Consider the following 144,179-nt stretch of genomic DNA (forward strand, 5'->3'; position numbering starts at 1 on the left):
AAGTAGTTAGAGTCCAAGCATATGAATGAGTGAGATTTAAAGGATGAGTTCCTAGCTGGCATGTATTGATGAGGCCTATCTAGATGGTTCTTTGGTGTTTACTGTTCTCATAACTCTACTAGATTCACATATGCACATGCACATGCACATGCAAGGATACACATGCACATGCACATGCACATGCATTAGTTGTAGGGATGCACATATGCACATGCACGACTAGCTTGCTTAATAAGTAGTTAGAGTCCAAGCACATGAATGAGTGAGATTTAAAGGATGAGTTCCTAGCTGGCATGTATTGATGAGGCCTATCTAGATGGTTCTTTGGTGTTTACTGTTCTCATAACTCTACTAGATTCACATATGCACATGCACATGCACATGCACATGCACATGCAAGGATACACATGCACATGCACATGCACATGCATTAGTTGTAGGGATGCACATATGCACATGCACGACTAGCTTGCTTAATAAGTAGTTAGAGTCCAAGCATATGAATGAGTGAGATTTAAAGGATGAGTTCCTAGCTGGCATGTATTGATGAGGCCTATCTAGATGGTTCTTTGGTGTTTACTGTTCTCATAACTCTACTAGATTCACATATGCACATGCACATGCACATGCACATGCAAGGATACACATGCACATGCACATGCACATGCATTAGTTGTAGGGATGCACATATGCACATGCACGACTAGCTTGCTTAATAAGTAGTTAGAGTCCAAGCACATGAATGAGTGAGATTTAAAGGATGAGTTCCTAGCTGGCATGTATTGATGAGGCCTATCTAGATGGTTCTTTGGTGTTTACTGTTCTCATAACTCTACTAGATTCACATATGCACATGCACATGCACATGCAAGGATACACATGCACATGCACATGCACATGCATTAGTTGTAGGGATGCACATATGCACATGCACGACTAGCTTGCTTAATAAGTAGTTAGAGTCCAAGCATATGAATGAGTGAGATTTAAAGGATGAGTTCCTAGTAGGCATGTATTGATGAGGCCTATCTAGATGGTTCTTTGGTGTTTACTGTTCTCATAACTCTACTAGATTCATGCCAAGTACACTTTGGCTCAGGAGTGATGAAGAGTTACCCAAATGCCCTTACTTTTAATGAATGAACTATTATGCGTGTTGGATATCATGCGTTTGCTACCAGTCAAAAAGGTAAAGGTAAATCCTTTTCTCAGGGTGGCTATAAGCCAAGGGAAGAATCAACCCAGTCTTCTAGAAAGGATGCTAAGGCCTAGTTAGATGGTTCTTTGGTGTTTACTGTTCTCATAACTCTACTAGAAGACTGGGTTAATTCTTCCCTTGGCTTATAGCCACCCTGAGAAAAGGATTTACCTTACTAGTTCTAGCAGCACATTACTTCTCAGTGTGATTTATTTTCCTCACTTGAGTTCTATTGTACAGTTCATGATCGGAGTGATGGAGACATCACAATGGTATCTGCTAGTACTTTAAGCCATGGACTCTATAGGTTGGACACAGGTATGAGAGATTGGCACATAATACTTATTCAGTTATTACTACCACATGTGCTATGAGTGAGAGATTGGCACATAATCCTTATTCAATTATTACTCGCACATGTGCTATGAGTGACGTTGTGAAGTGCTAACACAATATGCCTCTATAGCCTCTAAATCACTGAAAACATCCAACATAGGACACCCAGTAGCCCTAGAGCTATACTTTGAACCTCTACTAACACAGTCGAACACATGAACCCTCTCAGTTTGAATCATTTGACCCACCAAAATGTCCTCCTAGGTTAGATCTAGCTCTTAGCAACCCTGATCTCCAATCCCAACACCTCAGTTGACCTCCTTTGATCATCTACTGACCTAAACTAACCCCAGCTGACTCTTAGCTGATCTCTGTTGAGAGAGTTAGCTAATCTCCTATTGACTGTTATCTAATTTAGCTAACTCTTGCTCACCTCTATTAGATACTTATCCTCCAGACTCATAAATTTTCCTTCAGGACCACCAACCCTCAAATCCCTTGGTCCAGAACCATGTTGATCATGTTATCTGACCTTCGTTAACTCAGTTCAAACTGAGCTGACTCCACTTCTATATCCTCTGAGACATAAAAACCCCTAAACACCCTAGACTCCTTAATGATTTAGCCTTACAATCCCTAATCTAACATCAGTTAGCCCTTAGCTGACTCTGTTAAATATCCTTCAGCCCACAAAACTGTTTGACTGACTTTGATAGACCTCTGACTATCAAACTTGACCCAAACTAGCTTTCTCTCAACCCAAAAAGATTAATTCTACCCTTCTATTGGTCACTTGCATTTTAGCATTTTGTTGCACCTTAAAAGGTAAGAAATGGTGTCAGTGCTGCCACATCTTGAGGCCCCTATCAAACATGTATGTGAGAGGTGCATTTTAGGCAAGATGCAATGGGCATCATTCCCAAAAGATGGATCAATTAGGGTTGTCTAGAAATTATAGCTTATACATAGTGATGTATGTGCTTCCGTAAGGACACCATAGATCAAGGGACATCTCTACTTTGTGACTTTTATTAATAACTCCTCAAGGCACACCTAGGTGTATCCATTCAATGCAAAGTCAGAGCTTTTTACATGCTTTAGATACTTTGCTTCTATGGTTGAAAATGTATATGTATGTAAAGTTAGCACTCTTCACATATCAAGGGGGGAGTTTCATGTATATATGGTCAAGAAAGGCATGTATGTATGATCAAAAGAGGCATAAAATGGGGGGAGTATATGTCAAAGGAGTTTCATGTATATATGGCCAAAAGAGGCATAAAATATTAATGCATAGTACCTTATACACCTCAGCAAAATGGTGTGGTTAAGAAGCAGAATAGATCTCTCATGGCACTTTGCATGATTAAAGACCAAGATTTAGAGATGGCATGTTGCATGGAGAAAGGCCAGGATTTGTCTCATGGTTTTTGGTTAAAGGTAGTTATGTGTGCCACTTATGTGCTAAGCGAATGCCCCACCAAGGCCTTGCAGACAATTATCCCTTATGAAGATTGGAATGGTAAGAAGTTCTATGTTGCTCATTTGTGTGTTTTTAGGTGTCTGAGGAACAATGCAATAAGCTAGATAATAAGGCAGTAAAATGTATTTTTGTGGAATACATCCCCAAAAAGCAAAGGATATCTGGCCACAAAGCATATTTTGGTGACTAGAGATGCTTTCTTTTTTGAGGATTTAGTTGAGCCCATGATTTTATGTAAAAAATATTAAAATGTATGCTTATAGGATATCTTTGATACTCCCTACATTTACACAATGTTGAAAAAACATATGTGGAGCAAATGAATGCTCAAAAAAGTGCTACCACATACTGGATGAAAGTCATCTCAAATTTTAGCCCATAGATCATCCTATTAATGAGGCAATTGTTGGATGATGCATGGATGAGGAAAGGGTAGCCATATATAGGCATTTGACTTTCAAGCATGGAAGTCTAGAATGACCAATTTCCTTATGGAAAAATGATATTGGGATAGGTGATAAAAAGGAGCTGGAGATTGTTGAAGAAAAATCAACCCCCCCCACAGCAAGTACAAGCATATAAAGCATCGCATGAAAAAGCCAAAAAGGTACTATACTAGTTGTCTGTCAATGTGACAGACTCTATAATTCTACATATATAGGATGCACAACTGCCTAAGGAGGCTTGGGACACATTTGTAAAGATGTACATCACAAACACCCAAGCCCGAAAGATGTAGCTAAAGCAGGAGCTGCATAATGTGACTAGAGAAAAGCTGAGTATAAATGATTACTTACTTAGTGAAGGTTAAAGGGCTTGCAAATGTCCTTGTATTTATTAGATCACAATTAGATGTTGATGATATGGTTTTGGTGAGCTTGAATGGTCTTGGCAAAGAATCCAACCAATTTCAAACCTCCATTATAGTTCAAGAGAACTTTCTTGATTTTTAGGAACTAATTGCTCTTCTCGCCCGTGAGAGGAGATGAATATTGGGGGAGGTTCATCCTCTAGAAATTCAAATGAACTTCTATTCAGCCTACATGTAGAGGTAGAGCCAGATTATCATCCAAAGGTTGAGGTGAAGGTTGTTTTGGTGGAAACAGAAATCATGGGCAACAACAAAACAATAATAGGAGAATCAAATGTACAAAAAAAAGAAAGAAAGAGGCCACTCTAGAGGCAGGGGGAGACAAAGAGGCCAAATCATGGGTTATGCATATAATTAGAGAATAAGCAACCAAAAAGCTAAAGGATTACTCCCCCTGCAACGGTGCCAAAAATGTTATTGCCTGTTTCAGCCTCTCCTGTAAACACATTCATAAGAGATAACCTTAGCAAGCTACAACCGTCGTGGGGATCTTTCCAATGGCCCACCTTGTAACTTTCAAGGTCTTTATGCCCCCCTCCCTCCTTGGTTAGTGATTTTTGTCGCCTTCTCCCATGAGCGTTGTCACACTGCCATGTTGCACTAGAAGTCCTCATCCCCCCTCTCACCTCTCACAACACTCATACAAGCTCACCCACATGCATTAGGATAGAATATTAGAGAGCGAATTAGCACAAGATTAATACTCATCCTCACAGACCACTCGTGTGAGCCACGTCGTAATACCAACTTGCCAGTAGAACAAAAAAGACAAAGCTCAATCAAGTGTTCCAACAAAGCCAATGACAGTGACCTTAAGGCTTTTAGCCATTATACATATGTAATTTAGCACTTCCTATTAATTTTGTATACATAAATTCTCGGGAGTGATTAAAATATTGAAAATCCAAAATAAAATAAAAATAAAACATGCACATAGTACATACATAACATAGCCATAGCCATGCATGCACACTATCCGCCCTGAAAAATTTCCCCTTGTTGGTCCTTTAAATTTTTGAAACACCCCCTCCCTTGGAGTAAATTTTCACATACACCAAAAACTTGAAGAAAAAAAATAGGGTTGTAATGCCATGTGGAAATGTAGGCCACAGTGCCACATCATTACCCAAAAAAGAACTTGAAAAAAAGAGGTTGTGTGTGCCACATGGTAATGCATACCCCTGATGTCTCATCATCAAACATTTTTTTGTTACTTTATTTTAGAGGAGAGAAAGATAGAGAAGGGAAGAGAGAGAGAGAGAGAGGGAGAGAGAGAGAGAGAGCATGAAAACCTGCTCCAAGAAGAGAGCAAGCCTAGGAGAAGAGTTGACAACACAACTGAAGCTAGCAAAATCGACCTTCGCATCTCTCTCCACAATGCAAAACATTACTCCAACCATGTTAAAATCACGTGAGGTAAAGATACCCTAGATGTCAATGCAAAATCACATGATGTCAAGTTCAACAAATCTCAATAATCTAAAATTTCACCTTGAAGTCATATAAGCTCTGTAATACTTCACTTCATTCCATCACATCGTCATCTTCAAGCAAGTGGGTGGAGTAGATATCAACTTTTCAAAATGTAAGGTCCCTCCCTAGCCATATATGTATGTGTCTCTTTTAATATAGATTTCAATAAGGAAAGAGAGTGTAATTAGAGAAGAGTGAGACAACAAGGCTAGAAACATTAGGAAAGTGTTAGAATAAAAATATTAGCTCCAAAAATCCTAAAAGAAATAAGAACATAAGAATAGTTCTATTAAGAGATAAGTATTCCCAAAAATAGAATTTTGAGTTTAGGTGATAAAAGGTCATATTTAGAGTACTTTTACACATTTAGAGTCCATGCATACTAAAAATGTGGAAAAATAACGCGTTTCTAAAGATGGCGGGTTTGTGGCTATATACAGACGTTTTTGCCTATTCTTCCCGCGTAAGCTTGTAGACCAGATGCCTTCCCGTTTTTTTGACTGGTTATATGACCATATTCTGAGTTTTTATCAGAGAGTTATGGCCGAAACAATTTGCTGTTTCTGTCAGGGTCTTTACATAGAGAAAACTGTGAGAAGACAGCAAGTAGCCTCAAGGTAATCCTAGAGTTTGAGATGCATATATCCCTTCATTCTTATCTAATATCTCAGAAAAGAAGCTTAGATTGCTATAGTCTTTCGGAGGAAGAGACCAAAACTCCATAGCTTTTCTTTTAGAGAAAGAATAGTATGCCGTAGCCCTGTAGGAGAAGGCTATTTTGCCATAGATCTTAGAAGGAGAGAAGAGTCACAGTATGAGTAAGAGGAGATAAAGCTTGGAGATGATTGGATGATTTCAATCATAAGAGAAGGTATTAGAAGAATCTATATTCTAAAGCTCTTGTTAATAACGAGCAAAGGCAACGATAAACGACAAATTTCTATGAGGTATATACATATTTTGTTTTTCAATTATATATCATTCTTAGGAGTTGAGGTATGGCTCCGACTTCTCTATTAATTGTTAATAGTGATTTATTTGATTGATTTAGTATTTAAAGTTTGTATTCTTTTAAGTAATAGCATACGCCTTAATAAAGAATGTCTTATCGTAATCTCAAGTTGAAATGCTAAAATCTTTGTGAAAAAGATTGTTTTCTTAAAGAAGGTGACATGGATCCTAGTCATATGGTTTAGTGAGTAAATGGATTGTTATCTTGGTTAAATTAAGATACAGGTACAACTTCTCCCTGCCTTGACGCTACCCCGTTCTTGTGCTTGTGTAGCCAGACGGCGGAGATGTTAGTAAGGCCCGGAGTTGGCCCATGGTATCCCTCATACCATTGGGAGAATGAGGTTTGCCGATTGAGGCAAGTGATTGTGATGATGCTGCCTAGTTCTGAGGGCCCAGGCTAGTGCGGTGAATTAGCCCACCCTAGTGCGCAGACATCTCTCTGAGGGGCGGGAGGATCGAGCGATGGAGCCTGAGAGGGCGACAGGCCGGCTTGAGTCCTCGCCAGCGGCCGACGATGAGGTGTATGGTCCCGTAGGGTTATGCCCAGCATGTAGAGGCTGGAAGGCCGAATTCTAGATCATCGGCGGTATAAAGGAAAAGATTAAGAGAGCCGGTTTGGCTTGTATGAAATTGATTCATGTTTAAACTTTGTTTTTATAAATCTTGTCTTTGGCATGATTGTATTGTGTAAAAAGGCTGTTTTAACAAACCTTGTGAAAAGGGCCTTAATTAAGGAACATGTTTATATATGTCAAACAGTGTGGTAGGATTAATTAGAAAATAAATTGACGCGTGAGTAGGGTGGAAAGTGGGAGGATGGAATGCCCCGACGGCACCATCCTACGAACGGGTGGACCCGATTAGTCGGGTAGCTTTCCAACAGATTAAGTGAAAGCCCTACGCTAGATAAATAGGTTCTTGGGCAACTCTATTCTAGAAGACTAGGCTAGTGGCTGTGCCTTACATAAGATGAGGAAAAAAGCGTTGCCTCTAGAAATCAAGTCTAGTAGTTGCCCAATTTATGATCAATTGCCCTATGGGTGATTTGATTAGTAGAAGACCACGCTCCCCCTGCGAGATAGAATTAGGTCTTACCTACTATGAATCGTATCCTTGAATCTCTGCATGGTCAAGGTGTCGATGAGTAGGAAATTTTCTCCAAGATAAGACTTAGTGGACTATCTTAAGTGTTTCCCCTATTTTGGAAAGGGGGAAAACTTACACAAAAAGAGGCTCAAGGCATTCTTGGATACATTCGACCATGTCTGTGGAAAGCCACCCATCGCTTGCAATTTACCAACATACATGCTAGAGTAGGTGTCCTAATCTCTTCCATTCTCATAGACAACCCAACCTCATTCACACTTGCCTTATCTACCAGCCTCATTACATATCAAAATTCAATTCCCTATCTTAAACCATGTGTAAGAGTCAAAGAAAGTAGGCCAATAAGTGTTTAAGAAAGTGGTGTGTTGGAATTTTCATGAGAAGGGGGCACACCTTTTTCCCCATGCCCATGTATGATGACATTTGTAATATACACACAAGCTCTCCATCTAGTAGACACATCAATATACAATGATATCTCAAGCACCTATATTAAGCCTCATCAACATCAACAACTATCCAGGTACATTTCTGGATGGGGAGACCATGGCAAACACAAGCATGACCCATGGTATAACCCATCACATGGAACTGCATCAAATCATGAGGAACATTTGTAGCCTATTCTTTGGCCCCACCATCACATGGAACTGCATCAAATCACATTTGTAGCTTATTCTTTGGCCCCACCATCCATGGATCCACACTATCTCTATCCGAAGTGCTTGATAATACCAAATCCCTTGAGCCTGAGAGGCTACCCAACTCCATTGCAACAATGGGTAAAGTTTGCTGCCATGCATCAATAATATAATGATCTTGACTACCCAATAAAAGGGTTGCCAAGTAAATATAAAGAAAGCACTAAAGAAAGTCAAAGAAGGAATGAGTTGAAACAATCTCCAAGTTTGGAGGAGTATACACACATGAAGCAATCTTTAAGTTTGTTTGTAGGTTCCCCTATAGTTACATTAGCCTCCTTTTCTTCCCGGCCTCTTGTGAGAGAGAAGCACTGTAAAGACGACTCTCTTTTTGCCTTTATTTAGGCATAAAGAGATCTTCCTTCAATCCATTGGCAAAGAGAATTCTGGTGTGACAAACGGAGTAAGGACACGATGGATGAGCTAGCGCTTTTTAATGGGTGATATTTTAGTGGGTGTTTGATATATGAGTGGGTGTTTGTATATATCCTCAAGACCCTTTAGTTGATGAAAATCCTCCATTCCAAAATTTATCTTTCTTTAATATCTTTGAGTGGGTTTTTCTATATATCCTCAAGACTCTTTAGTTCATAAAATCATCCATTCCAAAATTCATCTTTATTTAATATGTTAGTGATGGTGAAGATGGTATACTGAGGTATTGTAAACGATCAAGTAATAACGCTTCAGTAAGTCCAACATGACAAAATTTGTATAGACACTTTTTGCATGATGCAAGGACAAGTAATGTTAATGTAACATGTAATAGGCTCTATAAGAAAGACAATAAAAGGTTTGCATATACAAAGCCATGTAAAGAAGCTTCATAAAAAGGAGAAAATTATATTCAAGGACCTTGGTATAACAAACTTAAGACCAAAGAAGCCAAATCTCTTGATTTTTGTGAACAAAAGCAAGAAATGTGCATTAAGAGTTTACAAGAACAAGTTGAAAGACTGAACTACACTCCACCTAGTTATTATTAAAGAAAGCAAGAATTGACTAGAATAGAAAGCCTTAAGGTGATAATGATGTTACTTTTTTTAAGACTAATGAGAGGCCATTATTTGATCTTAATTTTGATATGCTACAATACAAGCAGAGAATTAATTGATGTTGATGTGTTGAGGTTATCAAGTACATGGTGATAATCTAGTTTGTGGTAGCAAATATTCTAACCACATTCAGACACATGGTTTCGGATAGTGTTGTGTGTGGCTTGTATTATCTCATGTTGATGTGTTGAGGTTATCAAGTACATGATGATAATCTAGTTTGTGTTAGCAAATAACCTAACCACATTCAGACACATGGTTTAGGACCTGTAAAAAGGTGAGAAGAATCTACTGGGAGAGAATAAAGGGTAGCATGAGAAGATTTAGGAGGTGTGGAGATATTCTGGGAGAGGTGTGGAGATATTCTGGGAGAGAGAATCAAGCAAAAGAGGTGGAGTGAATCAAGGAGAAATCAGTGGGATTAGATGCTTGGATGTAAACTCTATAAATTGAGGCATTGGCCTAATGAGAATTTGCTGGTTTTTGATTATCCATGCCTACATTAAGCTATTAGTTAATTACTCACTAATCACGTCTTAATTATTATCTAATCACTTTATTAATGATGTTGATTCTAGCATTTGATCCACCATAGCTCATCACATTGCTGTAATTTTAACATGGTATCAGAGCCAAGCCTAGAATCCATCAAGTTTATGAGCCCATTATCTAGTTAATTAGGATTAGTAGATAATTAAAAAATAATCAATTTAAATAATCAATTTTTTAGTTATTTTCAAGAAGCCTTATGTACCCCCAGCTGGTGGAGGAGCTCTATCTCCTTGCACACATCAAATTAGGCCCATTGCTTCTAGCCACATACAACCATCATCCCATGATTCAGCCCATCAAGACGAAATGTCAAACCACCACGTAGAACTCCGAAAATTCGTTGATTCGCTAACGCCTGTTTTTTGTGAGTGAAAAATGAGATTTCTTCTTCATCAATTGCAATGACTCTAATTCCTCTTAGCCCCGGGGGTTTTCAAGCATGCTCTACAAGCTGGTGAAGTCAGAAATTGATTTGATCAAGTCTACAGTGAGATCCAAGCTCTTCATCAAATTTGCAGGTGACTTTGGTAAAACAGAGATTAAGCATTCAATGTTTGGTCAAATCTTGTGTTTCTTGGCTTAATCCTCTACTAGACTAATTGCTATTGATGGCTTTGAAAGGATTTGAGCTCATTTGAACTCTAAGGCCTCAGATCTGGGCTCCCCGCATACTCTATTTTTTGCATACAAAACAGAGGATTAATTTGCTAATCGATGATTAATCAGTACTAATCACTATATTTTGGTACAATTGAGGGTTCAAATTAACGATACAGATCCCTATAACTTTAGATTGCAATTCGGAGATGGTTTGATACTCCAACCATTCCATACAAATTGGTTACCCTTGATTTAATGTAATTTTTGGTGATTTTATGCTGATAAATCTGTTGTAATCATCTCTTAAACACCAGATTGAGTTGTAAAAGGGTAGACACTGCCCTTGAATCTTGAAATTGGATCAAGAGGTAAGACCCCCTTCACATTATCATGAGTATAGCACAAGAGATAGCCAAATTTAATGGGGACCAGTTTTACACATGGCAGACAAAAACCATGTATCTGCTCATGAGGAAAAATTTGTGGGGGCTAGTTGAGGGAAGAGATGAATGCCCAGAGGTAAGAGGGAAAAATGAGTGGAAGAGCAGGAATGAAAAAGCATTGGGACTTATTGCACTCAGTTTAAATGATGAAATCATTCATCACATCACATGGATACAATGGGCAAAAGATGCATGGGATGAACTCAATAAATTATTTGGCACACAAGCTAAAAATTCAAAGATAAATCTATTAATGCAATTCTACAAATTGGATATGAAGGAAAGTGAACCTTTAATCACACACTTGAACAGATATAAAAGCATTAAGCAACAACTGGCAGATATTGGCAAAAAGGTAGAAGATGATGAGGCACAAGCAGTGCTTCTGAAGAGTGTGGACAAAGGTGAATATGAAAACATTGTAGCAACACTAAAAAATGTACGTGAATTGAAGCTACACGAGATAGAAGGAGCTCTACTAGAGCAAGAGAGAAGAGGCAAAGAGAAGAAATGGCTCGACTCAACAACAGGAGAAGAAAAGGAATTCTTCACCCGAGGAGGATTCTCTCGAGGACGAGGACGAGGAAGAGGCAGAGTAGGAGGACGGACCTTCACTTGCCACAATTGTGGAAAGCAAGGTCACATGGCTAGAACAACAAACCCAGTGGAGAAGGAACGACATCGGCAAACTTCATGGAGGCTCCAAGGAAGAGGAGTCGGATCATCGTTTCTGAGAAAGAGAGAGAGAGAAACCCCACAACCCAATGTAACCTACCCCAACAAAGTAAAACCACCTCTAAGCCACCGATGATGTAGGCCACGTGGTAGATGTATATGTGAGCACTTTAGTCAAGGTCGCGAGCACTTGTAGTAGCCTTGGACACATAGAGAGAGAGAGTATCAAGGACTATGAGTTTAGGGACTTGAGGCACTGGTCGCGGACTATCAAGTAAGAGAGAAACTTGGTATAGAGTCCAAGTGTGCTAGGAGTATTCACTTGAGGGGAGGTGCTGAAATATACAAGTGAATAGGGTGTGTGCGGGAACAAGCCCTTGGCTAGAGGCTGTAAAAGAAAATGTGTAAATGTGAGAGAACCTGTGAAAAGGTGAGAAGAATCTACTGGGAGAGAGAATAAAGGGTAGCATGAGAAGATTTAGGAGGTGTGGAGATATTCTAGGAGAGGTGGAGAGAATCAAGCAAAAGAGATGGAGTGAATCAAGGAAAAGAGATGAATCAAGGAGAAATCAGTGGGATTAGATGCTTGGATGTAAACTCTATAAATTGAGGCATTGGCCTAATGAGAATTTGCCGGTTTTTGATTATCCATGCCTACATTATGCTATTAGTTAATTACTCACTAATTATATCTTAATTATCATCTAATCACTTTGTTAATGATGTTGATTCTAGCATTTGATCCACCATAGCTCATCACATTGCTGTAATTTTAACATTCGTAATATAGAGAACACTATGGTGAGCTCTAAGAAGAAACACCAAGGAGATTCATAATTGCACTATTCTAGAACACACAAATGAGAGAAAAAAATTACTCTTTTAGACCATTAGAGAAGTGGATAAGGAGCCGCCATTAAGAAAGAGAAGTGGATAAGGAGCTACCATTAAGAAAGAGAAGTGGATAAGGTAGCGCTCACCATTAAGAAAGACAATTTGATAAGGTAGAACTCACCATTTTTAGCTCATTTGGAGAGCACTAAGTGAGACAGAGTGAATATTTGGACAAACCCTTATCAAAGGAGCTTGAAACTAGAGGAGGCCACATTTATATATTTTTTAAGCTCAAGCTCAACCCCCCAAGTGAAACCCTAAAAGGTAAAGCTCATTTAAGCTATTTTACAAGCATTTTAGCAAGCAAGCTCTGAGGAACACATTACATGTCATTTTTTTGTGGAAAGAGGAGCAACCACCATTGCCCTCTTGTGAGAGCTAATTTTTGACTTAAGTTTCCTTTTTGTCAGTATGACTTTAGTTTTGCACTTTGGCTGAACATGTGAGTTATCAAAGTCAAAAGCAAGAATCCCATTCAAACATATTTTCAAAAATCAACATTCGCTCTCTAGAATAATTTTCTCTCTCAAGATTTTCACGTGATAAAATGTAAGAATTTTTACATTTACTCTTGGGGAGGGATCTTGCATCCTCCCCCACTCAAAATTTGAGATGTCATCATCTCGGAAATTGGGTTGTTCTATCTCCCAAAGTGGCATCTTCCATTGGATAGATATGTCACTTGACAAAACACTCTCTAAGTACTTTGCTTCTAGGGACCTTTTCTCAAGCATCTAAAATTTCTTTAGGTTGGAGTTCCAATTGTCCTTGAACTAGGAAGGCAACTTGCTCATCATCCAAAATATGAGTAAGACTTGGCACATATTTTTTGACTAGAGTGATATGAAATACATGTTTTTTGAATAGAGTCATGTGAAATACATTGTGTAATCTTCAAATACACGGGTAGTAAGAGTTCATAAGACTAATCTCCTACATTCTTTATAATTACATAGGGTCCATAGTACCTTGGAGATAACTTTTGTTTTCCCCTAAGGATAATAAACTCCTTTTGGGTTGTACATGAAGAAACACCATGTCCCCTTCTTGAAACATTTTATCAAACCTCCTTTTATTAGCCTAATGTTTTTGCATAAACTAGGTAGCTTTAATGTCCTTTCGAGTGGACTGAATCTAATAATCTATTTTATCAAGCATTTGTTTCGATACCTTAACCCTAATTAATGGATCTAGCCAAGTTAATGATGTGAGGAAATTATATCAATAAAGAGCTTTGAAAGGACATCCTGATGAAATGATGATGTGAAGTATGATTATATGCAAACTCAATTAGAAGCAGTAAATTGGCCATTTTCAGGGTTCTCTGCCACATTAGGATCAAAGAATGTCTTTAATTCATTGATTCACTCTCTTTGTTTGACTATCGCTCTGGGGTGGTAGGCAGTACTGAGATCTAGAGATGTTCCTACTACTTCAAAGAATGCATCCAAAACATGGATGTAAACTTAGAATCCCTATCACTTATAATCCTTCTTGGCAACCCATGTAATCTAAATATATACTTCAAGAAGACTTTGGAAACATCAAGTACAATGTAGGTATTCTTTACTAGAATAAGGCAAGCAACTTTGGCAAGTCTGTCTACTACCACAAAAGTAGAGTCTAACCTATTAGAACTGAAGGTAGCCCAGTGATGAAGTCCATGCTTATACATTCCCATTTCATATAAGGAATGTGCAAAGGGTGTAACCTTCCACATAACTTTACTCGTTCGTCAGCTTTGACTCTTTGGCACACCATACATTGTCATATATGATTCAATACATCTTTTTTAAGTCTTGGCCAAAATAAACTCTTCTTTATAAACATGTAAGTCTTTATGCAGCTTGGATATCTAGCTATGGAATTACCATGAGCTTCACTTAAAATCCTTCATTTATCCCATCCACACTGGAAATACATAGACAATTATTGAAATACACACATCCATCTCTTCCAACTTGAATCCTTGCACTTGTCTCATTTCCTAATGAGTTTTACTTTCCTAAATAAGTAGGGAAGAAATGTGTGCAAAGAAGCTTTCGTGGTTAACCTTCTCGTTAACATACACTTGCCAAGGGATTTGAGATCATAGTTGTTGACCTTCTCTTTAACTTCAGTTGCCAAGAGATTTGAGATCACAGTTGTTGAGCTTCTCTTTAACTTCACTTAATTAACTTGCACTCATAGAGAAGTTTGAGATGTGCTTGTACTTTCATTGCTTGAAAATGACCCCTTTTATATGGGTAGAGTACATCTCTGCTTGGTCCATGCATGTTGGATAATCCACTTTTATATGGGTAGAGTACATCTCTGCTTGGTCCATGCATGTTGGATAATCCACTTTTTCCATATGGCACCTACTTACTCCCTACCTCTACATGTGCTCTATGGCAGCACACCTCAACAAAGTAGGGGAGAATGAAAGTATAGGGGTTTAATTTCTTCTTGTACTTTACAATATGTGATCTAGGGGTGTAGTTTGAAAACTTGATTAGTTTACTACTCTTTTAAGCTAACCACACATGGAACAATTTTTGGAGAGTACATGTAGGTCTTTGTGCTTCTAGCACTTACATCCATGCTACTTACATGGGCTGTAACTTGTCACATGTATAACATCAATATCTGCTTTTTGATTTTTAAACCGTAAATAGGGGGTACTTCAATTTCATAATTGGGACTCATATGCTTAGAAAGGGGTATACTTTATTTTTTAGAGGATTAAATAGGGGGTTTTTATGAGTTTCATGCACGCAAGTGACGTCCCCTTTCTATGTGGAAAGTAAATTCCCTAGGTAATATGTGCCTCCATATGGAATAACATTGGAGTTTGACACTCAATTCAGGAATACAGTTGGGGTACTTAGTGCAATGCCTCTATGAGGACAATTCAACAACATATATGGGCCCTTGCAATATGAAGGCATTGGAGAGGTGGCATGCACGACATGTTCTTAAAGTCTCTCTCTTTATTGCACCATAGCTTTGTACATATGAATGGCTGGGGACTGTTATGGATATCCATATGAATCAGACTGCTTATATGAGTCATAGTTTTGTTTTAGACTCTCAAAGTCTAAAACAAAGTCATCGACAAGTACTATTGTATCGATGATGAGGTTCTAGAAGGCACCGGTGTGGCTAGGATGATAATACTGGAGGTGGGTATGGCATTGGTGGTAGTTTATATATACCTCTTGATATAGAGGTCAGATAAATAGACACTGGGTTATGTGGCGGTTGAGAAGAATTTTGTATACAAACGATTAGGACTAGTGGTTACCTAGGCACCAAGAGCATAGGTTGTGGTGTCGAGTTTCCCTGGTACCAACAATGGGTTGTATCGTGGTTCCCATGCCACTAGCAATGAGCATAATACTGTTGTTATCTAGGCCTTAGCAATGGACACTCCGTGCTTGTATGGTTTTGGCAATAGATTTCACACTATACCACATCTCTCTCTGTGAAGTAAATGTGGGTGCCTCGCTTGAGAAACTAGTTGGGATTAGCCTTGAGGTTGCCCTTAGGGTTGACCCTACCACTACTAGCCTAATCAGTTGAGTAGATTTTTTGCCAACTCATCCATGCTCATGTCCTTGACTAGGACTCTAGCTGGTGTACTAGTTTGGTATCCTTTTGGATAATGCATCCCCTATCTCTTGGTTCAAGAAGCGAAGAACTTCTACATCTTTGTCTAGGAAATTATCTACTAGATCTATTGCCTCATGGCAACACTCGTCAAATATAAAGTGTCTAGACCTATAGAGATGGTCATAAAGCCTCTTACTCTTGAGACCGATCGATGAGTGCGATAGTCATCTAATCTCTCAAGAGGGTTGCATCTCATGCAAAGATACTTAGCTTTAGCAATATAGTCCCACATCGTTTCTCCCTCCTCTTGCTTAAGGTTATAGATCTATGTGATGGGACTCCATCTAGCTCCACTGGGCGAGAATCTCTTAATAAATGTGTGTCTCAAGATCTTGTAGTTGCCTTTTCATATGGGTTTAGAGACCTAAACGACTGGCCTAATTTGCTGCAAAGCAAGCCCAAATGAACAGATCTTGGTGGGATCATTAATCCTTCCCATGGCCTAGTAAATTTGATCAAACTTCTCTAGAATGGGATCTCTAGTTCCATTAAATTTGCTCATCATCGTTGAGATGTGGATTGGCTTTGTTTTACCCAACTCTGAGCCTCTCGGTATTATGTTTGTGGTAACCCCCTTTCCCATTTCATACACTATCCTAAGCATGTCTTCTACATATTCCTGTATAGGCGGTGGAACAAAAAAAGAGAGTGCTTGCATGAAACTCTATATTTCAAGGTTATAGATTTCTTACCTCATGAGGTTGGGTTGTGTTGTTTCCAATGGTACTTGTGCTCTTCCCAACCTAGCTTTGAGGCTGCAGACTCGCTGCGTTGAGGACACATTATATAAATGTCCTTAAGTATCCCTATTGTTTGAGGTAGTCCAAAAAATTGGCTCTTTATCCTTCCCGTATTTCTTGTTCCTCGTCCGAATAAAGAACTTAAACTTGGTCCCATGCGAAGACACTTCTATAATGAGCTCATGTAGAAAAAACTGAGTCTTGCTTGCAATATTTATGCTTGCTATTGGATGTTTTGTAAAACACTCATCCCTAATGATACAATAAGAGACATGTCCCAACTATCATAACTTCAACTGTTGGATTTTTTTATTGTTGGTCTTGGTCAGCTTGGGCACATCAAACATGGTTCGACAACTTCCTGAGGGAATAAACCTTGAGGTTTTTGGTCCTACTCCTACTCTTTGATGGGAGCTTCACCTAAAGATAGGATGGTTAGTGCCCTTTTGGTTTAGTGCCCTTTTCATGAAGTTTAGAGTGATGTTTACAGAGCTGTTTGTGAATCAGAGAGTCCGAGGACCATGGCAACTCTTATTTCTAGGTGTTCCTCTGCTTACGTGTGTTTAGTTGGCTCATTTCGTCCCAAAGCTCCTTGCTCTAGAGATAGATCCAAATGAGTTTTGTCTTCTTATCCAGGGAGAACTCTACTTAGTGTTGGTCATTTGCTAGGATTGAATCCTGGGTAGGTTTAAGAAAGTGTAGTTTGATGCACTATATTCAATTGTATTATTGTTTCCAATAATTAGTCCATATCATATTTGCCTCAAGGGTTTCACTCTAGTGAAACGATCTTTAGTGCTTTTTGGAAGTAGATCTGAAACTGATTACAATTTTTTCACACATTCTTTTTAAATGAGTTTTAATTTTTTTGATTTTTCTCTAAGCTCATATCTCTAGGTTTACGTGTGTTGACTCACGTCTATCGACTCACGCCTCTAGACTCACGTGTATTGACTCAGTCAATTGACTCATGTCTATAGACTCACTTTTTCATATAAACTAGGCTCACGTACTTTATTTTTATGAAACATGCCTACTTGGGACACATAATTTTATGCACTAGGCCTATGATAAGGTTGGTGTATAATTATTAGGCAATAATTATGCTTTAATGCACCAATAATTATAAAGGACAAGAATTTTCCTTAAAAATTATAGGCGATATAGATTGTATGATTAAAAAATCCTTAAAGAACAGGAGTATATATATCTTTGCAAGTCTTTACAGTAGTAATAACTAGTTGGTACAATATTAGGTATACTGTTTGGTGATTCACATTTGTTGACTCACGTCTCACGTGTCTAGACTTATGGTCACGTCTCTAGGCTCACAACTCATATCTCTAGGCTCACATGTGTTGACTCACATGTTTCACTTCGCACCTTTTTTCATGGGACCTTCCAACCTGAGAGCTTGTTTGGCTTTGTTTTTAGTTAATGAGCTATTCCACTCTAATCCACACCTAATGAAGCTTAATGCTCATGTTTTCAAAGTGAATTTCACTCCTAATAATTGCAAAGCTATTCCTTGGCTTAATGCAATAAAATCTAAGCCTTTTGAGCTCCAAAATTATGCAAATCACTAAGAAACTATGATTTATGCCTTCCAAGATATGTAAATAGAATGCTCTAATGCAAAATAAACTTCAAATCAAAATAAAAAATAACAAACTACACATGTCTAAGACTCCAAAATGATACGTTTTTGAGAGTGTGACCTTCTAATCAACACCGAGTAATATTGGGTAATCCCAATGACTTGGAATGGATGAATGAACAATGTGAAGCCTCAGGCTACTCCCCGTTGAAATATGTTTAAGTCAAGAGCTTGCAACGAAGCATGTTTCATGTGGGCCTTGCCTTAGAGCCACAATTGCAACTTCTTGTTGTGGGGGTACACTAGCTTGTATGTCATGTCCTCACATTTGTCACACCATAATGCTCCTAGGATGAAGGAAGAGCTCTCTATGCCTAGATGGAAAAAAAAAGAAAAGAGTCTTTGCGATGGTTCTCTCTCACAAAAGGCGAAAAAAGAAGAGAAAGCTAATGCAAGAGAAAACCTACAAAACAAACCTATGTAGCATGCATCCATCAAGCAAGCACGATCCAATAACATACAAGCAAACAAGAATAGAGAAGAGAAGAGCTCACAAGTATTCGATTGCAAGGGAATGAATGTGTACTACTTAGTGTCAAAAATGACACATATATAGGTGACTATTTTTTACAAAAGACCGGCTAAACTTAAAAAATGGTCTTATCTCTATTACTAGTTTTCAACAAGTATGCACATGAAGTCCTTATAAGGCCGCTTAGACATTCCAATATTGTCTTACATAAGATAAGTGTCCGTTCAAGCAAGTAAGATGCCAAAGCACCTTACGATAGGTCGATCAAGTAAAACCATGCTAATCCTACGTAGTTGCTAACAAATCATGAAAGACACTCTACCAGCTCAAGCAGACCCCACGAGCATGATACCAAAGAATCAATGCTTATTGTATGAATATTGGTCACTTAAACAATCCTTCAGATACAAATTTATGTCTTTTGTGAGTAAAGAAAGTATATTATCATTGTTCTCTATGTAGATGACCTCGTCTTGACAGTTGAGATCACTAAAAAAAGATATCACAAACACAACAAATACTTAGTGCACAGTATAAGATGATAGACCTTGGGCTAATGCATTATTGTTTAGAGACCAAGATCTAAGAGAAGCCAGGTAACATTTTCATCTCTCAGTAGAAATATGCAAGTGAGATACTCAAGGCATTTGGCATGACCGAAATGCAAGGCAATTGATACCCCAATGGAGGTTGATTTGAAGTTGTTCGTCTCAAAGGCACTTCAAACCTTCTAGATGAGACCTTGTACACGAAATTTTTTGGTAGTCTTATCTTCATGTTAAATAATAGACCAAACATAAGTTTCGATGTTGGTGTTTTGAGCAGGTTCTCCAACAAGTCCTGCAAAATCATTGGAAAGCAAGTGTGTGGGTGTGTTGCAATACATCCAAGGTACTCAGGAATACGACATCACCTATGCTGCGGGCAAGACCATCAATGGCTTTTGTGACTCAGATTGGGCGAGTGATTCCAGCACCAAGTGCTTAGTAACAGGGTATTGTTTTTTCTTAATTCTAGATGCATTTCTTGGATCCGTAAGAAATAGGCCACTGTTGCACTCTCATCAACAAAGGCAGAGGACAAAGCTACATGCTTTGAATAACATGAGGCATTATGGATGAGGAGGGTTCTACAAGATACAAAAGCAACCTACAAAGTTACAATATGACAACCCATGGTCATTGCTCGGAATCTTGTGTTTCATGCTCACACAACTAACATTGAGACTCATTATCACTTTGTGAACGAGCGTATCATGTTTAGGGAGGTCGAGATGGTGAACTGTCCAACAACAACGAATTGTGCAAACATCTTTACAAAGGCTCTCAGCAACAAGGACCAAATGTAGCAGCATCTTCATCAAGTGTCTTCACTGACTTAGCATTGATCATAGAGATAGTACACCTTCGGGTGGACATTGAGAGTTGTGGATATTGATACCCCACCCTCATGTTGTATTGTCTAGGCACTGATTAGCTCATGTTTGGTTAAGTAACATGGACACCTAATGACATTCCTGAATTCATACAAGAAGGTGGCCTAGGAGGCCAAATGGTTTAGAGAGGTCTTCGATAAAATTTGGCACACTGTCAAATAGGCTACACGCTACACTAAATGTTATCTCATAACGGTTGACACATGAGTATGTAGACTTTACTCTTGGAAACTATGTCCCAACATTGCAAGGCCCGAACGGACCTAAGATGAGCCTTGACAACCATGGGAGCCCAGTCAAGTCTATGCCATGGATTGTGGCACCAAGTTCCAACTATGACGGCAAGAGTTTACTACCTAGCTTCTACTAGTATATAACCTCCATCTTAGCTGTTCCAAATCAGCCATCGAAGCTCTCGTCAAAGGAGCATACAGGTGTGGGTGATACATAATTCTTCTCTATCTCTATTATTATGCAATTTGAGTTTTAAAGTTTTTGTGATGTGAAAGATGCTACTACTTGTCAATATTCTCTTAAATACACAGCACGTTGTATCCTCTTATAGTCCAACCTATGTGCAGGTGTGACGTATCTTGACTCCGACAAGCATCGAGCAACTCCCTAACTGCTCATAATGACCAAATCCACGTCTTTCTCCTCATACCTAAGTTGTGGGCCTGATTGTGTCAACCAAATGATAACACCAAAAGAAATGTAAGCGTCCCTTCTCATCCTTTCAAGGAGATGTGTTATCGCACTCAAAATCCTCTTTGCTTACCTCCACTCTCCCATAAGCAATGGCAAACTATCTCTGAAGCTCCTACACATCCCGAGATGATGGGCGATCTCCAATGGTTGGTGGCAAACCACCAAGTAGAGAAAGCCAAAGAAGGGAGGATATTTGTGTCCTCCTCTAAGAGTGCCACCACCTCCGCCAAAAAGTCCTCAGAATGTTAGGTGTGATACTACAAGCCTCCCTATGAGATCTCAGAGTAGAGACTCTCTGAGTGTGTCCCAAGACAAGATGCCTAGCGTTCCGCACAGTATAACTAAAGAAAGCCATGCTTTTCATTGGGTTAGTAGCATCCCTTCACTCCCACTCACCAAGGTTCAATGCAAATACCTAATAGGACAAAGTTCAATCAAGCGCAATAGCAAAGCCGGCGGCGATAACGTCACAGCTTTCAGTGGATAGGCAAGCAGTTCTCCGTCTTTGCTCAGTAAGCTCTATTTTGTCGCTCTCATCCAGCCCGTCCAAGTAGGTCAGGCCTTGTACCAGCATTCCAGATTGAGGGTGAGAGGGTGGGAAGGCATCCGGAAAAGGGTGATGGGCTCCATGAATGAGATCATGCTTGAAAGAACATGACGAGAAATAGTTGGGTGGTGTACTGGACCTTGGCGCTCCAATCAGAATTTATCTTTACTTCATCACAGTCAAGATTCTTGTAAAGAAAGACCTTACTAAAATTGCTGGAAAGAAAGCCCTAGTGTGTGAGCTTTGGGCAGGCCAGAATAAACAGTTCGAATCCTACATGAAGAACATTTATGGAAAGACGCATGGGATATGCACTTCATCTGTCATGCTTTGTGTTAAGACGATGCTAGTGACATGATGGGCTCATACCACACCACTTGATCGAAGATCAGTAGCCTGGCGGCAAAGTAAAGTTGAGATGCAGTTTACAGAAAGTTAAATGTATTGGTTGATCCTTATGCAGACAACGCATGCTAATTCGATGCAGTTTACAAATCTCCTGTAGCACGTTGAACTGTACTGACTGATTCCTAAAGCATATGGCAAATACAGAGTCAAATGGTGACTATACTACCAAGAATAGAAGACTGCTCCCCAACATTGTACAGTGAAATTAAGGGCTAGCAATGTAAGTCAAAACAAGCCCAAGACATGATATGTTACATACAGTAAGAGCCGCAATAAAGCTGACCACCATGTACATTCAGAAGTAGCTTTCTGCGAGCTTTTATATGAAGCTCATCAATACAAAACTTCAGGCATCAGTCACTCGTATGGAGGTTCGAAAAATCAACAGTCATTGAGCCTTTTCTCTTTCATTGTTGAGTATAGCAGCCCAATGCCCACACACTGCATTTAGCCTCAGCTACTGTTCTGATACTCTTTCTGTTGAAGATCTTGAGGAATGTTGCCGAGTCACTTTGTTGCGAACAATGAATACGATTGATGCTATTCCTGCTGTTGCATAAGGAAGTACAGTCCACACACCCTGTGACAAATTCTTATATCAAAATACATAGCATTTGATTTGAAAGCAAATAATCACAACTTTCCGAGACCTCAGATAAACACCAACAATATTTCAAACATCAAAAGAGGTCATTGAGTGTATTGTAAGAAACTACCACAACAGCTGCAACTCCAGCCAAAGCTGCCATTGGGCGTTCACGTAATACAAATCCCACCCCGAGCTGTGGCATAAGACAAGTTGTTTGGATGAACCAGTAACAAGATGCAAAAAAAAGATTTCACTATACACATTGTAAGAAAGCAGTTAATCAAGTTCTAGCTAACCCCAATACTGCATAAATCTTGAGTTACATCTTGAAGACCATTACTGACCCCTTATGGTTATCAAGTCTGTGTTGACCTATTGAAGAGGTATGCAAGTGATTAGTGATTACATTCTCATAAGACTACTTGCCTGAGTAACATTGATTTGTGTGCTTTCTCAGTGAAGAAAAGATAGGAGCAAGTTTTTAAACTGTACCTGAAGCGACACTGTAATGAGTGCGCCTAAACACACACCGGTGAAGAACTTCTGTGGAGAGACCCCCTAGAGAAGTGATAAAAATGACAAAGTAAGTGACCTAGAAAACTTACAAGTCTTTGTACACCAATACCAATCTTCAGAATCCTAAGGCAAAGAGTGCAAAAGGAATCCTACCATAGCCCCAGCAAGAAAAGAGGTTGGGTTCCGAACCCCAAGAGAGAAACGCTCCACTGAAAATTACCACTTTTTTCATGTCAGAATCTGTTGCCACTGTAGAAGTTAAGGTATAATGCAGTTGTTAAATGGATAGCCCACAGCTGGAAGCACATCACATGATCAACAGAGAAAGGTGCACTAACCGAACCCAATAAGGTTTCCGTAGCGTTGCACAGTTTGTGTGATGCTTGTTAACTTTTTCTCACTCACTCCCAACTGCAATAAACATGGAAAGTTGAGGGGAAAATAAGCATCAGTGTGTGCATACATGCAGACAAATGTGTGTGTGTGTGTGCGGGCGCGCGCGCACGCTCGTGCATGCCTGCATCAAGTGTGCACAAATGGGGCATGCATGAACAGGCGAATGAGTGCATGTGGGTGTGCGTGGCCTACAGGTGTGTCCAGGTGCATGCGCGTGTGTGTGTGAGTGAGTGTGTGTGTGTGTGTGTGTGTGTGTGTGTGTGTGTGAGGCCTGATATTAAACTGATAAGAACAGATATGCCATGTGATGAATTTTTGGCTTCCCGGGCTCGACTGCTCATCTTAAATCATAGCTATTTGCAACATGATCATTTTAAAGAAATGGTTCTCCATGCTTTGGTACCACTTTACCATCAGATTTATGAGGACATTGATATTGTGTGGTTCCATTTTGTTCATCGCATGCAAGCTGTGATTATTGACTATGGGCGGTCTTATATGCATGATATTCGTGAAGCAGTCTTGCAGGCAAAACAAACATGTGAATGCCTCACTGCTACTGCTCAACAAAGGCTTCTCCTACAGTGTGAGCAAGATAATTTATTGCAGGCAAAGAATGTTATTATGCTAAACGAGCAGCGTAAATTACAAAAGTGGATGGTTCGCTCTCGTCAAAGGGCATTGCTAGATAAAGGTTGCTCTTCTAAACAATTTTTCAAAAGTTTGCATCAGTCCAGGGAGAAAGAGAATATTCGCAGAGTTAAAAAGTCAGATGGCCAATGGTCTGATTCTATGCAAGAGTTGGCTGATTTGGCTAAATGCTATTTCTCTTCTCTTTTTGCCTCGAACTCGGAAGTTTCTCCAGAGGTTTTAGAGGCCCGTTGTAAACTTTTGCAATATGTGCAACCTATTATCTCGCCCGCCGATGCAATGGTATTAGAGGAACCTTTTTCAGAAGAGGAATTAAAGGAAGCCTTGCGTTCGATGGGTAAATGCAAATCACCTGGCTGGGATGGTTTGACTTTGGAATTTTTTATTGCCTTCTGGCCTTTTCTGGAAGAGGTGATCTTATTCATGATCAATAAAGCATGGCAAGATGACTGTTTGCCAATGTCTTGGAAGCAAGGATTAGTCAAGCTTTTTCCTAAAAGACATCTTTGTGAATCCTTTTCGCATTGGCGTCCTATCACTCTTATGCCAGTTATTTATAAATTGGTTACTAAAATGCTGGCGAACAGAATTAAAGGTTTTCTGCATGATGGATTACATCCTGCTCAATATGGTTTCATTCCTCGTAGGCAGATTAATGACAATCTGGCTAATGCATATATTGGTATGGAATATGCCAAGTATACTAAACAGGATGTACTTGTGCTTCAGATTGATATTGAAAAAGCCTTTGATACAGTTTCCTGGGACTTTGTTGCCATGACTATGGCCCAGTTGGGCTTTGGTTTAAAGTTGCAACGTGTTGTGTACTTCCTCTACAGTGATAGTGATGCTTCTTTGATACTTGGCTCTCGGATTACCGACCCTTGGAAATTAGAAAGATCTGTAAGACAGGGTTGCCCTCTGAGTGCGTTGCTATATGCTGTGGCTACTCATCCTTTGCTTACATATCTAGATCATTTGACAGCTTCCGATGTGCTTCATGGATTGCAATTGCCCAATGGCAAACAATTTTTAGCACAGGCGTATGCTGATGATTCTTTTTGTATGCCCCGCAATACGCAATCGGATGTGCAAAGATTAATGGAGGCACTAGAGCTGTTTGGGCAAGCTGCTGGCCTTTATGTTAACTTTCAGAAATCTAAACTTTTGGCTCTTGATGCTCGGTCTTGGCATAGTTTAATTTGGCCAGGTGAAATTCCTTCACAAATGCATGTAGTCAGACACTTGGGCTACCCATTGGGATGGCATATTTCTAATCAGCAAATGACTCAATGGGTGATGCAACGGTTGAATCAGAAACTTAATTACTGGAAGCTTTCTACATGGCCATTGCATGTTCGTTTAAGGATTGTACAGGCTATTGTCATGGCATATATTCAATTCTTTTTGCCACTAATAATGTGGAGAAAAGTGGACATTGATCGTTTTATGTCTTCAGCCATGAGCATTTTTTGGAAAACCAAACATGCTAAGAGGGGCCTTAACCTTCTCTCGCTCAAGAAGCTATGTAGTCCCAAACAGCATGGAGGCTTGAATATCCTTAATATACACTTTCATGCATTGGCACGAAAGTCCACCTTGCTGTTGGAATTTGTATCTCAGAGGCAGCCTTGGGCGATTATGTTGGCAGATATGTGTGTTGAGATGTCCACTAAATCGTTTGGCAACTGGACCATCACGCATTGGGATGCTGTGTTTGGCCATTTTGAAGGCAAGATTGCTGGTTGTCCTTTCTCCACAAAGTTAATTTTGGCATGGAAAAAGCTTACACAGTTTCTCGGCTGGACTCCTCGAGTGAATACTAACTGTAATTCACTGCGTTTGGAAAGCATTCATTGGAGTAGAGTTTTTGAGCGACCTTTGGCTGTGCAAGAGCCTAGAAAAGCTTATTTCCTTGCCAAAAAGGGTGTCTATTTCATTGCAGATGTGCTAGATGATAGTGGCCATGTTCTGTCTTTTATAGATGCTTGTCCTAAATTTGGCCTAAGTCATCATTACCGTCCCCTATGGGAAAAGATTGAGAGTTTGTTGGCCCCTTTTGAGCCTCTTCCCGCTCTTGAAGAGTCGGATAGGTTGCACGATTGGAGCTTGCATAGGCCCATACTTACTCGTGGTCCTTTGTCTCTGCTACAGCTCTCGGTGCATACAGTCTATGGCTTTCTCCTTCCTGAAATTTGGGTTCATGATTATGCAAATGATGCTTGGAGAATGCATAAGCCTTTGGCTTGGTGGAAGAAAAGGCTCAAGATGATATGGAGCAGTAAGATGCCGTAAAAATGTCGGCTTTTTCTATGGCGATGTCTATTGGCTGTTCTGCCAGTTGGCTCTTTCCTGGCAAGGCACCATGTGACATCTTCAGATTGTTGTGTTTGTGGAGCGCATGATGAAACAATTCTCCATCTGATGTGGAATTGTAATGCAACTAAACTTTTGCTGGATCATATAACGGCTCTTCTTCGAGCTCGTTTCCCTTCTGCTTCTTTTGGGAAACATTTTTGGTTGTTTGGTATTTTTTCTCCTGCTCTCAGACAGTATAGGGCCTTTTTTGATTGGCTTCGTTACTGGGCCATGTGGACGATTTGGTACTCCAGGAATCGGGTTGTTTTTGGTGAGCCGCCCATTCAAGCCTTTCACTATTTCAAAGAATCTTTACATCAATCCCTTTATGATTGTCTCTCTCTACATGAGATTGACCCATCATTGTATAGCCTTTTCACGGATATATTTTGATCATGCCCCTGTTCACTATGAACTCTGGCATTTCTTGTATATGATGCTTTTTGTGGGTTTTCCTCATTCTGAGGTTTCCCACTAGTAATCGAAATAATCATTACAAAAAAAAAAGTGTGTGAGGCCTGATTCTCTGCAGCCAACATATACCTGCCTGTTGGCAATCGTCTGCATCTGCTGGCCATCAAATACTTCTCCTGCCGGATTCCCCTGCCTCGGCAGGTTTATTGGTCTTCGTTTCTGGTTCTACGTGCCCACAGCTCCCAATTCGCTTGTTCATTCTGGCCATCGCCCACTTCTTCTCTGCAGCCGACATATACCTGTCTGTTGGCAATCGTCTGCATCTGCTGGCCATCAAATGCTTCTCCTGCTGGACTCCCCTGCCTCGCCAGGAGCAGTTTCTCAGCCCCCAAAAAAAAAATGTGCGTAGGAGTAGCTGTGTTTTTGTCCTTATTGTAATGGCTTCCAGTTCTTCTCAGCCTATTGCAGTGTACAGCCGAGATAGTGAGCATCGTGCCCTCTCAACTAGTGCGGAACCTAAACGCCTGCAGCAGAACAGTCGCCCTGACACTATTGATGCTCAGATAGTCTATGATGCAATGCATGAGGGTTTCGTTGACATTCGCAGAGCATGGGATAAGTATTTACTTTGCAGCACGAGGCTTTAATGAGGTTTTGTGTTCTGAACCTCGTTTTAAGCAAATGTTGTTGGAAAAATCGCCATTGTACTCTGGGGCACAAATGACTCATGTATTGCCGTGGTCACCTACAAAGGATTATCAAAGTTTGGTACGTCATAAATGCCTCGGGGCTGCTTTGCCACAAATTGCTAGCAGTTTGGGAAAAGCTATTTGTCCTCCGAGGCCTAATGGCAATGGGAATAGGTTTTGCATTCTCTGGGATACGGATGTACCCACTCCTCCCTCGATTATGTTGCATATTGATGACCTTACCATGGGTCCTACTTTTTTTGAGCTGAAATGGGGCACATTTGCAAGTGCTTGTTTTACATGCAAAAAATTTGTACACATGGCCTCGGAATGCCCTCACACCCTTCTGCAACCTCCAGTTGCAGCCATGCATCCTTCAAAAGTGGCTGAATTAACTCAAATGCAGCAGCAACAAAAGGGCAAACCGGTTGCTTCTAGGGATCTAATTCGCGGATAAAGGAAAAGGCAAGATGCCTGCAGTCCCACATGTTATTTCAACTCAGGCCAAAAGTGTAGAGAAAGATGATGCATCAGCATGGCAATGGCCTAAAAAGCCAATCCATGCAAAACCCCGTGTGGTCCCCACTCGTAATTGGACCACTTCAATACCCTCTAATGGTCGATCTAGTCACTCTGCTGAAATTAGTGGTGTGGGAAGGCTATGAGCTGCGATCGTTAAAGAGGATCTGTTCTTTGTGAATAACATTTATGATGTGGGTAATGTTTCAATGGACTTTGAGGTTCCTGTCCCTTCACATGGTGATGCCGGAAGTCAGGCACCTACGCAAATGGAATCAGAGCTTCTTCATCCTTCATCATTTCCATATGTATACACCATTGAAATGCATTAGCTTTAACATTCAGGGCCTCTGCGACCCCAATAAATGGAGGCTCTTTTGGGCATATGTAAATAGTATGCAACCGCATGTAGTGTGTGTGCAAGAACACAATCAACTCCTGTTTGCTAGTAGAAATGGTGCTTTCTCGGGGTATTAGATTTTTTATGCTGGCAAAAGCAACTTTTCGGGTACTTTCATCATGGTTAAACACGATTTGCAGCCATGTGTTGCATACAATGACTCACATGGACAATGGATGGTGGTGCTCTCCTTGTTGGCGAGGTTTACAAGTTTGCTAGTATATATGCTTCATAGACATTGCTTCGTAGAGCAGAACTTTGGCGCTCCATCCGGTGTTACCCATGGGTTACAAATGGGTTTCTCACAGAGGATTTCAATAACTCACCTAGCCATGAGGATAACTCCTCACATCGTTCCCATATGTTGCGGGCTGAGCGAGCAGAATGGCATAGTATGATTGAGGGTTTGCATGCTTTGGATCTTTGGAGACGGCTCATGCCAGACACTCCTGGATTCACATTTCAGCATAATGCTCAGTCGCACTATTTTCCCGTCTTGATCGATGGTATTTGTTAAATGCAAATCAGTATGATGCCTTTACATGCAGCATATGGATTGACCACACAATGTGTCTGTTTGATCATGCCCCGTTGTGGTTAGCTCTATACTTTAGAATGGGGATTCATGACCCACCTTTGCCACATAAACAATTACTTCTCATCAACAATAGTTACCTCACTCATGATGCATTTGCTGATTTGGTATGCTTAGCTGTGCAACCCCTTTTGCTGCAGTTGAATGAGGATGTTGACATTGCATGGCATTGTTTTGTTTCATGCATGCAAATGCTGATAAGGGACTATGGCAAGTGGTACATGGGTGCTTTACGGGAGAGGGTGGCACAGGCCAAAAGGATTGTGCAGTCTTACATTGAACTTAGTCATACAAGACCATTGACTGTTGAGGAAAATGTCACACTCATGGATGCTGAATCTTGTATCAAGAACAATGATAAACAAAAGATTGCAAAGTGGCAAGTGCGTGCTCGGCAAAAATCAATGCTTGATAAGGGATGCTCTTCCAAGTCTTTTTTCAAAGGTCTCCATGTATCTAGACACAAGCAAGGCATAGCACATCTTATGTTGCCTGATGGCACATGGACCTCTACCAAGCAACAGCTTGTAGAAATATCTAGACAAAAGCAAGGCATAGCACGTCTTATGTTGCCTGATGGCACATGGACCTCTACCAAGCAACAGCTTGTAGAAATATGTCACTCTCATTTTAGGGATTTGTTTGCCCGTCCTATGCCACTTACACAAGATGCATTGGCTGCTCGCACTATGCTTTTGGATGAGGTTACGCCGATCCTATCACTTGATGAGGCACAAGGCTTGGAAGAGTCCTTTACGGAGGAAGAACTACAGGCTGCACTTAGAGGTTTGGGCAAATGGAAATCTCCCAAGTGGGATGGTTTGATGGTTGAATTCTCACACACATTTTGTTGCATTGATGCTTATGGGAGCTGATACAATCAAATAGGACACTATTTATGCTTGAAAATGATGTGTAAAGCGGGATTTGTGAATCTCATGTAAGCGTATTGACCAGGTTTTTCCTACAGATTGATGCAAGTGTTGCATGTATGCACTTGTGGAGTGTTCTGGAAAGTGGAGAGCTATTTTAAATGTATTTTTTAAAATTTGTGGATGACGTCAAGCAGTTTTTAGCTTATGCAAACATTAGTTTTGAGTTTCGGATTCAATCGCCATAAAAATTGTGGAATGTGTGGGCAGCATTGGTGATCAAGCACATGTATGTATGAGTGTGTGAGTTGATTGGTTGGTGTACTCAATGAATTTTGTGTATAGAAAGATGAGTGATGGTCTAGATAAGATTGTTGGGAAAAAGCTTGATAGGCTTGCTGAAATTGCTCCCAAAAAAGCAACTCTGTGAGAATTTAGGTGACTGGACAGTTGTTTATAAATTGGTCACCAAAATGATAGTTAATCGCATTAAGGGCTTTCACTCGGGATTGCACCCAGCACAATACGGATTTGTTCCCAGGCGGCAAATTATGGACAACATAGCCAATGCCTACATGGGTATTGAGTAGGCCACCAGGATGTCCTAATCATGCAAGTAGATATTGCTAAGGCATTTGACACTGTCCACTGGGACTTCATAGCTGGGGTGATGGATCGGATGGGCTTTGGACCCAAAATGCGAAATGTGATTTATTGGCTATACCGGGTGGGTACTGCTCAATGTATTTTTTGGTCAAGAACTTTCGACCACTTGGACCTTGGGTAAATCGGTACGTCAGGGCTGCCCACTTAGTGCGCTGCTTTATGCCATTGCCACACACCCCTTGCTGTTATATATTGACAAGCTTACCCAGCAGGGCAGCTTGCATGGTATTGTGATGCCGGATGGTTCTCCCTTTGTGGCACAGGCCTATGTTGATGACTCCTCCTTTCCTAGAAATACCCCAGCGGATTTGCAACTGATTATGGATGCCCTTTTGCTTTATGGGCTGGAAGTTGGGTTGCATGTCAATTTTGCGAAAGTCGAAGCTGCTATCAGTCCGCCACTATCCAAAATATCCGGTTGAATCCTAATTTCTAATTTTTCCTTCATCGGTGTACCTATGGCATCATTGGTAACCAGATTTGGCATTCTAATCTTTGGCCAGGTCAGATTGTTCCACCCATTCAGTTGGTCAGGCATTTGGGATGCCCGATTGGCTGGGATGTTTCTTTGTAAGATGAGATGGTATGAGTGCTGACTCGATTGGAGTGTAAAATTGATTACTGGAAGCTATCCACTTGGCCTTTGCATGTCCACTTGCGAATTGTCCAATCGATCATCATGGCGTACATTCAGTTTAACCTTCCTTTAATACCCTAGACTAGTAAGCAGATTGATACATTTATGTCTCGTGCCATTGCCTATCTCTCGCGAACACAATCGGATCGCAAAGGGCTTCATCTGCTCAAATGTGCTTATGTGAGATTGCCAAAAATGCATGGGGACCTGAACATTCTCGACATTCACTATCACATGCTAGCACATAAGGCCACATTGCTTATTGACTTTGTCTGTCAAACGCAACCCTGAACAAAGATGTTGGCATCCATGTGTGCACACATGAAAGTAGATGCTTATGGTCACTGGGTTTTGGAATGCAGAGTCCATTCCGCATCTTCTTTGGCATTGTACGGAGTCTAGGACTTTCTTGCAAGCATTGACTCGTAATCTCCAAGAACGTTTTCCGAAGAAGAAAGATGGAACATTAAGGCTGTGTATTGTCTATAGAGGTTTGAACCAGCTCACAGTTAAAGCACATGGAGGTGAGTTTGTATCTAGCCCTTCGTGGTTGTATTTGGAATATTATGTTTCGACAGCCTTCTCTAGATATTTGAGGTCTTTTTCCACTGTTTCTAGCTTTCTTCATTGGATGACTTCTCTCTAAAGTACATCTCATGTGCATTGCTCCTTGGTAATTGAACACTGGTTTTTTACTTTAAAATGTGTGTGTGTGTGTGGGGGGGGGGGGAGTGTGGGGGCAGGGGGTCTGTGCGCATGCTGATGTGGGTGCGTGTGTGTGCACGTGCACATGCATGTTCACACCCCTGTGTACACTTGAGCTGATCAATGATCTCTTGCTTAAACAAAAAACTCAACACTCAGAAAGTGGACTTCGATTTACTATGATGTTCCAAACTGAAGGTCAACTTACCTTTTTGCGTAATGTATCACCTGCCTTCGTTTGGGAAGCAAAACGGCCTGCATAGAATGGTATCATATCACTGATGCATACTCCCCTGTGTGAAATGGGACGTCAAAGAGAGCATCTCAAAAAACCATCAACACGCCTGCCAGCTTCATGCACATGGTAGTGTATTTCAATATGTTCATAAGGAATGGGAATCAATGAGAAAAAAGAGTAGCCACCAATAGACCCAAAACACAGTTGCTGAAATGTTGACACCATTTGCAGAGACCGAGCTGAGGAAGTCCATCCACATCCCATTAAATGTCAATGTGCGTCCAAGGGTGGCTCCAACCTAAACAACAAAGAAATTTGGAAAGATCAATGCAAAACAACTCCTTCCCTCCCTCCGTCCCTCCCTCCCTCTCTCTCTCTCTCTCTCTCTCTCTCTCTCTCTCTGCTGTTCGCTTCGGTTCTCTCTCTGTGCCTCTCTTTTCTCTCTCTCTCTCTCAGAGCACACCCAGGCATGTTCTTCAGGGAGCTGTGGACACCCCCTTCACTGATGTATACCATTTTATACCCCCAGTATGGTACAGGATGGAGCTAGCTAGGTTGCATATCATGATTGTATACTCCATGCATATAGCTTTGCATTCTCCTAGTAGTAGAGCTCCATCCCCTGCACACCCAGATTCAGCTTTTTTTATTCAGTACTTTTTCATTTTGTTGGGATGACAGAGGATACCCCATACAGGTACTCCGATTTGTCTCATAGGCCGAGTTCGGTCTTTTGGAAGACGTTAATAAAATCTTTCTTTCTTTCTTTCTTTCTTTCTCTCTCTCTCTCTCCCGCCACTCTCTCTCTCTCTCTCTCTCTCTCTCTCTCTCTCTCTCTCAGATGTTATCCATTAGGAGCTCCTAGTACTTTACTTTTCCTCATAGTTGTTTCAGTTTTGGTTAGTTGTTTAGTTGTTTTTAGCTTTTCTTACACAGACATTGTATCAGATCCACCAATTGTTGTAACCTTTTTGGTCTCATGCCTGACCACCATGGGAGAGGTATGCAAAATGCAAGATACTAACATTGAGCACCTACAAAAGAAGCTCGGGGAGAACAAGGATAGTGATGACCTTAGGCATGAGCTGCGTGCCTCCATGCAAGAGGAGATGGATAGGTGGAAGGCAGACATGCAGGCATACATGGCAACTCAGCTAAGCAAGATGCAGGAGGAAATGGTCCAAATGTTGGACGCAAAAACCAGCCACCACACCTCACTAATCACGGAGCTGGAGGCCCAAGTTGCCACCCTTAGAGTGGAAAACGAGACCTTGAGGGCACGTACTCAATTCGAAGAAGGAGAGATTCAACTATCCCTCAATGATGAGTTGAATACACTTAAGAGTGCAATTGAAGACCCTCCAGGAACAAGAGGAGAAGGCAAACGAGGCAACCACATGGGCTGAGGTGATTAAGAAGACACAGAAACAAGTGGAAGAAGCAAGCAGTTGGATTGAGGTTGCCAAGAAGCAACGGAACCCACCATCATCCCCAAACATCATCAATGACACACTTAAGGAGGAGAAAAGAAGGAAGATTAGGGCATTGAATGTGAGAGTGGTGGGATGGAAGGAAGGAGCCTCGCCGAAAGAGGACGCCATAGCACTATGCAGAAAGCTGGAAATCGCTGATACCCCCTTCGTCGAGGCATGGAGGGTGGGCAAAGACACCACCAAGGAACGCGCACTCATCCTCAAGTTTGCGGGTTTGGAGGCGAGGCAAGCATTCCTTACCAAAAGGCGGGCACTAGAACGAGAAAAGACTTATCTCAAAGACGATCTCACACTAGCACAGGTTGCACACAGGAGGGAATGCGTGCCATGCATCTTGGATGCACGGAAGGCCGGGAAATGGGCAGTGTTGAGAGATGCGAGGGTGATCATCACCGAGCGACGTGCCCAATGACGGTGCGAGACCTATGAGACCAAGCTAGAGATTGCGGTTTGGAACTACAATGGGGCCTTGAGGACAGATGCAGGTCTGTTCAAGGAACCATTTAGAGGGAGAGACTTGGTCTTATACACAGAGACTCATCAATGCCAGGGGAGTCGGCTTCCAGAGGTGAGAGGATATAGATGGGAGTCCGTTCACCACCCACACCCACGCACAGTAGGGGGTACCCGGGGGTCAGGAGGGGTGGCTTTACTATACAGGGAGGAGCTTCAACATGTGATACAGGTGGTCGGACGCGATGAGGCCACACGGTTTTTGTGGGTGAGGATCCAAACAGAGAGGCCCCGAGACATCTACCTTGTAGTGTGCTACTTTTCACTCTCCAATTCTAAATATGCCACCCATGGAGAGTCCTCGTACTTACCTGCCCCTTTATGGTGACATTATGAAGTTTTCAAGTCTAGGGGACATCCTCCTGGCTGGAGACTTCAATGCCCGCACCGCAGGTGCACAAGTACCCTTCTTTGAGACAGATGATCCCATGTACCAAGAGATTGACACGGTAGGTACGGATCTGGAACAGACATCACACGATACAGCAACCCACACAAAATATGGAGAGTATCTCTTAGCCCTCAGCGGGGCTCATAGGCTAGCCATTTATAATGGCCTGGCTAGATGGCCTAGATCCAACTCCTTCACCTCCTACCCCTTCAGACATGGAGCTAGTACAGTGGACTATCTAATGGGATCCCTCTCTCTGATCCCACTCATTCTGGAGTTTACCATCTCTCCTCGCCCCATCGGTGTTGCAGCCGACCATGCATACCTGGCCTTCTCCCTCACATGCCGATACACCATGCAACCACCTGCTTTGCCCCATCACCGCTCGAGATACCACTTCACCAGAGAGACCTCTTCCATCTATTCTGATCATGTCTACCGCATTCTCTCCGACCTCAACCTCCACATCCATCTTGATGAGCTTACTACACACCTCTCAGCCACCCTCCATACGTCTGCTGCTGCAGTCGCCTTCCCACACTCCAGAGCCACCCCTATATCACCAGGAGGGACTGTCCCACAGAATAGCTGGTACGACAAGGAATGTCGTGATACCCGAGCCCGTCTACATCGGGAGATGGCACTAGGATCCACTACTCACCAGCAAGCGTGAGTGATCTTTTGACGTCTCACACAGAGAAAGAAGAGAGCCTACCTACCTAGCCAAGCTTAAGCAAGAGCTATACCAACTATTTCTTGGAAGGGATTGTAAGGAGGCCTGGAGGATCTTCCAAGATCATCGCCTTCCAACTCCGATTACTTCACCCAGCACCTGGCACACCTATGCCACCTCTCTCTACCATGTCCCCGAGCAGCCACCTCTCCCCCATCCACCCGAACCTCGTCCCCCACACTCTTCCTTCTTTCACCTCAGCATGGTGAGAGATGCTATTGACAGGATGCAAACTGGGAGAGCACAAGATCATGATGGACTCCTCACCGAGCATTTCTCCCATGCTAGGGACACGCTAGCCCCTTTACTGGTTCACATGTTTAACAGGGCTTTATGTGAGGGCTTCCCCGTCAACTGGTCATCGAATACTATTGTACCTATCTTGAAAGCAGGTGACCCCATGGACCCCAACAACTATAGTCCTCGCAAAAGGCCCGTAATGCATCCAAATGCCTTCGCAGCCTCTATGGTGAATCAGAAATAAGAACGATATCATCTGCATACAAGAGGATCAGGACCTTACTGTGAACCTTGGAAAGACCAAGCTCATGATCTTTAACACCTCCTCACAGTGGATAACTAGATCTGCAGTACAGTTTACATACAATGGAGAGCCTGTGGAGTATGTTACCTCATATGTATAACTAGGGATCACTTTTGCTGCACCTCAGTTCTCGATGCAGAAGGCGGCCAACGCTAGATTGAAGAGGGGATATGCAGCCCTTGGCTCGCTAGAGAGGCAATGCTCACAGATACAGCTTCAGGAGCCGAGGACGAAGCTTTGGCTATTTGATACTCTAGTTACACCTGCACTACTGTATGGTGCCCCCATTTGGGGTCCTAGCTTATACCACAGGAGGAGACAGAGGAGAGAGCCGGCCGAGACAGATACAGAGGAGGTATATGATGGGTGGAAGCCGATGGAGCGGCCCCTACTGGCGATGATCTCACGCATGATTAGGAGCAAACCATCAGTGCCACATGAGATTGTGCGCGCAGAGATGGGCGCCGCACCACTAGTGACAGAGGCTCTATTCCAGACAGTGACATACTGGCATAGGCTATGGGAGCTTCCACTTGATAGATACCCCTGGCTAGCCCTGGAGTCCTCGAGACAGTTGACACTTGAGGGAGATACAAAGTGCGGGCTACAAAAACATGCATTTCATACAGTACGAAACGTTTCGTACGTTTCCACCAGGTAAGAAACACATTTCCATGCAACACTGGGCGGGCCAAGAGCCGGGAGCTTCTTCTTTTTCTGCTCTCACCTTCTCTCTCTCTCCTTTGCTCGATGCTTCTCCTCCTTTTATAGATTTTCCGCCCAATCTTCTACACAGCTCGATTCCGTCTTCTTCGATGTCGCCCTCCCTGGCTCTGCATCCTGATGATTCTAGCGATGGCCACCTTCTCGCCAACTCCCTTCCATTTTTAGACAAAGTCCTTCGTGGTTGATGGGTGTCACAGACACTGCCGCTATCAGAGCCACACCAACAATCTCCACACCAGCAAGCTTACGTTCATGGGCTTCATCATGACCAACATCGTCCAGTTTCCTGATATATGTGCCACATAGGCTGTCGGTGCGTCGGTGCTGCCACGCCAACCCGCCTATTGTGTATTGCCTTGACTCCCTCAAACTTATGAGGTCTCAACCTTTAAGATTTTTGTGAACTTAAGGTGTTGTTTCCATGCTTGGGGTTTGGCCACCATGTAAGTATACCTTATGCCATATGCTTAGCAAGACATGCCAACATCTTTTGAAATTAGCGAGAGTACATGCATAAGGGCTTTGCCCACATCCATCATTTCTTAAACACATTGTACAAGAGCCATTTCATAAGCGATCGACTTCCTATATTTATCTCCAAGGGGTTCACATGCCTCTGGTTTCTGTGCATCGAAAGACATACGTACACCCAGTATTTGCCTAGTCAGAGAGCTCCCACAACACACTATCAAGATGTTATAAACCTATCACAAGTGCCCATTCAAAGCAAGTGCATCAACTGCTACTTTCATATTGCATCTCTGTGGGGTTGTGTCTCCTTAACTCCGACTGTTGTTGCTTCCAAATAGCCAAAGCCGAGCAATAGAAAAGAGATGAATCTTGTAACATGCAGCGGAACGGCTGAATGCTTCATGCGTTAATGCTCCTTGTGCTGTGGACTGAAAACGCTGAATGCTGAGGTGGTCTAGGGCTGAATGATCAATCGCTTACGCTCCTTGTGTTGAAGGCTCCAACGCTTGATGGCTGATTATGAGATGATTGAATGAATGGTGCAAAAGCAAAACTATTTATATGCGTCTAAGTGGCTGGTCGGTTGGCTGAAGGGCTAGCCGACTCGACACTAAATGCTCTACACGACTTGTTTATCATGGATAAATGGTATTAAATGCTGGAAATTATGGAAAAAATACCATATAAATGCTAATAAATATTCTAAAAATACTAGATGTTATCTGAAGGCTTCTACAATGATCTATATGCAATGGATGAATGATATGCAATATGCAGAATGCTTTCTAATGCAAACCGTAAGGTTTCTACCGACTCTACATGCATGAATGAATCTCTTCAAGTGGGTTAAGGGACTTGACTAACTGACTGACTGACTTGCTATGGCTAAGGAATGACCTACGTAGCTCGTGCTTGACTTATCCTGAACTGAGGATCACAATGGGGTCACGGCGTAAGACAATTATCATCCTAAAGTGTGCTAATATTGTACAATGTTGCACTGATGCTAATGAGCCATCTTGTCACGATGCACTACAGTGCAGAGTGCATGTGACATTCCCTCCTGCTTAGCTTGGCGGCAGGATAATGGCTTCCAAGTAGTCTGCCAACAACTGGGAGTACTCTTGAAAAAACCCCTCGTCTAGCCAAACGGCTTCGTGGGTACCTCGATCTCGGAATTTCGTATAGAACTGACGTATCCGTCGACCGGAACCATGCTTCCAACGATGAAGAAGGATCTGCTCAAGCTCGATGACTTCTGCTTCGTCTCCCACGTTTGGCTACTGTTCATCTGAAACATCAAACACTTCTGGTCCACCATATGGTTTTAGCCAAGAAACATGGAAAACATCATGCATTGTCCAACTGTTAGGAAACTTCAACTTCATGGAGACATCACTTATCTTTTTAACTATTGGGAAAGGTCCAAAACTACCGAAATAAAGAGACAACAAATACCCACTTGTCTCAATCTTTGTTTCATGATGCGCAGATAGACCTAATCCCCTTCCTTGAAGTGGACATTTCGTCTAGACTTATTTTCTTGTCTGCTATAAGCTTCCTGTGATTTGGTCAAGTGGTCTTTAACTGACTCAATGATTTCAGAAAATGCTTCCGTTGTTTTATTAGCCTCAAGAGATGGAGACAGACACCAATCTCGTCAAAAGAGAAGAGAAACGTCGACCAAAGGCTGCTTCATACAGAGTCCGTCCGACACTGGATGAATGAGTATCGTTCAAGATGGCTTGGACCAATGGAAGATAATGTTCCCATTTGGACTGTTGGTCATATGACAATATGGCTTGAGAACATCAAAGGCCAACTGGTTATAGATTTTTGTCGGGTCGCCTGTCTGCGGATGGAATGCACTAGACAATTGTAACTTCGTTCCAAAGTTTTCAAATAATGCCCTCCAAAAATGCGAGGTAAACTTGGAATCTCTGTCTGAGGTGATGGTGCTAGGCAAACCACAAATGGAGTACCAATGTTTGAGAAAAAGACGGGCTACATCCTCAGCTGTGGCCATATGCTTGCATGGGATGAGCATGCAGAACTTATTGAAGCGATCCACAATGGTAAAACATTGAGTGTTACGGGATCCGCTGGATGCTGGTAGAGGCCCTATAAAGTCTATAGATATGTCGATGAAAGGTCCGTCGGGGATAAGCAAAGGTTGAAGTAACCCAGCCTTTTTTGTATGTGGAACGTTAACTTTTTGACAAATCTTACAAACTTGAACATGTGAATATACATCATGCCTCATTTTTGGCCAATAAAAGGACCGTTCTAATTTCTCGAGGATACTGTTGATACCTCTATGTCCTCCAACTAAGGAGTCATGGGCATCATGGAGAAGAGTTACTCGCTTCTCCCAAATGACACAGAGGCGGTTCTTGAAGAACAACCAACCGTTCTGCACTGAATAATGGCCAGGCTCCAAAGTGAGGGCCAAATTAATTCTTTTCGGCGACATCCAACTTTCTACTGTAGTAGGCCACAGGTCTATTGTCCTGCTAGAGAACTGCACCTATGCCCACATTGCTTGCATCGGTAATGACCTCAAAAGGTTCATCCCAAGATGCTAACTTTAAAACAGGCGCTTCTGAGGCAGCTTTCTGGAGTGCACGCAATGCATCAAGCGCCTTGTCTACGAGTCTTCACCCCCTTAAGCAAGTCGACGAGTGGCGCTGCAAGGTTGGAAAACTACTGAACATGGGTGTTGTAGGCTTGGCAAAGGCCTCCAAAAGAACGGATCTCTTAGGCGGTCTGAGGGATGTCCCAATCCAAGATCTCTTGAGCCTTTGAGGGGTCCAATCAAATCTTATCGGAACCGATGATATAGCCCAAGTATTCAACCTCATTAACACCGAAGATATAGACTTTCTGGCATTGATGTAGAGCCCATTATCTCGCAAAAGTTGCAAGACTTTCTCCACATCTTTCTCATGCTGCTCCGTAGTGGTGGCTGAGAATACAAGTATGTCATCAAGAAAGATGAAGACACAATTACCAATGAGGACTGCGAAAATCTTGGACATCATTTTATTGAAGGTTCCGGGTATATTGGTGAGCCCAAAAGGCATGACTATGAACTCATAGTGACCACACTCTGTCTGGAAAGCTATTTTTGGAATGTCAGCTTTGAAAATGTGGAGCTGATATGGTAACCACTCTTGAGGTCGATCTTAGTGAAAAAGTTTGCACCGTCTAAACGCTCCAAAATGTACTCAATCCTTGGCATAGGAAACTTATTCTTAATGGTGAGTTTATTCAATACCCTGTAGTCTACACAAAGGCATGTAGACTTGTCCTTCTTTTGGACAAATAGGAGGGGTGCAGCAAATGGTGAGGAAGAAGGCCAAACGAATTCGGCTTGAAGAAGCTCAGATAACTCTCTTTCTAGCTCGCCCTCTAAAGTCTTGGAAAGACAATAGGGGAACCTGCTAGGAGGTTCTCATCCAAGGACCAAATCAATATGATGGTCCTCAGGACGTGATGGAGGGAGATTGGGCGGAAGATCGTCCCTAAGCATAATGTCATGATGTCTGGACAGGAGATCTGCTAACTGTGGGACTGAAGATGAGATAGGTGCTACCGATGAGGTAGAGACTGTCTGAGCACGAACATAAAGTAGTGCCCCTTTCGCTCCCTTGCGGATAGCTCGTCGGGCCTGGAGGTGCGAAATCAATGGGATGCCAAGAATGCTTCTATCCCCACGAATCATGACGGACTCAGGAAAAACTTTACAAATAGTAAAAGTGTCTTAACCCCAATCGGGAATAGGCTCATATTGACGAAACCACTGGATTCGTAAGATCATGTCACGCCCCAGAAGAGGCGAGACAACGAAATCTCGTTGGAATGAGACCCTTTGAACTTCAAAGGCAAATTGTTGTGCCTTTTGAGATATGTCGGTGCAGAGACCAGGTGTGAACCCGTCCATATCCAAATGATATGGCACTAATGTGCAGCTCATCTTGTTAGCCAACTGGGGAGAGATGGCGTCCTCAGAACTGCCCATGTCAAATAGGACTACAAACTGTTGGCCCTTGGCAAAGCCATAAGCTCAAATGAGACTTTTCTTCGCAGCATGGCTCTCACTCTCCTGCTTAGCATCAAATACCACAGATGGCATAGGATGCATAGAAGGTAAAAGCTGAACTGCATTTGTGGTGGTAGGTGGGGCTGGAGGAGCTGGAGGAGCTGGAAATGTTGTGGCAACTATGGCAAAAGGAGCTTTGGAGGCTTGCTCTGCTTGCCATTTGTGGCAATCCTTCTTACCATGCCCAATGGTAATGATAGAAAAAGCATATGTTTTATGACTGGTATTTCCTTTGCTCCTCTAGAGGAAGACAAACCTCAAGTGATGTCTGCTTTAGCCTTTTCCTCAAGGGTTTTCTTAGGCTTGGATTCCTTATCCTTCTTACCCCCTGAACTAGAGCTAGTACTGCCATCCTTCTTAGCATCTTTAGAAGATGCATTACCTTTCCCTGGCTGTGCAGCAGATTGCTGTTGTTGGGGTTTGGTACTGGACTGTGATAACTGCTTGGGCTTGCCCCCGTTCATCTTCATTTCTTCATTTTGAGCAAGAGTCAAAGCCCGGTCATATGTACTGGATTTAAAGTTGCGAGCTGTGAACCGGATGTTGGAATCTAATCCACGAATGAATTGATCCATCTTGGGCTGCTCAGATAACCAAACTGTTGTGCTAAAGTTCTAACCTTTCCGGAAAACTGAAGCACTGGAGACTCCTTCTATCCGAGTCCATAGAACTCATTTGCCAAGCCGGTCATATACTAGGGCGGGAGAAATATGGTGTTTAGGTCATGAACAAATGTATCCCAGCTAAAAGTTGTGGCAGCTGTGGTCTAGTCTGTATGAAGACTAGACCAATGCTGCCACCAAGTGACTGCCTCACCCGTAAGGTGGGGAGCCGCTACGTGGACTCTATCCTGAGGATCTGTAATCCTAGCTAATGGAAAATGAGCAGTAAATTGATAAATGAACTAATTAACTACTAAATGATCACACTTACCATCATACTTACTAAAATTTGGTTGACTTCGAATGACAGTAGTCGACGTCGCCGCGAACTGCTGGTTGGTGGCACCTGAGGCTGGGAAAACTGAAGAGAGGTGCTAATATCTAAGATGCATGGCCTTCTTTTCCCTTTGGTGCTTGAGTAACATACGTTCTCAATCGAGCTCTCGTTGGTGCTCCCAAGCGGCGATTTCAGGTTGACGTCGGTCTTCTTCGATCCTGCGTTGGGCTTTCTCATGGTCCCGTCTGTTTGCTTTTTCTTGTTGCTTTCCTGTTTCAGCTTCTGCTTTTTCTTCTCTCCGTCAAACCTCGTCTTCTCTTCTTTGTTGTTCCATCTGAAAGAAGAGGGAGATGTAGTGGGGGGTTACTGGAGGAGGAGGAGGTCGTGGTGTTGTTGCCTCCAAGAGTTGGAGACGCTCCATGAGAAGCTGGTTTTGAGCTCTGAGTAGAGCTATGGTGTTTGCGGTAGTCGGAAGAGCAAGGTCTCCTTCGGGGGAGACTTCTTCCGACTGATGGGTACTCTCCTCTGTAGACATGATGCTGAAGTCGGTGGTCGTGCCAAAACACAATCTGACCATCCAAGGATGCCCTCACGCTAGGATGCAGTGTGTGTGGACAAGCTGAATCTGATACCAATGTAACATGCAGCAAAAGTATTCGTAATTAAGGATCCTGTCACACAAATTCTCACAACGCCTTCTATATCCTGAGTTTCGCGAGTTTAGCAATTCACTTTTATGACTTCAAACTTTAAGAGATTGAGAGAGAGAGAGAGAGAGAGATAGATAGATAGAAATTGTACACCATATGGGGTCTCGAATTACCCACTGAAGGGCCCCCTATCCCGTTACTAGAATAGTATTTGCTTTATTACTTGAATAGACTGACTTTGGACTGACGATAAGCCAAACGCAAGATCTCGGAGGACCAAGAGTCGGGCTGAACTGTACACCGCTGTAGAAGCACCAATGATGACCAATCCCGAGCCTATGCACTCTTCCCAATGGAATGAGGGAAGGCTGCAAATCTGAGGCTGAGGTAGGGGCTGATTGGGACTGTTTCTAGGCTATGTATGAATGCTGAAATGAATATGAATGCTGAGTTTTACCTTCACCAAAGTGCTGTAGCAAAACGATGAAGATAAGAATGCCGAAAACTGCTCCTATGCAGAAAACGCAAGGTGATCTGAAGGGCTGAATGCTGTAGATGCTGCGTTTTGATGAAGAATGGCTGAATGCTTCATGCGTTAATGCTCCTTGTGCTGTGGACTGAAAACGCTGAATGCTGAGGTGGTCTAGGGCTGAATAATCAATCGCTTATGCTCCTTGTGCTGAAGGCTCCAACGCTTGATGGCTGATTATGAGATGATTGAATGAATGGTGCAAAAGCAAGACTATTTATATGCTTCTAAGTGTGGTCAGTTGGCTGAAGGGCTGGCTGACTCGAAACTAAATGCTCTACACAACTTGTTTATCCTAGATAAATGGTATTAAATGCTGGAAAGAGTGGCTGGTCCCAATCCCGGACCCTTTCCCCCCACAGTGGTTGGGAGTGTTCACCAGGCATGACATACCTTTGGCCATCCATGGTGCTGATGAGAGCTTTGCCTTACATTCTCTATCGGATCAAATGGCAAACTTAGAACAGAGCACCCTTTGGAGGATTTCAATGGATGCACCTTGTAGAGGGTGAGGGTGATTGGTTTCCATGCACACGAGTGGCACATAGACCCTCCTCCAGCCAAGAGAGATTCTGGCAGTTATGGATTTGCAAGGGATGCCCTCTCACGTGACTTGATTGGGACCCAAGAGAGTGGACATGGCAGGATCCCTATGACAGTGAGGAGGCTCCCGGCACCCCTTTCTCTACTTACACCGCACGGCTCAGCCCCACAGGATTCAGATGCCAGAGATCGAGGGCACTCCAGTAACAGCAGGGCACTGGCAATCTCAAGGCCTCCCTCCTCAATTTCTCTCAAATATTTGGAAGAGGCTGTGGGGCAGTTTTCAGCCGCGAAAGATCACTCTCTTTCTGTGGCAGCTGGCACATCGGATCCTGATGGTTAGGTAGGCCAACGGGCTGTTAGAGGTGTGGCCATCTCCAGGATTCCCAGCCTCGCTGCCTTTGGGACTGCCCGACGGTTCAGCAGGTTTGGCAGCGGATTCTCTGCATTTTCACTATGCACCAGGCCCCCTCCCACACAATTACTTGGGGCACAAGCAACTGAGGCCAAGGCCACCATGGCAGAGATAGTCTTCTCCTTAACACACCGCACAATGCACTCCCCCCCCCCCCTCCATTGTATGAGATAGCCTTCTCCTCCCATAGCAGCCAGCCAGAGGAGGAGGAGAACATCCTTCCCCTTTTCAGTTTCTTGATTCTCGCTAGTTTGTACTTAGACGTTATGGTTGTTTTGCTCAGTAACTAATAGAAGGATTCTACTTCCCAGAGAAAAAAAATGGATATATACAACGATAAATGATCTAAATCGTGCATGCTATGCAAACCTAGCTACATGCATACCAAAAGGTTGTCCTGCTGTCCTCTAAGAAAACACTTAGTAGAACTGCCTTCCAGAGGTTCTTAATGCTTAGCAAGTTCATGTCGTTGATCAAAAGCTATAAGGTATCAAAACATGAAATATCAAAAGGAAAATATCATGTTACAATGACAAGACATTTTAGAATCACTCACAGCCTTCCATTTCAACAGTCAGATGTCTTGTAAATGGCAACAGTTCTTCCATAACACTGGGCTTTGGGATGATGTACATGTGTAGAACATTGCAAGCAGTACAAAAGAAAAGGATAAGTAGAAAGCATACAATAATACTTGTGGCTGTCTTCGCTAGCATACGATGAGCAAGAAATCTCAATTCTGTAGATGGCACTGTGACTAGCGGTGTAGTCATTGATAGAAGACATCTTGAAGCTGTAATATCTTGGAAGAGGCATGCAAGGTTGTTCATCAAATCTTATATCCAAACACTGTCATGGGTTGCAATAATTTTAGGCAGAAGGAAGCTTTCATGATCAGCCCTTTCCTCTTCAAGATGGTCACTGCTACACCGCTAGCGCATCACCAACATATACATTATATTTAGTAATTTTGAGCCTGATAATGTCAATCGTTACATCAATAACATGGCAGACAGCAACTTGGATCACAATATCATTCACCAATTTTCTACAAGGACTTCCTGGTAGTCATATTCAAGACGACTTACCCTGCAGACACTAAGGAGGTGGCCGGAACACAGGAACATCAGTTGTGAGTTGTATGCCCTAGGTGGAGACAACGAAGCATTTTTCACTTATAAAATCAGTTAGGACCAGACAGCAAAAGAGACCCTGTTTGAGAGTATTTTCTTGTATGCAGATTATATAAGTGACTTTGCAACATGGTAGCTAGTGTCCTCAGCTGGCCAATGGTCTTGCCTATTCCTTTTAGCTTAACACCTGCCCACCAGGCATCTTATTTGGGCCTGTCAGCTGCCCAACAAAGTCCTGCCCGCTGCTCAGAAGGCCATTCATGCCTCATGGCCTTTCCGACCAGCACCCACCTTGGCTTCTCCTAGCCTGACTGGTTCTCAAATGCTTTCCCAGGCAGCCCGTCCCTGACCTGGAGTGAGGTATCTCACATATACATAAATATATATCAGCAACTACACATACACATGTATAATCTGTTACCTGTTTATTGCTGACCCAAGTTTCTAGCCTTCTAAAATCTGCAGCTGTTTCCCTACAAAGGCATGTATGATGGTATATGACCATGTATATACACAATGTGCAAGGGCTGATATGATCAATTTGGACACAGATTTAATGTAACTAAAGAATACTTCACATTATAATTCAGATTGAAATCGTCAGCTTCATCACATTTAAAAATCCACCAAGGTAATGCAGCATTTTTTTCTTAGTAGAGTCAAGAACAAAAAAAACATCCCAAGTTGAAGGGACTGACCCAAACATTCAGAGCTTCTTCACTCACAAAGAGCCCGAATCCCGCCGCCATAAGTAGCCAAAAGTATACCCATCTGATAATTAAAAAAGAACCAACTGATTGGCAAAGGATAATGACATTAATTATCACTAACTGATGCATTAGCATGCCAAAAACACTCTGAGACCCTCTTTATACTGTCTTACTAAAAAAATTTGATGATACCAAGAGTCCTTATTACAGTAAAACAAAAGGAAGGTATCGGTAGTTGTGCCTTGTAGCATCTCCATTGCCATACCCATTTCCTGTGCTTGGAGAATGGATAGATTCTAGCAATGTTGGACCACAGAACCCTAAGCAGTCTTTCTACATGCTCGAAACTGGCCAAAAATATTTGCCAATAAGAAAAAGACTGAACCACATGCACTCTGTCATTGGCCTTACTGCGCTTCAGCATTCTTTTGCGATACTATATCTTTTGTATAGAAAGTACATTACATCTTGAGACAGCTAAAAGTGGATTCCCTCTGTGACTGGCCACTCTCGGGAAGAAACTACATCTGAGATGGGAAAGGGGAAGGGGAGCATGTGACGAGTTTCATGAAACACGCGACAACTATGATATTCTCACCATTAGCATGATAATTGGGACTACCATGGAGACTCAAAGAGATCCAAAAGCATGGCAAGGTCCTAGGAAGAGAGCCCGTGACCCATCTCCTCACTATGAAGATGAAAGAAGAAGGCATGACGATTCTCACCATAAGAAGAAGCCTCCAAAGAGTTCAAGACCAGCAACAAAGACATCAAGTTCGAGAATTTTCATGGTAAGCTTGACTCCAACAAACCTCTTGCTTTTATTCAACAATTTCAGATGTGATGAGGACTTCATAGAGAAGTCAAAGCTTTGCCATGTGGGAATGTGCCTCAAGGATCTGTGGTTGGCCAAGAAACTTGCCGGTTTTAAGGTCATATTTTATGCACAATTCTGCCCAGCAACTTTGAGAAGAATGCCCTAAGCAATGGGATTGGTTGTCCTAAGATGAGCATGAATCACTTGCCTCGTACATTTGCAGAATTTTGGAAGTGCTTCTCAAGGTTACTCCATTCATGCCTATCTTGGATGATGATCACTCAAAGCTTTACCCTATTCTTCAAAAATGGCTTAAACTGTACCCAAATCAAGCCATTAACAACTCACCAATTCTGTTGCGGCAGTTGCACATGCATTTGGCGCAAGGAAAATCAGCCCTAAATACATCCAGATAGAGATCAAGGACTGGCCTCAATCAGCAAAAATATGAGGAGCCATCGGAAAAGGATGAAGACAGAGAAGAATCACCTAAGGATGGTCCAGAAAAGAAGCCATTAAGCAAGCAGTTTACTTCCAAGAAGCCCCAACAGCAAAAGGACACTCATTGTACTAAGCACGACACATTCATATAGACACGAGACAATTCTATAGGCAAAGACACACTGCATTGTATTACTTGGTGAAAGATGTATACAACTGTATTGCAAGACTTCCATGAATTACAGAGTGACAAAAATGACAACATCTTGGTATTACAAAAGAGCTCGCTCCTACAATGATTGGGCCACGCCCTATTTATAGCTTTACAAACTGCCAGGCAGCAGTGACAGGTGTCAACACCCGATTGAACCAATTGCCATGATCCTAGATCGAGGTGGCTTGCCTCTTCATTGGTCAAAACCTTCGAGAATTTTGGCTAAGCTCAGCTGACCCCTGATTGGTCAGCTTCACTAGCTCACATCCACCAGCTGCTGCCACCGCTCGCTGAAGGCTTCTGTTGGTAGTAGCATGATGCATGCCTCTGCCATTCTCATGCAAATTCTTGACATATCCCACCAGCTGGTCGATCCTGAGAAATTCCTGCACACCCGAGCTTTCATGAGCTCCTCACGTTAGCTCAGCCCACCACTCCCACGGTTGCAGAGCCCATTTTCAGAAGTCAAAATTTTTACACGGGTGTATTCCTCGTCGTTTTCCGAGTCTCCCAAACCAAAGAACTCCATAATCGGAGCCCATTTAGGCCATCAAAACCATTCTGCAAATTTTCAGCTTTTCCGAAAACAGAGCTGAATCGCACCCTTGGTTGAATCCGCCGTTCCTCGTGCAATCGGTATCAACATACGCCATTCCAACACCCATCACTGGGGTCCTTTTTGGTCATCAAGCCTCTATTCAAATAACTTTTCTATCCCTACACTCTGTCATTTCAATACACTTGCAGGTCCATGTCATCAGTGGGTCATTGGACATCCCAAAAGGTTGCCTTTCAATGGACATTGAGTGTCTACAATGCATTGTGCAATGACATTTGCTTGGGGTAAATTGTTAGTTTGCTTTGAGTAATGGCTAATAATGATGTAATCAGGATGCTCTTTGCCAAGGACAAGTTTGACGGGACTAACTACCCATTGTGTGCCTCTATGATGAGGCATCTACTGGTACCCAAAGGGCTTTGGGGTATTGTCACAAGTGATGATGCTTGTCTAGTGGCTGCTATACAGCAGCCTGCTCCTAGAGCACATACTGGAGAAGTTGCACTCACTTCAGTGATACAGGCACAGGCACCTCCCACTGCAGATCAAAGACGATGGGACTCTAAAGATGCACAGGTACATGCCATCATTACTCTCCCCATGAAGAGGAGTATCATACCGCACATCCATTCATCTGTCACTGCTAAGTTAGCGTGGCATGCCCTTGCAGCACTATATTAGGTGCGCAATGAGGCTCATGTGGCCTACCTAAAAAAAGTAGCTGGATCTTTTGCATATGAATGAGGGTGACTCTATGGATGAGTATCTCACGAAGGTTAAAGACCTTTGAGAATAGCTTGCAAACATTGATGAGCCTATTCCTAACAGTTCTCTTGTCACTACCATCCTCAATGCATTGCCTAGCACCTATCAGGGCTTTGCTACTACACTTCAGCTGCTCATGAAAGGCAATGCAAATGCCTTTTCTTTTGATGAGCTAGTGTCTTTGCTTCTGCAAGAGAAGCAATCCCAAACGAACAAGTCGGGAATGAGGGTTGGTGATCAAGCTTTTGCCGATCAAGGCAAAGGTAAAGGCAAGGCATCCAGTGCCAGTGGCTACAAAGCTAAAGATGGGACAGCTGCCTCTTTTGGCAAGGATGTAGACAAGGGTGACAGTGAGAAGCCCAAGAAGAAGGGTAAATGTAATTACTGTCGGAAACCAGGCACTGCATAAATGAATGCAGGAAGAGGCTTGCAAAAGAGGAGGAGAAGAAAGACTCTGGCATGTCTATGGCCGACGCATCAGCACCAAGTGCTAACAAAAAGAATTCAGCTAGCTATACTCAAGATGAATGGGCATTCCAAGTACAATGCAGCTATAATCCCTCTTTGCATAATGTATGCATGGCAACTATAGATGCTGATGTATTGTACTTTGATATAGTGGTGCTAGCAGCACATTATATCACAATGTCATCTCTTCTCTTCCTTGGAGGATGCTCCAAAGGGGGACACAATTACATGTGCAAACAACTCCAGTTATGTTGTCAAAGGAGTTGGAAAGTTTGTGCTCACTATCTCAAATGGTGGGATGATCACTCTCTCTCATGTATTGTATGTACCAAGTATCAAGAAAAACCACCTGTCCATTTCGGCCATTGCTGGGTCCAGCCTAGTGGTCCATTTTATGGATGACAAATGAACCGTACATGAATGCAGTGATGGGGATATTATTATTGCATCTGGTACTTTAAATCATGTTCTCTACAAACTTGACGCATATGAGAGAGTTGCATATGATATTATGATGCACATGCAGTGTCTAGTACATCCAGTGTGACAGATGCAGAGACTCGGTTTGATCATCTAAAGTTTGCTAGTCTCCTACACCTACAAAGGCATGATATGGTCTCCACATTGCCGGCACTTGATGCACCGGTCAAACATGTTTTTGAGGGTGCATTTCAGGCAAAATGCATCGGGCACCATTTTCCCAAGTATGATTCAGTGAGGGCTGCTTGAAAATTTCAGCTCATACATCGTAGTGTATGTGGTCCGATGAGGACACCATCCATTGGAGATCATCTCTACTTCATTACGTTCATTGATGAGCTTTCCAGATTCAGTTGGGTCCATGCTATGAAGCAAAAGTCATAGGTATTTATGTGCTTTAAGCACTTTCAGCTCATGGCTGAAAATGTCTCTGGATGTAAGATTCAGACATGACGTACAGATAGAGGCTGGGAGTACATGTCCAAAGCATTTAATGAATATTTGTCAGAAAGAGGCATTCAGCATCAGTGTACCGTGCCCTATACACCTCAGCAAAATGGTGTATCCGAGAGAAAAAATAGGCCTCTGATGGAAATGGCACGATGTATGATCAAAGGCCAAAGCTTGCCTCACAAGTTTTGGATGGAAGCTGTCATGTGTGCAGCCTATGTTCTTAACAAATGTCCGACCAAGGCTTTGCAGAACATCACTCCTTAGGAAGCCATTCGTGGCTCACAAGCGTGTATTTGGATGTTTGGCTTATGCTCTTATGCCTGAGCAGCATCGCACGAAGCTTGATGATGAGGTAGTGAAATGCATTTTTGTGGGCTACAGTTTAGAGAGCAAAGGGTACCATCTCTACCATCCTGCCTCACAGCGGATTATGATTAGCAAAGTTGTGGTTTTTGTGGAGAATTCTTCTCAGCCCTTGCTTGAGTGCAAAAAACAGCCACATGTAGACTCACAAGATCTCTTTGATACTCTTCTTCCTTTGTATGGTACATCCTTGCCTGCTGTTGGGCATTTGGACACTCATCCTATGGCTGGGAATCAGCCCATACACGCTGACAATCAGCAGCCAGACATGCCTGATGTTGATCCCATTGGTCACGCAGATGTTGATGATGCAGTGGCAAAAGAAAGGACAGCCATGCACGAAGCTAAAGCCGTACCTTGCAAACCTTACGGGACATGCTCTCATCAACACCTTGTGCAATGAACAGGAGCCTGTTTACTTACTCAATACTCAAGAATCACATGGTATTTGGCAGATTTGCCTCATGGCAAATAGGCCATTGGTACGAAGTGGGTTTATAAGTTGAAGAGAAAAGCAGATGGTAGTGTAGACTGCTACAACACAAGGCTTGTTGCCAAAGGCATGGTCACCATGAAACTCGTTTCGGTGGCTTTGAAACTCGTTTCATGTTTCAGTGTTAAAACGATTCATGTGCACATTGAAACCATATCATTTCATGTGGGGGAAAAGGTTGTGATTTTGTGTGCTTTTTAGCTTTTATAATTCTTTCTCTTTCCTTCTTTTCTCTTCTCTTTTGTAGGTCTTCTTTGTTTACCGATGATAAATATGCTAATATCATCTTATAACTATTGGCCAGTACCATCACATTTTATGTATAGGATCGTTTCAGTCCAACGTTTCATTGTCAACCTACCTAGTGTTGAAATGTTTTGTTCCAAAATAAATCGTTTCAGCATCGTTTTGTTTCGATAGTGAAACGTTTAAATATGAAAAGATACATGCACACTTAGTTGCACATGGTTTTTGCAATAGTCCTACTGAGAGTACCCTCTATGTACAAAGAACTCAAGAAGTTTCTTGGTCATTGTCTTGTACATTGATAACATGCTACTCACAGGCCCTAATAAGGAGCAAATTTCAGCTTTCAAAGCTGAAATTACATTCATCATTTGAGATGTTAGATATAGGCTAGTTACATTTTTATTTGGACATTCAGTTCTTACAGCGTGCAGACGGCCTAGTCATGATGCACTCAAAATATATACAAAGACTACTTAAAAGGTTTAATTTTGAAGACTATAAGCATGTGTCTACCCTAGTTGAGACAAGTGCGAGGCTTAGCATTTAAGATTTTGGAGAGCCTTTTGATCAGACATTATATCAACAGGATGTTGGTTGCTTGATTTATTTATGCAACATGAGGCCAGACATTCAATTTGGGGTCTACTGAATGCCTGTGTCTACACTAGTTCAGACAAGTGCGAGGCTTAGCATTGAGATTCTGGAGAGCCTTTTGATTAGACATTTTATCAACAGGTTGTTGGTTACTTGATTTATTTATGCAACATGAGGCCAGACATTCGGTTTGGGGTCTCTCAGTCGAGCAGGTTTATGCATAGTCCAGGCTCCAAGTATTGGCAAGCAGTCAAGCGAGTTTTCCGCTACTTACAAGGCACTCAGCACCTCAAATTGTTCTATCCTACGAGGGGTGATTCACAGTTGCATGCCCTTACAGATTCTAATTGGGCGGGATGTTACAACACGCAAGTGTCCTCTAGTAGCTTTTGCTTTCGTCTTGGTGATTCATGTATATCATGACTCAGCAAGAAGTAGCTAACAATGGTCACTTCCAGCTATGAAGCTCAGTATAGGGCAGCTTTTACAATTACAGTTGAGTATTTGCCTTGGACACCTTATGGCTGATTTGGGTGTTGGACAGTCATCCTCCACCACCATTTTCGTTGACAGTCAAAGTGCATTGGCAGTTGCGAAAAACCCAATGTTTCATGCTCGCACTAAGCACAATGAGGTGCATTATCATTATGTCACGGTAACACTCTCAATAGGAGAGATCAACTTGGTATATGTGCCTACACATGATAACATGGCAGATTTATTCACGAAGGCTCTTTCTCGTGAAAAGTTCGAAGTTTTTCACAAAGCTTTGGATTTACGCAGTGGTGTGTGAACACGTTACGATAGCCGGGGCACTTTTTACTCTCCTTAGGAGAGGTTTTTTCCCCATGCATAGGAACACACCCTAAGCCATTTAGTGTGTGTTACCTTATCATGTTATTGTACTTTCATTTTGGTACAATCAACATTATTGAGTTACATGCTTTTTGTAGACATATGCTCACTTATGGTAGTGCTATGGGTGAACAGGGCTTAACCAAGGGCACTTTTTCCCATGTGATTTTTCCCCTTGGATATCAAGTGTGAAAGGACACTCTATCCATATAATATTTTGTACTTCTATATTATATGGATGTGACACACATGCAAGAGTTGACTTGCATTTTGTGGCTACCACAATTTTGCCTCTCTCTCTCTCTCTCTCTCTCTCTCTCTCTCTCTCTCTCATATAGGTACTCCGATTTGTTGGCAGGTACTCCAATTTGTCTCATAGGCCGAGTTCGGTCTTTTGGAAGACGTTAATAAAATCTTTCTTTCTTTCTTTCTTTCTCTCTCTCATTTCTGTGTGAGCTTCTTCTTTCTGCACCTAACACTAATGTGCAGGTTTCTGTGTGTGTGAGTGTGTGAGTCCAACACCAACAATTGGTGTCAGAGCTGGGGGCTGCCTGTGGAATTCTGTCTGTGAGATCTGCCAGCACAGCAGGTTCTGTCGCTATGAAATTCCATCGACTGTGTATTCCCGTCGACCTAGCCCGCCGACTGTGCTTTTCCGTCCGTCGAACAGGTTCCGGCGCCGCGTCTGTCCATCGACTGCTTCCATCCGGCAATCTGTTCCGTCCACTGCTCCGCCCAGCTCAGGCGGTGGCACTAGTGCGGCCAGAACCGCCGCCACCGCTCAGCGCCTCTTGCCCGGCGGAGTCTGTCCGCGTCCGCGCCAGCCACGGCCTCCAACGCCGGCAGTGATAGTGCGCATAGAATGCCTCCGCCCGAACGGCACCGAAATCCATCACGCCCCGCTCTGCACAGAGCCATCCACGCCTGCAGTTCCGGAAGCACGTGTCACCGCCGTCTGTAACAATCCCTCGTCGGCCTGCGGCCTATCACCGCCGTCTGTACCTGCTGTGCGCCTATACCTGTGCCACGTCCCTGTGCTGCTAGCGTGTACCCAGGCGCTGCACCTCTGACCATGCCTGGCATCATCCCAGCTAGACCCTGCACGCCATCAGCCCAGCTGCAAATCTGCCCGTCGCCAGCTGCACGCCGCCTGCAACTCTTCCATCTGCACATCCGTGAAGGCTGACACTGCCTCGCACAGTTCCCCGCCACGTGGGCTGCAGGTACTTTGATTTTAGAAATTAAAAAAAAAAACTTGCAGCCATTTCAAGGCAAGTTCAACAACTGTTGGGGGTCTGCCAAAATTCCTCTTTGCCAAATAAATTGGAAAATTGCAGGTGGTACAGGTTTCAAATAATTTGGGAGATTCTCAATTTGATAACAAATTGGAGAAATTGAGCATGCTGCTTTGCTTACATTTTGGGGGTTTTTCAAATTAACCTCAAAATCAACAGATTAAGCCTCCCCTGTTTGCAAAACCTTGGGACTTTTGTAAAAATTAGACAATTCACTGCACATTGAAGCAATTGCAGTGCATAAAAATTGGGGCTTTTCAGATTGGGGCATAAAAATTGGGCATTACAGCTGTGACTTGTCGCATACGTATACACATTGTGTGTAATTGGACAATTTGGTGCAGGTTTACACTTGCTTCAGGTTGAAGGCAAAAATTTGCACAAGACATTTGGTTGCCTGGCAGTGCACATTGGTGCTTGGTTTGCTTACAGGTGTATTTTGTCGACATCGCTCAAAATGCTACAGATGTATTTGGTGTGCTCACCCAGGACGACAAGTTGGATGGATCAAACTACTCCCTATGGAGTTTCATGATCCGTAATTGCTGGTGGCCAAAGGGCTTTGGGGCATCGTGTGTGGTGATGACACACACCCACTTACCATACAGCCAGCAACGCCTCAAAGGGGAGATGCTCAAAGAGCTCCTAAGGCAGAACCTGCTCCCACACAAAAGCAGAAGAGATGGGACTTTAGGGATGCACACGCCATGTCCTTGATAGCCCTTTCAGTGAAAAGGACTATTATTCCGCACATTCGATCTTGCAAGACATCGAAGCTTGCATGGGAGACATTGGAAGCAATGTATCAGGTACGCAACGAGGCAAGAGTTGCCTACTTGAAGAGGCAATTGGATCTTCTTTCTATAGATGAGGGTGACTCCATGGCAGATCATCTCACCAAAGTGAAAGATTTGCAGGATCAATTGCTCAACATTGATGAGGTTATCCCAGACAGACAGCTGGTCACCAACACTCTTCATTCTTTACCACCTCCTACTTGGGCTTTCACACCTCTCTCAACCCCTCTACGAGAGGAGGTGGTGATCCTGTCACTTTTGAAGAGCTGGTGGGTTTACTCTTGCAGGAAGAGCAAACAAGAGCAAACTTATCTAGCAACCGTGCTGGAGACAAGGCATTTATAGCCAAGGATAAGGGTAAAGCAAAGAGTTTTAGCCATGCGGGACAACAGTCTAGTAAGGCTGGTCATGGATAGCCCTCTTCTGGTGGTGAAAAGTCTCACAAAGGCGATGCAAACAAGCCTAAAAGAAGGACAAATGTCACTAATGCCATAAGCCTGGACACTACATCAATGAATGTAGAAAGCGGATTGCAAAAGAGAAAAGGAAAGAAGCAAGCAATGCAATAGCAGACTATTCTGATGACAAAGCACAGCAATCAACTAACGTAATTCAAGAAGAGTACACTTTTTTGGTCACATGCACTAGTGACACACCAAGTGCTTCAGATAATGATATGTCTTGCATTGCATCTGACAGACAAAATGTATCATGGTATTTTGATAGTGGTGCTTCGAGCCACACGACTTCATGCAAAGATTTTTTTCAGCACTTGGTTTATGCTTCAAATGGCTACACTGCATCATGTGCAGATCATACCACATATCCAATAAGGGGAATTGGCAATGTCATACTTATTGCAGCCAATGGTGCCAATATATGTACGAAAAATGTATTGTATGTTCCAGGGATAAAGAGAAATCTGCTCTCTGTCTCAGCCATAAACGACCAAGGTTTAAAGGTTGAATTTGAAGATGAGAAGTGTTTGGTAAAAGACCCATCAAAGGGTTATGAAATAGTCACTTCTGGAACACGATACACAGGCTTGTATAAGATAGACAGCTATGACAAGCGTACTTATGATGCAAATATAATGGCTGCCCACACTCTTGCTATGCATGATGCAGAGCTATGGCATACTCCTTTTCGGCATGTGAATTTTCGGAGTCTGATGCTTTTGCAGAAGCATCATATGGTTGATAATATGCCACCTCTTGAGTCTCCAACAAGACACGTTATGAGCGGCGTATTTTGGGAAAGATGCAACGTAAACCATTCCCCAAAGATGGAGCTGTTAGAGCTAAAAGTAAGTTACAGCTCGTACATAGTGATGTATGTGGTCCAATGCGGACACCATCCATAGGGGGATATCTTTACTTCATCACATTCAATGATGACTACTCCAGGTTTGCTTGGGTTTACTCCTTGAAAGCGAGAGCAGAGGTGTTTACATGCTGTCGACACTATGTAGCAATGGCTAAAAATATGTTTGGATGTAAAGTCCAAACACTCCGCTCACATAGAGGTCGAGAATACATATCAAATGCATTTAAGGATTATATGCTTCAAAAGGGCATCTGAAACCGACCTGACGGGCGGTGAAACAAACACTCGCACATAAAACACTTCAACGCCATTGAGGACCTAGAAAAAGAAAACAAACAGGGGGAGCTAGGGTGCTCCTGCAAACAGTACACGGACACCGATTGGCCCCAAAACGCCGTGGCGCCCCTTGCGGTATTTCTTTAATTGATTATAAGAGCTTTGATTACAATATAAGGCTGGGAACTCAGCCAGCTCAGTAGAACCCCTGAAGCCTGCAAAGGACTGCATCATGGCTTCTTGTCCACTCGGCATCCACAAACAAGTCCAGCCATTGTTCACATCGAAAGACTCACACATTGAGTCTGCATACAGAAGCTTTCTCCCATGATCAGGGCTGCCACAACCATCCATAGCCTCTCACCCTATGAACAACATCACACCCTAACACATCCAGTGCTTCTGCATCGCAACACAGACTCCCAAACTGTCTCTCAGAAGAGAACTCGTATCACAGCACAACATACCATACAGTCGACACACTTGTACCAACCCTCTCTACCTTTCAAGGGTACTATCCATCTCTGTCATGGATTCCCTGTCCCTTGCCCAATCGGTAGCAAGGCTGTACTAAACATGTGTCCATTCCTGTACCTTCTGCCTGCATGTGACCTATCTCCTGGAGAAACCCAAAAACATGTTTCCTCGAGAAACCTACGACCTGTTTCCACATGAATCCCTTAGGCCTCTTTCCCTTTGAAACTTCTGTCCTGTTCCCATACAGAACCATTCATAGCACCATTCAACAACAGTGCCAACAACGGCATACATCAAGTTACCTGTTCCCTCATGAAACATCTGGCAACATAGAGATGCCCATATCTGTAGGTCCCTCTGTTCCTTTCTAGCAGGAAGAAAACAATCTGCTCCATGAGCACACAGCCATGCGAGCTTGCATCACTCCCATGCCAAGAAACATAACCAAGTGACCTGTACTTGCAGCCAGAAACCCAAGTACATAGCTGAATTTGCAACCAACCAAAAACAGCCCATAAACAATCTCAAAACATTCCCGAACCCAAAGCAAAGAGAAGCTGAAAGCTCTATCAGTTGAACGCCATCGACATGATGTCTATGTTCATGAAAAACCAACCCCTGTCCGCCTTTATGTCCAGAGAAACCAGCCCCTGTCCACCTAGGAGAAGAGCACGCACTGTCTGTCCAACGTTGCCTGCAGCCGCTCGTTTGCCAAGGGAAAGAGAGAGAAAACATGACGTGCTGACACCCGTACCTGCAGTGGCTATTCAGTCCACCTGCACAGCCAGTCCAGCAGCCACCTAATACCTTCCCTTCTGCCACTATCAAGAGCCTGCAGAGCCTACTGTCCTTGAAAAAGAGAACCAGCCCACGTGTGCTCCTCTGTCCAGCAGCCGCCTCTGTGCACAAGAGGAAACAAGCGCATGAGCAGTCCAGTCCTCCGCTTTTGCACCAAGAAAAATATAGAGAAGCGCCTGCAGCCATGCGCTTTTTCTCCTATTAAAAAGCGCCCTGAAAACTGCCCGCTAGTGCCTCTTCTTCAGAAAAGCACACACGTGGCCCCAAAATAGCATAAGGGCCACGTTTTCTTTCATGAAGGCCATTATAATGATTTTTAAAGGTTTTTGAAACAAGTTAAAATCTTTTTGCCCCCTTCACACTTGGGGTTGTCCACACATGGGCTTCCTTTTTAACTCCAATCTGATGCCATTCACACTGTCCACCATGTCCCCGTGCACACCTGCATACTGTCCAGAGAAAAACACAGGGTTGTAACATACCCCCCTCTTGAGAAATGGCAAGCGTCCTCGATTGCACTCAATGGCACAGTAAGGCATCTTATGAGAGAAGACACCCCATATGGCAAAAACAATGGCCTTCCAATGCATCTGGGTGATAAAATAATCATCCTACACAATAAGCCACACTGTCACACCAAAGTGACAAACACCTCTTGCTTGTTCCTTCAGAACCTACAGCAAAAGTCTAAAACCAAATGGAAACACGTTAACGATGTTAGCTAAAAACAAAACCATGCATCATTCTACATATGGCACACATCATTCTACATATGCACGACGCACATATGCACTCACAAACAATATGCTCCTCAAAATGCTCTACCTACTCCAAAGTAGCAGTCTAAGGGCTGCTCGCAAGCCTTACGCCCATGGGCATCCCGCAAGACCCACGACTGAAGGTACAACATGAGCATATGAAAGCACTCAATGCATCCAAACACTACATCCACTAAGTACTTTCCCACATATGTTTCATGGCCATCCCGCAGGAGTCACACCCAGTCACACCCAGTGGTGCATCCATGAACATAATAAAGTACTTGATGTATCATACCAACTTATATGCAGCACACGACACAATCCAGAGTATTTCCCAATGTATTCTCAATGGTACCAGGATCCAATGGCACCAGAATACAATAATACCTCATGCATACATGCACAAATAGGGTTCAATCCATATATGAACTAAACCAACTCTAGGACTGCTCGCAAGACTTATGCCCTCCATAGAGTTATCCATAGTTGCAGTTATAGTTCAAGGTGCGGCCGACTGTGAACCATACCCAACTTTACCATCTCATGTGTCTAGAACACAAGATCATAGAAGTCCCATAAGCAGATGTACTGTCAGCCTCAGTACCTTCGGGTGAATACAAAGATGTCACCAAGCGACTCCTAGATGACAACTGAGCCTGTCTGGAACAACAAGGGAGCGGAGGTGCTACCCCCCTCTTGAGCATCAGGCAATGCTCCAGACCTATGCTCTGCTGAACCTGAATGAGCCGTAACAAGAGTCGACTCCAACTCAAAGGCATCAAGATAAAGCTGCAACTCCTGAGGTGAATCTGCTAAGTCACCCTCCTCCATCCACTTCGCATCCATCAGTGAACCTCCTCCATCCACTTCGTATCCATCAGTGAACAGCTCTTGAACTTCACAGGATAGCGACAGGAAACCTTACCCTGTACCTTTCTTTCCTTATGTGCCAGTATATGCTAAGGAATAAGAACTCGTCAAGTTTCTCCACTTCCATCTGAGCCTCATCTGATACATCCTCAAGCACCCAAAACCTGCTTGCACTCCACCCAAGTGATAAGCACAAGTCCTCGATGAAGCATAGTAGATCACCACTGCTAAACATAGAAAGAGACTGTCTTCCGAACCCATGAAGCCTCTATGAAGATACCACCGGTGACAAACTGTCGAAAGCCATAGCCTTCAACACATCTCCTGCACCATAACACTTCAACTGCTTCTTGTTCCTGGCTGACTAATTCTTGTCCTTGGTGTCTTTTCTCCTGAGCTTCATCTTCAGCTCTTGCTCTTCACCTCATATAGGCAAAGACACAAAATCCTGTACTGTGTCCTGCACTTCCTTTTCACTTTTCTCATGTTGAAGCTTTTGATGTGACTCTCATGAGACAACCACGAGCTCGCCCCCTTAGGAAAGTTGGCGATTGTCCCGACCAAAGCAACCACGGACTCGCCTCCTTGAGAAAGTCGACGATGTGTCCCGGCAACGGAACCTTGAAACCGGCCTGACGGGCGGTGAAACAAACACTCGCACATAAAACACTTCAACGCCATTGAGGACCTAGAAAAAGAAAACAAACAGGGGGAGCTAGAGTGCTCCTGCAAACAGTACACGGACACCGATTGGCCCCAAAACGCAGTGGCGCCCCTTGCGGTATTTCTTTAATTGATTATAAGAGCTTTGATTACAATATAAGGCTGGGAACTCAGCCAGCTCAGTAGAACCCCTGAAGCCTGCAAAGGACTGCATCATGGCTTCTTGTCCACTCGGCATCCACAAACAAGTCCAGCCATTGTTCACATCGAAAGACTCTCACACATTGAGTCTGCATACAGAAGCTTTCTCCCATGATCAGGGCTGCCACAACCATCCATACCTCTCACCCTATGAACAGCATCACACCCTAACACATCCAGTGCTTCTGCATCGCAACACAGACTCCCAAACTGTCTCTCAGAAGAGAACTCGTATCACAGCACAGCATACCATACAGTCGACACACCTGTACCAACCCTCTCTACCTTTCAAGGGTACTATCCATCTCTGTCATGGATTCCCTGTCCCTTGCCCAATCGGTAGCAAGGCTGTACTAAACATGTGTCCATTCCTGTACCTTCTGCCTGCATGTGACCTATCTCCTGGAGAAACCCAAAAACATGTTTCCTCGAGAAACCTACGACCTGTTTCCACATGAATCCCTTAGGCCTCTTTCCCTTTGAAACTTCTGTCCTGTTTCCATACAGAACCATTCATAGCACCATTCAACAACAGTGCCAACAACGGCATACATCAAGTTACCTGTTCCCTCATGAAACATCTGGCAACATAGAGATGCCCATATCTGTAGGTCCCTCTGTTCCTTTCTAGCAGGAAGAAAACAATCTGCTCCATGAGCACACGGCCATGCGAGCTTGCATCACTCCCATGCCAAGAAACATAACCAAGTGACCTGTACTTGCAGCCAGAAACCCAAGTACATAGCTGAATTTGCAACCAACCAAAAACAGCCCATAAATAGTCTCAAAACATTCCCGAACCCAAAGCAAAGAGAAGCTGAAAGCTCTATCAATTGAACGCCATCGACATGATGTCTATGTTCATGAAAAACCAGCCCCTGTTCGCCTTTATGTCCAAAGAAACCAGCCCCTGTCCACCTAGGAGAAGAGCATGCACTGTCTGTCCAGCGCTGCCTGCAGCCGCTCGTTTGCCAAGGGAAAGAGAGAGAAAACATGACGTGCTGACACCCGTACCTACAGTGGCTATTCAGTCTACCTGCACAGCCAGTCCAGCAGCCACCTAATACCTTCCCTTCTGCCACTATCAAGAGCCTGCAGAGCCTACTAACCTTGAAAAAGAGAACCAGCCCACGCGTGCTCCTCTGTCCAGCAGCCGCCTTTGTGCACAAGAGGAAACCTCCTCCGCTTTTGCACCAAGAAAAATATAGAGAAGCGCCTGCAGGCAGCCATGCGCTTTTTCTCCTATTAAAAAGCGCCCTGAAAACTGCCCGCCAGTGCCTCTTCTTCAGAAAAGCACACACGTGGCCCCAAAATAGCATAAGGGCCACGTTTTCTTTCATTAAGGGCATTATAATGATTTTTAAAGGTGTTTGAAACCTTTTAAGTTAAAATCTTTTTGCCCCCTTCACACTTGGGGTTGTCCACACATGGGCATCCTTTTTAACTCCAATCTGATGCCATTCACACTGTCCACCATGTCCCCGTGCACACCTGCAAACTGTCCAGAGAAAAACACAGGGTCGTAACAGCATCAAACACCAATGTACTATGCCTTATACACCACAGCAGAATGGTGTAGCTAAGAGGAAAAATAGATCTCTCATGGAGATGGCAAGATGCATGGTGAAAGCACAAAACTTGCCTCACAATTTTTGGATGGAAGCTATAATGTGTGCAACTCACGTGTTGAACAGGTGTGAACAGGTGTCCAACAAAAGCTTTGAAAACCATAACACCATTTGAGGCTTGGTATAGCCGAAATCCAACAATGGATTATATGCGTACATTTGGGTGTTTGGCATATGCACATGTGCCAAAACAACTCCGAACAAAGCTAGATGATAAAGCAATGAAATGCATTTTTGTGGGCTACCGCAATGAGAGCAAAGGATACCGTCTTTATAATCCAACAACACGCAGGATTTTTGTCAGTAGAGATGTGGTATTTGCTAAAAATTCAGTAACACCCATGTACAGCTTGTATAAAAGTAATGATACAGGCATACACGACATGTTTGATGGACTATTACCCATTGCAATTAGGGGGGATTCAGATCAGCCAGCCCCTACACAAGAAAATCCTCATGTAGAACATGTGGAACAGCCAGCCATTCAGCCCCCTTCTATGGAAGAAGTGGAACATCTTGTCAGGGAATAGCAAACAGCCATAGACACAGCCAAGTCGGTGCCACGATGGTTGCTGAAAACTTTGCAAGAAAGCAAACTTGCACCTCCACTCACAGGTAGAACAAGGACTAGTTCCAGCCATGCATTGAATATGCATCATGAGGAGTCTGCATTAGCCATCGGTGGTCTCTTTGATTTAGAAGCGCCTTCTTCTTATGAAGAAGCACATGAGAATGAGCATTGGGTGCAAGCTATGCGAGATGAAATCTCTTCTATCATGAAGAACAATACTTGGGATCTTGTGGACTTGCCGAAAGGCAAGCATGTCATTGGAACAAAGTGGGTGTACAAAGTCAAAAGGAAGTCTGATGGTACTATTGACAGGTACAAAGCAAGACATGTGGCTAAAGGCTACTCTCAGAAAAAGGGAATAGATTATGAGGAGACTTTTGCTCCTACTTCGAGAATGACTACAATAAGATCAGTGATTGCATTGGCTGCACATAAAGGATGGAAAGTGCATCAATTGGACATCAGAACTGCATTCTTAAAGGGGGATTTACAAGAGGAAGTATATGTAAATCAGCCCATTGGTTTTGTAGTTCCTGGTGAGGAATATTAAGTATGCAGGTTACACAAAGCATTGTACGGGTTAAAGCAAGCTCCAAGAGCTTGGTATGATAAAATACATGCTCATCTAACCAGCCAAGGGTATGTGAATAGTCCAGCTGAAAGCACATTGTATATAAAGAAAACTGCTGCCGATTTTCTCATAGTCATCTTGTATGTAGATGACATGCTCATTACAGGTACTAGCAAAGCACAAATTTCAGATTTCAAAGCTGATTTGAAAGCTGAATTTGATGTGTCAGATTTGGGGCCTTTACAGTGTACACTACTATCTCGGCATACAATTTATGCATACAGATGATGGCATTGTTATGCAGCAAACTAACTACATAAAAAGTTTGCTAAAAAGGTTTCACATGGATGAATGTAAGCCCATTTCTACTCCAGTAAAACCAGGTGTATGGCTTATTATGCATGATATTGGAGAGCCTTTTGAGGCCGGCATTTACAGCCACGCAGTGGGATGCCTCATTTACTTGTGTAACATGAGGCCAGACATATCTTTTGGGATGCCTTTGTTAAGCAAATTCATGCACAGCCCAGGCACAAAGCATTGGCAAGCAGTCAAACGCATTTTTCTTTATCTTCAGGGTATCCTGGATCTTGGTTCGTTCTATCCCAAGGGGGGCAGCTTGCAGCGTTATGCATACAGTGATTTAGATTGGGCTGGTGATTATGATACCAGGCAATCCACCAGTGGGAATTGTTTTTTTCTTGGCAGTTCATGCATAGCTTGGTTGAGCAAAAAGCAACCCATTGTTGCCACATCTACTTGTGAGGCTGAGTACAGGGCAGTCTTCATCACAACTACATTAGATTGTGTATGGTTGAGGAGATTATTGGCTGATCTTCATAAGTGTCAACAAACCTCACCACCATTCTCACTGATAGCCAAAGTGCTATGGCTGTAGCACGAAATCCTGTATTTCATGCACGTACCAAGCACATTGAGATTCATTATCACTATGTCAGAGAGAGGTTACATGCAAGGGAAATCACTTTATCTTACTGCCCTACACAGGATAATGTTGCAGATCTATTCACAAAGGCTTTACCTTGAGAAAAGTTTGAAGCTTTCCGCAAAGCTTCGGGCTTACTCTCATAAAGAGAGTGATCTGCTACCTTGTACAGGTTCACACTTTCACTACAAGGGGGATTTGTAGGCATATACTCACTTATGGTAGTGCTATGCGTGAACAGGGCTTAACCAAGGACACTTTTTCCCATGTGGTTTTGGCCCTTGGATATCAAGTGTGAAAGGACACTCTATCCATATAATATTTTGTACTTCTATATTATATGGATGTGACACACATGCAAGAGTTGACTTGCATTTTGTGGCTACCACACTTTTGGCTCTCTCTCTCTCTCTCTCTCTCTCTCTCTCTCTCTCTCTCTCTCTCTTTTGGATTTTATGGTAGGCACTAGGCCGGTTGGAATAGCAGTGGATCATGCTATCTTGTCCTTCACTCTCACATTTCAGTTCAGCACCGCTCCATTGGGATAGGTCTCCACACACACTCGTTATACCTTTACAAGGGAGACTGACACCGTGTACACGGATGAGATATACAAACGCTTATGTGCCGAGGAGCCGGGACGGCCATTAGATGAGCTCACTCAAATATTGATAGAGACGCTTTTTGCTGAAAAGCTAAACGACACTCAATCTCGTTGGCCAACCCTTGAGAAAGAGCTTTATCCTGTGATTCATGCTCTCAAGGTTTGGAGACATTATTTATATGGCTCCAAGTTTGTGGTATTGACTGATCATCAGTCAATCAAGTATGTGTGTGATGCAGATGATTTGAGAGGAAGGAAAGCTCGTTGGGCTGAATTAATGCAAGATTTTAATTTTGAGATCCGTTATCGGAAAGGGCCCATGAATAGTGTTGCAGATGTGCTTAGTCGAATTAGAGAGGTGAATACTTTGTCGTTCACCGAGATTTCTACTGACTTATTTCAGTCATTGCGAGGGCTTTGTAGGACTGATAGTAGAGAGGCAGGCTCTCAGGCAGCCGAGCACCAGGACCCTACTGCGGACGACTCTGCTACCGGAGAGTGGCAGACTGTTGGCCACCGTCCCCGCGCGTGCCAGGTTGGTAGAGTACAGGAGGATTCGGTTCTGTCAAAGAACCGTTTCGAGTGATTATTGCAGCACCCACCCGTCGGCGATGGGCCCTCTCAAGTCTCTACAAGGGTCCCACCTCCGGTCCCTTTTGTTTGGCGGCCGTTACCCCGCCGAGACGACTCCGGTTCTCAGTTTCCAGTGAGGCCAACTGGCCCCATTGAACCCCCGGCGAGCCCCTCCTTGCAAATGACAAAATTTGTGTACCACAGATCCCGGACATTAGGTCCAAGATTCTTAAGGAGTGTCACGACGCCCCTTCTGCTGGACACCCTGGGGTACACAGGACGCTATCGTTAGTGAAACACACTTTTTATTGGCCAAAGATGAAAGGGTATGTAGAAGATTATGTTCTCAAGTGTCAAATTTGTCAGGCAAATAAAGTTGAACGCTTTAGACAAGCTGGGTTGTTGCATCCTCTGCAAATCCCAGGTAATAAATGGGAAAGTATTTCCATGGATTTTATTACCGGATTGCCAAGAACACATCAAGGCTACGATTCTATTTGGGTTGTGGTAGATCGCTTGACAAAAATGACTAGATTTTTACCGACCCGGAAGACTATTACAGCTACGCAATTAGCACGGCAGTTTATCGAGCAATTGTTTAGACTGTACGGGTTACTGCAGGACATAGTCAATGATAGGGACTCTCAGTTTACGAGTGATTTCTGGAAACTTGTTTTTGAGAAGTTGGAAACAACTTTGAATTTGAGTTCCTCCGATCATCCTCAATCTGATGGCCAGACTGAAAGAGTGAATCAGATTTTGGAGGATATGCTTCGAGCATATGAATCCAAAAGACAGAGTTCATGGGAGGATTATCTTCCTATGTTAGAATTTGCATATAATAGTACTAAGCATACGAGTACAGGTTTTAGTCCTTTCATGCTTATGTATGGTTTTCAACCTAGATCACCTATTACAGTGGGATTCTCAGGACTTCAGCATGATGCAGCACTTAATTTTTTGCAAGATATGCAGGAAATGTTACAAGTTGCGAAGGAATCTATTAGAAGTGCTCAAGACCGAGACAGATTTTATTCTAATAGACATCGTTCACCCAGAGAGTTCTCTGAAGCAACGATGGTGTATTTGCGAGTTCCGAAAGATTTTGAGACTTTACGGACAGGTCGATCTCCGAAATTATCCCCTAGATACTGTGGACCATTTCGTATTACACAAAGGATTGGTTCAGTTGCATATGAATTGGATTTGCCTTCTCATGTGAAAGTTCATCCTATATTTCATGTCAGTAGACTTAAGGAAGTATTGGATGGAACAGACCAGTTAGTTACTCCTCAAGAAATTATAGATGTCGAGGACATGACATTTGTTCCGCACGAACCTGAAAAGATTCTTGGATTTCGTGAAACAAGATTGCGTAATACGCTTATCACGGAATACAAGATCAAGTGGAAAGATCATGTTGAGGAGGACGCTATATGGGAGACATTGACTACTCTTCAGAGAGATTACCCTGGCTTTTTAGTGAGCTCAGGAGTGAGCTCTTAGAGGAAGGGGAGTATGTCATGTGCACAGTGTGTATCTACCGTGTGCTACACGCACACAAGACTAGCTTCGAGGTTTGGGGAAGCTTGAAGCTAGGCAGACTGATTAGCGAGCTGAGTTAGGGATAGACTAACGGGCGGGCACTCAAGTATGGATGGGCGAGTGTCCAAGTGTGGACGCCTGATGACCGGCCAAGAGCCTATAAAAGGGTGGCCAAGGTTAGTCGTTAGTCATATAGAGTCTCGCGAGATTTGTGAGAGCTCTATGGTCTTGGAGCCTGGATCTAGTGCAGACGTGCACCTGCTTTACGCAGCCGAGGCCGGCAGCAATCTCGAGGCCAGCGAGGGTAGCTTCGTGGCGGTATGGGACGTCGCGAGGAGGAGATTGGTCGGTATGTCAACCTAGTTAGCTCAGCTCATGGCTCGGTGGGGACAGCCAAGATTGTGGGCTTGCCCACGGCTGTCATGGTTGGGAGGTGAGTCAGGCCTGCACCCCCCTTGTTGTTTGTTTGTTTGCAGGTTTCGAGTCTCGTACCAGGAGCGTTCCACGAGGAGATCCGGTGGGGATTTGACACACACAGAGGTATATGGATTATATTGTTGACTCGGCATTCCTACAGCCTGTGTACCGGCTGAATTTTATGGTTTCCTCGTGTTCGGCTGTGTTATGGTTTGTATGTGGATAATCTAGCAAGAACCCGAATCTAGATGAGCCCCCAAAGCTTGTATAGAAGAAATACTCCTTGGTACTACCCAAGGGGGGGTCGGCCCATTCTGGCCCTAGTGCAGTGTCACATGTGCAAGCTCCGTTTTCAACGTCCGTTTTCAACGTTGTGGATGTTTTGTCCAGCTTTTATGTTTTATGCAAAGTGATGATGGATATGTGTTAAGGCCATGGCCATGGTTTAAGTGTTTGATTACATTAATAGTCATAAGCGTTTTACGACACCCCCCTACACACCACACCCGGGAAGTGCTTTTGATGTTCAGTAACCCTTGTATGCCTGTACAAGGAGAATAGTGTGTTGTTGTTTGCCTTGAGATGATTTCAACGAAATATTGTTTATGGCTCCCTTCATTGGGATGGATTATGTTTTTTGCTCCCTTTATTTGGGATGTATTTGACTTATGAAACTCAAGGTTATCTCATGGATCGAGGATTTCTATTGGCAACCAAAATGCCTGTAAAACTATTGGTGGCCAAAATGCTTGTAAAACTACACACCACACCCGGGAAGTGCTTTTGATGTTCAGTAACCCTTGTATGCCTGTACAAGGAGAATAGTGTGTTGTTGTTTGCCTTGAGATGATTTCAACGAAACATTGTTTATGGCTCCCTTCATTGGGATGGATTATGTTTTTTGCTCCCTTTATTTGGGATGTATTTGACTTATGAAACTCAAGGTTATCTCATGGATCGAGGATTTCTATTGGCAACCAAAATGCCTGTAAAACTATTGGTGGCCAAAATGCTTGTAAAACTATGTGTAGCGGAAGTGTTTATGGAGCACCAGGATATCTATGCATGTGAGTGATTCTTATCTTATGTTACACACTGCAGCCTACCTCTCCTCCAAGGTGTGTGGTCAAAGTACCAATACGGAGTGCAAGTCATAAAGTGGACATGACACCTGGTTGGCAAGGGACTTATGTATATGCTCACGGCATAGTCACAGGGGACGTGGGGGACAGACCCCTGGGACGGGGAAACGAAGTCACATAACGCGCGGGAACGGAACCGGACAGGGGACGGCCAGGGGACGTGTGAGCCCACACTGCAACAAGGGGACGGCGATTCCGGGACGGCGGGACGGCGGTTCGTGTCGGACGGAGCTGGACGGGACGGTCAACGGACTGTTGCGCAGTGTGCCGTTGGGCGCCTAGCCGTTGAGCAACCCTCCCCACTTGGCCCATGGCTATAAGAAGAGCCCCCATTGGCAAGGCTCAAGCAACTTGCAAGGCTCCTGGCTCAAGCTCAAGCCTCAACGCTCCTCAACTTTCAAGGCTCGAGTGGAAAGCTCATTGGCAATTTGGCTCGACACTCCTTAACTTTCAAGGCTCAAGACTCAAGTGGGCATTGGGCAACCCGGCAAGGCTCTAGCTCTCCTCAACCCTCAACTTTCAAGGCTCAAGTGGCATTGGGACCTTGGGTAAGTTGTAATTTCAAGTTCACTTGTAGTCTTGTTGCTCTCCTACACTCACCTCTTGCTCTAACCTCTCCATTGGCAAGCCTCTCCTACATCTCTCTCCTACTCTCGAGTCTCACCTCCATTGCTCAAGGCTCAAGTGACAAGCCTCTCCTACATCTCTCTCCTACACTCACGGTCTCACCTCCTCTTGCTTTAGCCTCTCCTACATCTCTGCTACTCTCACCTCCATTGCTCAAGGCTCAAGCCTCTCCTACATCTCTCTCCTACACTCACGGTCTCACCTCCTCTTGCTTTAGCCTCTCCTACATCTCTCTCCTACACTCACCTCCATTGCTCAAGCCTCCTTGGCACTTGCCTCCATGGCATCTTCATCGCGACCATCCCCTGCACCTCGTTCCGGCAGCGCCAATACGAATAGAGGAAGGAGGCGAACGTTGGTCTTGGTGGGAAGAGGTCAACTCCGATCATCCCGGAAGTGGGGAAGGCTCTCGCCCATGGTCCTGCAAGCTATGTCCATATAGGCGAACGGGTGGGGCGGATAAAGTGAGAGCTCACCTCTTGCATGAGCCCGGTCATGAGGTCCGATTTTGTGATCAGGTCACACCAGAGACGAGAAGGAGGCTTCTTGAACGTGTTGCCGCACATGAAGCCTTGCTTTCAAGGAGGAGAGTGCCGCATGTGGCCGTGGATCCCGCGACACTAGTGAGGCCATCCCAAGGTTCGGCATCCCCATGTGCATCCCCTTCATCGGCACCCGCGGGCGCATCACCCGCCCCACAAGAACGGGCCCCAACACCATCCTTCTCAATGCCGACCGCATCCATACACTCACGCCGGCAAAGTACTCTTGAGGGTAGTTGGGACCCCAAGAAGAAGGAAGAGGTGGATACGGCCATAGCCCACTTCTTCTTTCATGACCACATTGCTTTCCATGCTGCCAGGTAATCAAGAATTAAGATGTCTAGCCTAGATCTATCATTTTACAATGTTCCTCTTACAAGTTACTTGAACTTTGAACGTTGAAGTTGATTGGTTATTAAATTATTCATTTTTTGTGAATAGATCGGACTACTTCAAGGTCATGGTGAAGAAGATAGGGGAGTATGGTCCAAACTATACGCCCCCATCATCGAAGTCCTTGCGCACCACATTGCTAGAGAAGGAGAAGAGGCTTGTGGAGCAAGCAACAGAAAACACGAAGCAACAATGGGCAAGGAATGGAGTGTCCCTGATAGCCGATGGATGGAGTGATACGCAGAAGAGGTCCATCCATGGCCTTGTCGCATATTCCCGCGGTGAGATGTACTTCATCGCCTCACATGATGCTTCTGGGACCGAGAAGAGTGCTGATGTGCTAGCAGCAGAGTGGGCTAGTGGCATAGAGATCATTGGCCCAGACCTAGTTGTGGGCTTTGTTGCTGATGGGGAGGCTTCAAACAGGACAGCCTGAGCAATCATTGAGAGCATGTACCCTAACATCACCGTGTAATTTTGCATGGCACATTGCTTGAATAATCTCTTGAAGGATATTGGGGACTTGCCATGGATCCGGCCTATCATCCAAGTGGGCAACCAAATAGTGACATTTGTCACAAACCATTTGTTCCTACGCCATGAATTCTCCAAAAAATCTAGCCGTCAGCTCCTCAAATACTCAAATACGAGGTTTGCCTGCAACTTCTTGATGCTCCACCGATTGAAAGAGTGTAGTGATGCATTGAGACAGTTGTTCATTAGTGACGAGTTCACTTCTTCACCATTGGCTTCCATTGAGGCAGGAGCTCTATGCAAGGAAAAAGCAGAGAGACCTGATTTTTGGGAAAAAGTGAAGTGCATTGATGCTATGGTTCAACCTATTGTCCACTTGATGAGGCTTGTGGATGGTATGAAGCCATGCATCAGCAAGGTATATGAGGCTATGGACAGCATGATAGAGAAGCTGAGGGATTTGGAGCCAGATGAGGACAGGTACGAGGAGATCCGTGCCCTATGTGTGCGTAGGTGGAACTCCTACTCCTCTCCTTTGCATGCAGCAGCCTATGTGGTGGACCCTGAGTTTCAGGGTAAAGGGCAAGAAAGTGACGCAAAGGTGAGCAAGCTATGGAGACTTGGCTTGACTCGACTTGTACCCAAATGTTAGGCGGAAGATCCGTGACCAGTTGTCCAGGTATAGGAGCTTTCAGGGCTCTTATGGAGACATGGATGCACAGGATGATCGCTTCAAAGTTGGGACTGCTTTGTGGTGGGAAGATTTTGGTTCGGATGGACCTCAGCTTCAGCATCTAGCCATCCGCATTCTCAGCCAGGCAGTGAGTTCCTCTTGCCTAGAGCAACTTTGGAGCTCATACAGTCACATTGCATCAAAGAAGAGGAACCGTCTTGGGGTGGAACGGGCAAATGATCTAGTCTTTGTGAGTGCAAACTTGCGAATGCTTTGCAAGAGTGCAACTGCAAAGGCTGATGCATTTACCGAGTGGGAGATGTCTCAAGATGATGAGGAGTTGGAGGAGCAAGTGGAGGACATCTCTATGGAGCCTGCAGGCATTGCAAGGACCCATGATCGTGAGGCCAGCACTTCACATGCCCCTTGAGGCTTTTTGACATATGTACTACTCTAGTGATAGTCTCTTTTTTGTATGCCACTTACGTGGTTAGGGCCTAGGCCTTTGCCCTTGTCTTTTGCTTTAGCCTTTGGCGACTGGGTCTTGGGTGCCCGATCTCCTTTTTTGTAACACCCATTTTTTTGCTAGTATGACTTAATATTGATGCTTTGGAAGTGTAAAGTGACTTTGTTTTAGTATTGTTAAGTTTCTTAAATGAGTGCTTACTTAAAATTGCATATTTTGTATGCCGTCCCATGCTGTCCCCCGTTCCCCGTCCCGGTTCCCAGGAATCCCCGTCCTCGTCCCCGTTCCCCATTACGTTCCCCGTTCCCATTCCCCGTCCCATGTTACTATGGCTCACGGTCATGCCTTGTTGGCAAGGGACTATGTCTACGCCAACTGTCAGTAGATTGGAATTTGGTATGCTGTAGACCTCGTGTCTGCACTCAGATAAAGTGGACGTTCTACATCCGCGTACACGCTCAATCGGTCTTCTATTTCTAGGCTTGGTCTTTGTTTGTAAGCATGGAAGCAAGTGGAGAGTAGCATGCATTTGATGTGACACTGGGGATTGGGAAACGAGTAACTATGCCTTGGAGTTGGATTCAACTTGGAGTATGGACACAGAGACATGATTATGATATCTCAACTTATGAGACTGTTTTGTCTCACCCATCTATTTGGGACATGATTATGATATTTGGATTTATGGGACTGTTTATATCTTTTGTACCAACCCATGTACTTGCTGTAGCAACTGAATGGAGGGCTGTACGGGCTGATTTGAGGGTTGTATCTGCTATACCAGCCCATGTACTTGATGTACTGGCTGATTGGAGGTATGTATTGGCTGAATGGAGAGTTGTATCTATTGTACCAGCCCATGTACTTGATGTGCCAACTGAATGGGGGGTTGTACTTGCTATTTCAGATTCTGTACTTGCTGTACCAGCCCATGTTATAGCTGTGAATGGAGAGCTGGCCTACTGTACCAACTCTATTTCATGAAGACCCGTGGTTTTTGGAAAAGAATTAGTACCCACACAGAGGTATATGGATTATATTGTTGCTCGACATTCCTACAACCTGTGTACCAGCTGAATTTTATGGTTGCCTCATGTTGGGCTGTGTTATGGTTTGTATGTGGATAATCTGGCAAGAACCCAAATTTGGGTGAGCCCCCAAAGCTTGTCTAGAAGAAATATTCCTTGGTATTATCCAAGGGGGAGGGTCCGCCCATTCCGGCCTTGGTGCAGTGTCACATGTGCAAGCTCCATTTTCAGCATTGTGGATGTTTTGTCCAGCTTTTATGTTTTATGCAAAAGTGATTATGGATATGTGTTAAGGCCGTGGCCATGGTTAAAGTGTTTGATTACATTAATAGTCATAAGTGTTTTGCGACACCCCCTTGCGCGCCGTGCCGGAAAGTTACAAAAACATGCTTAAATAATGGTTCAAATATCATACAAATTTACAATGATACATGGAAGTTGCAACGTCAAGCTATAAACAGTGAACACATTAAGGTGATAGATCCAATATTGTAATTTGTATTACTGCTAAAAACTCAAAATAAATATAAAAGAGAGTCAAGACTCCACTCAAAGTGTTGAGTGCTCACTACTCAAAGAAAAACAAACATGATTAAATAATGGTTCGAATATCATACAAATTTACAATGATACATGCAAGTCGCAACATCGAGCTATCAACAGTGAACACATTAAGGTGATAGATCCAATATTGTAATTTGTATTACTGCTAAAAACTCAAAAACAATATAAAAGAGAGTCAAGACTCCACTCAAAGTGTTGAGTCCTACCTGATGCATTATACATAATACATCATATCAATATGACAATGATCAGGCTACTCAGTTCTGTGACCTATCTATAAAATCTAGATGAATCATGAATCATGATCATAGTCACAAGAAACGTTTCGTTTCGTTTCATTTCGCCTCTATGGAAGAAACAAAGAGGTTTCAAAGTGACACCTTTCAAATCAAATACAAAAGTGGGAATTTAAGGAAAATGTAAGAAATTTCAGCAATTGGGTGTAAAATTAGATATAATTGAGGTTGAGAGTAAGAAATTGGGATTCATAATAAGAAAGTGACCAAAAAAAAAAAGCTAGTGAAACACATGTAAAAAATTTCAACAAATGGATGTAAAATTAGGTGAAATTGACCAAGAAGTCGAATTTGGACAAACTGGGTTTCGACCATTGTGGTTGAAAGTATGAAATTGGGATTTGTAAATTAGGGGAAATAGAAGAGCTAGTGGAATACTTGCAAGAAGTTTTAACAATTAGGTGTGAAATAGGTGAAATTGACCAAGAAGCCAAATTTGACACCGTTACACTTAGTCACAAGAAAAATTTCATCTTTCGTCGTTTCATCTTTATGGATTTTCAAAGAAAATTGAGATAGAGAGGAGAAGAATACGGTTTCTTTTTAAAGTCAAATTTGGGCGAAATGGCATTTCAGTCGGGAGTGTTATTCTATTTCATCGTTTCGTCTTTGCAAGTTTTCAAAGAAAATTGAGATAGAGAGGAAAAGAATAAGGTTTCTTTTTAAAATCAAATTTGGGTAAAATGACGTTTTGGTCGGGAGTGTTTCGTTTCATTTTGAAATGTTTCGTCCGTTTCGTTCATTTCGTGTTTCGTAGGAACAAAACAGATTTTCATGTGACTATCATCACTTCTATAATACAAAATGAAGGATCGCAAAATAGAGGCCCAAGGAGTGGACACTCAAATTTCAATCCTCCTCCAAATCCTGATCTTCTTCGATGTCCTCATCAATACCCTCCTTGGCTGACTTAGCCTCACTCTCAGAAGAGGACAATGCATCCAAATAATCTGCTACTGCCGTGGTACTAGCACCCATTGTCAATGCATGTGCTCGTGTGACACAAGCAAGTGCCATCAACTCCTCATACAACATGCAAGTTACTAGTGCTGAGAATACCAAGTGCAGGAGGAAAAAAAATTTTAAAAAACTGAAGTCTCTAGTCAATTTGTTAAAAATGCCCCTTCTCAACTAGATAAGGCTGAGACAAGTATGAAACTCATTTCATATGTATGAAACGTTTACAAGACGTTTTGTAAGTTTTTTTTGTTTTTAGATCCTTCTATTAGTTACCAAGAAAAACCGTCATAATGGCTAAGTACAAACTCGGCTCCACATAGGGAAGCGAGAGTCGAGAAACATAAAAAGGGGAAGGATGCTCCTCTCCTTCAGCTAGCCGACCTAGGAGGAGAAGGCTACCTCATACAATGGGAGGAGGGGGAAACAACCACACAGGTGGTCTATATGCCAAGTGGGCTCACCACCGCTCTCAGTGGGAAAGGGAGCGCCACACTAGATCCTCATGAAGGCCTGCCAGAAGTCCTATGAGAACACCATCTTTGGGGGGACATCTATATTTTGTCACATTCATTGACATACCAGGTTCACATGGGTGTTTCCCATGAAGGAAAAATCTGAGGTATTCCTGCATTTTCAGTGTTATGTAGCTTTGGTTGAGAACGAGACAGGCTCCAAAATTCATACTCTTCGCACAGATAGAGGAGGTGAATACATGTCAAATGTATTCAAGTCTTCTTGCACAAAGAGGGGATTAAGCATCAGTGTACAGTGCCATACACACCTCAACAAAATGGTGTGGCCGAACACGATCTTTGATGGAAACAACTACATGCATGGTCAAAGGTCAAGGTTTGCCACACAAATTTTGGCTCGAGGCAATCTTATGTGCAACACGTGCTTCACTAGTGCCCTACAAAAGCCTTGAACACAATCACACCGTATGAAGCTTGGTACAATAAGAAGCCAAGAGTGGACTATTCGCATGTGTTTGGTTGTTCGGCATACGCACATGTACCTCAAGAGAAGAGATCAAAGCTAGATGATAAAGCTGTGGAGTGTATCTTTTTGGGCTATAGTAGTGAGAGGAAGGGATATAGGTTATATGACCTTGCTACTCACAAGGTGCTTACTAGTAGAGATGTTATCTTTTCTGAAAATTCAGGTTAGCCACTCTCTACTACACATAAACAAAGTATTGGAAGCCGAAAGGATATGTATCATCATCATGTCACCTATCCACATGCTGAAAATTCTGGACAGCAGAATATAGGACAGCATATGGCTCAGAATGATGAGGAACATCAGCCCATTGAGCAGCCCGAGATGCCTATAGGTGTTGAAGACACTATACAAGAAGAAAGGACATCCATACAAGCAGCTAATTCAGTCCCTAGATGGCTGATATGTACCCTTCAAGATAGCAAACTTTCAGCTCCTTTGGAAAGCAAGACGAGGGCAGGAAAAAGAGGTGAACCACGCAAGCATGAAAGTGACTATGCTTGTATGGATAGTTTGTATGATTTAGAGGAGCCCGATTCTTATGAGCAAGCTCAAGGCAATGAACATTGGGAAAAGGCCATGCAGGATGAATATAGTTCCATTATCAAGAATATTACTTGGGAACTTGTTGACTTGCTTCCTGGTAAAAATGTTATTGGTACAAAATGGGTGTACGAAGTCAAGTGGAAGCTAGATGGACTATTGAAAGATTTAAAGCAAGACTAGTTTGCTAAAGGATATTCTCGAGAGAAGGGAATAGACTATGAAGAGACTTTTGCCCCTGCGTCAAAGATGACTACTACCAGGACACTCACTGCATTGGCGGCACATCATGGATGGAGTAGGCATCAACTGGATATCAAGACGGCGTTCTTGAATGGTGATCTTTTGGAAGAGGTCTATGTGCATGCATCAACCTCTTGGCTTTGTGGTTACGGGCCATGAACACAAAGTACGCCTTTTGAAGAAGGCACTTTATGGACTTCTACTTGGGTATTCAGTTTATGCACACAAATGGTGGCATTATAATGTCTCAATCTGAATATGTAAAAGGGCTTTTGAAGAGGTTTGGCATGGAAGATTGCAAACCTATGCGGCCAATTCTGAGACTATACACCATTGTTTATGGGGATGCAGCACTGCACAGCATATTTGGGGTTCTATAGCCTAACTTATGGGCAAATTGAGTAGTTGCGCTATGCATGTTACTTGGGGGACAGTTGTTTGGCTTTCCCAGTCTAGTCCGCAGCTTTTCTACGAGGGCACTAATACAGACACTACCATTTTCATTCCTAGAGGTATTGCCCAGCATGGTTTGTTGCAGGATGTCCCTCACTCACATTATACACCCCCCAAACAGAGGATTGACACCAGTTGGGAGATTGTTGCCATTATTAGAGCATGACAGATTTGGAGAGCTGGATGCACTGAGGCTATTGAGGGTGTCGAGTGTCACATGCACCCTGCACTGGGGTACACAGTGACACACTGGCATGATCATCAGTGCAGCATTTGTACAAAAGTAGAACCTTTTTTTAAGGAATATTTGTCGTACGCCATGACCCCATTGTAAGCCCTCAGTCTGGGGACAGTCAGGCACGAGCTACGTAGGTCGATCTCTGAGCCTTAGAGGTCAGTCAAATGTCACTCCTCTTAACCCACTTGGAGAATTCAACAATTAGTGCATGAAGACGTCAACCTTAGCATTAGGTCAAGCATTAGCAAGCATGTAGAAGTCAGTAGGAAAGTCCATGGGTCTATTTGGCTTGTCCAAGGGCTCAACATAGCCATGGACCAAATGGTTGACCAACCGACCAGTAAGGGAGCAGGTGGTACCCAGTCGGCCAGCATTTGCAGCAGGCCAACAGCACTCTGGGCACCAACATCCAGTCGGGCAGCAGTAAAACAAAGTCAACTTTACCTAAACGCAGCATTTAATGCTCATTGAAGGTAATTTTCAGGTCTGCAGAACTGGCCGACAGCCTCCAAACTGGCCGACCAGCAGCCCATTAACATATAAAAGCAGTCACATCGTGTCCATTCAATCATTTAGGTATTCAGCAAAGTACACACAGTTTGCAGCATCCAGTCGACTCCAGGCTAAGGAATGAAGCTCCTCTTCATATTCAGCCAGCGTATGTGCAGTCCTACAGCTATCTCAACTTGCATCAGTGGCCAAGGAGAGTCTTCAGCAGAGCCTCGGACTAGGTGGATACTCAGCCGCCGACGTACAGTCTTTCTCGTCCTTGCGTTGGGCATTCATATCACTTGTACTCAGCCTTGTACAGCATTTCTCCAAAGAAATACAGCATTTCTCCAAAGAATAATATAAGCAAATACTCCTACTTGCACCGCGGGGCGGGGGGCGGGGGGGGGAGAGAGAGAGGGGGCGGGGGGTCTTCAATAGGTATTGGGACCCAATATTGTGTCGTCTTCTACATTCTCATTCTCTTCTCTCTCTCTACTCTCTAAAGTTGATTCTCACCACATAAAGGTATAAAGAAGGCCCTGCTGTGCGTTATCACAATCAAGCTCAGTGCATGTAACATGGGTATCAAAGCATCAGGTTGGTAACCCAACTCGGCTAAAGAAGTAAAAGCATCTCGTGGATGGTTAAACTACGGTCCGGCCAAGCCTCCACCATGTCGAGAGAGACATCACATCAAGAAGAAAGCCAGCAAGAAGGGATGGACGCACAAAACTTCCAAACAAAAAAAACGCTTCCGCCAAGCACAGAAGAGCGCCTGAGAATAATGATGGAGCAAATAAATTCTCTAAAGATGCAGCTTGCCGCCGAAAAAGAGCAAAGCCCCAACAGCAATCATCCACCTAGGCCGTCATCTACCTAGGGTAAGGGGGCCAGCACAGCAAAGACCAAAAGGACCAAAAGAAAAATTCTTCGGGTCAATCAGGCAATAAGAAAGATTCTACGCCCAAGAAGACTCCTACGTAAAAAGCTAAGGAGGGCATCACTGGAGGTTATCTCAGGCCAGATGAAGAGACATGGTACAAGACAGAGGACCGTTGTTTCTTCTGTGACACTGTGGGACACAGGAAGAAAGATTGCACTAAGTTCCAAGCTGAAAAGTCTGCTAAGGCATCCACTTCCACAGTAGCAACCGTAGCATCACCATCCACACCTCCACCATTAGCCTCAAATGCCATTCAGCTTTTACCCTCTTTGAATTCAATGCCACCAGTGGTATTGGATGATAAGCAAGAGGATGAGGTTGAGGGAAAGACAAAGGCTCTCATCCGTGCCTATGGCATTGCAAAGGGATAGCAGTTCATTGTCCTCTTTGACATGGGCAGTTCTGAGGATGCCATCTCTACACAGTTGGCTACCAAGATGAGTTGTACCTTGGTTCCTTATCATTTAGATGTGGACGGGTTTTGCCCCTGGTCTGCGTACACACATCACTCATAAAGCTCAACAATTTGAGTTTCAGGTTCAGCGGACCACATTCCAGCGGGATTTCATTGTCTCCCCTCTTTTAGGGTGTGACATGATCCTCGGGATCCAGTGGTTTTGACAGTATGCACCCATTCCTAATTGGAGGCAGGACACTTTCACCATAGTTGAAGGCTTTCCTTAGCCTCTCATGATTCGCGGGGATTGGAGCATTCTTGGCATTCCACTCATTTTCCACATTCTGGCCCAAAGGGCCATCAGAAAAGGAGCAGAGTGTGTTGTTATATGTCCGCTCTCAGTCTAATGCAATTCAAGTAGCACCCACAGGGGAGCAGCGGATGGCTGGTCTTTTGTCTCAATACAGCAACATCATGTTGTGAGACGACCTTCCACCCAATAGACCTGAGGACCATCGCATAGAGTTGGTTCCTAGTTCAGAATCTCGAAGCAAGTTCCCCTACCGCCTTTCTGAGGCATTGAAGAGCGAGTTGGAGTAGCAGTTAGCCCAACTACTCGAGTCCGGATTTATCCGACCATCTTCCTCACCTTTTGCTGCTCCCATTCTGTTTGTCCAAAAGAAGGATAAGTCCACACGCTTATGTGTGGATTACAAAGCACTCAATAAGCTAACAGTGAAGAATAGATTTCCCATGCCCAGAATAGAGTACATCCTTGAACAACTCAACGGTGCTAAGATTGATCTTAAGAGTGGCTATCATCAAGTTCGGATCTTCGAGACCGACATTCCAAAAACGGCCATTAGGACCGAGCGTGGCCACTACGAAATTTGTGGTGATGCCCTTTGGTCTCACCAATGCACCAGCGACGTTCAACAAAATGATGTCTCGGGTTTTTCGGGATCTCATTGGCAAATGCGTCCTCATCTTCTTAGATGACATTCTTATCTTCTCAAGGATTGCAAAGCAGCATGAGCGAGATGTGGCACAAGTTTTGCAACTCTTGCAGGACAATGAGTTGTTTATCAATGCCAAGAAGAGCGAGTTTGGAGTACAGGAAATCCATTACCTAGGATACATCATCAGTTCTTCAAGTATTAGCCTCGACCCTGAAAAGGTATAGACCATTCTCAATTGGGATGTTCCCACTACAGCCTAGGAAATCCGCTCATTTGTGGATCTTTATCAGGCCTACAGCACCCACATGGACAAGTTCTCTAACCTTGGAGCACCTCATACTGACTTGCTCAAGGGCATGAAGACTCGTCGTCAAAAAGTGTCCATCACGAGCAAGGCTCTTGAGGCATTCCAGCAATGAAGAAAGTTGCCTCTAAGTCACCAGTTTTGAGAGTTGCCGATGCTCTTAGTCAAAAGGGTACTATTCAGACATTGCAAGAGTCCACTCTGCTAGAAATTCAAGGCAAAGACTTAGACAGTATGAAGGTACAGTATCCGGATTCGAAAGAGTTCAGGACTCAATATCAGTTGGCCCTCAGTTCAGAACCAAGCCACTACAGTATACGGGATGGTTGGTTGTTTTTCAAGAACCGTCTTTGTGTACTCAAAGAAAAGCGCCAAGTCCTTCTTCACAATGCCCATGATTCTCTTGTTGGGGGTCATAGAGGTATCAACAATACCTTGGAGAAGTTAGAGAGGTCATTCTATAAGCCTAAGATGCGACGGATGTCTACCAACATATGTCAGATATGTCAAAAAGTGAAAGTTCCTCATACCAAACAGGGAGGGTTACTTCAGCCTTTGCCTATTCTTGAGGGACCCTTTCACGACATCAGTATGGACTTCGTAGGACAGTGTGTATGACAATTGTTGACAGATTCAATAAGTTTTGCATGCTCATTCCAAGTAAGCGGACAGCCACAATCGAGGACAGAGCTCACTTGTTCATTCGGTTTTGGTACCCCATTGGTGGTTTGCCGCAGACTATCACATCAGATAGAGATCCAAAATTTACGTCCCATTTTTGGAGAGCATTGTTTGATAATTTTGGGACTAAGTTGCAGTTATCCAGCGCATTCTATCCTCAAACAAATGGCCAAACAGAAATTTATAATCAATTGGCCTTTGACGTTCTCAAATCATACTGCCATGACTAGCATCAAAACGGGAACAATATCTTCCTTTTGTTCATGCAGTCCTAAACGATACTCACTCATCGAGTATTAGCCGGACGCCGTATGAGGCAGCATTTGGTAGCCGATTCTCATCTCTTTTGATGAGACAGGTGTCACCATCTCTTGAGGCCAATAAAACCACCGAGACATTCTCGGAAATCATGGAGTTAGTTAAGGAGCGCCTTGCCAAGGCTCAAGAAGCATATACCCGGCAAGCCAACAAATCCAGGCGAGATGTCAACTTTAAGGAAGGGGATTGGGTATATCTCCGCATCATGAAACAACGGCTAGAGCAAGTGGACAAGCGTTGTCCCAAACTATCATTCCGAAGTTTCGGCCCATTTCCAATCATTCAAAAGTTAAGTGATGTCTCTTTAAAGTTAAAGTTGCCGGTAAGTTGGACTATGCACAATGTCTTTCACAATTTAAAGACCGTGGAACCCATGAAGCAGTTTGGCTAGATGAAGAGTTCTTTCAGGAGTACCCCCAGTTATTGGCGGACTACTTGGAAGCCCCGAACCTGCCGCCAAGTTAAGCAGGAGGGAATGTCACGTGTACCCTGCATCGGGGTACACAGTGACACATTAGCATGATCATCAATGCAGCATTTATATAGAAGTAAAACCTTTTTTCTAGGAATATTTGTCGTACGCCATGACCCCATTGTGAGCCCTCAGTCTAGGGACAGTCACGCACGAGTTACATAGGTCATCCTTTGACTCTTAGACGTCAGTCAAATGTCAGTCCTCTTAACCCACTTGGAGAATTCATCAATTAGTGCATGTAGACGTCAACCTTAGCATTAGGTCAAGCATTAGCAGGCATGTAGAAGTCAGTAGGAAAGTCCATGGGCCTATTTGGCTTGTCCAAGGCCTCAATATAGCCATGGACCACATGGTTGACCAACCGACCAGTAAGGGAGCAGGTGGTACCCAGTCGGCGCAGGCCGACAGCACTCTAGGCACCAACATCCATTCGGCCAAGTCTATGCAGGTCGGGCAGCAGTTAAAAAAAGTCGACTTTACCTAAGAGCAGCATTTAATGCTCATTGGAGGTAATTTTCAGGTCTGCAGAACTGGCCGACCAGCAGCCCATTAACATATAAGAGCAATCACATCGTGTCCATTCAATCATTCAGGTATTCAGCAAAGTACACACACTTTGCAGCATCCTGTCAACTCCAGGCTAAGGAAGGAAGCTCCTCTTCACATTCAGCCAGCATATGTGCAGTCCCACAGCTATCTCAACTTGCATCAGTGGCCAAGGAGAGTCTTCAGCAGAGCCACGGACTAGGTGGATACTCAGCCGACGTACGGTCTTCCTCGTCCTTGCATTGGGCATTCATAACACTTGTACTCAGCCTTGTACAGCATTTCTCCAAAGAATAATATAAGCAAATACTCTTGCTTGCAAGGGGGACCCTTCATTATATTGGGACCCAATACTGTGTCTTCTTCTACATTCTCATTCTCTTCTCTCTCTCTACTCTCTAAAGTTGATTGTCACCACATAAAGGTATAAAGAAGGCCCTGTTGTGCGTTATCACGATCAAGCTCAGTGCATGTAACATCGAGATTTTTGAGTCTCAGTGGCAAGTGCATTAGCACTATATGGGGTGATATCATCGATACTCTCATGGCTACTTGGGCTCATATTCAAGGGTCCTCTCGTTCCACACAAGCAAAGTGCGTTGTTTTTATGCGAGAGTGGGACCATGGCATTTTCTTTTCCACAGGTCTTTCATGGCACCACAATGCTCCTCAGTGGTTGAGATCACCTTACATATTGTAGTGATTCTATTCTATTCCGGCTTATAGCCGTGATTTTGTATGCTTTTTTTTATACTTAATAGAAGTCTCTTTCCTGGAAAAAAAAAAAGATTGCAAACCTATCTCTACTCCAGTTAAGACACACATGAAGCTTAGTAGCCATGATGCACATGAGCCTTTTGATGCTACTATTTACAACGAAGCTGTTGGATGCCTCATATACTTATGCAACACACGGCCAGATATTTCTAATGGTGTATCCTTGATGAGTAAGTTTATGCACAGCCCACGGATAAAGCATTGGCAAGATGTAAAGTGAGTGTTTAGATACCTCCAATGCACTCAACCTTATGGGATGTGGTGGCTGATTTTCAGCTTTATGCTTACAATGATTCAGACTGGACTCGTGACTATGATACTAGACAGTCCACCAGTGGATTTTGTTTCTTGCTAGGCAATTCTTCCATATCTTGGCTTAGCAAAAAGAAACCTATTGTGGCTACTTCTACATGTGAAGCTGAGTACAAGGCAAGTCTTCACAGCCACGATTGACAGCATATGGTTGAGGAGACTGGTTATAGACTTGTGTGCCAGCCAACAAGGTGCTACTCCTATACAGACACATGGTCAAAGTGCGGAATCCAGTTTTCCATGCAAAGACCAAGCACATAGAGGTTCATTATCATTGCATACGGGAGAGGCTTCATATAGGGGATATCAGTCTTATCCAGAGGACACAACCATGTGGCAGATCTCTACTAAGGCGCTTTCATGAGAGAAGTTCGAAGCTTTCCCAAAGCTTTGGGCTTGATTCCATTTGCAGATTGATCTACTCTATACATGTATACTTCCACTACAAGGGGATTTGTAGGAGATATGCACATTAGTAGTGGGAATATATGTAGGTGTTAGGGGTTAATAAGTGCTAGGCACACTAGAGTTTTTCTTGACCCCATTTGGGGCTTTGTATTCAGAAGGTTCTTTGAATCTTTACTCTTTTGCTAATTGATCTCACTCATGACTCCTACCTGAGATATTCTACCACTAACTTCTCCTTGCAAGCAATTGACTGTGTGTATGCTTCCTGTGTTTGTACAAGCTTTCCATTTGCTCTTGTTGCAACAATGGCATGATGACATGGTGTTGGGATACTTTTGGTTTTCATTTTTTATCATTTTCAAAACGTTTTGGACGTTGCCTTTTTCAGACCATTGGGATGTTTTGACAACTATGCCTCTGATATTTTCCCAAAAAAAAAAAATTCCATTCCCTGTGGTCACAAAAAAACCTCCTCTAATGCTTGCTTCACAGCTATATAGCCGTTTCAACTCCTTTTATCCACCAATGCATGCTTGCTTTCCCCTTCCATTCCCTAAGGCTAAAATTTGTGCTTATCCAAATATTTTTTTGCTAGTTCCATTTATATCTGCTACATTAATTTACTTGCCGTTTCCTAGCAATCTGTATCTCCTAGTTTTTTGGGCTTCCATAGATCCAGCCTGCCCTCTTTGTCTCCATTCCTTTTCAATGTAACTATGCTGCACACCTCTTATAGTGGACTCACATGACAGGCAAGCATGATCTCTAGACTAGACACTATGCTGCAACACCTTAACCTGTTGTTGACCTTAAAAGTTCTTGTTGTGGACTCACATGACCAAATAATTCCTCGTGATTGAATTCTAGGACATTTCTTACTTCATGCACACAATAAAGGGGTCTTGGTGCCATGTCTATCTTTGTTGATTTAAATTAGCCTATCTTAACTTCACATTTCACGTAATACATATCAAAAGAAATTGTTGGCTTCAAAAATAGACAAAAATTGAAACTTACCCTGGACAACCCTCTCCTATACGCATCTCTCTACCAAACAACCTGAGCTTGTAATGAGCACCTGTCTCTGCAAGTTCTGTACTGCCCAATATGTTGCTTGTTTGGAGTCGCAGAATTGAAAACACTGTGAAAATAGCAGCTACAATCACAGCCAATATCAACACCTTCAAAAGCCAATTCTGATCGGCCACATGACTGCCTTCTTTTGAAGACACTCTCTGGTCCTCCTCTAGAGGAAAGGCTTCAAATGACGTCAAACTATTCGGTGATGACTCTTGAGCCCAGACTTTGACCCGGCTTAGCCTCAGACAAGGAGAAGCTTCTGCATCCCTGCATAGATACATTGCTTCCATCAGCTCAATTGCTTGACTGTGAGTTTCATGGAATCCATATCTCATGCTCTTGTTTCAAATATTTCGGGCCACAAAAGCATTGATATATGTGCATGTTTTCCACTCTCAATACTTATAGACTCCCTTGCTTCTATGACCAAAACCATACAACCTTGGCAGATAGCAAGTTGCACTAAAAACATCTCTACATACTGAAAAGACACAGCTAGGGCTAAAAACATCACTCTTCCATGCTCACTCTGTAACATCATAGGATCCTACATCGAGATGGATTTGAACATGAGCACATGACTTGCATTTGAACATAGACACTGCAGAAATTTAATGCTTCTAAATTATTTGTGTGGCCCATGGTGTGCAGGAAACATAGAAAGGTGCGCACTATTGTTATCTTTGCACACACTTTTTTTTCCAAGAAAATTTCCTTCTATTGGTTGAAAAAGAAAAAGTGTGCTGAATGCATACTACAACCCTCAAAAAGAAGCAAACTCCCCCTTAATGCTATCACAAAGCTCCAAACCAAGTCGAGGGTAGTTGCCAAGGAAACATCCCTAGTTTTATGATCTACTTTGGAATAGGGACTGGGGTGCTCTCAAGAATGAAGAAACACTTGAATATCCATAATGTTGAAAATAGATAGATATGCGCGAGGACACCACATTAGGGCCAGCCGCCAGAATAATGGGTTGATGATGGGGCGGGTGGTTCTTACTCGACCACTTGCTCAAGAACTAGTTTTAGTTTAGCCTGCACCTTCCTTACAAGCAATCTAGTCTTGTTTCATTTTCTCCTTCTCCAACATGGGGTCGGGGTAGTCTTTGAGTTTCTTTGGAAGGTTTGTGTAGTTGATGGTTTTTTAAAAGGCAACAATGTAAAGTCCTTCCCTAAATCTCCCTAAACACAGCTGATAACCAAAGTTAGTCCTTGACCAATTCATAAGGTAACAGGCTAGCTCACCTTCAACCATAGGTTCTACACGTCGAACCACCCCCGAGCCAAGGCTAGGGCTCCAACACAATCCCAAAGGCCCGTGTCTAATTCCTGTTGGGTATTTCGGAGCTCATATGTGTGTCCATCCTCTGTATGTACCCGTGTTTGAGTACTCGCTTGTGTTCGTGTGTGAATTGTCCCCAAAAGGGCTATGAATGTGTTTGTCCACCATGTGTGTATGATACTTTGTTCATATGTATGTGTGTGTGTGTGTGAACACTTGCCAAGGTGTGAAAACCCCTTATATCTAGATAAGATAGGTGTATGTACTATGCCATGTGTAATGTCCCCATATGTGAGGGTAATTTGTAAGGGTCAAAAGATGAGGTTCAAAACCTACAAAAGCATGTACTTGACTTGAGGGCGCCCTCAGCCATACGCAGCCTCCTGTAGCCCACTTACGCGCAGCAGCCTGGTAGCCATACGCACAGCCGCCAGCTCCAAGGTGATGCGCCCACATATTCCACATGCTGCTACACGATGCCCCATGCAACGACCACATATGCACCATCCAATCACGGTGCCAAAAACCTGCTCGCGAAGAGAGAGAGAGAGAGAGAGAGAGAGAGAGAAACCCCTTGGCTGTTAGCCCCTCGGTGCCTCCTTCAGCTCGCCTCCTTCCGAGAGAGTCAAGTGTGCTGTTCAGCCCATGCGCCTCTGTGACCGCCTGCAGTCCTTCTGGCTGCCCGACTGGCTGTAGAGAGTCTTCCGCCTTGCACCTGTTGCTGGCTGAAGCCCATACGTGCCCATACATGCAACCACCTGGCGTAGAGAGCCTCCACCTGATACCCGCCTGGCTGCCCTGACTGGCTGCAACCCACCTAGCGCCCGTTAGCTGCCTGTAGCCCGCCTGCCTGTAGCCCATACGTGCAGCAGCACCCTGACGTCATGTGCGCAGCAGCACCCTGTGTGCAACAGCCTGCAATCCATGCGCAACAGTGTAGACCATGCAGTAGCAGCGCTCAGCTATGGCCCATGTGCACAACAGAGGCTGTAGTCCAGCTGGCGCCCTCAGCCATACGCAGCCTCCTGTAGCCCACTTACGCGCAGCAGCCTGGTAGCCATACGCACAGCCGCCAGCTCCAGGGTGATGCGCCCACCTATTCCACATGCTGCTACACAACGCCCCATGCAACGACCACACGGCGACTCTTACGATTCCACACGGCGACCTGCCCTTTCAGCTCCGCCACCCTTCGCCTTATAAAGAGGCGATTCGCTTTCACCAAAAAGGCCAAAAGCGATAAGCAAAAACACATGTCTTCAAAAAATATATATATTTTTAAGCCTCAAAGGTTATTAAACCTTATAAACAATAAAATCCCATCCCGTGCCTGTGCCCACCTGCTTGTTGTCCAGAGGGAAAAACACAGGGTCGTAACACTTACTTGCACACCACCCACCCCTCCACCACCACCCCCCATCTCACATTACACTCAGGTCCTTTTTGATCATGACCTTGACCTTGTTTAATCCAACCACATCTACCGCCAACTCCAAGATGTGGAACCTACCACACCTATCACATGCCCGGACACATGGCATTCCTATGCACACTCCCATATCCCCCATCACCCACCCCTACCCCCACCATCAGATCCCCGTCCCACCACCTCCACCTTCTTCACAAAGGGCATGGTCCTCAAGGCCATTTGTAGACTACACAATGGGCGAGCCCAAGATCATGGGAAACTCACTGCCGAGTACATCTCGCATGCCAATGATACCCTGGCGCCCCTATTAACCTACATGTTCAATAGAGCCCTTTGTGAAGGATTTCCACCCTCTTGGTCCACCAACACCATCACCCCCATCCTCAAAGCCGGAGATCTACTTGATCCTAATAATTACAGAGTTGCGGAAGCATAAACTTTTCATTAATGCCAAGAAAAGTGAGTTCTTCCTTTCAGAGATACATTATTTGGGTCACATTGTATCGAAAGATGGCGTAATAATGGATCCTGGAAAGATAGAGACCATTCGGAATTGGCCAGAATTGCAAAACGTACATCAAGTACGTAGTTTTCTGGGATTATGTTCATATTATAGGCGTTTCATAAGGCATTTTGCTATGATAGCCACCCCTCTACATGATCTCACAAAGAAGAAAACCACTTTCAAATGGACTTCAAAAGAACAGGATGCTTTCTTGCAGCTCAAGCATGCTATCATATGTGGACCCGTATTGATTGTTCCTGACTTGCAAAGATCATTTGCAGTAGAATGTGATGCCTCTGGCATTGTATAGGGGCTGTCCTAAATCAAGAAGGGTATGCAGTTGCATACGAGAGCCGTCGTTTGCATGATGCTGAGCTTCATATGGATATTTATGAGAAAGAGCTCTTGGCTGTAATTCATGCTTTAAAGATATGGAAACATTATCTTCTTGGGACTGAATTTGTAGTCAAGACAGATCATCAAAGCTTGAGATATTTTCTATCTCAAACAAAGCTTTCGGAGAAGCAGATGAGAATGGCAAACTTTCTTTCCATGTTTCATTTTCAGATTGTGCATACTCCAGGAAAGAAAAATGTGGTGGCAGATGCATTATCTAGGAGGCCTTATGTGGCTGCAATCTCAGTGGCCTCTCATGGGGACTTATCTGCTATGCGTGATTTGTATCATTTGGATGCTGATTTTTGCCATATATGGACTGATTTGATGGCCGGTCATTCACATGCCTCTTATGTTATCAACAAGGGTTATCTTATGAAGGATAATTGCCTATGTGTCGTGAAGGATTTGCATCCAAAGGTTATGGAGGAATGTCACGCTCGACCTTATGCTGGTCATAGAGGTATCATGCCCACTACACGCATGATTGAGAGATATTTCTTTTGGCCAAGCATGCGTAAAGACATTGAGGCTTATGTACGTGCATGTATTACTTGCCAAAAGGTGAAATTTGACAGGCAAAAACCTCCAGGTTTGCTTCAGCCATTGCCTATTCCCTCGCAACCTTGGAAAAGTATTACTATGGATTTTATTATAGACTTGCCTCGATCCCAGCATGGGAATGATGCTATTTGGACCATTGTGGACAGGTTTAGCAAGCAAGCTCATTTCTTGCCCGTCAAGAAAACCATTAAAGTTGATCATATGGTAAAGCTTTTTCTTGCTAATATTTTCAAGCATCATGGTATGCCTAAATCCATTGTTGGGGATAGAGATCCCACGACTACCAGCCTCTTTTGGAGGGCATTATTTAACAACCGTGTTGGATTTGTTGAAATGTTATGTGGCAAATCAAAAGACTGCATGGGAGAAGTATCTTCCACTTGTTGAGTTTGCCTACAACAATACGATCCATGCCTCCACGGGAAAGGCCCCGTTTGAGATTATTTATGGCACAGTGGTATTGCCACCCATCCTTCGTACAAAGGATGAGATTTTTGCGGCTGATGAATATGTTCGTGACTTGGATGTAGCCTTTGCTCACGTGCGGACAGCCATTGCAAGGTCACAAAATAAGCATAAAATGGCTGCTGACAATGGCTGTTGACAAGCATAGAAGGGACATGCAAGTCAAAGAAGGTGATTGGGTTTTGCTGAAATTTGAGAAGGCTAGGCTTCGGAAGAGGCCAGGACGAGAAGGATCATATCCTAAGCTTTCTCCTCGTTATTATGGACCCTTCAAGGTGATTCAAAAGATCAATGAAGTGTCATACAGGCTTGCTGTACCTAGTCATTGGAAGATTCACAACGCATTTCATGTGAGTCTTTTTCGGAAATATGTGGGGCCAGATCCTGACGAGCCTGTCACAGAAGATCCGCCAGACATTGATGAGCTTGAGGAGATCCTCCAGCCAGAACAGATTGTCTTTCACAAGGAGCCTGCAGGAAAGCTTTCCAGGAGATACCTTGTGAAGTTCAAGAATTATTTGCCTCTTGATGCAAAGTGGGTTTTGCATGTTTGAAACTGTTTTCGCATGACTTGTATTCTTGTGTTTGTCTGCTTGACGTGTCACTTACTAAGCGGGGACGCCTACCAGTGAGTCGTGAAGTTTGCTCTGTCTTCTGACGAGTTTTGTTGCATGTGAACAGGTGGTAAGTGTATTGCACTTGTTGGTTTAATAGCTTTATTTCTAACCTTTCATTTTATAAGGTGATAAGTTCACATTCATTTAAAAGTGGGCACCCACATATGGGCCAAGGTGGGGAGCCACACTTAGCCTCTTATGTGTGTGGGGTGGGTGCATGGCCACCTACCCACACCACACCATGACCATGCACCCACCCACACCACACCATGAAACTGGCCGCCCCCATGCAACCTTGGGAAGCCGCCCAGCTATGATCGTGCAACTCCTCTCCAATCTCTACAAAAGAAAGCGACCATCCCCACCCGTAAAAGGCATAAAGCCGGCGATCATCTCCTCATCGTTGGCTCTCAGGCGATTGCACCACCAGGCGGCTGCAACCAGACGTGTGTGCGCCTTCTCCTCTACAGGTTGCGTGGGGCTACCCTCTACACTGCAGGTGGCGCAGGCTGCAGCAGGCGGTTTTAGCATCACAGCAAGCAGCTGCTCCTCCACGCCTCTTCCTCTTCAAGCTGCGCCATCTCTACCACCTCAGCAGACGGCGGCTCCCTCTGTCCAGCAGGCTGCGCCATCTCCTCCTTCCTTGCAAGCGGTTGTACCTCCTCTGCTGGCGGTTGTGCATCCTCCCCACAGGCGGCTACAGCCAGGTGTCTCTTGTCCATATAGGTGGCTGCACCACCCTACAAGCAGCTGCAGCAGGCGACATCTGCACTCTCCAGGTGGCAGCGCCTCCCACAGTAGGCTGCCCTCCTCATCCTCCCGTACTGAGTTTCTATCAAACCTCCGGTGATGCAAGGCAGACTTAGCCATAATGAAGCCTAGCACTAAGGGAAGTAGCAAATCGAAAGAATTAGTACAGCAAATAAGTAGTTGATAGGGCAAATGCACCGCTAAAGATAGAAAGAATAAGCACAATATCAACTGGCCACAACTCGGACGAAAACTTCACAATGTGAAATCTGCACGTCCGCTAATATGGCTGAATTATATACCTACATGAATCCAGGAACATGCCTAAAATCACCTTTTAGGAACATGCATGTTACATACTCATGGTAGTCAATCCACAAGACTATGTAACTATCAACTCCATTATGCAAAGTATGGACTAGATACTACGACATCCCTGCTAACGTCCTCAGTGCCCAATAGTGGGTGTAGAACTCTGTATCAAGATATGCTCACACACACTCCACACACACACACACACACATAAGAGCATATATTCACACAAAGCCCTTCGTACTAAGTTTCTGTCAGACCTACGGAGATGCAGGGTAGACTCAACCATAATGAAGCCTAGCACTAAGGGAAGTAGCAAATAGAAAGAATTAGTACAACAAATAAGTAGTTGATAGGGCAAATGCACTACTAAAGATAGAAAGAATAAGCACAATATCAACTGGCCGCAACTCGGACAAAAACTTCACAATGTGAAATCTGCATGTCCACTAATACGGCTGACTTATATACCTAGATGAATCCAAGAACATGACCAAATTCACCTTTTAGGAACGTGCATGTTATGTACTCATGGTAGTCAACCCACAAGACTATATAACTATCAACTGGCCGCAACTCAGACAAAAACTTCACAATGTGAAATCTGCATGTCCACTAATACAGCTAAATTATATACCTAGATAAATCCAAGAACATGACCAAATTCACCTTTTAGGAACGTGCATGTTATATACTCATGGTAGTCAACCCACAAGACTATATAACTATCAACTCCATTATGCATAGTATGGACTACATACTACGACATCCCCACTAACGTCATTAGTGCCCAATAGTGGGCGTAGAACTCTATCAAGATATGCTCTCACACACGCACTCCACACACACATAAGAGCAAATATTCACATAAAGCCCTTTGTACTAAGTTTCTGTCAAACCTCCGGAGATGCATGTTGATCCCATGCAAGCAACAGCCACAGCTAAAGACATCACTTGCCTATTCATCCGACATTGGTGCATTGGTCATTGTGCCAATGCATTGATTGGACTTCTTCTGTATGATGCCAATGCTAGCTCTAGTTACTATTTACAATGCTATTTATGATGACCATCCAAGTGCTTGTTACGTCCCAATTTTTGGAACGCATTTTTTTATGACAGTTTTTTATACAAAAAATTTTAAAAAATAAAAAATATATATATTTTTAAATTTTTTTTGGGAACGCGTTTTTTAAAACAAGAATGCTCAATGTTGAATGGTCATTGGTAAATCAATATTAAAGTTGGCATTGCTGCCACCAGACCCACGGGGACATGGGACCATGTGAATGTATTATCATTATGATTTAATGAATTATGACAACCATAGGCTTCAAATTGTTCACTCTTGCCAAGCACTTCTATATTGAATCCCCTAAGGTATGATTACAAATTCTTGGAGTCTCTAGTTATATGGTGGATGTCCTATTAATATCTGCATTGGGATGACCCTGGTGAGTGGAGTGGAAGGATGCTTTTAACCCCATGAAAAGCATGCCCTTCTTTAGTTACACTTGGCTCTAGGACACATCTAGAGAGTCCTAAACACTTGGTTCTAGGACACATCCAAAGAGTCATAAAAACTTGGTTCTAGGACATATCTAGAGAGTCTCAAACACTTGGTTCTAGGACACATCTACAGAGTCCCTACTCTTAGACCTCATTAGGAGGCTTATGGGGTCACCCTTGACGTTTTTAGATTTTTGGCGAAGGTTGCGCCACTCCTATAGGGAAACAACTATGGTTGCATCTTCATCAACTTATCTTCTTCAGACTTTTGATGCACACTATGAGTTGCAAAAGAGGGTGTTAGAAATTGTGCATCTCAATGTATTTGGGAAATGCCTATTTATGGGTTTTATCAATTTATTCTCCTCTTTAGTAGGTCATGGAGTAGTCGGCCAACTCCTAGGGGCAATCGGCCGACCTCCCACAACACTATAAAAGGGTCCCTCCCATATTCACTTGTTTATCATCTAACCTATTCATAGGCACATGTTCTACACCATCTGCTAGCTGGTATTGCCATTGTAAAAGCCTCTTGTTACATAACATGATGTTCATTGTCTGATGTCTCTCTCTCTCCTTTGTTCTCCCTCTCGCCTATGTTTTGCTTACACATTGTGCAACTTTATCACGGCCAACATGAGATGCAAACATTCTCAGTCGGCCAGCATCATAGTTTGCTAGGGCAGCTAGTCATGGAGCATCCAGTCGAATAGCATGAAAGAGGCATCAAAAGTGTTAAGCGCAGCATTAATTGCAATAAAAAAAGCATTATTTGTCCCATCAAAACAGGCCGACAACAGCCATACTAACCGACTAGCGACACATATTCATATATAAGTAGGCGCATGCTATTCAGCATAAATCACCCATTATCAAATCAGTCTACGACAGGTTTCCAAGCAGTTTGGTGTGCCAAAAGCCTCCGGCTTCCTTGTGCATACTTTCAGCAGTCAGCATCTTAGCGTGCTGCAATTCCCAAGGCCTCCGCAAAGAGATTCTTCGGCATTCAGCCAGCATATGTGCATCCCTCAGTTTTGGGCTTGCATAGTGGTCATTGAAGAGCTATTCAAAGGAGCTTGGATAGCATCTGGATCAGCCTACATTCGGTCTACTTCGTCCTTGCGTTTGGTAGTCCTCAATCACCATTCATATTCATTGTAAAAGTTCTCCAAAGAAATATAAGCAAATACTCCTGCTTGCAGAGGGGGCCCTTCAATGGGTAATTGTTGGGACCCAATACTGCGTCGACTCTATCTTCTCTCTCTCTCTCTCTTCTCTCAAGTAAAGTGGAATTGCATAAACTCGGGTATAAAGAAGGCTTTGTTGCACGTTATGAAGATCAACCTATTGCATGCTACATAGCATCATGCCCTCTACTGGTTCATGGCAATCCAACAATTCATGGGTATAATCTCCCATTCATTCTCAGAATCTCTGGAGAAATAATGCTCCTCCACCCCTAAAATCAAGTATAATGTATCCCTGGATATCGTGCTGTAAGAGCAAAGCGCGCTAAAGGATCCTCTCCTAGTCTCAACATTTTCCGATACCTTGACCTATCAACCTGGAACATCATGTTCCAATAGAGGTACTGACCAATAATCACCCTAATAAAGGGTATAACCCTTGAGTCGTGGTCTAATCAAATGGAGCTCCCTGCTTGTACCTACTGCCAATATTGACCTACACAATGTCAGTCTCACATAGCCCTTTTAGGGAATCACAAAAGTTAGTCCTCTTCTCAGCGAAACTCAACTAGTTCACCTCCCCAATGTGAAGAAAACTGTATTTTTCCCATCCCTAAAAAGGGATTTTTTGGGTATTTTATATTTTATTTGGGGTTTTTTGTCTTGGCTGCTGGCCTACACCTTTTAGGGTGACCGACCAGCACCCCCGCCCCCCCCCCCCTCAGTATATATAGCCTTGCCTATCTTTTATCATTGGTGTACCACTTCATTGTTATATCCGGTACCATCTGGCCAGTACCCAAGACAGCAGTCCACCCTCTGCTACAAGCCACCGTGGGACAGCAGCCCTCTGCTATCATCTGCTGGGCGCCTACATCAAGCATTTCATCATCAAGTGTACATCAGCATTTACTTCAGCACACCATCAGGCTTACCTCAGCGTTTATCATCTGAGATACTTTTCATCAGCGTTTTACAGCCAGCCTCACATCAGGCTCACATCAGCCTTACATCAGGCTTATATCGGCGCTTACATCAAGCTTACTTTTGCACTGTTATCTGCGTTTTACATCAGCATAGATCAACGCCTGCATCAGCACTTCATCTGCATTTTACATCAACGGACATTAGCGTTTTCATCAGGGCTTATATCAGCATTTGTATCAGCCTTACATCAGCGCATACATCAGGGCTCACATCAGTGCTTACATCAGCACATCTTCCGCATTTTGCCACAGCCCATGGGACAGCAGCCCCCTCTGCTATACATAAAGCATATCAGCGTTTTTGCCTCAGCTCTCACCATCGGGACAGCAGCCCACTCTCTGCTACATCGGGACGGCAGCCCACTCTTTGCTTCAGGTACGCAGCACCCGTGTCACCAAAGCTTGCACCACTCATGACGGCAGCCCTCTCTACTTCAGGTACGCAGCACCCATGTCACCAGAGCTTGCACCACTCCTTGCACCACTCGGGACGGCAGCCCTCTCTGCTCCTCACCACTTCAAGTACACAGCACCCTTGTCATCAAAACCTGCACCCTTCAGGTCTTGCAGCACCCTTGTCATCAAAGCTTGCTCCACCACCACCATCACTCGGGACGGCAGCCCTCTCTGCTCTTCATCGACCACCTCAGGTACAGCAGCACCCTTGTCATCAAAGCTTGCATCACCTCATCTTCCGCTGCCACTATCACCTCGGAGTGCCTCTGCTTCCCACTAACGCGAACCTTCGACACCGACCACCACTCGGAGTGCTTTGCCTCACATCGACGCGAGCCTTCGTCATCGACCGTGCTTCAGCTCCGACATCATCTCCGCTTTTGCACTTGTCTTTCTACTCAGAGTCACCTCACACCTGAGGGCTCTTGTACATATTTGCACTCACCATTATATATATATATATATATATATATATATATATATATATATATATATATATATATATATATATATATATATGTTGTGTGGTTTTGCTCTGATCTCTCGTACATCTGGTCCTTTCGTCCTTTTGCCCTCACACCCAATTCTACTTAAGACCTTTAACTTTTTCTAGCCCCTGCTTCTATACCTCCCACCCTCTAAGTTACTGCTTCACCTTGGACAATATAGCCTCATTAGGGAAATTCTACATGCTACATATCTTGGCGTCCCATACCACCAAGATATACCCCATATAAAAATTCCTTTAGACTGCAAGACTTAGTCAAGGTAATCAATAGCATAAGCATTAGTACCATTACCATCATCATCAATAGCAAAATCAGCATCATCTTCATCAGCCTCAGCATCATCATCATCACCATCACCATCACCTTCACCTTCACCTTCACCTTCACCTTCACCTTCACCTTCACCTTCACCTTCACCAGCATCATCATCATCAACACCAGCATCATGGAGGGCATGGATGCCCAGTTGTGAGGATTTCTACCTCTTAATCCTTCTATTAACTATTCTAATCACATGATTAGGAACTAGAGAGACAAGACTTGCAAGATTAAGCCTAAGAACTTGAGTTGATTGAATTACACACGGGTGCCCTCTTTAAATAGGGGCTGAAGAGTTACAATCGAAGAGTCATGTCCCTATGCAGGATCATGCCCTTTCATGAATAGGTGTGTCTTTAGACTAATAGTCGTGTCCTTTGTGAAGTGGTGTGTCCCTTGACTGGTGACCACTTGAGAAGGCACAACTCTTCACTTAATGAATAATAATAATATTAGTCACAAATCGTGACATTCTCTCCCATTAAAATAAGACCCATAGCTAAATAATGAACTGCCGTTTGTCAAAGAAATCTTGGAGAAGCTCTGGGTAATTCTGCAAATCTTCATCACCATGTAGAATCTGACTCATCCATATCTTTCCACTTAACAAGAAACTCTGTAGTAAGCTTTTACCAAGTTTCTTTCTATCGAACATCTAGAATCTCCTCAAGAATTAATATAAAATGTTCATCTTCAATTTCAAGAACATAGGAGGAAACATCTAGTATAGGCGAATCTCCTTGAACATACTTCTTTAAGCCAAGAAATATGAAAGGTCAGATGAATCTTTCCCCAAGAAGGAGGAAGTTCCAACTTATAACTCACTTCTGAATTCTTCTTCAAAATCCAAAAAGGACCATAGAATCTAGGCCTGAATTTCGAAAATACTGACTTTACTATCTTATACCGATGAGGCGCAACTTATAGTAGAACAGATCACCTTCATTGACCTCTACATGTCTTCTACTCTTGTTTGCATTCTTCTCATATTTCTCTTAAACTCGAATCATCTGATCAAGAATTTGAAGAATAATGTCATGCATTTCTTAAACTAACTGGTCAGCTAATACCACTTTATGTTGCAAAACAAAATTTGTCAACATAACTGGTGTATGACCATACGTTGCTTGAAAAGAAGTCATTCCGATTGCCGAATGGAAAGAATTATTGTAGGCAAACTCCACTAAAGGCAAATAATCTTCCCATGATGCTAATCTTGATTGAATATAATGTAGTCTGACCATCTGTCTAAGGATGATAAGCTGAACTGAACAAGAGATTAGTTTGCAAGGGCCGCCCACTGAACCTCTCAAACTAGAAGGAGAGGGCACTGCTACAGCCTTCGTCTAGATGACATCCATCCAGGAAGTCAACTTCTCCATCATTCGCTCGAACGGGAGAAGCATCGTCAGCATTTGAGACCAGACCTGCTACAACTCATTGGGTGGTTCAGCACGGTCTTCGTCATCATCTATAGGTTGGGCAGCCCGTCCATATCATCATCTACATCACGACCTTGTCGGTCATTGTCGTCACCACACTCCGCCATATCTCGAACTGCAACGGCTTCGGCGGCGAGACGGGTTGCCTGAGCCCTAGTGAGGACCATCCGATGGACAGCCCGAAGGGTGTGGCATGAAAGAATGTGCACAAGCGGAAGTAAATAAACATGAGAGAGAGAAAGATTGCAAGCAAGAACAAGAGTTTTATTAGCTTGAGGTTACAGAGTACAAGAGCCAGCAAATAGGGCAGTGTAAGATGATTGAATGAATAAAAGAGAGCAACTCTTATATACTTGTGCATGAAGCAAGTCGGCTGTAGAAAACAGGCCGACAGGACCTCCACGACAGCAAAAGAAGATGCAATATTTTAACACCCCCTCTGCATCTTGAAGTGTGCAAAAAAGTCGGAAGAAAACTCATGACGAAGGTGCGACCATGGACACCTCAGCATGGCTAGTACTGAGTACACCTCAGAAAATGCACATGTCAACTTGTTGTCTTCAGAAAACATAATGCCACTATAAAGAGCAAAAGAAAATCTGTTTGGCTCCAAACTCAAAGTAGAACTGTGAACACATCACATCTAATAACCTCGAACAAATGAACATGGAACACATCCTGTCCATAGTCTCTGCTAACCAATAGTTCTGGAACTCATCTGAACCATGAAGGAAACTTGGTTGATCCTAGAACTCATCCCGACCATCAAGTGAACTTGCCTGTCTTTATACTTGGAACTCCGACGCATGGGTCCCATGCTCCAGATTTAATATAAGAGAGCTTTTGAAAGCCCCCTCTCCCACCCACAAGCCGTTTCTAGAAGACAACACGCGGGGGGATGCCCTTAGGATCAGAGCAGGACACCAGTCATGTTCTCTCCAGTCTGAAAACTAACAAGATTTTGACAACTTAATCCCTACACCCAGGGTTCCATCCAGGATCGTTTGATAAGGATCAAAAAACGAGGGGAAACAAAAAAGATAACTGTATAACAAATAGCCGCCTTCACAACAATCTGCCATTTTTTCATAGTGTGGTTATTTGAATGCACAACTTTCTTGTTGATTTAACGGTTAAAATCTACCTGTACTTATGACAGTTCATACCATTCAAAAGATTTATGCTAGAACTATTTCAAATTCAAGTAGTGCAACTGCTAACCCATATGATTTCTAGGGGTGATGGATCATTTTGACCCATCAAGTCATGTTTGCCATTTTGTAGGAGTTGATTTTGTGTGCTTTCATTTGATTTACATTCTAAGATTGTGATATATCTCAAATTTATTGTTATATAAGTTAGTAACAAACCTTCTCCGAATATAATGCTTGCAACAATACTTTAAAGCAATTTATGTACAGATTATAACCAATCGACTCTGCCCACGTCGTGACTAGTTTAATCCTTTTAAGGGGATTTCACACACATGGCCGTATCAACCACTTTTGGGAGCACCCACCGCTGCCCACTACTTGCCCAAAATCTGCCCATTATCAGACTGGCCGATTGTCTTGCTGAATTTTCCCTGCTTCAAGCCCTAACATACATCCCCAGGTGTCCATCAACAATTCCCAACAGCACTTGAACTAGCTTCTGATTCAAATCTGGTCATTCTCAGAGGCTTGTCACCTTTAGGCATTGATTGATCCATCCTTGGATACACCTAATCTACCCTATTAAAACTGTAATTATCCTTATAGATCACTCGACCCTTGTCCTCCTAATGAGGGCTCGCAATGGTCTTTCTACTCTGATTTCCTTATGTCCACCCTCAGTAGTCATGATGAGGAATAATGCGTATCATAAAATCTGCATATACCCCAAAAATAATTTCTTCTCTAGTGTTTGTGATTAAACAACAAGCACAAAGGCCATTCAGGTTTTGCCATCCTCAAATGTATGCTCGCGATCAAAATAGCCCCACCAAGTCACCACTTTGTGAAGCCTACAAGACCATCTTCTCATCCATCCCACCACCCTTGCCTTCAAGCAAACTATTTGACAGGAGAGTGTCAAATGAATCTTTCCATGGTGCTTCAAAACAATCCATCTTCTCTCTACTGGTACACTGATGTATGAAGGTACATAATTGCAGGTTAGACTTGCAAAACCACGCTATCTATGCTTATTACTTACCGTATGCTGGTTATTATAAGCTGGTTCCTGTGAGGCCGTTGCAGCAGACTTGATCGGCGAGTAGCCTTTGACCTTCGGAGAGACAGGCAGGTGCCGGTTGATGCTGCAGAGTGCCAAAGAACTGAATGGGGCAGAATCGCCTGTGAGGCCATTAACAGCCCCCTGCACCACTGGTGCTAAGTGCGAGCAGGTGCATGGAAGAGAAACACAATACTCTCACTTTTTTTTTAAGCTGGAAATTTGAAAGAAACAACATCAACACGTGTGCCACTCACTTCTTTTTTTTTTTAAGCTGGAAACTTGAAAGAACAACATCAACACACATGTGTGCCAACGGTGGCACATGGAGAATCGAACCCTCGACCTCGCGACTCCATTTCCAACTCTTTCACTGCACTAGCTCACATACTTCTTCTGCTCATTTGTAAGAGAGATGACAATTTTGGCCTCCCTAGATGGTTACAATTAATTATGTCTAGTTACAAAGGTTTTCTTTTTTCGCCCCTATGACCCACCTTTTATCATAAGGTCTGTGAAGTCTGATAAAATTTTCCATTTGTAGGAAAAAGTTTCTTGCTCAAATCTCTCTTTCTCTCTCTTAGCACAGGGCACGTTTTCTTGAAATCTAAACTTAAATACAAAAAGAAGTTCAAACTTAATAAAGTCAGTATATCTTCTTTGTTACCTAAATTCTCTTATATCTTATTTGTTACCTAAATTGTCTCTTATTTGTTGCCTAAATATCTTAAAGCGCTGCTCTCCTCATCTCCACTCCAAGCTAAGTGTGGATATAAAGAGTGTGTTGGTTAAAATAAAACCATCTCAATATATAGAAATAAATAAAGGATGATCCAATTGTTTGAAAGTTGAAACTAACTTGTTTTTTTAATACTAAGGGGTTTTTTGTCTTGGTTTTCAAGCCACTATAACCATTCTGATAGCACTGTTTGTTATTCTTGAGACCCAAAGAACAATATCAACACCCACACACCCATGGGTGTCATCGTTTGCACGGGAGAATCGAACCCTCAACCTCGGGACTCAATTTCCAACCTTTCTACTACACTAGCTCATGGTTGGCCCCACACAGCTTTTTTATTATCAGCTCATTTGTAAGAGAAATGACAATTTTGACCTCCTTAGATGGTCAAATCGAGGTTATAATTAATTACGTCTAGTTATTAAGGTTTTCTTTTTTTGGCCTTATGATCAACCTTTTATCATAGGGTCTATGAAGTTTGATAAAATTTTCCATTTGTAGGAAAAAGTTCTCTCTCTCTCTCTCTCTCTCTCTCTCTCTCTCTCTCTCTCTCTCTCTCAGAGCACAGAGCACCTTTTCTTGAAATCTAAACTTAAATTTGGCATATCTTATTTGTCGCCTAAATATCTTAAAGCACCACTCCCCTCATCTCCACTCCAAGCTAAGTGTGCAATAAAGAGTGTAATAGCTAAATTTAAACCTTGTCAATATATAGAAACAAATAAAGGATGATCCAATTGTTTTGAAAGTTGAAACTAACTTACTTTTTTAATACTAAGGGGTTCTAGTCTTGGTTTTCAAGCTACTATAACCATTCTAATACCACTATTTGTTATTCTTGAAACCTAAAGAACATGGCGCTAAATGTTCTACTTTTCCAAGATGCACAAGTAAGAATGCCCTCTTTTTTCCTCTTTTGAGGGATAAACTTCAATCTATTAGTAGCTTTTTTATACAGGTTTGGAGCTTTCAATAAATTCCCTTTTTTCTAAAAATTAGAAATGTGTTACTATCAAAAAGGTGCATATCACCTAAATAGATATTTGACGTAGTTCAAAAGAAATTATAGGTAACTAAAAACTAAAAAAGCAAATATATGATATATCAAGTCCTTATAAAAGTGAAAACATGTATTTTGGATAATACCTTTTGCCTCAACCATTGTTTCTCCATTATTGCGGCCCACTACATGATTCAATGTATTACCACTAACACTCAAACTGGTGTTTCCTTCATAAACACACCCACTTAATGATAATTATTTGTTCTAATTGCCCAATTCTCATGGGTATTATGAATGTTAAACATGCTAGCTCAAGCTACAACAATCCTTATGAAAGTTCACTAAGTCTAAATAGGATCATTCTTAAAAGTAGTTTGATAAAATTTAGTATACCTCAAATCATAAAGTATAATGTTAATTATAAGATTATGATAAAAATACAACTTGAAGATGCTTAAAATAATACTTCATATGCATCCTATGTTTTAAAAAGTGGTGGCAAGCACTCAACTTTGTTGCCTATCTACATTTTTACAAGAATCTCAAGACTCAATGCACATTAAAATGCACATTAAATGTCCAAGCCATGATTTGTTAGTCTCTACATTGGGTTAAAAATGCTAAGAGATCATACAAGTAAAATCATCAAGTGTGGTTAACAAAGACCTTGTCATTTGCTATAAAACATAAGGGTTTCATACTGAACAAAACAAACCCACAGGCCAGAGTACTTAGGGAACATTTGGCAAACTATTTGCAAAACCCTCTTTTAACATGAAAGAGATAGTACATGTGCCTTTGATAGGGCATTCTATTATGATAACATCTCCCTAGGCTTAACGAAGAAATATTAATTCTTATAACTAGTCATGTGCCTAGAGGCCCCATTATTGATAATTTAGCTATCATCTTGTGCTATTATATTAGTCGTTCGGCTACAAACCTGGTTAATGGCCATAAACAACTCAATTTCTATAGCATTATTAAACATTACTAGATTCCTTTTTATTATAATTTTTTTGTGTTATCTTGCTTGTCCTTGAACTCTTTAGCAATATACCCCTTCTTAGTGCGTTAGAAACATTTTCCATTTTCCTTCTTATATAAGAAGAACTAGAATCCTTACCCTTCTCTTATTATTTTTTATGGAGAAGGCATGGTCACCACTAAACGACACTCTATAATTGTATGTTCTCATTTTAAGTAGAGAGTTAAACTCATCAAATATGACAGGAGTTAACCCCCAACCATATTTGAAGATGTAAGGAAATTATCATTCTTGACTTGCAACATCATAAGAAAATGAGGACTAAGGTTTGCAAAAGCCATGCTTATGCTAATTGTTGCAAACCATTTTAATCATGATAATATTTGATTGTTGTGGCATTTAAATCCACTTCTTTTCTTGCATTTACGAGCATAGCTGACTCAAAATTTGTGGTCTTAAAATGACTTTGCAATATGGTCATGCTTTTGAGGATGCAGACACATACTAGACCATGATTGTTACTTTTGCATGAGTGGAAGTGGATGCTTCTTTTAAGATTCTTGTACTCTCGAAAATTTAATGTTAGGATAAAAATTTCTCAAGTTGCTTTCTAAATTCCAAATGGAGATCCTTGTGGAGTTTTTTTATCATCTAGGATTATCAATTTGGTTTATCATCGATGATTAACACTTTCTATAATAGTATTTATCTTTAAAAAAAGCTTCTGAATTATTGTATGCATGCACATTCAAAGGTTATTTTGAGTGTTTTACGATGTTCCATTTGAGATTATATCTTTTAGATGAATGTCAAAGGCAATGGGTATGATATGTTGGGCTCTAATGGGCCATAAAAACACTAAATACATGTTCAAATATGCCAAAAGTGGAAGTATGACTATGCAAATAGCTTGTAGATCTCTTTTTTGAGACCTTATAATGCTTGTTTCAAGATGAACATTGTTTTTTAAATGTAAAAAAGGATTTAATAAAGTGTAGTGGATATTTAATATGCTTCCAATCATCTATATATCACTCGAGGGGTTCTTCATCTCCATCCACCATGTTAAGCCGTGCCATTGGCTTCTTGTTGTTGTTGGGGTCATTTGGACACTTATTTAGCATAGTGTCCCCTCTGATGGCAAGTGTAACATCGAACATTGCTTGCTTTTTCAACTCGTGTGAATGAATATGGAACATATGTCTTCTTTGGTTCTCCACTCGCTCCATTGCTATTGTTGCCAATCTTTGCTTTGTTGTGTTGTTGTTGAATTCATGGCTTCTTTGATCTTGACCCTTGTTAAAAGGTTGCTTGAATGAAGAATGCCTATCAAAACCACTAGAAGATGAATCTTTGGAGAATTTAGAAGTATGGTTCTCCTATTGGAAACTGGGCACACCATTTTTCTTTTCACAATTTAGAGCAAGAGATTTAGCACAATTTTGAGCAAGAGATTTAGCAGAGGAAAGAGTGTGAGGACGAAACATATTAACCTTCGCTAATCTTTGGATCCAATCTTGAGATGAACTTTCTTTTAAGATGCTTTTCATGCACTTTTTCTATAGATTGCATTTGAATGAGATCATTCCAAAATTTTTCTATATAGGTTTAGACATCCTCTCCTTTCAATTGCCTAAGAGTTAAAAGGGGGATCATGGATAACTCTATCCATAGTACCTCAAAACTATATGATGTAACATATCATTGGAAAGATCTTCCCAATGTTGTCGGGCTTTAGCCTTGTACTAAAGGAGGTAGAAAATGTCTCTTAATTTCGTGCTAAAAATCCTCCCAAGTACGAGGTTTATGCCTACTATTCTTGGTAGCATTCCACCATAAAGCAACATTTTGAATCAAGTAATTCGCACCACATTTGATCTTATCTTTCTTGAAAAATTTCTCTCCCGACAAATAGTCATCGAATTGGCTAATCCAAGCCAAAAGAGTGCGCGTATCCTTCTTTCCATCAAAATTCTAAAAAGAAAAAGCTTTGCGACTAATGCAAGATTCTTTTCGAGCCGTTTGAGCATCTAACATTGCTTTCACGGTTCGAAGAATAGAATCTTCATCACTATCGCCTTCAGTGTCATGCTTATGCCTCTTACATGATTTCAATGATCTTCTAATACAAGTCTATGAATTCATTCATTGACCAGTTGTGCTTGTAAAGCTGTGAGTTGCTCTTGAATAGATAGAAGTGCAGGTAGATCAGCCATGAATGCTAAAAAGAAATAAAGATAAGAAAAAGTTAAAAATACTTATATGATTTTTCACTCGTGGGGTAATGATTTTGAAGATCTTGAATCCCGTGGCGATTAGAAGAGCGGTGTGGCCATCCAATGCAATCACCAAAGTGCTTGAAGTAGTCTCGAAGCGTCGGAAAGTCGTCCGGTAGAAAATATATTGAGAATGGAGAGTGAATTTAAGCTTCGGGAAGGCGTAAAATGACCAAATTTGAAAATCTCGCAACTTTGAATTGCTATAATTTTTTGAGCCGAACCAAAATAAGAAACTGAAAATATTTCGGGCTGATTTTGATGAAGTTTTGGCTTGAAGAAGCTTTGCGTATAAATCTCTTATCTTTTTAGACCTTTTGGAGTAAAGCCAATATGTAATTTTTCTCCACCTTTGATTTCTTACAGAGCTCTCTCCACCGTTTTGCAAATTCAAAAGCTTGGATCTCCACGAAACCTCTTAGAAAGGGTATAGAAATTATGCGCAAGAGAACATGCCGGATGCATCTGCTGACAGAACAGATGTTTGATCAGATTGCAGAATTTTAAACCAATCTCCCAAGCATGAGGCACCGTTTTTGCAATTTTCAGGTTGACCTGATGGGCGAGAATCGCGCAGCCGTGTGTTGAGAGCTTTAAGCTAAGCTTAAGCTTTGTCTTAAGCTTTTTGTTAATGCTTAACCAATGCTTTGGATAAAGCTTCAATCTATTGGTTGTTTCCTTGATGTGACCTTCAAGAAGAGTTTCAACCAAGCCTCCAATTCCCTTCAATTCCCTTGAGATTTTTCTAAATTTTTCTTCGTTCTCAGAAACTAGAGAATTGCTCGTACCTTCTCTCTTTCTTTTGCAAGCTTTCTTCCCTTTGATTTTTCTCAATATATTTCACCTTCTCTCCCCCCCTTTGCTCTGATACCTTTGAAACCACAAGGATCATGGGGAGACACACCACTAAAATTTTGCTCTGATACCACTGAAACCACAAGGATCATGGGGAGACACACCGTCCAACCAAATACCAACTGGTTCATCTTTTCAATTAAATTACCATAGCCAAAAAATTAATAAATATCATAAAAACATAACATAGCATAAAAACACAAGAGAGCATAAAAACACAAGAGAGAATCATTGGCTGCAATCTATCCCCCCTCAAGAAGTGTCGGCTTCCTTCCACTTCTTGAGTATTTATGCTTTATTAATAAAAAATAGCCCATAAGCCAAAAATAGATGCATGCTTATGCATGGGCTTGCCCTTTACAAAAATGGGGGTTGCTTTTAACACAAGCTTAGCTAAAGTGTTCCTATCTAAACACTAAAGGATATTTACAAAAAGAACCCCAAGGGCTAATTCACATGTAAATAAATAAATCCACACCCAATATAACAAAAGTGGGCGGCTCAATAGGTCTACGCCCGAATACATCAAAATGGGCAGCCAAATACAAAACCTCGTAGATAGTACGACAAAAATATCAAAATGAGAACCATCCCGGTAATAGCTCGCACCATATCGCCGCCATCACATCAATCTCACCAACCTACAAGGTTGTCCATTCAAACACACTACGAGTTAGTAACACATGCCACAAGTCCACGAGACAGCACATAAGTAATAAATCCACACTTAGTTCCAGCTATCCCTAATTTCATATGTCCTACACATGGAATATTTGGAATCACCCAAGTGCCATGCTTTGAACATAGTGGTAATTAGGCATCCCCAATTAACGAACAGAAGGATGGATGGACAAACCATGACAATGGCAGCTCCCTATGCTCTCCATTCACTTCGCTTGCTCTGCAGCCTCCTCCTGTTATGTATACCTTTGGGATTTGCATTGTGCTTTCTACACTCCTCTTCCCAAATCTCTTGTGTACAATTCCAAGGCTTTTGTCGCCCTGTCTTCTGTCATCATGTGAAGAGGTCCATCTAGGATGGACCTGACCTCTTCATCACTACCTGGTGGTGCTGGCATAAACTCATTCTTGATTTGATTCACAAATCATTCCTTCTTTGCACTATCAAGTTTATGCGATGTAGTCATGTAGTCGTGGGGCAAAGACTATATGGCATAACTCACAGATTTGAGACTTCATCTCGTTGCCAACATCATCCAGGACCACATTTCTATCCACTACTTGGTATCGAGAAAACGAGCCGGATTGGGGGTAGAGGGGTTTGTGTTGAAGTGGAGGGATAGTGCGAGCGTGGTGTCCCCTCACAACTGGCAATGGGTGGGCGCTCGCGGCGTTGAGGGGAAGAAGCATCTAAGGAGTCACCCACCACGGCAACAACCCATCGAGCGATCTCATCTTCTATGACTGGAAGTAGTCGAGTGAGCCATGGGTGGGGTTTGTGTGACATGCCGTGAAGTGTTATGGCATGGCCTGTGTGGTGGTGGGCTTGTGATGGATGTGCAGAAGTGCCAGCGCCTCCTCCAAAGTAGGCTTGAGCCATAGCCCTTTGCTTAGGGCTTATTTGTGAGACGAAATGACAAAATTGGCTCAGGGACATTGCATGTGGTGTAGGCATAGTGGAGAGATTGGGACTATATGTGGGTGTCTTGCCAATTATTTTGATGCCCACTTTAGTTCCCTTTTTTATGCAAGTTCTCATTCAAATTTTGAATTTTTTGGCAGCCCGACACCTTTCCATAAAAAATTAGAATATACTACTAGGCCATACATGAACTATAAAAGAAGCTCCACCTCCCCCTCATTTAAACCCAAATTCACATGCATATTCAACATACACGGAGCCTGTGTGAGTGCTATGAAACTTTCAAATTTTGTCAATTTAGAGGAGAAAACACTGTGCCCATGCAGTTATTGCAAGTACCAAGTCGCCCATCGACGTCAAAGAATTTGCAAAGCATTTCAAAAAATGGGGTGTATTTCCAATGGAGCACTTGCAACATCTACTTCTGGCCTCAATGTTTGCCTAGAAAACAATGAATTAGTTGATCATGTGGATATCCAACCTGAGCACAGCAAAAGAGTAAGGGCTGAGGAAACCTCAATGGGATTGGAACCCAAGAAAGCTTTGATGGACTCCGATCAAGTTCTAGAACATGACATGGACGACATGATAGATGCCCTGCACAACACAAGCCATGGAGTAGACGATCATGATTTGGAGCATGTAATGGACCAAGAAGTAGAAGATATCGATGACATATGGAGCATGCTTCTCGAGAGGAGAAAGAGCTACGTAAGTGTAGGATCCCACTGCCCCCTCCGCGGATTCCCAATAGCTGGTAGCGGAAGCAGCTCCCTCATGCGCTGGAGTATGGATGATGGAGAATTGGCGCTTTGGCCCTTAGTTTTCAGTTGCTGCATAAATCTGTCCTCTTTCCTCTTCCACTACTTCTGCTATTGTGACTGCTCTGGCTGCTGCAATCCGATAGGCGGAACTCTTTCTCTTTGGTTGCCCTAGTTCTGGGAAGGAGTTCTGAGGCTACACTAGACAGAGGCAGATGGCTGAGCTGGAGTTCTCTTGGGATTGCCCTGATTTTGACAGGATGGACCCTGATTTGACTGATAGGAAGGGGCCAGTTTCTGCACTCTTGGTCCTTGACTTCCCTGTCCCCTTGACATAGCAGGAGTCTTTCAGCTGGTGACCAAAACCTTGACATCCAAAACACCAGTTCTCACTTCTCAGCTCATCCCTCTGAATCCTTGAAAGAGGTGGGGCTCTTGAGAAAGTGTTCTGTGGGAAGGGTCTTCCTTCACTTCTGAATTTCCTAGTATCTTGATTCTGATTTGGGCCTTGCTGTCTCTTTTTGGGGGAGGAAAGTTTGAAGTACTTCTCGGAGTTTGGAATCTTTTAAAGTTAGAGGGTGCAGGCTTTGGCGGGACCTTAACTACAAAGGCTTTGGCAAAGTCCTTTGCCATTCTTATAGCTTCGGCCATTGAGACAGGTTTGGCATTCTTCACTAAGGTGTCCAATGGCTCGTTCATTCCTCGAATGAATCTGGCCATCAGCTGCTCTTCATCCAATTGCGGGGAATATTTGAGAAGGGCAAAAGCTTGATGGTACTCTTCAATTGTCCGGCTATCCTGCTTTAGTTCCAAGAACTCATTCATTTTAGTTTCAAGGAAGCCCGGAGGACAAAACCTCGTTCTGAGGTAAGCTTTAAGATCGGTCCAGGTCTAGGTATTCCGGTCGAGACGGTTAGTCTTGCAGTGATTCCTCCAAGCGACCCTGGCCGTTTCTACAATCTTTAACCTGGCGCGCGAGAGCCATCTTGCTTCTCTCATTGTAGCCAGTTACATCAAAGTTTTTTTCCATAGCCTCAATCTACTTCTCCACTACTTCACCTAACTGCTCCCCTTCACCCTTGGGACCATGTTGGGATCTGTGCAGGGCTTTTCAAACATCCGGATCTAACTCTTCGTCATTGATTAGAGGATCCGGTTGCCTTGCACGGGCCGCGCACCTTATGATTTTGACAAAACGAGATTTTTATCAACTTAACTTTGACAACAGATTTATGATTATTTAATTTTTGCGATTTATTCTTTAAATAGATAATTATTTCATCATACTTCATGAAACAAGATTTACTCTGATAATTTTTTCAACCATATTCACAATCATGAAAAAAATTTGGATTTTTTTGCAAAACATCGTTTATTATCAAAAGTTTTCGATATAGAACATCACGGCTCCCAAAGTCATCAATGCCTCAATCGCGTACGCATAAAGAAGCGAAACTGTGAAGGAGACATACCATGGTACACACGATTCATTACAGAAAGAGGTGTTGTAATTCTACTTCTAGGGATAAAGTGGCTAAGAAGCCTAAAAACTCGGCATGAAATTCTGAAGTTCCTGGGTGAATGATCAAAGAGTTGAACGTGCTGAAGAAGCCCTAGCCTTATCAGAATCATGGCTAAGGAAATATTTTGCCTCAGCCTCTCACGCTGATTGGTACTGACATTAATACATCGTCCTCCAAAGAACCACATATATCGACGTCGCTCAATAGGATCAGGAAAGTAAAGACTCTCAAAATGACGTGCGAGTCTCACTCTGCTTACTCGGGTTGTAGTAGAGTTGATGAGGTGCTCGAATGTAAAGGCTATCATATCCTGACTTTGGGAGAGTTCAGGAATGCCAGATAGATTCGAGGTATCCATCTATAAATTTCCAATTCAATTTATGAGTTTTTAATTTTTGAAGTTCATTCAACATAATATTAACAAGTGAAAACATTATTTCCCAGATTTACTTTAAAATTTTAAGCAATTTCTGTTGCTGTTACGTAAATTTACAACAGCGCTTTGATACCAACTGTAGGATCCCACTGCCCCCTCCGCACACCGGATTCCCGGTAGCTGGCAGCACAGCGGAAGCAGCTCCCTCATGCGCGGTGTAGGGTTTCCCACTCGAGGCCTCGCCCTCGAATGTCTGGGCACGAGACTAAGCTGGTGGTCATTCCGAAAACCAAAACCGAAAAAATTTTCTATGCCCGGAAAACGGGGACGATTTCACCATTTTGAATTTCTTAACGAATTTTTCTAAGGAGGTCAAGATACTGAACTAACCTTCTTCTGAATAAACCAGATAGAAGGTAAACTATTACAGACTTAACTTAAAGGGATCAACGCTTTTTTTCCTAATTGAATCTGGCACAACCATTGATCTATTCATTAGAGAAGTCTTCAGGCTTTTATTTAACTACTCGAGTTCTAAACATATTCCTATTAATCAATTTTATTATTAAAACTCTACTGATTCCAACCCCATCCGGCCCATGGGCCACTGCCCAACCACTGGAATTGGTAGAACCAGACAAGTACTCACCCACCCATAATTGAATGCCTTTCTTAACTTTTACTTTAGAATATAGATACGCACACACTCCTCTTTAAACTTTAACTTTTAAAACAATCCATTGACAAATAATTATTGGTTACAGATGTCATAACTTAAAATTTCTATTCAATCCTTGTTTCTCACAAAACAGTATCACTCTGGACTCTCCGTTGAGACCAGCAGGTCAGCAACGAGATCCAGTTACAGATTACAATAATTTTCTTGTCATCATACATATATATATATCTTCCACGACATATGCATGGGTGTCCTAAGCACCGCGAGCCCGTGCATCACCTGGTCAGAACCCTGCAGGATCCTCCTTAGGTGTCCTGGCACTTCACTCAGGGACTGCTTCGTTGGCCCTCACCCATCGTACCGGAAGCACACCATTTTTCACCATACCCAGGCTGGTCAAGACCTGGGCAGGTTTTTGCCGCGCGTGAGCCGTCCTTTGAACACTCCCTGCCAACTGTTACAACCGAACTTCCCTTAGAAAAACACATATACCAAATGCTCCCTCTAGCATTCTGGCGTAAGACAGTCCTTTAAGAAAACAGGGTTTCTATGCAAGTTTTCAGTTTTGATTTTCTTTTGAATACAGTGGGTATATCTTAAATCCGTATCCCAATACTTCTAGATCACAGGTCTAAAATTCCAACAAAATTTCTTGAATTTTGTAACCTTGATCCTTAGATCAGAATCAAGGGTCTTAGCTTGATTTCAGATTCGGTGGGTGATTTGAGTGAAATTTTCTTGAACTGGTCACATCGTCTTTTCTTGAAACTGACGAAGGAGATTAAGTCTTGGTCATAGTCCGATTCAGGATTTGAGTTTGGAAAGGTTCTCCCTGAACTAACTTTCTCGAAGGATAATATTTCAATTACTACTTTACTGAATTTCAATCATTGAGTATTTTGCTTAACTGAATTTAAAACTAATCATGAATTCCTATGAGGAATAAATTAATCATTTATCTAAAATTTCGACTTCGATAGTTTTTTTGAATTTTCTCATTACCATCCTAGAGAATATGAAACGATAGAATTTTCTCTCACAGAGTATTTACTTATTCATTTACCAATATTCATGGGATTTAAACATATGATTAAAGAGAACTCTTATTTTGATATAAAAATTCTGTATGCATCTATTTATGCATAAAATCCAACTTCTATGGAAATAACACTTTTATATAAAAGAAAATCCTTTTATGCATCTATTTAGGTAAAAAATCAATTTTGATGAAAGTAACGCTTTTGTAATAAAAAAAATTCTTTTATGCATCATTTTATGCATAAAAATCAATATTGGTGAAAGTAACACTTTTATAATAAAAAATTCTTTTATGCATCATTTTATGCATAAAAATCAATATTGGTGAAAGGAACACTTTTATAATAAGAAAATTCTTTTATGCATCATTTTATGCATAAAAATCAATATTGGTGAAAGTAACACTTTTATAATTAAAAAAATTCTTTTATGCATCATTTTATGCATAAAAATCAATATTGATGAAAGTAACACTTTTATAATTAAAAAAAATTCTTTTATGCATCATTTTATGCATAAAAATCAAGATTGATGAAAGTAACACTTTTATAATAAAAAAATTCTTTTATGCATCATTTTATGCATAAAAATCAGTATTGATAAAAGTAACACTTTTAAAATAAAAAAATTTATTTCTAATATGCATCTTTCTATGCATAAAATTTAAATCTAATGAAAATCACTCTTTTATAATAATAAAAAATAACCAATATGCATCTTTCTATGCATAGAATTTAAATCTAATGAAAATCACTCTTTTATAATAAAAAAATAACCAATATGCATCTTTCTATGCATAGAATTTAAATTTTAATAGAAAGAATACTTTTATAATAAAAATATTTTTACTATGCATTTTTCTATGCCTAGAATGAAAATAACACTTTTAGAATACACAAATGGTGGGGATTACTCTTTTTGAATAATAAAAGATAAAACTTATTTCACAAAATTTAAGAAAATTTTACCATAACCTCCTTTGTATGGCTGACCATTTTTTAATTTTTTCTATCCTCAAGTTACTTAAAAATTATCCCAAATGGTTTAAAGCATTCTAAACTAATCAAATTCCACTTTTAAAAGAGAAACAATATGAAAAGTTTAATTCTAACAATTTGATTACTTATCTAGGATAAAGAAAGGCTGAATTTAAGAATGAAGAGAGGGGGAATGCCTTTCCAACAAGGCATAACATCATTTTTTCATTTTAAAGAAAATAAAAATTAGAAAACCATTAAAAGGAATAAAGAAAAAGTAGGATTTCTAGCTTGCTTGAATTTCTGTGAGCTTTCCTTTGGCTTGATGGTTTGAGGGATCTACTCTTGTTTGCAACAAGAGTGGTCACCAATTCTTTTGATGAAGAGGAAAAGGTCAAAAACTAATGAATTATCAATAAATTCACTATTTTTAGCTTTGGGTGGAGTAGAGTAATAGTGCAAAAAAAACTATTAAGCTTCTACAAAGGGGAGGATTCTATTTATAGGAAAAAGTGAGCTTCTAACCAAACAAATTGACTCTAGAATTTTCCAGATCAGTTTGTTTAATTTTTGACCATTTTTGGGTCAGTTTAGCTTACTTTTTGGAACTAGACTTGAATCAGGAGAGAGGAGAGATGAAATATCTCAATATTTAAGAATTTAAAACTCCACCACACATGTGAAATAGGCACCTCCTTCATGAGGGGGAATCCCCACTCTGAGGTGTCAAAAATTTATTTTTTTAGTATTTCCTTTGGTCCTTAGTCCACTCTTCATCTTATGTGAGTATTTACTCATTTTTGGGGGGGATTTTCTTTACTTCTTCAATTTATCTCCTCCATACATTTGGATGAATCTGATTGGTCCCTTAGAACCTTAATTTAAAATTTTCAGAAAATCTGGACCCTTAGGATAAGGCCTTTTGAACAGATTATAATTTATTTCTAATGCACCTTCTGAAAATCTTTTTGAACTTCTATTTTGAGGGAATTTATTTTAATAAGAAGAGATACTTTTTCATCCAAAAATATCTCAAATCTGAATAATCTCTCTCTAGAACATTTTCTCTCTCTAAGCCAAAATAGGTAGAAACAGGATCTTTTATTATTCTGAAGAGGGAATTGATTACAAGGGAAGATACTGGATATCTTGTGTGGGGAAGAATCTTACAGTAAGCTTTCCCTTCTACCACTTTACCATGGAGCACATGTTTCAGTTCTCTGCACTTGCCTCTCAATATTGAACTTACAATCAATATATGGGTGGTCTGATATGAGCGTTTCAAAACTTATGGGGAATGTGTCCCTTCACCTCTCTATGTTTCACATGCTGGCATGAATGTCTTGTCTTTCTCCTTTACTATTTGTTTTATTATATCATACAGGTTATTGAAGGATCAAATTCTACCAGAAGACAATGAGATGCCTTCGGACCGTCCATCAGCAAAATCAATGTTGCACTCCATAGGGATGAACTATAACACACCCCATGCTTGTCTGAATAATTGTATTCTCTTTCGGCATAAGTATGCCACTCTTCACGAGTGTCCACAGTGTGCTTCATCGAGATATAGGCAAGATGTGCCAAGGAAAAAGGGTCCCTGCTAAAGTCTTACGACACTCCCCCATCATTCCACATATTCAAACAATGTTCAGATGCAAATCCATTACATCTTGAATCGAAACACCAAATCCACATATGACATTATGCGTGTGCCCGGCTGATTTCCCATCATGGAGGCATATCTAAGAGAAGTGGGTGGACTTTGGGAAAAAGCCTTGTCATATTTGTCTCGGACTAGCAATGGATGGAGTCAATCCATTTGGCTTACGAAGTTCATCATGGAGTACATGGCTTGTTTGCCTAGTGAACTATAACCTACCACCATGGTTAGCAATAAAGAAGGGGCACCTTTTACTTTCCACGATAGTTCCAGGGAAGTACAAGGTTAAGAACATGGATGTTTACTTGGCTCCATTAATTGACAAGCTTTGTATGTTATGGGATGGTATCCAAGTTCATGATGCATCTAAGCGATTTGGAGAAAGGGCTACAACAATATGAGGAATACTTATGTGGACCATGCATGATTGGCCGAGCTATGGTGGAGAGTGCTTTAGTAATATTCTAAGATTTCTTGATTTGATTTAATTTCACGATTTCAGTATTTTTGTATTATTTGCATATCTCATCACAATGATTAGTATGTTTGGTAGGGCTTTCAATATTTTGTTATAATGCATGCCCTATATATGGGCCTAGATTAGAGACCCGCTATTCAAAAACTTTGAGGAACGTTGTCTAAGAGGGCCACAAAAAGTATCTCCCCGACAACCATGAGTTGCGAGAGAGATTTCTAGGGAGACTTCCTCATGTGTTAAAGCCAAGTGATTGGAGGAGGGCATGGGAAGTGGATCCAAGTTGTTCACCCCTTGGAATGAAGAAGCTATCCATCTTCCATCTACTCCCATATTGGAGTGATCTTCTAGTCAATCATCTTCTTGACCCTATGTACATTTTCAAGAACATAGCTGATATGCTTTGGAAAACCATCACAGCTGCTAAAGAGGGCAAGGCACAAAGGGATGATCTACAAGAGGTGGATTGCATGCAACACTTATGGGTACGGATTAGACCTGATAAGAAGGTGATTCTCCCTAGAGCACCTTGGGTCTTAATCAAAGAAGAGAAGTGGTGTGTAAAGAATTGCATTCAGTGAGTTTTGTACTCCCACTGGGTGGTTGTCTGCATTGCTTAAAGGGAGCATTCACAAAGGATGAAGAGCTCAGTGGCTTGAAGTCTTCATGTGACTGGCACAAAATCTTACAGTTTGTTCTGCTAATAGCCATTAAGGATTGCCTCACCAAGGACATAAGAATGACAATATACAAGATTCATGTAGTGGTACGATGGATATCAAAGAAGAATATTAGTGCAATGGTACGCTGGAGATCAAAGAAAGAGATTAGTGCAATGGTACGTTGGATATCAAAGAAGGAGATTAGTGCAATGGTACGTTGGATATCAAAGAAGGAGATTAGAAGAAATACATTAGAAGTAGCTCATCTAAACTCCATTTTTGAAGCAATTACAATGGTAGAGAAATTCTTTCCAACAAGTTTCCTGACCATTTAATTGCACCTACTTGTTCATGTGGTTGACGAGGTTGCTATAGTAGGTGTTGTTCATAACAGATGGATGTTTTTCTCGAGAGATTTATGAAGACACTAAAAGGTTTTGTTTGTCAAAAAGCTCGCCTTGAGGGCAGTATGGCAATGGGATGGCTTGTTCAAGAATCTCTTGTATACATAATATAATTTGTTAGTACGTCAGACCTAGATATACCATGATTGTGGACATAAGAAGAGGATGATCAGCTCGTTGTTGGGGAAGAGCCTCAAGGAAAAGGCCTTTAGAGAACAATGGATATGGTATTTCAAGACAAGATTAATAAATTTTGCATCCTCACTCATGTGCTATGGAGAAATGGATCGAGAGGTATAACCTAGCAAAGAGGGAAAGAGACCAAGATCGTTTGAATTTTATGAAGAGTCAAACAACCAGAGCATTGCCATACCCAAATTCACTCGCTCAAATTCTAAAATTTCCTTCTAATATATGGCTTCACAAACCATACAACAAGCAAAACATAATGGTGAGGTTATAAGCAAGGAGGAGGAGGAGGAGGAGGAGGAGGAGCTTGCACATGGTTGTGATTACCATGTAAGTGACTTTTTATATGTACACAAGAAACCATAAGACATAGTATTGTATAAGTTTTGGTTCTTGATATAATTTCATGATCTTCTTTTGCTTTACAGTATCGCAAATTTGATACAATTTCATGATCTTTTTTTGCTTGCAGTATCACAAATTTGGTGCACTTTGGTCACACGGTCACTTTCGAGTGGAGCAAATAGATAAGAAGTGAATAACATTTGATTGTGGTGTCAAGGCGAATTTCATGCAAGAAAGTCGTTCAAGTGTAAGTGACCTAAGTAGTGAAGTTGGCATGCTTGACTGTGGAACGATACAAGACATTAACAAGGTTGGGTTCAAAAAGTTTTCTATGTTCATTTTTTATGTGAAGTGGTTCAAGGTAGTGACTCAAGGACCACAAGCAATCATGCACAGAGATAAGAGCGGATTTGTTCAAGTAGACTCTACAAAGATATGGACAAACCAAAGGGACACATTTGTGCTACCAGAGCATTGTGAACAGGTAGTCTTTGTTATGGCTCACCCTAACTCTCCTTGAAACACATCCAACAAGAGATTACCTGGCTGGTGAATTGTAATTGTCGTTTTGAGGATCTTTCCAATGGCCGAGCTCATAACCCTTGAGGTCTCCAAGCTCTACAACTCCTTAAGAAGTAATTCCACCACGTCTCCCGTGAGCATTGTCACACTGCCGTGTTGCACTACGTGTACTCGTCCCTCCTCTCACCTCACATCACTCACACACACTCACTAGCATGCATTAGAGAGAGATTAGCAAGAGGATTAGCAAGAGCAAGACTCTATTGCACAATGGGAGAAACCTTTGTATTATGAGAGATATTCACTTTATACATGGCCAAACTCATAACTCTTGAGGTCTCCAAGCTCTACAACTCCTTGAGAAGCAATTCCACCGCGTCTCCTACGAGCGTTGTCACACCATCATGTTACACTACGTGTACTCGTCCCTCCTCTCACCTCACATCACTCATACAAACTCACTAGCATGCATTAGAGAGAAAGATTAGCAAGATCAAGACTCTATTGTATAATGGGAGAGTCCTTTGTATTATGAGTGATATTTACTTATATACATGGTGGCCATAAGTGTTCACACTTACTTAAACTGTGGCCAGCTAGGCACTTTAAGCTCATAAGAGGCCTAATGTTATTAAAATTCCCACTCTCATAATATATCCATGAAGTACATCACTTGGGACTTCATCCTAACTTACTACCACACGCTCTTGAAGCAGAAATCGCCATAAGTATATGGGCGCTCGTCCAAGTTATATATTTGGACACCATTGCTTCATATCTTGAGTGTATGACATTTTGGTGTATCTATCTTGACTCCTTGATATATGATAATTATCGTAGCTCTTATTAACCCTAGAAATGGGTTAACATTCCCCCCTTCCTGATGTCGATCGCATCCTCGTTGTGTTGAAGACTGTTGTGTGGGGAGAATTGGCAAGCTTTGTTGAGTGACGGTCAATGGTCTTTGTTCCTCTAGAAGGAATAAGAAAGGCTAGTTAGTAAATGAAAAGGTTAAAAATTAATGAAAGTTTCTAATGGGGTGGGTGGGTAGGCGTATTGCGAATGATTGTATTTTTATATTTTTGCGAGTTTTTTTTTAAATTTTGGATAGTTTTTGCTCACATTGTTTTTAGCAATCATAAGCAGTGTTACATGGGATTTGTGTTAATTGGAAAACTCAGAGATGTTAATTATGGGGGATAAGAGAAGGAAGGATACGAAGGAATGTAGACATAATCAGATTCTCATCTGATTCATTGAAGCGACATTCAACATTTGAATAAATTGGCCCTCGATGAAGTCCTTTTTTGTGGCAAGATTCTTAGAAAATGTTGAGATGCTCTTGTTGAAGTGGCCACTTGTTGGTGAGGCTTGAAAGAATTACGTCGACTTGTGAGGATTAGATAGATATCTTCACGAAGGATTAGATATCATTGTGTTTTGAAGACTCTAGCTTCGTTAGAGAGGTTTGTAATTTGAAGGAAAGTTCCAAGTAACGGGTTATACCATTGACCAGGCTTTCGTCCACCATGGCCCCCCCATCCACATAGATGTACCTGGAAAGTTGTTGATGATAAGGCCTTGGTGCAAATGTCCTCTAGTGCATGAGTATGGATATGTACTCATGGAGTAGCTACTACATTAACTTAGCCAAAAGAATAGTAAGCCAAAGCTTAACAAAAATGTATTGGCTATTGAGGATCGTTGGGAGTTGCTTGGGATATTCTACCATTTTTAGGTAGGCCATATGTGTGACTCCCTTGTGTTTGTTCTTTTTTTTTTGGGTCTTTTTTTTTTGGTTACCTTCTTGTGAGCAACAAGTTCTTGTGTCTACTCCCTATTTTAGAGAATAGGTTCTTATGTCTGCCGTGTAGCTTTTGCACTCATGCTTCTCATCCAGAGGGGTGACAAAAGCATTATGAGTTTGTCCTTAATACGCTCATAAGTCTCCATTACAGATGTGGGAGAAATGATTCTTGAATTTGTGGCTCAATTGTTGTCGAGGCAGTAGGCATAGCTTTCGGTTGGTTGCCATTGCGTTTGAATGAACATGCAAGCTCTTGTGTATTTGTTGAGTGGCTTGCTTGGTGTTGCTTGGGTTCCATTCTTGTCAAACTTTAGGTGAAGCTGTTTTTGGGGTTGAAGGTGTTGGTGAACCATTCTTTCCTTTGTTTGATCTTGGCAACCATATGATGGGATTACCATCATAGTATCCTTGTTGTTGAAGCACATGCACAGACACCCATCTTTGATGAACAATATAAATTGGTGGCTGATGCTTTTGGTGCTAAGGTTTGTAAGATTCCTCCCCAGCCTCTCAAGATGTCCAGCATCTTTCCCTGTAATCAATTCCCTCTTCAGAAATATAAAAGATCTTGTTTCTAACTGTTTTAGCCTAGAGAGAGAAAATATTCTAGAGAGAGAATATTCAGATTTTGAATATTTTTGGATGGAAAAATATCTCTTCTTATTAAAATAAGTTCCCCCGAAACAGAAGTTCAAAAAGATTTTCAGAAGGTGCATTAGAAATTAAGCATAATTTATTCAAGAGGCCTTATCCTAGGGGTCCAGATTTTCAAAAAATTTCAAATTAAGGTTTTGAAGGGCCAATCAAATTCATCCAAATGTATGAAGGAGATAAATAGAAGAAATAAAGAAAATTACCCCTAAAAATGAGTAAATACTCACATAAGATGAAGAGTGGACCAAGGACCAAAGGAAAAGCTAAAAAATGGATTTTTGACACCTCACAATGGGGATTCCCCCTCATGAATGAGGCGCCTACTTCACATGTGCAATTGAGTTTTAAATCTTCAAAAATTGAGATATTTCATCTCTCCTCTCTCCTAATTCAAGCCTAGTTCCCAAAAGTTAGCTCAATTGACCTAAAAATGGTCAAAAATCGACCAAACTGATTTGGAAAATTCTAGAATCAGTTTGTTTGGTTAGGAGCTCAATTTTTCCTATAAATAGAAGCCTCCCCCTTTTTTGAAAAATAATAGTGTTTATGCACTGTTACTCTACTCCTCCCAAGCCAAGAATTGTGAATTTATTAATAATTCATTAGTTTTGGACGTTTCCCTCTTCCAAAGATTGGTGGCCACTCTTGTTACAAACAAGAGTAGAACCCTCAAACCATCAAGCCAAAGGAAAGCTCCCAGAAATTATGTAAGTAGAGATCTTGTAATTTTCTTTATTGATGCTTTTCTAAATTTTATGATTGTTTAAAGTGATAAATGGACGCTATGCCTTGATCGAACGGCTTTTTCCCTCTCTCTTCTTAGAATCAACCCTTCTTTATCCTAGTTAAGTGATAATTGTTGGAATTAAACTTTTTCCCTCTCTCTTCTTAGAATCAACCCTTCTTTATCCTAGTTAAGTGATAATTGTTGGAATTAAACTTTTTATAATGTTTTCTCTTTTATAAGTGAATTTTGATTAGTCTAGATTACTTTAAATCAATTAGAGTTTACTTTTAAGACAAATTAAGTAGGAAAATTTAAAAAATGGTCAGCCATACAAAGGAGGTTATGGCGATTTTTTTTGGAAATAAGTATTATCTTTTATTATGCTTAAAGAGTAATCCCTATCATTTCTATACTCTAAAAGTGTCATTTTCATGCATAGAAGATGCATATTGATTATTATTATTTTATGCATAAAAGAATAATTTTTTTATTATGAAAGTGTTACTTTCATCAAAATGGATTTTTATGCATAAAAGAATAATTTTTATTATGAAAGTGTTACTTTCATCAAAATAGATTTTTATGCATAAAAGAATAATTTTTTTAATGAAAGTGTTACTTTAATCAAAATGGATTTTTATGCATAAAAGAATAATTTTTTATTATGAAAGTGTTGCTTTCATCAAAATGGATTTTTATGCATAAAAGAATAAAATTTTTATTATGAAAGTGTTACTTTCATCAAAATGGATTTTTATGCATAAAAGAATAAAATTTTTTATTATGAAAGTGTTACTTTCATCAAAATGGATTTTTATGCATAAAAGAATAATTTTTTTATTATAAAAGTGTTACTTTCATCAAAATGGATTTTTATGCATAAAAGAATAAATTTTTATTATTATGAAAGTGTTACTTTCATCAAAATAGATTTTTATGCATAAAAGAATAAATTTTTATTATTATGAAAGTGTTACTTTCATCAAAATGAATTTTTATGCATAAAAGAATAATTTTTTTATTATGAAAGTGTTACTTTCATCAAAATGGATTTTTATGAAAGTGTTACGTTCATAAAAAATGGATTTTTATGCATAAAAGAATATTTTTTTATTATGAAAATGTTATTTTCATCAAAATGGATTTTTATGCATAAAAGAAATTTTTTTATTATAAAAGTGTTACTTTTATCATTATTGATTTTTATGCATAAAAGGACGCATAAAAGAAATTTTTATTATAAAAGTGTTACTTTTATCATTATTGATTTTTATGCATAAAAGAAATTTTTATTATTATAAAAGTGTTACTTTTATCATTATTGATTTTTATGCATAAAAGGATGCATAAAAGAAATCTTTATTTATTATAAAAGAGTTACTTTCATCATTATTGATTTTTATGCATAAAAGAATTTTTTTTATTGTGAAAGTGTTACTTTCACTAATATCGATTTGTATGCAATTATGGGTGGGTAAGTACTTGTTTGGTTCTATTATTCCAGTGGTTGGGCAGTGGCTAACCCATGGGCCGGATGGGGTTGGTTCTACTATTCCAGTGGTTGGGGGCAGTGGCTAACCCATAGGCTGGAATCAGTAGAGTTTTAATAATAAAATTGATTAATAGGAATACGCTTAGAACTCGAGTAGTTAATTAGAATCCTGAAGACTTCTCTAAAGAATAAATCAACGGCTGTGCCTGATTCAATAAGGAAAAAAGCATTGATTCCTTCAAGTTAAGTCTGTAATAGTTTCCCTTCTATCTGGTTTATTCAGATAAAGGTTAGTTCAGTACCTTGACCTTGTTAGAAAAATGCGTTAATAAAATAAAAATGGTGGAATCATCCCCGCTTCCCGGGCATGGGAAATTTTCTCGGCTTCGGTTTTCGGAAGGACCACCAGCTTAGTCTCGTGCTCGGACATTCGAGGATGAGGCCCCGAGTGAGAAACCCTGCCCCGCACAAGAGAGATCTACTTCCGCTGCTACCATCCGGGAATCCGCCCCAGTGCGCAGAGGGGGCAGTGGGATCTCACAAGGTTTCTTTCTTTGTGTAGGGTTAGGGGACTTTTTGATGCGCTTGGGAATCCAAGGTTTGGTATTTACTTGGTTGTACCCTTGTGCTTACAATAAGCTTTTTGGTATCCACACTTGTTGAGATATTGAAGTTCTTTGAGGAACTTGCATAGACTTTTATGGACGGTGTTGTGGAGTACTTTTATTTTTCCTTGGCCTCTGAGTTGTGCGTTGAGGAAGAGGTTTTGATGATCAAGGCACCCAAATTGGATTGGTGCCTTCGTAGTATCCTTGAGCTACAAGTAACTGCTTTTCCACCCACATTTTGATACCCTCAAGATATCTTGATCTTGGCTGTCTTGGTCGAGTTTTTTTTGTGGATGAAGTGGAAGGTTTTGAGCCCTCTCCTTGACGTTGGTTGGCACTGGGTTATAGGTTTGAGACTCATGGGCATTGTTGATGATGAGGCTGGAGTCTCTTGTAGAGTGGTTGTTGATGATGAGGCTTTTGAGCGTGCATCCATCTCCTTTGGTGAGGTTGGTCGATGTAGAGGCATTAGCTCTGGAGCTTTTCCCATTGAGTTCCTTATTAGCGCACTTGACTCACAAATCCAACAGCATAGCTCAAGTCTGGCTTTGTAATGGCTTTTACCATGTAAGCATAATGATGGGCTGTATATCCATCATATCTCAACCTGTCAACAGGGTATCTAACCCTCGTAGACCTGCATACACCTGATCACTGCCAGGTGTCCTCAAAACAGCCCTGGTGTAATGGCTTTTACCATGTAAGCATAGTGATGGGCTGTATATCCATCATATCTCAACCTGTCAACAGGGTATCTAACCCTCGTAGACCTGCATCACTGCCAGGTGTCCTCAAAACAGCCCTGGTTCTCCTTACACCACCAGGAGTAACCAACAGACAAAATGCCAAGCTCCTCATCAAGGCTTTGCTTCTCAAAGCCACTAGAGTCACCATCCACATATATGAGTGACCTGCTAACAGATTAGGCACAAAAGGTTGATCTATCTTTTCCTTCCCTTTCCATGATACATGTGTACCTGTATCAGTCCTCAACGTGCCTGACCATGGGCTAACATTGGATCCACTTCTCGAGGACTACCCAGGTCCACTCAGCACATGTGATTGCTGCTCTACATGTGGTGCAACATCAGCACTTCTTACATCTGCATTTTCTATTACCTTCACTACTGGTGCATACCAACTACTCATCTAATCAAAGACAACATCTCTGCTTACTCACATCTCACGAGTGGTAGGGTTATAGCATCTATAACCTTTTTGCTCCATAGCATAACCAAAATGAAGATGCATTTCTCTACTTTTAGATCCAACTTTGCTCTCACTTCATCAGGAATATGTACATATGCAATACACCCAAACACTTTCAAGAGACACATCCGGTCTTATGCTTGTAAACTTCTGTTCAAGAGTCATACCATGAACAGCTGTAGTGAGTGTCCTGTTCATAATGTACACAGCAGTTGCTACTACTTTTGCCCAAAAGTAATGTGGCATATTCTTTTCAGTCCCATCAAGGCATGTGTCAGTTCTGCAATGTGTCTGTTTTTCCTTTTTGCAACACCATTCTGTTGTGGAGTGTACCTGCACGTAAACTGCCTCTTGATTCCCTACTTTCTCAGGAAATCGCTGAACTCATTGGAGAAATATTCTCCCCATCCATTTGATCTTAGGAATTTTATTTGCATGCCTTTTTCCTTCTCGACCAAGGCTTTAAATCTCTAAAAGTGAGCAAACACCTCACTTTTCTCCTTCATGAAATAAACCCATACTTTCCTAGTGTGGTCATCAATGAATGTAACATAGTACCTAGAACCTGCAATTGTTGTAGTTTTGGTTGGTCCCCATACATCTGAATGTATGACATCTAATGGCCTTGCACTGACATGCTTTTCATGTGGGAAAGCATGTTTGGCTTGCTTACCAAGTTGGCATGCTTCACATACCTTATGCATACCGTCAACCTTAAACTTTGGCAAACTTGCAATAATATTTTGGGCCTGCATAGACTTCAGTCCGCTGTACATTCACATGACCAATGCGCTTGTGCCATATGTCAATATCTGCAAATGACACCTGTTCCATGCGCAAAAATGGTTGCCTTTATCTCAGGCATGTTCACATCCAAAGTAAACATCTTGCCATTTTTGTTACCCTTTGCAACCAAGCGACACTTATTTTTGAAGTCTTCCACAAAATATCCTCAAGGATTAAACCTCACTTGTAGACCTTGCTCAACCATCTGTCCAACAAAAACCAGGTTCTTTGTAATATTCGGAACATGAAGTACATCAGCCAAGTACTTCATTTTGCCATCCTGCGCATAGACAATGGCACTTTACCAACATGCACAATGGGATGCACAATATCATCACCTATTTTTACATAACCTAGTTTTTTCATTTTCTACATATCTCTAAACCACTCAGCATGATTGGTCATGTGGTTAGAGGTTCCAGAATCCACATACCATATATCTTGAGATCCTGACCCATCCCCTATTATGGAACTAAGCATGTGCTACATCACAAACAGCTGCTCACTTCTGTTATCACCTCCATGTTTGCTAGATGATGCGTAGTTGCCTTGCTCTGCAACTTCCCACTTTTAATGTCATTCTGCTTTTTATAGCAGTCCTTTGCCATGTGTCCTGGTTTGCCATAGTAATAGCACTCTATGCTATTTGCATTTTGATTTTTTTGCCAACCACCTTGGCCTCTTTGGCTCCCCCTACCTCTCTAGACCGGCGGACTCTTCCACCCGTGTATGATTGCTGCTGTGAATCATTGGACTATTGTTGTCCAAAATTCTGATTTCCTTGTCGGCCACCACCTTGGCCTCGACTATCGTCTCTACCTCTGCCTCTACCTGAATTACAGTAGAAGGCATGTTCTGATGTGTTCTTGCTTTGTGAAGAAGAATCCTCACCTAAAGCCTTTTCTTCTATGATCAGCATAGATATCAAGTCCCGAAAGTTGGGAATATTCTCCCTAACTGCAATGGAGGTCTTGAATGGCTTGTACTCTTTGCCAAGCCCATTCTTCAGAGAGACACTTACCAAATCATCATCCTCCACTGATACATTGATAGACCCAAGGGATTCAACAATGCCCTTGATCTTTAAGGCATATTCATTGATGGGCGCTTTTCTTTTCCACAGTATGCAACTCTTGTTCTAACTACTACTTCCTTGCCTTTGTGTTAGTTTGGTGTTATATGCACATTATGTGTGCATATACTAGGAGGCTAACCCATATTAGGCTTGTGAGCATGGGAGCATGGGAACAAGATCTAGTGGAGCATGGGTTAGGACTAACCTTAAGGGTTAAGGTTAGGGTCTGGCATCCAAGGGTCACACATGGGAAATTGAGAGTCAAGAGTCACTTGAGGGCCCTCCTATATAATAGGGGCATGGGGGGCACACTCAAGGGGGGCTTGGAGGCTTAGGCTATGGTCTCTTGTGTAGAGGTCCATATCTAGTCACCTACCATTTCACACTATAGCTACATGCTATTGGATTGCAGTTATACCTCTTGATGGTATGGGACATCAAGGTAGAGGTATGATGTATTTCATTTATAATTCATGTGTGCATCCCTTGGGCGAGGGTGGTTGGGTGGATGAGTTTATTCCTGATTTATGCATGTTTATGCATAACAATTATCTAGAGAGATCTTAGGGTTTTAACAGTGGTATCAAAGCAATCTCTAGTTAATTGTTATTGAATTTTTCTTTCTTATTGTAAAATTTTAAGCATTTTTTGAAGTAAATTTTAATATTTACTAATAAAAATATTCTTTTGTTGATTTGTGTTTATGATTTGCACGTGGATCGTTGATATGGCGATTGAAACACGTGTTACTACTATTCAATGGACGAATCAACATTGCGGGGTGTTATTTTTCCCTATTTTTTATGGTTTAAAATAAGCATTAATGAAAATTTTTACAAAAATACCACATATTTTATTGTGGACATTTTTGGTAGAATGGATTCCCTAAATTTTTAGAATTTTTAGGAAAGTTTTTCTAATTTTTAAGGATTTTTTTGAGCATTTTTATAGTTAAAATGTATATTTTATACATTTTTGGGAGTTTTTTTGCGAGTATGCGATCAAATTTCTGTCGATTTTCTGCTAAAATGCAGTAGGGGACAGCATGTGCGTGGGACCTTCACCTCTCAATTCTGATTTTCCCGTGTGAATTTCTCTTAAAAGGGATTTTTTAAATAAACATTAATCATAATTAATGTTAATTATGATTAAGGGTTTAATTACAAACTTTAATCCAAAGTTTAATGGTAAGCTCTCTGTTAATAGAGAGAGAAAGAGAGAGAAGGAGGAAGAATTTAGTGGAGAAGATGGAGAGGAGAGAAGGAGTGGAGTTGGATATTATCTCTCTCCCACTATTTTGCGCACAGGCAGGGGGGCTGCGTAGCAGCCGGCGGCGGAAACCCCCCCCTAAAAATCAAAACCCACTAAGCTAATTAAAGCTTATTAAAATTAGTTTTTTTTTAAAAAAAAAGTAAGTTTTTTATTATTACAAAAAAAGCTTTTGATTTTTTTTCAAAAAAGCTTGAAAAAAAAGCCTGAAAATTATGAGAAAATATGGGATTCGGAAAAAAAGTCTCTGGAAATTTTTTAATTTTCTTCTCTTAAAACCTTTTGGCTTTTCATATTCCGGGAAACCTTTTGGCTTTCCGCATTCCTGAGAAACCTTTTGGCTTTTCGAATTTCGAAAAATCTTTTGACTTTTCGGATTTTGAAAACTTTTGACCTTTCACATTTTGATTTTTTTTTGTCTTTTCATTTTTCCGAAACTGTTGGCTTTCCGTATTCTGGGAAAACCGTTGGGATTCCAAATTTTTTTGACCGTTTGTATTCTAAATAAGTTCGGGGGGGGGGGGTAAATTAAAAATTTTAAAAAGTTCATGATGAAAATTAGTGAAAAACTAGACAAAGGTTATTTTAAATTTCGAGAAATTGTGGGGTTGGTGTTTGGCATGTGGTGTGTCCATTCGGGTGCCCATGACCATTCAAATTCCTTTAAAAATATATTTTTTGACCCAAAAATTTAGAAAATCCATTAAAATTATAAATTTTCATTGGATTTGAGAATTATCGGACGGAATTGGAAATTTCGTGAACGATGGGATTCTTAAGAAAAATTAGGAATATTCTAGAAATTATTTTTAGAAATCCTAAAAATTGATATTTTTAAAATATCAATGGTATTTTGGTAAATTAAATTGCTAAAATTTTTTTGGAAAAATATAGGTTTGGAATGCCATAAGATAGGTTTGGTGGAATTCAAAATTATTATATTTTGAGGCCCTATAAAATTAGGAAAAATTTGGGAAAAAATCATGATAATTCTTTTTCTCGAGAATTTAGTATTTTCGAGGGTTATTTAATGTTGAAGTACGTTTTCTCATGCTGACATTAGATAGATGCGGGTTATTCACATATTATTAATACGATTGTATCTCGTATTAGTAGTTATTTCTAAAAGATGTTTTCATGATTTTTTACCTTTGTTTAGCCATTCTTTTTGGACATGTTCCTTAATTTCTTCAATGATGGCTAGAATCTCGGTTCAAAGTGTGTTTCACCTTTGACACTTTTCCATGATAATTTATTTTGCACTTGTTTAAGTGTGGTCTATGCTTAATTTCTTAAGCCTAAGACAAATTCTATCATGGGTTAGTTGATCGGTTTGCTTTGGTGGATTTTATTGGATGTTTTCCAAGTTTTATATGGACTCATCAGGTTTTACCATGATCACTTGTGTCTAGGGTTTTCTTATTGAGTGCTACACACATGTGTTTCACTTGCTTACTTTGGAGTTTTGCTTGAACGACACCACGTTCATATACTCCGGGGATTGATGAGTTGGCCACCAATTTTAATGCTTCTTTTGGCATGATTAATGTCCATTCGATGTCCATTCGATGGTATGCATTGATTTTTATAATCAACTATGGTTTTCATGGATTCGAGGAGCTTCTATGGTTTTATAAGGATCTTTTGATCTTTTGGATAATATCATGTTCTTTGAATGCATTTGCCTTCATTTTTTGCACTTAATTTTGGAGTACATTGTTTGTACTCTTGTACATATTCCAACTCGGATACCTAGTTGCTTATACTCTTGTACATATTCCAACTCTTGTATATATTCCAACTCGGATACCTAGTTGCTGATAGGTGAGTTAAGTTTCTACCCTAACTTTATTGTGTTTTGGGTAGCTATCATTAGAAAGGTGCCAATAATTCAATTTCTTTTCTAATGATGTACTCGGAAAGAGTTTTTCCTTGATGTAGTCTCGAGAATATAGACACAGATTTTAGTATGTGAAAGTCTGGGATAAGGCCATCTTATTCCTTTTATATAGGATTTTATTCATATTTTCCTAGACGGTGTTAGGCATTTTTCTGAAAGATCTTTTGGGCTCGTGTATATATGAATGCATGGCATGTGTGAAGAGCTTTGTTTGGAATGCGTTGCCAGGTGTACAGGGTGGATGGATTTGGTTCTGGGCTTGTTACAGGCTTGTCCTGAGTAAGGTCGGCTGTGCAGGTGGTTCGATGGTTCTGAATGTGTATGCGTCCCCAAGTATGAGTGGGCAATTAAAGGCTGTATTCAAGTGTATGGAAGCATGGGAGCATTTAAGACTAAAGGGGCCAAGGTAACCCTTAGATTGGTGTGAAATGGAAGAGAGGATGGCCATCTTTAAAAAAAATAAAATAATGATAAACGTGGCCAATATGTGAAAAGCCACTTGGAAGCTAATATGTGCTGCCAGCGCATCTTCTGGAAAGATGGCGAAGCTGGCGAATCGTGGAGAGTCGGCGCAGCTGGAGACAAGAGGTGAGGCCGCCGTCTTGTTTCTGGGGGCTCTTGGGCGTGTGCAGCCGCTAGCGCGTGCAGAGGAGGGACTGGTGAGCCGCAGCAGCTGAGGCAGACAGGGCCATTGTGTAAAGACTGGTGGGGGTCCCCCTTGTGAAGAGCAGCGAAGAGGTGTGTGCAGCTACAAATGTGAAAGCGGAGACAGTGTGGCTCTGGTGTGAGTGAAGAAAGGGCGCAGCTGTGAGACTGGCGTCAAGATGACGAGCAGCTACAAGCGCAAGGAGAGAAGCTGAGCGTGGGTTGGTGTTTGTGTTGGGTTTTGGAGAGCTCACGACTGCAGAGGAGCTACCTTGGGTACGTGAAACGACGGCTGGTGATGCTGCGGGTGACTGGATGACGCAGACGTGTGGGCTTTTGAGGGGTAACGAGGACAGAGCTTGGAGCTGTGAAAGTGGTGCGAAGGCGATGGGCAAGTGAGAGTTGCCAAGGAGACAGCTGGCGCAGCTGTTGGTGGACAAGGCCAACAGGTTGGCGAAGAAGATGAGTGTTTGATGATTATCTGCGGGTGAGGACAGCCGATGGGCTGGTGATAGAGGAGCGTGGAGCGCAGCTGAAGAGAGAGACCAAAGGGGAGGCCGCCTTTGGTGGCTGCAGCTGAAGATAGCATGGAGAGCACGCGTAAGAACAGAAGCAGAGCAGCTGGCAAGGAGCTGCGAAAGTGCAGAGGCAGAGAGGGCCGCTAGGTGAAGCTGGATGTGGAAGCCAAGGAGATGCTAGCGACCGAGTGCTGAAGACAGGGCTGTGGACAAGTGATTGTGCAGAGGCTGGTGGGGCCGGAAGCACTGCAGATAAGCTGCAAGAGGAAGTGGGTTCGTTGTGAGGCTGACAGAGGATCAGCACAGACAGAGAGAGAGAGAAAGAGATGTTTGGGTAGCTGCTGCTGGTGACACATGCAGAAGTGATGGGCTGCAGAGAGTTGAGGGTTAGCTGGTGGGGCACCTTCTGAAGAGAGTGGCCGGGTTCTTTCTGGTGTGATTGGCACAGCAAGCAGGCGAGAGGTTCGCGGTGATTGGGGATGTGGTGTATCCTCGGCAGTGATGACAGGTCTAAGTCAGTGTTTGTAATGGTTGTGTGAGTAAGGCTTCTGTGTCGGGAGAAGCTTGTATGAAGTGTTTTCTGGAAATATATTGCTGGGTGTTTGCTTTGTGTATGGTGCCCCTGTTTTGTGCTGTCTTTCTGGCGTGGGTGGGTGGTGAAGTGTGAGAGAGTGTTCTAGTCGGTGGTGGCTGGTGGTGCCTCCGTTCGTGTTGTTGTTTCCAAGTTTGGGGGGTGAAGGGCTATAGAGGCAGTGGTTCTTTCTTCTTTTTTTCACCTCACATCCTTCTGGTGCCCCCACTGAGGATAACTCTGGCGTTGTTCTTTGCCTACAAGGGCGTATGTTCCACTGAGGAGAGCTCAGGGATTGTTATAGGTTTTCAGGATGTGGTCTTATCCTGAATTTCATGGCAGGAAGGGTAAGGATGTGGTTGATTTCTTGGAGCAGATGGAGTTGGCATGCATTAGCAATCATGTGACAGATGAAGAGCAGGTTCTGAGGCTGATAAAGATTTTCTGGAAGGGAGATGCTCGAAGTTGGTTTAAGGGTTTTGAAGCACAGGATGCGGCATGTGAGCTACATGGTGTTTTGACCTTAGACAGGTTGAAAGAAGGCCTTTTGGAGCGTTTTCAGCAAGTGGAGGATTCTAGTGTGCTTTGGCAGGAGTTGAGCATCTTGAAGCAGGTCCATGGGCAATCACTGGATGATTTTGTGCAGGTATTTACTTGTCTGTGGGGTAAGTGGTGTATGACATTGAAGCAGGAAGTTCCTCCTATGTTTCTGAAGAAGAGCTTGTTTATTGATGGTTTGCTACCCCATTTGAAGGTCAGGGTTGAGTTGAAGAATCCCAAGTCATTTGATGATGCAGTTAGGATGGCTAGGGAAAAGGAAGGTAAGATTTTGAAGCAGTTGGAGATGGGTATTTATCCGTATGAAGGTGTTGTGTCTGCAAAGGATATGCAGGTAAATTTGCTTGAGGTGGATAAGAGTCCTATGCAAAGTTTGATTAGACAGGAGCCTCAAAGGCCGATACAGGTACAAAGGGGGATGTTCTATATGCCTTCTGATTTTTTTCCAAAGCAGGTGAAGGTGGATGAAAAGCAGGTGAAGGAGCAAAGTGCAGATAAGGAGTTGCCAGTGGATTCTTCTTTGGATTTGGATGTCATGGCTGTACAGGACAGTGATTTGGAAGGTTCTATTAGAGATCAATTGCATTTTGATTTGGATGATATGCATGCACAGGGAAGCAAAGAGGATGATGCCTTGGGATTGGCTGATGAGAAGGAAGAGGAGTTGGATATACAGGATGCTTTGAGGATGATTCTTTACCAGATTCTGCAAGGGAGGAGGATGGGGTAGAGACTTGTGATGAAGTGAAGATGGTTTGTGATGCGGATATGGAGAGCGTGGAGGAAGATCCTATTATTATGGATTTTCTTGGGCAGCTTGATGGTGATATGGTACCTGCGATGGATGGTATGGATGTTTTTCCATCTGATGCATTATGTGCTCGGGAGTCTTTGGACAATGATACCAGGGGGGTTGGCAACACTCAAGAAGGTATGCATGTAGAGTTGGCTGATGAGGAGCGTTGTGATGTGAGTAGTGTGCCTGAGGATGATATATGGGAAGTTGCTAGCATTGATGAATAGGAGCCAGAGATGGACATGGATGTAGATCTGGTTGAGAGTGTAGCTAAGGCTTCTTTGCGTATTGCTGAGATGCTAAAGGCAAGGTCCATGGATGACAAAGGTTCTGAACCAGGCGGGTTGTATGGTTGTGAAGAGATGCCTATTTCACAAGAGCTGGAAGTGCTGATGGACACTGCTATTGGAAAGGATCTGGATTTTTGTGTGGAGAAAGGTCAAGATGTTGGAACCTGGCCTTCACTGGTGTTGATGGATTGGATGCTAAATGCTGGAATGCCACAGGTTTTGAAGACGAGGAGTTTTGTTGTGGGTGAAGTGGACGTGAGTGATGTTGTGGTACATATGGTTGATGTTTGGTATGCAGAGATGCAGCCATGGTGTTTCAAAGATGTCGGGGAATGGGATGGTGAGTTGCTGTTTCCTTTTGATCCTGGTGGATAGCTATTGGAACTTTCTTTTTGCTGCTGAGCATGAATGCTCTAGCAGATGGGGGGGTTGGCAAAGTATGTTAGGCATTTTTCTGAAAGATCTTTTGGGCTCGTGTATATATGAATGCATGGCATGTGTGAAGAGCTTTGTTTGGAATGCGTTGCCAGGTGTACAGGGTGGATGGATTTGGTTCTGGGCTTGTTACAGGCTTGTCCTGAGTAAGGTCGGCTGCAGGTGGTTCGATGGTTCTGAATGTGTATGCGTCCCCAAGTATGAGTGGGCAATTAAAGGTCGGCTGTAGGTGGTTCGATGGTTCTGAATGTGTATGCGTCCCCAAGTATGAGTGGGCAATTAAAGGCTGTATTCAAGTGTATGGAAGCATGGGAGCATTTAAGACTAAAGGGGCCAAGGTAGCCCTTAGATTGGTGTGAAATGGAAGAGAGGATGGCCATCTTTAAAAAAAATAAAATAATGATAAACGTGGCCAATATGTGAAAAGCCACTTGGAAGCTAATATGTGCTGCCAGCGCATCTTCTGGAAAGATGGCGAAGCTGGCGAATCGTGGAGAGTCGGCGCAGCTGGAGACAAGAGGTGAGGCCGCCGTGTTGTTTTTGGGGGCTCTTGGGCTTTTGCAGCCGCTAGCGCGTGCAGAGGAGGGACTGGTGAGCCGCAGCTGAGGCAGACAGGGCCATTGTGTAAAGACTGGGGGTCCCCCTTGTGAAGAGCAGCGAAGAGGTGTGTGCAGCTGCAAATGTGAAAGTGGAGACAGTGTGGCTCTGCAGTGTGGCTCTGGTGTGAGTGAAGAAAGGGCGCAGCTGGACTGGCGTCAAGATGACGAGCAGCTGCAAGCGCAAGGAGAGAAGCTGAGCATGGGCTGGTGTTTGTGTTGGGTTTTGGAGAGCTCACGACTGCAGAGGAGCTGGTGTTTGTGTTGGGTTTTGGAGAGCTCACGACTGCAGAGGAGCTGCCTTGGGTACGTGAAACGGCGGCTGGTGATGCTGCGGGTGATTGGCTGGCATATGGTGCCCCTGTTTTGTGCTGTCTTTCTGGCATGGGTGGGTGGTGAAGTGTGAGAGAGTGTTCCAGCCGGTGGCTGGTGGTGCCTCCGTTCGTGTTGTTGTTTCCAAGTTTGGGGGGTGAAGGGCTATAGAGGCAATGGTTCTTTCTTCTTTTTTTCACCTCACAACGGCATACTAGGGAGTTTCAAATTGTTAAGGTATTTATGGGTGGTATTATTACTTTACTTACATCACTTAGCATGTTGACCTCAACATTCAAAGACAATCTCATTTTCTAAATTCACTAGAAGCTATAGTGTGGGCATTCTCTAGATAAATTTCTTTTATCTATAGCCTGCATGTTTTGATGAGGGTAATCTCATCGACATTTTCACTTGTTGAAATCTCTTTCTTTAGAGTTCAAACAAGTTTATCTTGTTTTGTTTGGATAAGGAAATTTGGATTCTTCCTTTGTTGGCATTTCTTTCTCTAGTTCCGTACTTTAGGTGATTTATATAGTCAACCTGATTGTTTACGGATGGATATATGTGACTCATTGAGACGCTGATGACTCTCTATGTTGATATGGGTAACTCGGGATGTGATTATTCCATATGCAGATGTGGATATGTCGGGCGCCGATGAATCCTTGGTTTCTGCTATTATAATGCCATGTTTTCCTACTTTATTCCGAATGGTTTACAAAACGAGGAAGTTACTTTGAATGTGAATTGCTCTGATCATCTGCAGTAGTTTGATGGGCAAACAGAGCGTATGAATTAGATTATAGAGGATATGCTTTGTGCATATGTCTCTGGAAAAGCATCAAATTGAAAAAAAAATATTCCAATGATGGAATTGCTTATAACAATTTTAAACATACGGCTATTGGTTTTTAGTCCGTTCATGCTTATGTATGGGTATCAACCCAGGGCACCTATTAATGTCGGTCTTAAGGACATTGAGCTTGATGCATCGAGGGATTTCTTACGTGATATAGAGGTAATGCTGACCAAAGCTCGGGATTCTATCAGGAGTGCTCAGGATATGGCACGGTTCTATGTTGATAGAGGACACTCAATTTGGTCTTTTGAACCAGGAGCGTTGGTTTATTTTAATGTTCCTAAAGATTCTGAGACTTTGTCAATGGAAAAATGCTCGAATTTATCTCCTAGATATTGTGGTCCATTTCGATTTATACATCGGATTGGCACAATTGCGTATGATCTTAATCTACCGCCAATTATTAGAGTTCATCCAATCTTTTATTGAAAAGAAAACTGGGAGGAGAGGATAACACAGTTACTCCTCAAGAACTCGTTGAAATCGAAGATTTATCATATGTTCCACATGAACCCGATAAGGTATTTAAATTCAAGGAAAGGAAACTTTCTAGTTGACTAATCCTTGAGATTAAAATTAGGTGGAAATCGACTTGGGAGTCGGTTGAGATTGTTCAACACAGTTCTCCTTCTTTTCATTGCAAGAGTGCAATGTTATGAGAGCGGGGAAGCATGTTATATGCACATTATGTGTGCATATACAAGGAGGCTAACCCACATTAAGCTTGTGAGCATGGAAGCATGGGAACAAGCTCTAGTGGAGCATGGGTTAGGACTAACCTTAAGGGTTAAGGTTAGGGTCAGGCATCCAAGGGTCACACATGGGAAATGGAGAGTCAAGAGTCACTTGAGGGCCCTCCTTTATAATAGGGGCATGGGGCACACTCAAGGGGGGCTTGGAGGCTTAGGCTATGGTCTCTTGTGTAGAGGTCCATATCTAGTCACCTACCATTTCACACTATAGCTACATGCTATTGGATTGGAGTTATACGTCTTGATGGTATGGGACATCAAGGTAGAGGTATGATGTATTTTATTTATAATTCATGTGTGCATCCCTTGGGCTCGGGGGTGGTTGGGTGGATGAGTTTATTCCTGATTTATGCATGTTTATGCATGACAATTATCTTGAGAGATCTTAGGGTTTTAACATTTGGAACATGTGAACGAGATTCATCTACCATGCAACTATTGGAGTGTTTGCATCCTGTATGTGTCCTATCACAGTGTCTGTGACACTAATTGAAAGCCAGTACATGACTTTTCTTGCACCTTGATTCCAATCCTTGAATGCCTTTATATCTGCAAAAGTGGCATTCTCCTCTGGAGGCTCCTCATTGTCTCCTTCTACATAATCCCAAAATCCTTTACCCATTAGGAAATTGGTCATTCTGAACTTCCAGTTATGGAAGTTATTCTTATCCAGCTTCTCACTAACAATGTGATTAATTCCATCTCAGAGATGTTTTCCTATCAGCACAATCAAATAACCTGCAAATAGGCAACTTCTGTATGCAACCTGTAATATAGTAGTATCTCCTATAACTGCTGCAACAACGATACTTCAGCACAGCTTGTGTGTCACCAAATGTGACCAGAGTACATGTACATATACCCACTATCAACAATACATGTGCAACAACGATACTTCAGCACAGCTTGTGTGTCACCAAATGTGACCAGAGTACATGTACATATACCCAGTATCAACAATACATATGCAAACCCTGTCTGCAGTGATGAAACGGGGCCCGTAACGCGTCCGAAATGCGAATCTAGATGAAAAAAATTATCTAATAGGACAATATACCTACCCTGTAGCTCTGCTCCCGCGAAGATAGCTCCTCAATCGGAGATGTGTAGCTACAGGGTAGGTATATTATCCAATAGGACAATATACCTACCCTGTAGCTTTGCTCCCGCGAAGACAGCTCCTCAATCGGAGATGTGTAGCTCCCAGAGCTGAGGGGGTGTTGTACCTAAATCAAGACGGGGAAAGAGATGATGGTGCTCTTATCCGTGTAGTACTGCTTCCTTCCTTGTTTGTTCTTGCCTCCTTAGCTCTCACACGAACCGGGCTCTGATACCATAAAGAGAATGTGGGGGAGAGGGAGAGGGAGAGCTTCAAACCCTAGCAAGCAAACACACACACACACACACACAAGAGAGAGCAAGACACAAGAGAGATGGATAGCTAAATTTTCTTCTATCTTCTTCTTCTCTACTCAATCAACATAACATAAAGTAAGAGTTATATGTTAGTAGTCAACTACTACAATATACAAGGGTCGGTCCATAATGTGAACCCAACTAAATGAGCTAGCGCTATAACTATGCCAACCTCTAGTAGAAATGGCTGTCACACAGCCTGTCATCCCACTGGCCACATATCACCCATAATCTCACCAACCATGCTAGTGGTGTAGATGCGGAAGCTATCACCCAAGCGGGTCATCAATGTCTGTCGTAGCACTAGTTGAGCTCGATATCTCAACATTTCAAGGCATGGCATTAAATGTTTAGCGAGGTGAAAAACTAGTATGTAACATATGCCAAATTTGGAAGTGCAATGAATGTTTTTCCTATCCAAAAGTTCTACATCAAGTTTTCTAAGCATGGATTTTTTAAATTTTCTATCATTGATATTTTAAATCTTTATTTGAGATTTTTTGAAAACATAAAGGAATAAAAAATTACACTTTCACAGTGTGAAACTGAAATGTAAAAAATATATAAATGGATACCAAAAACAATTGATTTACTTTCCTTAAGAACTCCCAACTACTCACAAATCAAAACATTTAAAAAATTTAAAAACAACCATTTTTTGCATTTCTTTTAACTCAACAAACAAACTTATCCATTTCTCAACCTACCCATAACAATACTGTTCCACAAAACAATGGCTAAGGGAAAAGTTACTTGCATTTGGAAGTGGAGGCGCTAAAAAGAGTTAAGGAAGCAAGATTGTCTTTGCGGTAGGGGTGCCAAAAATGTTATGTCCCATTTTGGCTCTCTCCAAAACTCTCTCATTCAACAAAAATAAGAAAACTATTGGTGGGAACTTTAAGATCTCTCTCTCTCTCTCTCTCCCTAATATCTCTCTCCTCTCCTCCTCCCTTTGCCTTCTCCATCTCCTCCTTTTCCTCCTCCCTCCTCCTCCTCCTCCTCCTCTCTCTGTCTCTCTCTCTCTCAAGCTATTTTCTCTTTGTAACATATCTCCTTATTGGTGCATCCGATGCCCAAGATGGGACGATTATTTTAGATGTGAAAATCTGTGAAGAGCCCCTACCATTGTATCCCCACTCTCTCTCTTTTTTCCTAGCTCCTCTCTCTCTCTCTCTCTCTCTCTCTCTCTCTCTCTCTCTCTCTCTCTCTCTCTCTCTCTCTCTCTCTCTCTCTCTCTTAATAATAGTAAAAATTACCATACTTGTTTAAAATCTTGAGCCACATTTATGACCATCAAAATATAACGTAGTTTAGTAAATTTATAAGATGGAACAATTATTTTAGATCTAGAAACCTGTGAAGAGGCCCTACCATTGTAGCCCAACTCTCTCTCATTTTCCTTAACTCCACTCTCTCTCTCTCTCTCTCTCTCTCTCTCTCTCTCTCTCTCTCTCTCTAATAGTAATTATTACCATACTTGTTTAAAAGAGCCACAGTTGATGACCATCAAAATAGAATATAGTTTAGTGAACTTGCTCCTTCCTTTATAGTCTATATTTTTTGTAGCCTCAGAGGGATGTATAAATTGTGAAGAAAATTTGCCATGTGTGATCAATATTTTGATGGCCTTAGAGGTGCATTATTGATTATGGAGAAAATTGTTCATGTGATCAATATCTGTATTACAAACCACTTGACTTCTCTCTCTCTCTCTCTCTCTCTCTCTCTCTCTCTCTCTCTCTCTCTCTCTCTCTCTCTCTCTCTCTCTCTCTTAGGGCTACTTCACCACTCCTTTTCTTTGGTCGAGAAGTATCATGATTAGTTTTATGAATATACATGCTACCTAAAATTACCTATGGGTATTGTAAGCTATGGTCCATATTAAAAGACGCATATCTGTATACATGGATGTACTTTCGTATGGTTGATATCTCTTTCCTCTGCCAATTTCACTGCACTGCAAAATCCTTTAGCTTTGGGTTATCATGATTTACCTTGATTTTTTAATAGCCACACATTGTCTTGATTAGATTTTGGTGTCACCATCTCTAGAGTTATAGACTATCATATAGTTAGGGGTTGGGCAATTTTATACTCTTTGATACATTCTCTGACAAGGTTTCCTCAATTTTGTCATTGGCTTCAGCTGCTCTTCCCACTTTGGAATTGGGGGTTAAAGTGGGTATGGTGCATATTATCTATCAAGGTTCCCTCAAATTTTTCGTTGGCTTTAGTTGCTCTTTTCACTTTGGAATTAGGGCTTAAAGTGGGTAAGGTTCATATTATCTCTGGGGGGTTGGCACATCATATGCATGCGGGTGAATCCTTGTTCTCTAGGGTCGAAGGGTATGACTTATTACCTTGAGCATCAACTTTAGCTTCAGAAGAGAATTTACTACTCAGATCATGTCTTCATATTCTTCCATAAGAATGTCTTGCAAAACATCATGAGAACCATAAATTATATGTGTGTCTTGTAAAGCAATGGATGTTACCTCAATTTAAGGGGCCATAGTAGGCTCCTCTTTCGATAACTCCTTGGAGGTGAGAGTGTTATAAGATGACCAATTTCCATATGAGAAAAGGATATTGGGAGGTCATCGTAGTAGGTGATGAAAAGGAGCCAAAGATTGGTGAAGAAAATCCCACGCCTTAGCAAGTGCACACATATAAAGCATGGCTGAAAGAGCCAAAAAGATGTTGTACTGGTTGTCTATCTCACTGTGACAGATTCTATGATTGTGCATATACAGGATGCACAAACACCTAAGGAGGCTTGGAACACCTTGGTGTAAAGATGTACATCACCCCAACTCGGAAGATGCAGCTAAAGCAGGAGCTACATAATGTGACTAGAGGAAAGTTGAGTATGAATGATTATTCAGTAAAGTTTAAAGGGTTTGCTATTAGATCACCATTGGATCACTAGTAGATGATGACAATATCGTGTCTATGACCTTGAAAAGACCTTCATTGAAGATCAAGAGAACTTTCCTAATTTTCAGGAATTGATTGCTCTCCTCATCCGTAAGAGATGAATATTGGGGAGATTCACCTCTGGAAATTCAAATGAGCAGGCCTTCTACTCAGATATAGGTAGAGGCAAAGACAAATCATCATGTAGAGGCCAAGGTGGAGGCCATTTTGGAAATAGAAATCATGGGCAGCAAATAATAGGAATCAAATGTACACATAGGTGGAAGAGGCCATTTTGGAGGTAGGGAGAGCCAAAGAGGCCGAGGTGGTTGGCAAAAGAAATCAAAATACAAATAGTATAAAAACTATTATTGTGGGAAACCAAGGCACATGGCAAAGTATTGCTATAAAAAGCTGAATAATACTATATGCATCATCAAGTAAACAGGAGGGTGATGATGACAGAAGTGAGCTGTTGCTTGTGATGCAGCATATGCTTAGTTCCACAATAGATGTGTCAGGATCTATAGATGTTTCGTGTATGGGTTCTGGCACCTTTAACCACATGACTAGGCATGATGAGTGGTTTAGAGACATGCAAAAAAAAGATTAAAAAAAACCAAGATATGTGGAAACAGGTGATGATACTCCACATCCCATTGCGTATGTTGGTTAGTGCTATTGTCTATGCAGGATGGTAAAATGAAGTACTTGATAGATATTCTACATGTTCCAAATATTACAAAAAGAACTTAGTTTATGTTAGACAGATGGTTGAGAAGTTCTACAAGTTAGGTTCAATTCTCAAGGGATTTTTGTGGAAGACTTAAAAAATCAGTGTCGCTTGGTTGCAATCTAGGGTGTTGCAAATATGTGGGATTACATTATTACAGATTCTAAAATGCTAGGATGAAGCACATTAAGGTGGATTATCACTTTGTGAGGGAGAAGGTTTTAGTAGGTGATGTAGATTGAACACAAAGAAACGGGTGGTTGTTATCTTCATGATGGCATCGGACACAGAGAAGCTCCACATGTTTAGGAGCTTATTTGGAGTGCAATGTGTAGATTTGAGCTTGGAGGGGAGTGTTGAGATATCGAGCTTACCTAGTGCTACGGACATTAATGATAGGGCATGCAAACATGGAGTCTGCAAATGCAAAGTTCATAAATGTAGAGCCTATAATAAAGAAAGATCCATCAAATGGAGAGCCTCTAGTTGCAAAGTCAAAAAAAGGTGGAGCTTACAAATTTAAAGTCTACAACCATAGACCTAAAAAGGTGGAGCGTAAAAATGGAAAACCTACAACCATAGACCTATAAAGAGTGGAGTCTACTGATAAAGAGTCTGCAACTACAGACTCGACCAATGTGTAGCTGGGAAACGTGGAGCATAGGGGCCTTAAATTGTAAACATGTAAATGTAGGGCCCACAAATAAAAAACTCGTGAATGAAGAACATGAAAAGGTAGATGTTATTGACATTTTGGACAATGATGGGAGCTTAGAGGTGGAAAGGTACCTATAGGATGGAAGTAGTCTAAAGGAGATAGATGACTCATTTTAGCACCACTTAGTCTATGGGCTACCCCAAAATAAATCTTTTAGTTTTAGACATGGATGGCTTGTTATTGTAGTGATACTACACATAGTAAGAACGGGGCAAACACAATGCAGACCATTTCCTTTGATGATGTTCAAATTTTTCACTATTGTCTTCTAGAGTAGCTACAATATTTCAAATTGATGAAGCAATGACTCATTATTTTGATAACATGTGGTGGAAAGGTAGAGGCTACATTTGTAGGTTGGTTTAATCAAGTTTGCCATACAAAAAATAAATCTAGGTGGGAAGTGGGTACTAGTTGATGCTACCTTGTAGTGGTTTTTATGCTACCTTGTTTTGGATAGAGAAAACATGCCAGCAACTATGAAAATTAACCAGCTACCTAGTGATTTTCCAGTAAGCTACCTAGCTTTATACATCGGTAAGCTGGTGAAATTTTACAAGAACATGCTACTCTTTAACCATCTAAATCATATATAAAATTGGTTGGCTAAAGATAATAGGCCAGTTTGCTAGCTCAGAAATACTAGCCAACGCTGGTGATTTCCATGCAAGCTGCTAGCTTATTTTTCTTCACTAACAAGCTAAGCAAAGTCTAGTAATCTTTAACACATTAGGAAAAATTTGGACTATGAAATGGACCCTGTAAGAAATCCTAATTTTTAGTAATCTTTTGATTAAAAATGCTAATTTTGACCCCATAGTGGGAGACAAAGCAAATGATTCCCCTATTTTTTATAGACTTGTTAGGTCTTACCATCTACATTTTATCCACTCTCTCACTAGCTTTTAGTACTTTTATAGTCTATAGTTTTGGAATATTTTAACCCATTACTTTTAGATGCAAGTTGCATCACCATTCCCAAGGTTTCACTTTTCGACCATAAGGGGGGCCCAAAAATTGACTTTTTTAAAATTTTTATTTTATTTTTAGTTTTTTCAAAAAAAAAACTTTCCTTATACATATATAAATCCAAAAAGTGAAATTTTTATATCATTTAGTCATAACTACCTCATAACAATCTTGTCATATCTTTCTAACTTCTATGATATCTAATGATTGCAAGGTACATTCTAATATTTTATACCAAAAATAGAATGCAAGTTGCATCACCACGTCCATATAAGGGGGGGCCAAAAATTAAGTTTTTTAAAATTTTTATTTTTTTGAGTTTTTTCATCAAAAAAACTTTCCTTATACATATATAAACCCAAAAAGTGAAAATTTTATATCATTTCTTAGTCATAACTACTTTATAACAATCTTTTTATATCTTCATAACTTCCTCAGAATCTTGAATCTTATCATATCTTCCTAACTGCTATTCTATGTAATGATTACAAGATGCATTCTAATATTTTATATCCTAAAATAGAAGGGCATTTTTGAGGCCAATAAAAATATGACTTTTTGATACTTTTCACATTTTAGAGTATTTTTATTTAAAACTTTCCTCCCAAATATATATATATATATATATTAAAAAGTTTATTTTTTAATATCATTTTCAAATCCTTATCTAATTTAATGTCATTTAATGCCACTCCACTCCTTTCATTCTTATCATCTCTCCTAATCATAACTGAAATCTTTATTTTTAGAATATCAAAAATGGATTTTTTAGAGAGATATATTCTTAATATATATTTCTCTAGGATCATTTCAAATGTTAGAATATTATTATCTAATATAAATCTCTTTTCTAACCTTCTATTAATCTTATTTTTCTATCATTTTGAATTAGACATGCCTTTAGACGATATTACGAATGGTAGAAAGTGTAAAGTAGACATTCACATTCGTATAGATGAAGATTATGCACTAGCAAAATGTCATATGTTAGGCAACCATTACCTAATTCAACCATGTCCATACTAAGAAATGAGGGGAATAAGAATGTTGATCTTTGGGTGGATGGGAATCTCTTCCCCTATGATCCTTTGACCTTGTACAGTCCACCATTTTGTGATTTGACTAGTTTTGTTCGATATGTAGATGATGGGAAAAATGGGCTCTTAGGTTATTGCAAAAGACTTTTTGTTAGTGGTGGTCTTCATAACCAATACTTACACTCAATTAATTCAACTCTTCAATCAAGTATTGAAGATTTGAAAAAACATCCACATGACGACCTAGACATGAAAAATAAAGAACAAGAAACACTCATAAATAATCAAAGAGATAAATTGTTTAGGTTACAAAGAAAAATAAGGAGGTTAAAGCACACACCAATTGGTGCACTGAGCGTAAACGAAAGCTTTCTAATATTCAAAATCTTTCGGTGCAAGGTGGCACAAGGAAACAGAGAGTCATGGCAACAAGGTATGTTTCCATGGAATTTTTTGTTTGTATTTTTTTATGTATGTGTTAATTTAAAGGTTTTTCTTGATAGATTTAATGGTGGTTTCGTTATGTCCCAGGAATTTCTTAGCTGATGCATCTAGTGTGGGAGATACTATGCACGTTTTCAAAGCCTGCATGAAGAACAAAGAGATAACATCAATCATCCGTGTGATACAAATTACAAGAGAGTTGTTGAGGTGGTTACAAAGGACATTATGCAAGATATCAAGGGGCTTATTAGTGCAAGGGATGTACAAGATGCATGTGATGAAGTCGGCATCAGTCCACAAGGGTTACGAGGGAATTTATGGAGTCATCAAAGGAGCTCTTCATACCCGAGGGATTCGAGGGATTTTTCTTCCTCCTTCCTACAAAGTATCATTAGAAAAGAAGGTAAGCAATGCAGATGTTAAATCAATCCTTGGTGAGTATATTCATGTAGAAGGAACAATGGTTTTAGATTCTAAGTCCAAGGATAGAAGTCCAAGGATAGGCTTGAAGTACAGTACAACACATACAACAACCTCTTTGTGGACCTAAAGAACCTTCAACGACATATGATCCGATTCTATAAGGTTTCACATCAAGGTTGGGTTTGAGTATTTATCGTTTAACTTTCAAATTTACCTTATCAATGACATGAATTACATGTGTTGTTTGGCTTAGTTTATGTGATATGTAGAATCGGAGGGAGTCCTATCGCTTATACTGAAGTTGGATGAGGCTCAACTAGTAAAAGGAAAAAGATTGGAGCAAATGGGAGTCACATATATGAATGAAGCAATGGCATATGCAAAGGACAAGGATAAAATCCCTTCTTTCAGTGTTCAATCTGAGAAGGATAATTGGTGGCTTAGAGTCTTTGAGGTTTCAAAGGAGAACACTGAGGTGTTGAATTGGATGCTTCAACGATGCCCTCAAATTCTAGAAGTCATCAAGCAGCAGATGAATGGGGAGGAGCTTGAAGTGGATGGTGTGGGATCCTTTCGTGTGGATTGGCATCTAGGTGGTGATTTGAAGACCATAAAATGCATGTGTAATTGTGACAATAGTGCATAATGCCTCTATCCGTATCCATTGTGCATGAAGCGGTCAATTCTCAAGCCAAAGAGCGAGATGAGCTCTGATGGGTGGAGGGGATCTTGTTTTCTAATTTAGATGCAACACCCAATAGGGACACAAAGGATCCAAATTGGGCACCAATTATTCCTTTCCCAATGAAAAGTATACACTTTTTCACATTGCATGCCATGATGAGGATTTTTAATAGGTTGATTAAGCTTCACATTGACTATGCATTCACTATGCAGCTAGCCTCACGCCAACCCAAGCAATAAAGCAAGTGGAGAAGCTCCTCAACTCTTTGGGAGTGCATGGCGGGAATGTAAAGATTGTGAAAGATGTTAATGAGCGGTGCAAAGGCGAGGCGATTCTTGCATCCTATGAACGATCGAGGGAGGAGCCTGTGATGGGAGCATTGGAAA

General features: G+C 41.9%; 1 protein-coding gene across 1 annotated transcript; it reads right to left on the minus strand.

The window, feature by feature from the left end:
• Nucleotides 1–22,039: 22,039 nt before the first annotated feature.
• Nucleotides 22,040–99,831, minus strand: LOC147625735 (uncharacterized). Its single transcript, XM_086817267.1, has 10 exons — nucleotides 99,492–99,831; nucleotides 84,504–84,833; nucleotides 46,149–46,221; nucleotides 32,454–32,566; nucleotides 32,239–32,323; nucleotides 23,467–23,539; nucleotides 23,282–23,337; nucleotides 23,105–23,170; nucleotides 22,740–22,805; nucleotides 22,040–22,603 (listed from the first exon to the last, which is right to left on the minus strand). Exons 1-10 carry the CDS (start codon nucleotides 99,641–99,643, stop codon nucleotides 22,481–22,483), a joined length of 1,137 nt encoding a protein of 378 aa, XP_086673393.1. The 5' UTR covers nucleotides 99,644–99,831; the 3' UTR covers nucleotides 22,040–22,480.
• Between the last annotated feature and the right edge of the window lie 44,348 nt (nucleotides 99,832–144,179).

Source organism: Cibotium barometz, chromosome 23, assembly GCF_041138505.1.
Source record: "Cibotium barometz isolate CiBa-2024 chromosome 23, ASM4113850v1, whole genome shotgun sequence".
Taxonomy (NCBI): domain Eukaryota; kingdom Viridiplantae; phylum Streptophyta; class Polypodiopsida; order Cyatheales; family Cibotiaceae; genus Cibotium; species Cibotium barometz.

Coding starts and splice junctions, on each gene's coding strand:
- LOC147625735 (XM_086817267.1), bottom strand. CDS start 99,643: ATGGCCTCACAGGCGATTCTGCCCCATTCAGTTCTTTGGCACTCTGCA. Junction 32,567..46,148: donor AAGAAGCTCTGAATGTTTGG/GTCAGTCCCTTC, acceptor TTTGTTGTTTAG/GTTGGAGCCACCCTTGGACG. Junction 23,338..23,466: donor CGGAAACCTTATTGGGTTCG/GTTAGTGCACCT, acceptor GGTAATTTTCAG/TGGAGCGTTTCTCTCTTGGG.